The 118,652-nt window shown below is 37.2% G+C and overlaps 16 protein-coding genes, 1 long non-coding RNA gene and 3 pseudogenes across 31 annotated transcripts in view; 9 read left to right on the top strand and 11 right to left on the bottom strand.

Moving 5' to 3' along the window:
• Positions 1-1,473: 1,473 nt before the first annotated feature.
• On the top strand, positions 1,474-5,328 carry LOC137746602 (putative transcription factor bHLH041). 2 transcript variants are annotated; one of them, XM_068486614.2, is made up of 8 exons: positions 1,474-1,909; positions 2,053-2,175; positions 2,267-2,372; positions 2,500-2,514; positions 2,602-2,664; positions 2,868-3,650; positions 3,924-4,331; positions 4,909-5,327. In XM_068486614.2, exons 1-8 carry the CDS (start codon positions 1,794-1,796, stop codon positions 4,978-4,980), a joined length of 1,686 nt encoding a protein of 561 aa, XP_068342715.2. In that variant the 5' UTR covers positions 1,474-1,793; the 3' UTR covers positions 4,981-5,327. The 2 variants fall into 2 exon arrangements, with proteins under 2 accessions (XP_068342715.2, XP_088544756.1); XM_088688630.1 differs by lacking the exon at positions 2,500-2,514 and having other exon boundaries at positions 4,909-5,328.
• Positions 5,329-11,655: 6,327 nt separating this feature from the next.
• On the bottom strand, positions 11,656-16,213 carry LOC137748625 (DNA repair protein recA homolog 3, mitochondrial). Of its 3 annotated transcripts, none has more exons than XM_068488794.2 (8): positions 15,873-16,213; positions 15,648-15,705; positions 14,427-14,644; positions 14,177-14,264; positions 13,399-13,571; positions 13,034-13,180; positions 12,687-12,821; positions 11,656-12,386 (listed from the first exon to the last, which is right to left on the bottom strand). In XM_068488794.2, exons 1-8 carry the CDS (start codon positions 15,927-15,929, stop codon positions 12,000-12,002), a joined length of 1,263 nt encoding a protein of 420 aa, XP_068344895.2. In that variant the 5' UTR covers positions 15,930-16,213; the 3' UTR covers positions 11,656-11,999. The 3 variants fall into 3 exon arrangements, with proteins under 3 accessions (XP_068344895.2, XP_088544745.1, XP_088544751.1); XM_088688619.1 differs by having other exon boundaries at positions 13,390-13,571; positions 15,873-16,189; XM_088688625.1 differs by having other exon boundaries at positions 13,390-13,571; positions 14,427-14,640; positions 15,873-15,947.
• A 1,134-nt stretch (positions 16,214-17,347) lies between these two features.
• LOC137747472 (nucleosome assembly protein 1;2) lies at positions 17,348-20,532 on the bottom strand. Of its 2 annotated transcripts, none has more exons than XM_068487584.2 (12): positions 20,293-20,532; positions 20,165-20,208; positions 19,922-20,017; positions 19,467-19,559; positions 19,068-19,152; positions 18,915-18,976; positions 18,632-18,816; positions 18,350-18,527; positions 18,222-18,265; positions 17,898-18,093; positions 17,771-17,788; positions 17,348-17,660 (listed from the first exon to the last, which is right to left on the bottom strand). In XM_068487584.2, the coding sequence occupies exons 1-12, from the start codon at positions 20,336-20,338 to the stop codon at positions 17,598-17,600; spliced, it is 1,110 nt and encodes a 369-aa protein (XP_068343685.2). In that variant the 5' UTR covers positions 20,339-20,532; the 3' UTR covers positions 17,348-17,597. The 2 variants fall into 2 exon arrangements, with proteins under 2 accessions (XP_068343685.2, XP_068343686.2); XM_068487585.2 differs by having other exon boundaries at positions 17,348-17,657.
• Positions 20,533-21,381: 849 nt separating this feature from the next.
• LOC137747327 (small ribosomal subunit protein bS16m/bS16c) lies at positions 21,382-23,605 on the bottom strand. The gene is given in 5 exon segments (XM_068487419.2): positions 21,382-21,537; positions 21,540-21,569; positions 21,653-21,870; positions 22,970-23,015; positions 23,333-23,605. Coding segments are annotated over 5 exon segments (468 nt in total). The 5' UTR covers positions 23,466-23,605; the 3' UTR covers positions 21,382-21,496.
• A 2,891-nt stretch (positions 23,606-26,496) lies between these two features.
• On the top strand, positions 26,497-29,060 carry LOC137748937 (uncharacterized). Its single transcript, XM_068489128.2, has 2 exons — positions 26,497-27,373; positions 27,828-29,060. Exons 1-2 carry the CDS (start codon positions 26,765-26,767, stop codon positions 28,713-28,715), a joined length of 1,497 nt encoding a protein of 498 aa, XP_068345229.2. The 5' UTR covers positions 26,497-26,764; the 3' UTR covers positions 28,716-29,060.
• Positions 29,061-29,255: 195 nt separating this feature from the next.
• Positions 29,256-32,178, bottom strand: NPR1 (regulatory protein (NPR1)). 2 transcript variants are annotated; one of them, XM_088688556.1, is made up of 4 exons: positions 31,417-32,178; positions 30,188-30,956; positions 29,891-30,079; positions 29,256-29,681 (listed from the first exon to the last, which is right to left on the bottom strand). In XM_088688556.1, the coding sequence occupies exons 1-4, from the start codon at positions 31,954-31,956 to the stop codon at positions 29,407-29,409; spliced, it is 1,773 nt and encodes a 590-aa protein (XP_088544682.1). In that variant the 5' UTR covers positions 31,957-32,178; the 3' UTR covers positions 29,256-29,406. The 2 variants fall into 2 exon arrangements, with proteins under 2 accessions (XP_088544682.1, XP_088544692.1); XM_088688566.1 differs by having other exon boundaries at positions 29,541-29,681; positions 30,172-30,956; positions 31,417-32,082.
• Positions 32,179-33,423: 1,245 nt separating this feature from the next.
• On the bottom strand, positions 33,424-36,451 carry LOC137748427 (uncharacterized). The gene is made up of 4 exons (XM_068488575.2): positions 36,283-36,451; positions 34,592-34,832; positions 34,428-34,480; positions 33,424-33,926 (listed from the first exon to the last, which is right to left on the bottom strand). Exons 1-4 carry the CDS (start codon positions 36,320-36,322, stop codon positions 33,616-33,618), a joined length of 645 nt encoding a protein of 214 aa, XP_068344676.2. The 5' UTR covers positions 36,323-36,451; the 3' UTR covers positions 33,424-33,615.
• Positions 36,452-44,732: 8,281 nt separating this feature from the next.
• LOC137748204 (IQ domain-containing protein IQM1) lies at positions 44,733-48,224 on the top strand. 3 transcript variants are annotated; one of them, XM_088688548.1, is made up of 8 exons: positions 44,733-45,370; positions 45,505-46,033; positions 46,135-46,315; positions 46,444-46,532; positions 46,612-46,699; positions 46,801-47,031; positions 47,158-47,259; positions 47,397-48,224. In XM_088688548.1, the coding sequence occupies exons 2-8, from the start codon at positions 45,546-45,548 to the stop codon at positions 47,847-47,849; spliced, it is 1,632 nt and encodes a 543-aa protein (XP_088544674.1). In that variant the 5' UTR covers positions 44,733-45,370; positions 45,505-45,545; the 3' UTR covers positions 47,850-48,224. The 3 variants fall into 3 exon arrangements, with proteins under 3 accessions (XP_088544674.1, XP_068344415.2, XP_088544679.1); XM_068488314.2 differs by having other exon boundaries at positions 44,733-45,375; XM_088688553.1 differs by having other exon boundaries at positions 44,733-45,375; positions 45,502-46,033.
• Positions 48,225-55,213: 6,989 nt separating this feature from the next.
• Positions 55,214-59,462, top strand: LOC137746737 (casein kinase 1-like protein 1). Its single transcript, XM_068486744.2, has 13 exons — positions 55,214-56,001; positions 56,118-56,158; positions 56,669-56,738; positions 56,832-56,980; positions 57,078-57,173; positions 57,271-57,341; positions 57,490-57,551; positions 57,683-57,746; positions 57,828-57,912; positions 58,002-58,128; positions 58,230-58,373; positions 58,666-58,802; positions 58,928-59,462. The coding sequence occupies exons 1-13, from the start codon at positions 55,926-55,928 to the stop codon at positions 59,204-59,206; spliced, it is 1,401 nt and encodes a 466-aa protein (XP_068342845.2). The 5' UTR covers positions 55,214-55,925; the 3' UTR covers positions 59,207-59,462.
• A 1,426-nt stretch (positions 59,463-60,888) lies between these two features.
• LOC137748965 (uncharacterized) lies at positions 60,889-61,703 on the bottom strand. The gene has a single exon (XM_068489150.2). The coding sequence runs from the start codon at positions 61,476-61,478 to the stop codon at positions 61,104-61,106; it is 375 nt and encodes a 124-aa protein (XP_068345251.2). The 5' UTR covers positions 61,479-61,703; the 3' UTR covers positions 60,889-61,103.
• Positions 61,704-63,162: 1,459 nt separating this feature from the next.
• Positions 63,163-70,235, bottom strand: LOC137747435 (diacylglycerol O-acyltransferase 1A). Its single transcript, XM_068487542.2, has 16 exons — positions 69,220-70,235; positions 68,951-69,031; positions 68,758-68,831; positions 68,558-68,633; positions 68,404-68,471; positions 67,822-67,945; positions 67,529-67,627; positions 66,792-66,893; positions 66,562-66,698; positions 66,369-66,450; positions 66,240-66,260; positions 65,760-65,822; positions 65,601-65,648; positions 64,845-64,907; positions 64,697-64,750; positions 63,163-63,652 (listed from the first exon to the last, which is right to left on the bottom strand). Exons 1-16 carry the CDS (start codon positions 69,601-69,603, stop codon positions 63,548-63,550), a joined length of 1,581 nt encoding a protein of 526 aa, XP_068343643.2. The 5' UTR covers positions 69,604-70,235; the 3' UTR covers positions 63,163-63,547.
• A 3,003-nt stretch (positions 70,236-73,238) lies between these two features.
• LOC148698805 (eukaryotic initiation factor 4A-11-like) lies at positions 73,239-76,534 on the bottom strand. Its single transcript, XM_088688529.1, has 5 exons — positions 76,251-76,534; positions 75,576-75,642; positions 75,285-75,391; positions 74,680-75,110; positions 73,239-74,185 (listed from the first exon to the last, which is right to left on the bottom strand). Exons 2-5 carry the CDS (start codon positions 75,638-75,640, stop codon positions 73,550-73,552), a joined length of 1,239 nt encoding a protein of 412 aa, XP_088544655.1. The 5' UTR covers positions 75,641-75,642; positions 76,251-76,534; the 3' UTR covers positions 73,239-73,549.
• A 297-nt stretch (positions 76,535-76,831) lies between these two features.
• Positions 76,832-80,400, bottom strand: DWA1 (DWD (DDB1-binding WD40 protein) hypersensitive to ABA 1). Its single transcript, XM_068487021.2, has 13 exons — positions 80,086-80,400; positions 79,938-79,969; positions 79,729-79,836; positions 79,537-79,613; positions 79,390-79,435; positions 79,186-79,246; positions 79,010-79,063; positions 78,791-78,871; positions 78,540-78,579; positions 78,298-78,410; positions 78,081-78,191; positions 77,550-77,666; positions 76,832-77,136 (listed from the first exon to the last, which is right to left on the bottom strand). Exons 1-13 carry the CDS (start codon positions 80,278-80,280, stop codon positions 77,047-77,049), a joined length of 1,125 nt encoding a protein of 374 aa, XP_068343122.2. The 5' UTR covers positions 80,281-80,400; the 3' UTR covers positions 76,832-77,046.
• A 542-nt stretch (positions 80,401-80,942) lies between these two features.
• Positions 80,943-83,135, top strand: LOC137747257 (glycylpeptide N-tetradecanoyltransferase 1). The gene is made up of 2 exons (XM_068487331.2): positions 80,943-81,245; positions 81,521-83,135. Exon 2 carries the CDS (start codon positions 81,567-81,569, stop codon positions 82,866-82,868), a length of 1,302 nt encoding a protein of 433 aa, XP_068343432.2. The 5' UTR covers positions 80,943-81,245; positions 81,521-81,566; the 3' UTR covers positions 82,869-83,135.
• A 321-nt stretch (positions 83,136-83,456) lies between these two features.
• LOC137747258 (single myb histone 3) lies at positions 83,457-87,298 on the bottom strand. Of its 2 annotated transcripts, XM_068487332.2 has the most exons (6): positions 86,958-87,298; positions 85,902-86,287; positions 84,962-85,046; positions 84,303-84,386; positions 83,815-84,097; positions 83,457-83,724 (listed from the first exon to the last, which is right to left on the bottom strand). In XM_068487332.2, exons 1-6 carry the CDS (start codon positions 87,105-87,107, stop codon positions 83,693-83,695), a joined length of 1,020 nt encoding a protein of 339 aa, XP_068343433.2. In that variant the 5' UTR covers positions 87,108-87,298; the 3' UTR covers positions 83,457-83,692. The 2 variants fall into 2 exon arrangements, with proteins under 2 accessions (XP_068343433.2, XP_088544652.1); XM_088688526.1 differs by lacking the exon at positions 84,303-84,386 and having other exon boundaries at positions 86,958-87,218.
• A 1,505-nt stretch (positions 87,299-88,803) lies between these two features.
• On the top strand, positions 88,804-92,778 carry LUT2 (Lycopene beta/epsilon cyclase protein). Its single transcript, XM_068488604.2, has 11 exons — positions 88,804-89,539; positions 90,003-90,174; positions 90,288-90,426; positions 90,523-90,633; positions 90,725-90,827; positions 90,939-91,082; positions 91,159-91,266; positions 91,496-91,592; positions 91,667-91,795; positions 92,126-92,258; positions 92,390-92,778. The coding sequence occupies exons 1-11, from the start codon at positions 89,246-89,248 to the stop codon at positions 92,589-92,591; spliced, it is 1,632 nt and encodes a 543-aa protein (XP_068344705.2). The 5' UTR covers positions 88,804-89,245; the 3' UTR covers positions 92,592-92,778.
• A 2,622-nt stretch (positions 92,779-95,400) lies between these two features.
• LOC137747025 (UDP-glycosyltransferase 91C1 pseudogene) lies at positions 95,401-97,292 on the top strand (annotated as a pseudogene). Its single transcript, XR_015958147.1, has one exon. The product of XR_015958147.1 is annotated as a UDP-glycosyltransferase 91C1 pseudogene (transcript).
• Positions 97,293-104,956: 7,664 nt separating this feature from the next.
• LOC148698804 (uncharacterized) lies at positions 104,957-108,985 on the bottom strand. 4 transcript variants are annotated; one of them, XR_015958145.1, is made up of 6 exons: positions 108,603-108,985; positions 108,289-108,365; positions 107,750-107,805; positions 105,810-107,580; positions 105,514-105,598; positions 104,966-105,058 (listed from the first exon to the last, which is right to left on the bottom strand). It is a non-coding gene; the product is annotated as an uncharacterized LOC148698804 (long non-coding RNA). The 4 variants fall into 4 exon arrangements; XR_015958142.1 differs by having other exon boundaries at positions 104,967-105,058; positions 107,750-107,800; XR_015958144.1 differs by lacking the exon at positions 105,514-105,598 and having other exon boundaries at positions 104,957-105,058; positions 107,750-107,800; positions 108,603-108,984.
• Positions 108,986-109,149: 164 nt separating this feature from the next.
• LOC137747026 (UDP-glycosyltransferase 91C1 pseudogene) lies at positions 109,150-110,796 on the top strand (annotated as a pseudogene). The gene has a single exon (XR_015958141.1). The product of XR_015958141.1 is annotated as a UDP-glycosyltransferase 91C1 pseudogene (transcript).
• Positions 110,797-118,298: 7,502 nt separating this feature from the next.
• LOC137747027 (UDP-glycosyltransferase 91C1 pseudogene) overlaps positions 118,299-118,652 on the top strand; it is a 1,788-nt pseudogene continuing 1,434 nt past the window's right edge. The window contains exon 1 of the transcript XR_015958139.1: positions 118,299-118,652. This exon is cut by the window's right edge and continues 1,434 nt beyond it. The product of XR_015958139.1 is annotated as a UDP-glycosyltransferase 91C1 pseudogene (transcript).

Raw genomic sequence — 118,652 nt, 5'->3', positions numbered from 1 at the left:
CTGGCAAGAATCTCGGAAATTCTTCAATCACATTTATTTATTGTGCATCGTGTGGTGAGTTTTCATCAGGTATTATTTATATTCAATTTTAAATAAAAAAAATTTACAATAATTTCTAATTACGTGATACACAATAAACAGATGTAATTTGAAGATCCTCAGAATCCTCATAAAGAGGATCTGACGAGGATCCCCACTCATTTACTTGGATAAAGTAAGATAATAAAGTGCTTTTTAATTTGGCAAATGGTGTTTTACTGTAGTAGTGGAAAGCCCTATGTACTTTGATGTGGGTGTGATTTCCATAGATTATCCTTCTCCTAACAACTAACTATTTAACCCATTAACTTTATCGCTCTAATAAAACAATACGGTTATTAATTTGAGTAAAAATTTGTAAATGTAATCTTTTAATAGAAAGGGTTTAGGCGTACCAGTAAAAATACAATGTGGACCTGAAACGAAATGTCATTTTAACCATGCTTAGGCACTAAACTATATATATAAACATGGTGTGAAACTAAATTAATGTAGTCAACTCAACTGCTCCCGTGGACACTCATCTAGAGCACTTTAACAAGAGATTTTTTCAATGTACCAAGAAAACGGAGTGATATGCCCATTTTTTTTTTTAAATAAATGATATTATCTACATTAAATGGGAGAGATATGTGATTTTAGCCTTCCAATGAGCTAGCAATTATGGTTCAAATTTACCTTTAGCGAGAGTCGAATATAAAACCTCTTACTTAAAAATGAAGAGGAATACGTCAAATGTTATTATACAAGTGAATAAATTATTATTTTTTTGATTGTCTCTTTACTTATATAATGACATATAACATATGTTATTCCGAACATACTGAAAAATCTTTTTATCCTTAACTCCAACAGCATTATAATATCCCGAATCAAAGGGAAGCTTCGGCTGATTCTGTAATTCAACATTAGGTGCGCCAGAAGACAAACTCAAACACAAAATATTGCCTCTTAATCTAGAACATTTCCAAGTAAATTAATAGTAAACATTATGTTTGACACAGTTTAGACAAACGTCACAAAACCACAAACCTTGGCATCGATTGATCCCTTTAATTTTAAAAATTGTGACAGAAGAAGGCGTTGGGAAGGAGCGTTCATACCACCACATGGTGAAATTCATAACCAATTTCATTGGTAGATAAAATAAAACATTGAAAAATTATGAAAGGGTAAGATTTTTTTATTTTTTATTTATTTTTAAACGTGAGAATACAGAAAAATATAGAAAGGGAAAGAAAGGGCACTCTGCCTTCCTCCCTTGACCCTTTTCAATTCCACAGATAATCCTCCCATGAGTCATGGGTAGTCTTTGACCACTACTTTTCTAACCTACCCCTCTCTCTCTCTCTCTCTCTCTCTCTCTCTCTCTACTTGCTTTACTACTTTTCAAGTTCTCATCCTTTCTACTTTTCAAGTCCTCATAAACGAGAAACAACTAATTTCCTCTCTCATCAGCTCTCCTTCCATTTCTTCTCTTTCAGTTTCTTCCATCACTAATATGAATGCGTTTTTTAAATATCTTGCCTATTATGTCTGTATATCACTACTTTTCAAATCTCCCTCATCTGTGCCACCTTCTAGTTAAGAGACTCTTCTGATTCTCTGTACCTCATCAAGTTCTGCATAGTATTCACGATGACTAAGGAGGATAAATACTGGGTAGGGCCATCGCGTAGTCGTGCACAAAAGACATAAAGGTCGGTTGAAGGGTAGCAGGGAGATCAAGAGGCTCCCATTTCCAACCTTTGTCTATGGACATTGCTTTCCAACTCGATGAAGGCTCTCGCGCCAATTTCCTTCGACTTGTCATGCAATCTTTTGGCTGCTTCTACATTTGCTTATGGTCCTATATGCCCCCTCCTTCTAAGTATGGACGCATCATTCATCATTCATCTCTCTCTCTCTCTCTCTCTCTCTCTCTCTCTCACACACACACACACCCACCTACCCAAACACCCTGAATGTGGATGGAGCTCATATCAATAATGTTGGTTTTATGTGTTCGTGCAGCCTCCTATTTTTTCTCGATGGTGTTTATGATGAAGAAAATCAACCAAGCTCTTCTTCGGGCAGTTTGGCTCGGCAGCTTTTCAATGAATATCGTCTATCAGTATTCAACGTTGTCGAAAATGAGTACGTGACTATGCGTATTGGTTTGCTTGTATGGTTATCATTGTGACTATTTCTCTCATAAGTTTTTTGCTGCATGCATGTACATGATCAGCTGTGTTCCAGGATTCGCTTTCAGGAATGGCCTTCCATATTTGGAGTTGCAAGAAATGGACCTACAAAGACTGGCATCAGTTGATACACAGAGGCAATTTTATCAGGTAACTAATTTAAAATATAATTGAACAGAAATTTATTACAATTCCCAATTTACATGAAGAACATTCATTAATTTACGCAGGTAAGATATCGTATGCTAATTGAGTAATTTTAATCTGCTTGTAACAGGAAGCAAGGATTAAGGTTTGTTCCTGCTGGATTAAAATATTGGCTTACAATATTAATTAATTGGTGTTGTTCTCTTAATTATAATTTCCTCTTAAATTACAGACTGCAGTTTTCATGGGGTGCAAAAGCGGAGAAATTGAGCTGGGCTTGTCCAATGTGTCTCAAGTAAGATCAAATTATAATCGAACTTGGAATTATGTAAAAAACTTTTGGTTAAATGGCGGGTTTTGAACCCTAAACCTAGCATACAGAACTCATAACACTACCCACCCTCACCAAGCTGACCCAAGTGGCTTGTAATTATTTAAGAATCTTAATGCATAATTGAGGTTTACGATTAACTAATTTATTTTTTTGTTGTTTTGCAGATAAACATAAAAAGAGAATTGATGAGAACCTGGTTACCAGAAGCTTTTTCCAGACAATTATCTCCACATACAGAAGTTGCCAGCAGGCCAATCAATGTTCAGCAAAACCCACCGTCATCCTCTTCATCTTCTTTGAGATCACTTTCCGCAATTGATAGTCCTGAATATTCCTCCCTCCTCTTCAACATTCCAACCGCTACTACTTCCCATAACATCCCAGAGATCTTTACACAATTATCTTCCGATCCCTTGCAACCAATCAATATTAATCCATTGGAACCTTTACCAATCATAAATCTCATTACTACTACTTCTACTAGTACTAGTCCTCATCAACAAGCCATCCAAGCTTTTTCTCGAACCCGAAACATCCAATTCCCAACTCCGGAGATCGAAGATGCCGCAATGACAAGAGCTATCCTTGCAGTTCTATCTTCTTCACCTTCTTCTTCTTCGTATCAACCACCCCCACATACTAATCCACCTTCTTCTTCTACTACTTATCGTCACTTACTAACTCCAAAATCCACTGCTTTCAAGACTTACAGCACCTCAGCTTTAGCCCCAAGAACCCAAATGAGTGCTAATTTACGCCGGCAAAACATGCACAAGCGATCCATTTCCTTCTTGAGAAGCTTGAATCTGATGAGGCTTCGTGAAGGTATCCAAACCACCCGTCCCACAAGCGGCCAGTTGCATCATATGATATCGGAGCGCAAAAGGCGTGAGAAGCTCAATGAAAGCTTTCATACATTGAAATCATTACTTCCACCTGGAACCAAGGTAAGCAACATGCATGCGCGCACACATGCGCACACACACAAACAATGTGTTGTTCAAAAGGATACTGGACCGTACTCGACTGAACTGGGCTACGGTAAACTATACTAAACTAGATGGAAGTTTTAGGGTATTCCAGTTAAGTACGGTCCAACATAGCGTACATATTAACACATTCGTTGGGAAATGCATTATTATACCATTTTCTCTTTTTTGCATTGGTACATATATTGGTTTCGTTGCAAACGTGATTAATTAAAATTTTTGATAGTGTAGAAAGACAAAGCCTCGGTTCTTATATCTGCGAGGGAGTACTTGACTAGTTTAAAAGCTCGAGTTGCTGAGCTTAGTAAAAGAAACCAGCAGTTAGAGGCAAGGCTCTTGCCCCCGGCCAACTTAGGAGCTAATGAAGCAGCAGCTACCGCAGGCTCCTCAAATGAAAGAGTTAGTCTTACACTTACGCATGTATCATCCGAATCATCCCCGGATCAAGATCAGCAAATTATTGACTTGCAAGTGGTTCTAAGATCACTAGAGAGTTGCACCGAAGATATGGTGATCCGCATTTTGGAATTCTTGAAGCGGGTTGAGAATGTAAGCTTGATGTCCATGGAAGCCAATGCTTGGATATCAGAACCAAATTCTAACATCAACCGCGTAATCTTGAGATTAAGAGTTGATCAGGTATGTAATAGAATACTTATAAATTTCTTGAACTCATTAATTATTATGATCCCTGGTATTGGATGCATGTGTGAATGTGATTGACCTAAGATATATAGAACACATATTTTATAAGCTTTTAAGTAATTGAGGGGTGGGTCGGGTGATAAATAATGAAGGGTTTATATTAAGAATATGAATCCCAAATCAGAAAAATGAGAGATCTTGCATGTGCTTATAAGTAATTGAGTTATTCCTCATATCGTCAATTGATTTTAAGATAGAACCACAACCTTCTTTATCGTATCAGAACAAGTTGTCCCACGTGTGAAACTCAATAATCACACATGCAACCATGCTCTACGTTATCCCATTTTGTCCATTTTGTATTGTTCATGTGAGGTTTAAAGATTCTTCACACGTGAGGAGTCATATTAAGAGTATGAATCTCACCCCAACTATGAAATCAATGCATGGTATAAGCTAAAAAGAGACAATGACTATGAAATCAATGATTGCTATAAATAGTATTATATTGAATATGTATTTGGGAAACTAGAAGGAAACTGAAAGTTGTTTTATTTCTTTATATATACAGGGAACGGAATGGGACGAGGCTGCCTTCCAGGAAGCAGTAAGAAGGGTGGTTGCTGACTTAGCATTGATGTAATCAAATAGCTTTTCGACATGTTCAATATATAGACTTAGTACGTAGGATCGACTAGTCCTCTTTTCGTTTTCTTTGTTTTGGTCGAAATAGTAGGAATAGTCAAGATTTTGATATATGGATTGCTTTCCGACTTTTGGCCATTAATGCTTGCCAATTTTTGACCCTATCACATCGGGCAGGCATTCTCCACCGTTAATTTAGACAATCAAACATATCAATTTGATTCATATTATGATGTCTATTGACCAAAAACTATTCCACATTTTTTCCCATTTGTCCATGTTAATAGCTACTCTTTTTTTAAGTATTTTTTGGATAAGAAATAGCCACTTTCATTATTTGTATATTTTTTATTTAGTTTTGTGGACTTCATAATTTTTGGATTAAAAACGTAGAATTATTTTTACGAAATTAAATGAAAACAATTTTTAAGGTTTCTTTCATTAATTTGTTGTATTACACTTTTCTTGGCACAATTGTATTATATTTTATGAATCATCTATAAATATATAAAGATGGACGGGGTTTTTTTGGTGCAACAGTTATATCTCTTTCGTGAGAGGATTGATACCTCACATACGATTGTTGACGAGATGCTAATGTCACATAATCCTTCTTTATAAATTTACATAAAAAAAATGGGAGCTAGGGATGAATTGGCTGGGACATCCACCAGTCCGGGTCAGTCAAGCCCACATAGTCTTGTTTTCCATTTTCTTCTTTGTGGGTTCTTTGTTTCTTGTATGAATTTATGGTGCCCAAATTGACTGCAAACGGAAAGAGACCGCAATGCAAGAAGTAGGACCGAAAAATGATTTGGTATGCAGACAAACATTATTCAAAATATTGGCACGTCGAAAATTCACATTTTCAATATTGCTTCAAAACCGCACATATCATTTTCACAGCTGGCAGCTCCATTGATCTGCCACGTCATGTTGAGTGGTTGAGGCTGGCATTGGATCCATGTATCAAACATACTAATCTCTTAGATTAATAATATTTAAAATCTCATTTGTGAGTCAACCTGTAAATGGGTTGGGTTTATTGTCATCTGAACCTAACCCGTTAAGTTAACAGGTCATCTGTTTCACCTGTTAACAATTATTATTATTTTATCCTTTTTGCATAGAATTTATTTTTTGTTGTTAAGACTTGACTGAAATTACTAAAACATCATCAACTAACGAGTACTAACAGGTTGACCCAAAGTGACCCGTTAGCGACCCGACCCATTAAGCATCCATCCAAATACTAATATTAACGGGTCGGGTTGGGTCCAAAATGCCAGGTCTATTTGTGAGACTAAACTCACCACTTCGCTTTTAATGTAGATAATATCATTTGTTCAAAAAAAAAAAAAAAATCTCATTTGTCCTGAGTCATTTGGCCACGATATCTGCTTCGGAATTCTAGGTTAGTCAATCACTTTTCTGCATGAGACTCAGTAAAAGGTTTTGTGTTTTTATAATTTCTCAAATGTTGAATAAGCTATAGAATTAGCCTTTTGAACTTTCACTATGGTAGATTTCGTTTATGAATTTAAAATTCGTTAATTTTAATTTTAAAATTTAACAAAACGTAGAGAAATGATCCTTCCATTCTAACCCCGTTAGTAAAAGGTTTCGAGACGGCGTCAATGCACTTGTCCAGGATCAAAGTTCGTTTTTGTGTTTTATTTAATTTCACGAATGTTGAATAAGCTATAGAATTAGTCTTTGAACCCTTTTTTTTTTGTCAAAGATTTAGTCTTTTGAACTTTTATTATAATATATTTCGTCTACGTACTAAAAAGTCGTTAATTTTAATTTTTTAAATTTGACAAAATGTAAAGAAATGCTCCTTCCAGTCTAACCCCGTTTGATTGGATTATCTGTTATTGTACTTATGCGGTAGCATGATTTAGAATAATAATAATAATAAATGAATTTGATTAAAGAACCTAGTAATTGACGCTGGATATATCTTTTTGGGTAAATTATATTTGGGATCGATTACAACATCTTTAAAACATTTCGATTTCATACATTTATTTATTATTTTATTTTAATTTCATATATTTATTAGAAAATCCGTTAAGTGATGACATGACAAATATAAGATTCACGTTTGGACTGAATATTAAATACTAAAAAACCCTAAAACCCATGTCTTCCCCTTCCCCATTCCCAGCCGCATTCTCCCTCTCCCCCTGCAAACCCCATTTCCTTATCCGTCGTTGCCATTGACGCCGGCTTCGACCCCTGCAACCTGGACCTGGGTTTGGGAAAATTTAGGATTTGGACAAATCCAACCCCCAAATTTTGTCGAATCCAACCCAACCCCTAAATTCGATCCACATCTCAAATTGTCAGTCCACTTGCGCTCTCTGCCTGAACCACTGCCACCAAATTCGTCAGCCGGGGTTTGGGTGTTCACCACTTTCTGCTCTCTGCCTGAACCGCCGCGACTCGCAACAGATTGTCGCGCGAGGAGGAAGATGATGTTGCCGTCCGATTTGCAGCGCCAGTCGACGTGGGTGGGGTTGGAGGCAATGTTGGTGTTGCTGGCGGGCTTGCAGTGGTGGACGTGTTGTGGATGAAGATGTTGACGACGTACTGGAGGGGATGGAAGATCTAGGATTGGGGCTTTGCATTTGCAACGTGGGGTGGAGAGCCGCTCTGGAAGGTTGTTTTTTTTTTTTTTTTTGTAATTTTTTAAATAAAATATTAATTGTTTGTCCATGTGGCGGAAGTTGTCAGCCACATAAGCAAAAATGGGAGGGGATGGAAGATCTAGGGTTGGGGCTTTGCATTTGCAACGTGGGGTGGAGAGCCGCTCTGGAAGGTTGTTTTTTTTTTAATTTTTTTTTTTTTTTTTTTTGTAATTTTTTAAATAAAATATTAATTGTTTGTCCATGTGGCAGAAGTTGTCAGCCACATAAGCAAAAATGGGAGACTCATTTTTACCATGTCATCAGCTAATTTAACAGGATTTTTAACAATTGTATGAAATTGAAATGAAATGATAACTAAATGTATGAGATTAAAATATTTTAAAAATATTGTATAAAATTACAATTGTATCCAAATCTGAGAAAGTAAAACGTAATTTACCCTATCCTTTTTGGACATTAAGCGCGCTCTTGGTCGAGAAATTAAACGGTGTCACTAGACGGATTTGCTCAGTGGTAATACCACCACTCAAATCTCTGCACACGCAGTACCATATCAAGCATCAAAACATTGAATACGGCGCAGTACGACTTCAAGCACTCATGGCTCATCTTGATAATCATGTAATATTTTTCTATACGTAACTTATTCTCTTTACCTACATTGTTTTTTATTAAATAATTAATATCTCTTTAAACCAAATTTATTACTTAAATTACCCTCTTAAATCTACTTCAAAACATAAATTTATCTTTACTCTCATTGCCTTTATAAAATAATATATCTAATTGAATGATTTTTTTCAAAAAGCCGCCCTTTGCCCCTCTATAATTGCATATGCTAGTGCCGTAGAGGACTAGCATTTTCACGGCTGCTTTTTTCACTTTCTGCTACTAGCATTTCCATGGCTATCCCACTTTCCCCACTTACTGCCGACAACTTCTCTTTGATAAGAAGAGAGCTAATGGAGTTTTGGTCATACAGCAAAACACTAAAGACAAAACCAAAAAGACCTTGCAATTAAAAGAAACAAACTATCAACTTTTCCAACAGTAAGAAGTTGTAACTTGCTTGTCTTGATTCGAAGAATTACAGGAAGATATTACCAACTTTTTCACTGTGAGTTCCAAACTTAAAACATGATATAAAATAAACTAAAGAAATGGAAATTCCAACATATCTATCAAAATATTTTTAATCATCTTCAAGAATCACATCTCAATAGAAAAGCTTGTTTCTCTCTATAGTTATTAGGGTTTGAGCCGGAATAAATGTGGGATAAACGAAGAGTGATGCTAGGATTTAATTATAGTGTGTGGGTTTATTGATAAATTTGAGTTTTATTATTAATTTCATTTTGTACTTAATAGTAATTATGCAATAGGGTAAAATAAACAATTAACATTTAAAATTTAAGTGACATGTAGAAAAATGTTACACGGGTTTAAATAAAATTTATCATTTGGAAACGGTTGAGATGGACAAGTTGAGTTAATAACTGCTTCCAAAGTTTTTCATCCCATCTCAGATCATCGTGGATCATACTATCAGTGCATATCAAAATCTGAACCCTATGCGATGGTACAAGATGGACAACAAAACGTTTGGTGTTCTCCATTTCCTTGCTAACAAAATTTAGTAACAATAAAAGATATTTATGACTTATATCAAGTAGCCAGTAGCTAGTAGCGATTAGGGAGAGTAATGTAAAGTTTTATTGGATCGAAATTTTATCCACTGTCTCGGGTGGTTAAAACCCAAAAACTTCGTCTCGGCCTTGAGAGAAAGAAAAAACAACGCAACAAGGAACTCTTCACGATTCAAAAAGGCTACAGATTGAAGTGAAGTAGTGTCATTTTCCTCAGGCCCCAGATTGAAGATAGCAAGGTCGCAAGAGAAAATGTAGGGATTGTTCGAAGCCTTTGATCATGGAGTTGAGGAAGAGGATATTTGGGTTCTTACACGGTACATGACACTCGATTTGGTTAATATACCTGACAATGTCCTCCAAAACGAGAATAAATTACATCTAAATCTGAGAAAGTAAAATGTAATTTACCCTATCTTTTTGTAGACACTAAGCACACTCTTGATCGAGAAATTAAACGGTGTCACTAGCTGGATTTGCTCAGTGGTAATACCACCACTCAAATCGCTGCACACGCAGTACCATATCAAGCATCAAAACATTGAATACGGCGCAGTACGACTTCAAGCACTCATGACTCATCTGTCTTGATAATCATGTAATATCTTTCTACACGTAATTTATTCTCTTCATCTATATTGTTTTTTATTAAAGAGTTAATATCTCTTTAAATCTAAATTTGTTACCTAAATTACCCTCATTTCAAAACATAAATTTATATTTACTTTCATTCCCTTTATAAAATAATATATCTACTTGAATGATTTTTTTTCTAAAAATGCACTATTTGCCCCTCTATAATTACATATGCCGCATAGGACTAGCATTTTCACCGTTGCTTTTTTTTTTTTCTTTCTGCTACTAGCATTTCCATGGCCATCCCACTTTCCCCACTTATTGCCGACAACTTCTCTTTGATAAGAAGAGAGCTAATGAGTTTTGGTCATACAGCAAAACGCTAAAGACAAAACCAAAAAGACCTTGCAATTAAAAGAAACAAACTATCAACTTTTCCAACAGTAAGAAGTTGTAACTTGCTTGTCTTGATTCAAAGAATTACATGAAGACATTACCAACTTTTTCATCATGAGTTCTAAACTTAAAACATGATATAAAATAAACTAAAGAAATGGAAATTCCATCATATCTATCAAAATATTTTTAATCATCTTCAAGAATCACATCTCAATAGAAAAGCTTGTTTCTCTCTATAGTTATTAGGGTTTTGGCCCGAATGAATGTGGGATAAACGAAGAGTGATGCTAGGATTTAATTATAGTGTGTGGGTTTATTAATAAATTTGAGTTTCATTATTAATTTCATTTTATACTTAATAGTAATTATGCAATAGGGTAAAATAAACAATTAACATTTAAAATTTAAGTGAGGTGTAGAAAAAAGTTACACGGGTTTAAATAAAATTTCCCATTTGGAAACGGTTGAGATGGACAAGTTGAGTTAATAGCTGCTTCCAAAGTTTATCGTCCCATCTCAGATCATCGCGGATCATACTATCCGTGCAGATCAAAATCTGAACCCTATGCGATGGTCCGAGATGGACAACAAAACGTTTGGTGTTCTCCATTTCCTTGCTAACAAAATTTAGTAACAATAAAAGATATTTATGACTTATAGTTGGTTCAAGTAGCTAGTAGCTAGTAGCAATTAGGGAGAGTAATGTAAAGTTTTACTGGATCGAAATTTTATCCGCTGTTTCGGGTGGTTAAAACCCAAAAACTTCGTCTCGGCCTTGAAAGAAAGAAAAAACAACACAACAAGGAACTCTTCGCGATTCAAAAAGGCCACAGATTGAAGTGAAGTAGTGTCATTTTCTTCAGGCCCCGGATTGAAGATAGCAAGGTCGCAAGAGAAAATGTAGGGATTGTTCGAAGCCTTTGATCATGGAGTTGAGGAAGAGGATATTTGGGTTCTTACAGGGTACATAACACTCGTTTTGATTAATATACCTGACACTGCCCCCCACAACGAGAATAACTTACGTGAGAACGAGAACGAGGACGCGAAGATTTCCTTGTTTCGTTGTTTTTTCTTTCTCTTAAGACCAAGACGAAGTTTTTTTGTTTTAACCACCCGAGATAATCGAGAAAATTTTGATCCAATAAAACTTTACATTACTCTCCCTAATCGCTACTAGCTACTTGAACCAACTATAAGTCATAAATATCTTTTATTGTTACTAAATTTTGTTAGCAAGGAAATGGAGAAAACCAAACGTTTCTCGGACCATCACATAGGGTTCACATTTTGATCTGCATCGATGGTATGATCCACGATGATCTGATATGGGAGGATGGGAGAATTGCGTCCACACATAGTAGTCTGAAGCGCTTAGAAAAATCGGCAAAGATCGAGAGCTTGAAAGGTAGCATTCTATTGGGTAAATAAAATGATATATACATTGACCTCGCTGACATACAAACTGTAGCTGAACGAGTAATTACAAGCTGCTACGGTTAACCTAGAAATCTAAATAACGACCCTCCTCCTGCATCTTTCCCAAATTTGCCCCCTTTTGAACCCACAAAATTTCACTGCATCCATGCCATACATGGTGATTAACAAATGATGTTAATTTACAAGGAGAGCTAGTGAATCTACCAGCTGCTCAGGAGGATGCAGTAGCCGCTCCCCTATATCAAACCCCGCCAGGGAAAACAGAGAAAAACTTCTCTACAGTTTCGAGGACATCTGAGTACTTACGCTCCAACTGCAGTAACTGCATCATCGTCAGTAGAATCAGGCGAAACAATTTCCTCTACAGGACCTTCGCCCATAAGTTCTGTTTCTGCTTCCTTGGCTGCCACATCATCAACTAGCTTCTCCGTAAGCTTTGCTGTAAGTTCCTCCATAGCAGTACTATTCTCGGACAAAAACCTTTTCAAAGCATCCTTGCCACGGAAACTTTGACCATTTAAGTCGTACATTGCGCCAGCTTTTGTGATGAATTTGTTTTTCAATCCCAAATCAATAATCTCTGACTCCCGACATATACCCTTACCAAACTCAAGCTCTATCTGAACAGTTCTGAATGGAGGAGCGAGTTTGTTCTTCACTATCTTCACTTGGACTTGACTTCCTATAGTCTGCATGGAAATTTAATTTCTTTCAAAAGGATGCATAAATAACATAGCATTTAATCCTCCAACCAAAAGAAACACAAAATCATGTAAATAAGCCCATGTTACTCCATTCAGGTAATATTTTCAATCAAATGACTGGATATTCTACTGAAGGTAGCCTGAATGAAACCTAGATACTTTCACACTAATCAAATAGGTACTCAACGACAATTCAATTGACAAAAAAAAAAACAACAATTCTAATTTTTAGATAAGCAAAATTCAAATTCATGAACAAAATAGACAAATGGTGTCGGTAACTACCTCTTCTCCCTTCTTCACAAGTCCTATTCTCCTCATATTAAGGCGCACTGAAGCATAAAACTTCAAAGCATTGCCGCCACAAGTAACTTCAGTTGGCCCACCAAATCCTCCAAAAGTAGAAAGCTTCGCCCTCACCTAAAGATAGACAAACAATTGCAGAAGTCTGAGCACCAAACAAATATTCATGAAATGATGAATATCAAATTATCTTCAAAAATACAAAACCAGAAATCTCAGAAAAGGATAAGATTATGTGTAAAAGTGTTTGTACTTATAACTTTCACAAATGATAAGTTTTTATGTTGTGTAAATGTATCAAATATAATAATGAAATCGAATGCCATTACCTGATTTGTAAAGATTAATATTGTCTGTGATAGAGACAAAGAGTGACTCAATTTGCGAAGTGCCTGGCTCATTAGTCTAGCCTGCATTGCCATATGAGCATCACCCATCTCGCCATCAAGTTCACCTTTAGGCACAAGTGCAGCCACCTGTCATCATATGAAAACCCTTCATCTACCGTGCAAAGTAAAAGACAAACTCTGTCAAAAAAATATATACAAAAGCCTCATGAGATGATATGAAGGTGAAAAACATTCAAACAGAACAAAAACCAAAGAGAATTTATAAGAACACATCAGGCGTGTACTCAATGAACATGGAAAAATTGCACTGAACACAAAATGTTACTGAAAAGCACCTTACTTACACTGTCAACAACAACAACATCTACTGAGGCACTGCGGATTAGAGTGTCTACAAGACTGAGGGCTTGCTCACCAGAATCAGGTTGTGAGAGAAGTAGATTCTCAGTGTTTACCCCGATAGACTGAGCCAGTGTAGGATCAAGAGCATGCTCAGCGTCAACAAAAACACATGTCCCTACATTAATAAGTTGCATCAGACTAGGAACTCAATATCACGACAACAGCCAATATAAAAAATCACCAACATAAGATAAACCCAGAAGTTATTTGACATTAACAGATTACCCCGCACCAAAAGATGGTCTCAATCGGTTCTTCATGAGTAAATATTGAAACATGAAGAATTTACATTTTACACACCAGCCATAACCATTAAATGTGCACCAAACCCAATCCTTACATGCCCATTGTATAACGTTGCTTCAACATGTCAAGCTAATAGATCACAGAAATTTACTAATTTGACTAGACCAGCAAGAAAAAAAAAGCATAGGTATCGTAGATGCAGGGGAAGAGACACAGTGATAAATAGCATCGGATATACTTTTTACAGGACAAAGACTCAAACAACTGTTCTAATTCCAAGAACCTGAGGAGATGATTTAGATATACAATTTAGATGTGTGTATGGCGGCACCGTATTTTTACATATAATGAACAACTTAAAGAGATAGTGAAAACTTGCGTCTTTGGCATACAACAGCCATACCATGTTCTATATGTGCAGTGCACTATGTTCATTTGCCACCAAATTTTAGTAAGAAAATGCCATAGTCTAACCTCCTTGCTTCTGTGCTTCAGCTATTACATGAAGAGCCAGAGTAGTTTTCCCAGAAGCCTCAGCACCGTATATCTCCACAACACGTCCCTGCAGAAAATGAATGAATATCACGAGAAGCAAATACATATTCCAAGCTGAAGTATAAGGTCAAATCTGCCTCGCGTCTTATGCACAAAAACATTCATATGACCAAGACCATAATCTGCTATAATGACCCTAAACATTCAGCTGATTAAGCACACATGATACCTTTGGAAATCCACCAATTCCCAGTGCCATGTCCAAAGAAAAAGAACCCGTAGATACCACTGGGACTTGTCTAGGAGAGACGGATCGACCAAGCCACATTATAGATCCCTTTCCAAATGAGGATGTAATCTGATCCAGGGCTTGCTTCAGGGCCAACTCCTTCTTCGACAAATTCTCATCACAGGAGTCACTTCCGTCCGACTTAGATTTCTTTCTAACTTCAGACAGAATTTCAAATATTTTCAAAATCAAAGGGAGCACAAACCGTGTTTTATGGCAGCACATAATGGATAATACCTATCCTATTATATAACAAGTTAATTTAGTAAAGCAATGGTTAAACTCCACGCCATATGAAGATAATTCACTAAACCAATAATATGGACGGGGCCATGAAATTATTAAAGTTTACAAACATCTTAATACCAAACACTCTCTCTCTTTTTCAGTCCTGTTTTCACTCTTATTTTGGCTAAACAATCACAAGCAGTATTTACTGATATACTTAAAACTCCGTTATAAAACCTCCGAATTCATTTGAAACAAATAAAAATATACATAAAATATAAGGGTATGTCTGGTACTCTACTTGAATCCAACTTTTTAAACTCAAAAATAATTTTCAAATTTTAGGCCTTAAAAACTTGTTTCATAGGGTTATTTTCAAAATATTTTTAAAAACTGAACTCAAAACTAACTCAAAAATATAGTATATTCTCAATAAATAAATAAAAATGAGTTTTTAGAGTTTTTAAACTTAAACTCACTCCCTTTTTTTCTCTCCCTCCTCCCCTCACTTCAAATCTATCTCTCTTTTCTTCTTTCTATCTCCCCCTTCTCTTTTTTTTTGGTTACCTTTTTCATCTCTCCTTCAATCCGCTCTCTTCATTCTCTCAATTCTTTCTCTCACTCTTCTTCCTCTCTATCTCCTCTGATCATCTCTCTTATTTTCTTTCTTCCTCTCTCCTCTTTCTCCCTCGACCCTCTCTTTTTGGATCTCTTTGTCCAATTTAAGTTGTAAAATTTTAAAATTTTCAAATCGCATATCAAATAAGACTTTGAATCTTAAAGAAAATTATTTTTAAGAAAAGTTCTTAAGAAATATTATGAGAAATGATAAAAATTTTGAAAATATGATACCAAACAAGCCCTAACATTTCCCAAAATGCAAATTATTGAAAGCATCAAGAAGTATAAGAATTAAAAATTTAAAGCAAGCACCTTTCGAAGAAAAATTGCAAAACTGGGTAGATGTACCCAACAATCCTCTCCGGTCCATCTGCGAAACAGAACGAACAAAAAATTAGATGCCGGAAGCTCAGAAGTTATAATTTTGATTAATTCAATCACTAATTTTTCCTAAACATTCCCAGAAACCAAACAGACAGCCATTGAGTAAATAAAAGGAAAAAACTTTCTTGTTTCACAAATGAAGAAACGGCAAACCTGTGGCGGGAATAGGACACGTTTCATGGAAAGAGCGTTTCGGAGAAGCCTCGCCATTGGTGACGAACTCCAAGCTTCCAAACCTCCACAACCCACAGCTTCTCCGGAATCAAATTAGTGAAGAAATAAGAGGTAGAAGGTGACCGGAAAATCAATTTACGAAACTATAAGAGGCCATGCATATCAGGCAATGGCAGAGGAAGAGAGAGAGAGAGGGAGGGGAGAGAGAGTCTGGGTTTTAGGGTTATGGGGTTATTTCCCTCCTTTTTGAAATGCTGGAGCAAGCATCGCAGAGAGAAGCGGAAGAGTGTCAGAGTGGAGGAGAGTGGAGACCTTGACTGATTGGGCTCACGACCCTTTTAAATACGAGAGTGGATCCTCGCGGATCCTGTTTGTAAGGATCTGGAATCTTTGAATGCATATCGTACGATCAGTGTTTATCTGGTTATATTTATATTAAATTTTAAATAAAAAAATTTACAATGATTTTTTATAGCACAATGTATAAAAAACGGATATAATTTAAGGACTCGGCGAGGATCCCCCTGATTTAAATACAATGGGCATTTTCCTATAATCTCACTCAATTTTTTTTTTCCAATTTTTTATTATTTTATTATACAAAAGCGACTTTAGAGAGGAGAAATACGGCATTGTAATCTCGAATGCATAGATAAATGCTCGGACACTATTTTTCTCTGATGAAGGCCAAGTCATTCCTTCAATAATATATTCCCTCATTATACAACTTACATTTATGTTTTTAAATTAGTTCATCCAAATTTCCTTAAAAACAGAAGTTTAATAAATCAGAAGCCTGATTCCTCCGCTTGTTTTTAAATGAACACTTCCAAGTTCTTGAAAATAAGTGTTTGGATGTGCTTTTATATTGATTAAAAGCACTTTTGATAAAAGTGCTTTTGTAACCATTAGTAAAAATAGAAGTGCATTTTAGAAAAGCACTTAAAATGCTTCATGCAAGAAACACAAGTGTTGCTTCTTTCAAAATGCACTTCAAGCACTTTTGAAATCCAATACTTTCACCAAATGCACTTTCGTCGTTTTAAATTTTAAACGAGCCATAACCCTTCTAAATGCTTTTTCAAGAAGTACTTGCATTTCCAACTGATCTTCTACCTTATTGCTTTTCTCACCTTTTTAGTGATGAAACTTTTAGGGTCCAAAAGAAAAGTGATGAAACCAAAAGAAAAGTGATGAAACTTTAGGCGCCTAAAAGAAGAATGATGACTTTAGTCCTCGGTTGCCATGTCCCCAACAACTAAACAATCAGTTAGATAAAAAAAAAAAAGCCACATCTTCTAGAGCAACATTTACACTTGTAAGGTTTTCAACATGTCATTGTTTTAGTAAATTACGACACAACGTGCTGGTGAACCCGTTCCACGTATGCCCTCCGCATCTTCAGATGTCCAACGCAAGATAAAGACAATCAAACGAGAAATAAAGGCCGAAAATTACACAAATCATTAATAGATTAGTAAAAAACATTGTCTATCGAATTCAAACATAAGCCAACAAATCACAATGACATCCAAACCATCTTTCATCACATATTCCCCCTAAACCAGCATGGAAAAGAAAACAAAAGGTAAAAAAATATATTGGCCACACAAAACTGCCCAGCAACCATTTTCTATTAAAACAGTCTGAAGGTCCAACGAGAACTCACAGCTACTCAACCCGCCTTTCCGAAACAATCATATTCTACTGCTGTTTGCATTCTGGAGGCCTTTCACCCTGCTCCCCGGTTGGTGCTCTTGCACTCTTCTACATTATGTAACGTGTTCTCAGTATATGAACCAAAAAGTTCATTTTCGAAACAACAAAACAATTAGATATTCAACTTATGAACGAATTTTAACAACTAGGCAACATACCTTGTGGCTAGCCGATGTCTGCGTCAGAATCAATTGCATAAGAAAATAATAACCGTCAATTCAAACTTCAAACAAATAGAAGAATGCAAGAGGAGAAAAGATGATCAAAATGTTTAAAATACTGCACCTTCTTTTTGGTTTTGCCTTCATCTTCATCGTCTTCATCATCTTCCTCGTCTTCTTCATCCTCATCATCTTCATCTTCCTCTTCGTCATCTTCATCTTCTTCATCTTCTTCCAAGTCTCCAAAATCTTCTCCCTCAATGGCCTCTCCAGTATACCATGAAACAGCATGGGGTATGATCTTATCTCGAATGGTAGACCTACACAAAAAATGATGCCAATATGAGAAGAAAATTTTAAACAAAGCACTCAATCAGAAAATTTCCAAACTATCTAGGACTAGTACCAAGGTCTGGAATCTGTCTACAAGTAGAAGTTATAAACTCACCCAATGTCATAATCATTTTCCATCTGGTTTTGGAGTTCCTCGGCCTGTTCAAAAGAGGTACAAATAAGAGACTACAAAGGACAAAAACCTTGAAAGAGAAACAAAAATAGTAAAGAAGAGTGTCTTACAACATCCTCATCAATATCTTCGTCGTCCTCAGGGACTTGAGGCGGACTGAAAAAGTTGAAGAAACTTTCGCAATTTTCAGTTCTAGTTATTGGCTTAGCATTCTTAGATCCCTTCTTAGGCTTCTTCTTAAGGAGCTTTTGTGTCAAGCATTTAGAAGGATACCATTCAATCTCCGTCCTACAAAGCACCAGGTACCAGACATTGTATTAAATTAAGTATACAAACAACGATGCACAGGCCATCTTGAACTATTTAGCAAAAGGCAAGGCTCCCGAACATACCCTATTGCTTTCTCGAGAATGGGTTCATTTTCATCAATCATGTGGTATGTCTTTGTCAAGATAGAGTTCTTAAAATAGGGATTGGTGTCAAAGTAGAACTCCAGTTTGAAGCCCTTAGGGTTATCTATCCTAAACCACTTGATGTCTCTAAGATATTTAAGAGCCCCTTCATCACGCTCAGATATCTGGTGATCCCAAAAAAAAAAAAAAAAAAACAATTCAGCTGACAAACAACAAAGTAATTATGAACATCAAATATGAGAACTTTATGCACAATAACCACCTCCTCAGCTAGCACTTCATTGTTCTTCATTGCGTTGAGCCAGAAATCAGGCACTCCTTTTTCTGCGAAAATAAATACGCAGGCAAAGACAAGAAATTAACATTTGCACACAATAAAAACTATATAGGTCCTGAATAACTATCAAGAGTATACCTTCAGAATCTTTACCCTCTTCTGTTGTTACTGCTTCATTAGTGACTCCTTCAGCTTCAACAACACAATTTACAATCTCGTATCTCTGCAGAGTGTTCAGTACAATTTATTTTAAAACGAAATACATGAAAAGAAATGAAGTTAAGCTCCTCATTCCCAAAATAGTAAGAAACCTATAAGCAAAGGAAACGGGACATCAATCACACTAACTCTGGCCAGGGGTGCCACTGCTACCTCATTTAGGTAGAGCAGTGACAAGCCACTAAACCACGTAGCCATACAGAATATATTTAATAAAATAAATAAAATGAATAAGAAAGAAGCATCCCACATATGAACCCTTCGTATTTGAGAATATACGGTATATAGAACACTGCAGTATGTAGAACAGTAGAACACCTTGGTATACAAAGGTTGATACAATTTCTGATATTTGGCTTCAAGAGCTGCTCTCTCCTCGAAAAACTTTGCCTCAAGTTCATCATGTTGGGTCTGCAAGTAAAGAAAGTCTTAGGGTGCTTCACACTTCAAGATAATATATTCACTTCCTAATATTCCATCACATAATACTAAGAGAATGAACAACTCCAACCAATTTGTCAATCAAACAGAGTATTTTTCAAGAACCAACGAAAAAACGCAACCGAAACTCCAATTTTAAAAAATTGTTAAGCTATAATATGCTGCGGAAACCCGTCATATCAATCAAAATGGTAACTAAACAGAACATATAAATGAAATAAGGGTATAATCTGATTAACCAACCAAACAAAGTATGAAAAGACATGAAACTATGAGCAATCCAGCATATCAAAGCACTAAACTTCAAGCTTCAGAGCGAGTGAGAATCATACCTGAATCTCTCTAAGGACATCGACCCGCTTTCGGACTGCAGGAGATAAGCTCTCGAGGATATCAGAGTGCTGCCCGGCCAAACTCTCTATCTTATTCTGCACAGACACAAGCTCCATCAGCCAAACAAACACTTAACCGCAAAGAACAAACAGACAGAAAGCTAAACAAACTGTAAAATTGAAATTTCCTGCTAATTAACAGGGTAAGAGTCTGTTTGGTTGCCGAGAAAATTGACTACTGACCTTGAGAGCATTGACGAGGCCTGCTCGATCCACGTCGTTGAGAGCTTCAGAAACAAAAAAACCAGAAGCAGCGTAAGATCACCGCATCAGATTACAAAACATCAGAAGGTTAAGAGAGAGAGTACAACCTGAGGAGAGATCGGACATGTTGATGTTATCCTTATCGCTGCCCATTCCGACTTGCAGAGAGGGAGGAGCGGAGGGAGGAGGAAGAAGGCGGCAAAGCTAAAACCCTAGAAGCGGTGGGAGGGGGGAGGAAAAAGGGTAAAGGGGCTTTCAAAACGTGGCCTCCGTTATATCCTTTCTCTCCCTCGTTTAAATACCTAGCCCAAGCTCCCCCCTCTCTTCCCTTTATTGTGGATGGTAGTGCTGAGCTGTCCAAAATTTAAAATATTTAATTTTATTCTTCATTTTTGAAGGGAGGCCCACAATAAGGTAGGTTAGACATTGGGCTTAATTTGGTGGCAATGAGGCCCGATTTTGTTCTACATATTGTGGTTCGTGAAATTTGAACTTAGGATCTCCACCTACGATAATAACTATGTATTAAAATCGAACTTGGAATTGTTAGGAAGATGGAGGAAATGTTCACTATTCGTATATGGTAATATTCTCTTTCTAATATATGGTACTCGTATTTAAAAATTTGAACTCAGTATCTCTTCCAATGACAATAATTGGGTGTTGAATTTGGAATTGTTGGGTAGATGAAGGAAATATTCGCCACTCGTAATGTTCTCTTGCCAAATAAATCATGCTTTGTTGCGTTGGATGGTCAATCTTAAACTGAACGTTGAAACAAATTATTCATTAATCAATAATTAATTAATGTTTCATATTCACAGGCTGATATGTTGCCAATTATATGAGCCTTTATGTTACAAAGATTTTAGTTAGGCATGTTTTTATGTTTATTCACATCATGAATATGCCATGTTTAATTATAGAAAATGTATTGGCAAAACTTCCATAAAACGCCTATGCGTTTGATACAAAAAAGTTATATCTTCTGGGTCATAAAAGCATTATTTGGATAAGCACTTCTCATATGCTTCTTTATGAAGCACTTAATTTTTAATAAAAATTTCAACATGTTTCTCAGCATAAACGCTTATAACATAAGTGCTTTCTACATAAGCAATCCCAGACAAGCCCAATTATCTCTGCAATTTCATACAGAAAATTGAAAACGACAATGATGATGAAGTGATGCCAGGTTCAAGCTGAAGTTCATTCCATAAACTAAACAAAATCAAACATTCAATACAGTAGTGTTCTTTAACGCCTAATATAGTAGCTATTTAGATATGACTGTATCTCTTCCCAGGCTATTCAGAATTGACCGATACCAAGCTGCTTATCCTGCAATCCGTATGAAAGATCGTTTCCTGTAACCCCTCTTGCCCTAGAAAAATACAAAAGATTATAGTAAGAAATGATCTTACAAATTTTGGGAAAGTTTAATGGAAATTCTTGCGCCATCTTAACCATCGTTTTCAGTGCTTTCCACATCTTTCCCTCGATCACCACTAGCTGTTGGCTTCTCAGGAGTCACAAACCGTCCACTCATAGGATCAACAGGTCGCGTGTCACGTGGCCCTCCCTTACGTCCCATTGCCACCATTGGTGGTGGGGGCAACAGGCCAGCTCTGAAAAGAATACGCTGCACAGGATCCGAAGGCTGAGCTCCAACAGATAGCCAATACCTGCAGAAAGAGTGAACAAACTGATGGGATATAGCAGATAAACTTAATTTGAAAACATGAATTCTCTCTCTCATAAGCCTCCTGGGAAGAATTGTTTCCGCTTCTCAAATTTTCAAAAGAATTCCTTTAAATTTCAACTTAAGAGTACCCATAATAAGCACGGAATCAAGCAACCCAACGATTGAGATCCAGATCTCAAACTCACAGTAATTTCTACCAATAAAGTGTCTTGATCCAAATGAGACAATTTTTCAGTGAGCATATATCCTCCTTATGTATATATCTCGCAAGACATCGAGCCTCCATCATCATTAGTGGGTCATATTTACACACAATAACATACGCACCCGTCAAGTTCTAGCATGAACAAAAGACTATACAAGTTAACCCTCACAGTCAAGTGATAATTTGTACATGCATGAGGAACAATAGGAAACATATAATCAACTCACAGAGCTAAATATTGAACATCTTTCAAACCAGTACATGATAATATCCCAAAACAAAAGCTAAAAACATTGATTTTGAATACCCCAGGACCAAAAAGCGCAATTTAACTGATAAACAAGTGCAACTAAAGGCAATTCACTGAGAATTAAACATACAAAATGAAGCGTTGCCGAAAACCACTTACTTCACTCTTTCAAAGTTCAGACCCATTCGTTTTCCACCATCTTGTAAGAGACTTGTTGAATACTTAAATAAACACACATTATATGCTTGTTCCCCATGTTTTCATTATGTTCCAATACTTAATAATATATATGTCATTCTATTTTGTAGTTTTTGATGAAATTATACATATTTTAAGTATAAACAGACACTTATTTACATGAAATATAGTATATTTACTTAAATCCGCCTAGGTGCCTAGGCACTAGACCCAGCTTGCCGCCCGACTAGTGCCTAACGTCTTTTAGAACCTTGCGTATTCTGAACATCTTTCATACCAACACCTGATAACTTCCGAAAACAAAAGCTAAAAATATTGATTTTGAATAACCCGAGACCAAAAGGCGCAATTAGATAACGAAGTGCAACTAAAGGCAATTCACCGATAATTAACATTCGAAATGAAGCATTGCCGAAAGCCACTTACTTCACTCTTTCAAAGTTCAGGCCCATTCGTTTTCCACCATCTTGGCCTGTAAAATTTCATAAAAATCACAGAGCATCAGCATATCACTAACTATATCACTCAGATGACAAAAGACCCAATAGCTTTCTCTGAATATTCATAACCAAAATGTGTTACGTATCACTTCTCCAACATTTTCTAGACAGCCAAACACTATCCATCTGAATTTTGATCGGAATTCATCAAATTCCGCTTTACCAATACAAAAATGCAATATTTCTATGGTTTCTAATTAACATAATGCAATTAGAACCCACAAACGTTTGAAGAAAAAAAATATCTAAATTACAGAATCAATACACAGAAACAGAAAAGAGAGAAGACCTGGCAAGGGATTGTAGTAGCCCAAGACTTCGAGGTGCTTGCCATCTCTCGGAGATCGGCTATTGGCCGCCATGACCCGATAAAACGGCCTATTTTTGCATCCGAACCTCGCCAATCGGATCCTCACCACCATTTTCTCAGCTCCACCAAACGATCGCCTGGGAAAATTCAATAAGCTGACACTGCGCTTATCTGCTTTCTAGGGTTTAAGGAACTTAGAAATTAGAATGTTTAGGATCCGAAATCTAGGAGCTCCTTCGGGTCCAGTTTTAAAAACCGGTCTGGCCCAATAGGACTTGGGACCTGTTTTAAACAATTAATGTTATTCATACTATGTTTTTGTACCACATTTTCATACCATTTTAGGTTGCATTTGATGTGGACAGTTATATCATTTGAATTAATCAGATTTTTAAATTTAGTTCATTATTTAATAAACTAATAATTAAAAAAAATTAGTTAATTAAATGATAATTATAGTATATGAGAAGTCTTTCTCATTCATTTCTTTGTGTCTTACAAATTTTTCAAATAATGTAACTGTAACATCAAATATGATATAAAAATATAATGTGAATCATAATATAAATAGCATTACTTATTTTAAACTACTTTTCAAAAAGCAAGCTGTATTCTGCCAACTAAAAACATTTGTGACAATGTTTAGCAAAAAGATTTACAAGGGGCACCTTGAAGATTGTTGTGTCTTAGAAAAATAAAGACAAACAATTGAGTGGACGTTCAAGTTACGTTAGCAGAGCTCTTACTTGGCAAATAAAGACAAACAAACTATCGAAAGCAAATCTAACAGTCAAGAAATGGTCACGTAATCATCTAATTCAGACAAAAATTTTAAACGGAAACACATTGTCGCCGACATCGGGTGCGTTAGTTGATTCAGACTTCAATCCGTTGGTCAACTCAATAGTCTTGGGTTCGACTTGTTCAAGTTCATTGTCACTTAAGAAAATTGGCAACTCAATCCTCTTAAATTATTCTTAGTTTGGAAGGAGTGCCACGTGTTGAGCTTGATTAGTTTCTTTCTTATTCCTAATATAGGGTTTGTGTGGAAGTGCTTTTAAAATACTTGAAGCACTTTTGGTGAAGATGTTTTTGAAATCAATCATTAGTAAAATTCAAGTGAATCTTGGAAAAACACTTTAAGTGATTCTTGTGGTTAGCAGTCCCACATCTGTTGGGGTAAAGAAAAGCAATGACTTTAAATATGATTACCCCACTCTAACTAATACCGAGGTGTTTTGTGGTAAAACCCCACACCTAATGGATTGGGTCAGTAGTAAAGTTGGGGACAGTATCAGTGTCATTAGAGTAGGACTCCCTGGGCCCGTTGATCTAAAAAAAATTCCAGCATAGTACCAGAGCCCACAGTTACGGATCCGTGTAAGCCAACGAGCTTGTTACCAAGAAATGTGGCTTGGAAACAAGGTTGGACTCTTAACATAGAGTTAGCCTCTAAGTTATTAAGAGTCACTTCCTGAAAAAGATTGAAAACAAGTTTGGACTTCATTGGAGCATACCTCTGAGTTTTAATTGCAGATGTGTGGAACTCCACGTGTGAATCACTAAATGGGATTATATGTGAGGGGGCGTGTTAGCAGCCCCACATTTGTGGGGGTAAGGAAAAGCAATAACTTTAAATGGGATTACCCCACAACTGATATCAAGGCCTTTTATGGTAAAACTACACACCTGATAGATTGAGTAGGTGGTAAAGTTGGAGACAGTATTTGTGTCGTTAAAGTGAGCCCCCCCCCCCCCCAGCCTGTCGATCTAAATAAAAAAAATTCTAACACCTGCAAGAGCACATATATGGTGCTTCTTCCAAAAAGCATTTGAAGTGCTTTTAGAACCCAAAATCAGTTTCACCAAAAGTTTTTCTATCATTTTAAAAGTGTTTTCAAACGAACTCATAGTCATTTGATTTTGATGTTATATCAAAAGTTTCACCATTTAATCAAACATTAATAAACAAGTGCATTTAAAAGTTACTTAATTTAATGTATAAATCTATTTAATATACATGCATCTTTAATTATTGTCTTTCAGAGAGGTTGATTTCAACCGGATTAATAATACTTCAGCCCAACACAATCCAAATTTCAACCCATGTCGAGTAGGTTGGTCTAGTTGGTCGATAAACCCACCAAAAATCTCCTCATCATGGTGCAATATAGGCGAGTGAACGACAAAATACATTGTGTGCGACTGCTCACAGTGTTATCGTGATCCTTTCTAAGCTCCACCCGTTGATATGCATAAGAATTATTTTCAAGATGTTCAGAGACTTGAGTTTTAAGTTTCGGAAATGGATCCTCTCTTAATCCCTTCTTCCTAATCCACCAAATTCGGAGATCTGACCCATTAAAATTTGATCCAACGGCTACAAACAGGGACCCACTTTAAAAGTTATAATAACTTTAGCCGTTGGAGCAAATTTTAATGGCCCAGATCCCTGGACTTGGTGGATTAGGAGGAAGAAATCCGGAGATGATCCCTTTCCTTAAGTTTCAACTCTTGTGCTTAGATGTTCAAAGACTCCAATTTAAATCAATGATCAAATCTCACACTTAATACTTAGATTAAGAGGTCCCCTCACAAATTCAAAAACAGCTTACATGAAATGAATTCATCATTACGTAACGTCTTGGTCCAATAATGCATTATTATGTGTAATTTTTTGTTCACATACAATGTAGTATTAGACTAAGAGAACACAATAACGGGAACTCATTCTATGTAAGTGGCCGAAATGGGCATAAGTGATTCAACACTCTATATCTAGTTTTAGAATTAGGGTTATGTGGCGGATGACGCTTCATCGCAGTACCGAAAAACAATCATGCCTACACATAGTAGGTAGGTTCAATTCGTACAAATTTCTTTCATTTTAACAACTAATTATTTAACTCACTGTGGTTCTTACTAAAAGAAATTAGGGTTTTGTGATCACAAGAAAATAAAAAATTTGGAGTCATGAGGAAGTTTCCAGAAAGTAGAGGAAAATGGAAAAAGTAGAAACGTGGAAAAAGTAAAATGGAAAATGTGAACACACTCACTCTTACAGAAAGTAGAGGAAAATGGAAAAAGTAGAAACGTGGCAATACTCCAGCAGGGGTGTAGAGGAAAATGGAAAAAGTAGAAACGTGGAAAAAGTAAAATGGAAAATGGAAAATGTGAACACACACACACACACACACACTCACTCTTACCTACTGAAAAAAACCAGAAGGGGTGAAGAGGCAAATTCAATTAAAATCCAAAAATTTAAAGAAGAAAAAACCCCAAATTAAACAGAAATCTCTGCCTCTTGGTACATTATTTTCTCTGTTTCCGTTATAAATCTCTGCAATTTTTCACTAAACGCCATTTTTCCAGATTTGCAAAATACCCTGTTTCTTATTCAAAAGAAAAATGGTGGATCCTGACGTTGGTGGCGGTGGAGACGGCGGTGGGAGGCCTTCCCTGCCATGGCCGTCCAAAACACAGTTGACAGAACCCAGCAAAAATCTAGAAGAAGCTGAGAACGAGCTTGATCGAGCCAAAGAAGAAGTGACTGAACTGAAAAAAGAGGAAAAGGCAGTGACTTTTTCCAAAGGCAGAAACTTTGACCGGTCATCCTCTTCCTCTTCCTCCACCGCTCCGCCGAACCCAGCGGCCGAATTGCTAAAGGTGAAAGAAGAAACTGTAGATGTTGTGGTTGTGGACAGTGACTTAGAGGGTGGAGATCATTGCAAGACCATCAACGGCGGCGGTGGCGGTGGTGATTTTGGGTCGCTTTCTTCGTCTTCTTCCATGGAGCTGCCTAAACCCATGGAGGGTTTGCGCGAGGCGGGAACACCGCCGTTCTTGAACAAGACTTTTCAGATGGTGGACGACCCGGAAACCGATTCGATTGTTTCGTGGAGTGATGCTCGGCAGAGCTTCATTGTTTGGGATTTGTACGAATTCTCCAGGACTCTGCTGCCCAAACACTTCAAGCACAGCAATTTCTCAAGCTTCATTCGCCAGCTCAACACTTATGTAAATTTTCCATCTTTTTCTTCGAGTTTTTTTTTTTTTTTTTTTTAATTACTTGAGTTTTACTAACATATGAAGGACAAAGAGAAGTTGGATTCACTTCAAATTGTATGCATGTTTCTGATTTTAATGTTCATTTGGGTAGTTAAACCCGAGTTTAGGTCAACTGGTCAGGAGAGCGCGCCTAACGCTTACTCATGCACTCAAGTTTGAATCCTGTATATTAAAATAGTTTAGAATATCGTCTTAATAAAGCGAAAATGTTCATTCGGCTAGTATTTTTGCAAAATTGTGAATTTTTCCTCTGTGATTTGTTTGTTGCATGTCCATTTTTCTTCATCTAATTTGTAACCTTTTGTTTGAATGCTTATATAATTTTTGTCAGCTTAATTTTTTATGATTAAGTTTTCATAATCTTTGAGTTTTTGATGGATGTTGTTGAATATTATGTCTTTAGGGGTTCAGAAAGGTTGATCCGGACAGGTGGGAGTTTGCAAATGAAAGGTTTCAGGGAGGGAAGAGGCACTTGCTGAAGAACATCAAGAGAAGACGCAGATACAACAAGAAGCCGAATGTGGTCTCTGCCGATTGCCCCAAACCCGGGTTGGAAGCCGAAATTGAGAATGTGGTCTCTGCCGATTGCCCCAAACCCGGGTTGGAAGCCGAAATTGAGTCCCTAAAGAAAGACCAGGACTTTTTGAGATTGGAAATCTTGAATCTCAGACAACAGCAAAAGTACTCGCAGCATCAACTAACTGCGTTTCAACAACAAATTCGTAGTTCTTTGTGTAAGCAGCAAAGGATGCTCTTTTTCCTCACCAAAACCGCTGTGAATCCCATCTCTGTGGAGCAGCTAATGCAGAAGAGAATGATAAAGAGAGAGCTGGACGGTGGTGTTCTAGGCAAGAGAAGGAGTTTGCCTCCGGCCCAAGGCATTGAAAGCTTTGATGAGTGGATAAATGACAGCCTCAGTTTTGATTGTAGAAATCGAGTTCAGGAAGAACCGGTACCTATGCAAACTGCGCTTGCTGAACAAATCTCAGAGGCAATCGCTTCCCAACGAAATGGAACCTCGTTATCATCTCCCATGGTTGATAAATCATGTAATGCAGGTCAAGTTCTATATCCCCGTTTGATGGCCGGAAAAAGCAGCTCGGAGGATATGCCCTCTGCTTATGATGACATGTCCGATAAATTTCTGGAAGAAAATATAGTTTCCAATGATGAATGTGCACTGAATGACTCCAGTTTTTACCAAGAATTGGAGGATTTGATTGCCAGGCCGGGCGATTGGACTGCATATGTGAGTAACTCCTTGGTGGAGCAAGCTGGTTGCATTGGCTGAATGCCTTGAATTTCACAGGGAGAATCTATCTTCTCTTCAATGTTATTGTGTTTGTGCCGTGACTGCGGACGAATATAATCTGCTTTGGGGTTTTTCGCTTCTACAGTAGGAATTGGAGAATGAAGATGCAACCACAGGTGAATCATGAACTCCTTAATCTTGTAAGTGTTGTAAATATTTCTCTCCGCTGTACAGATATTGCACAGCTAGGTTAAGAACGTAAACTCTGTATAATATAAATATGTTCATTCTGTTCGTATGAGATGTCCGGAAATGAACACTGCTTAGCTCCTTACATTCCCTTTTTAACTGTATATCAAAGGGTAACGCAAATCGCTTGATTTATATGTTTGACTTCTTACGTGTGAAGAGCCAAGTATTTTTTGGAACTGGTCTCATCGTCGGGACACAATTGATATATGCACGTGACCGAGGGTGGGATCGGGGTCAAATTGGAGGACGAGGATAACTATAATACGAGTTCAGAGACGGAAATGCAACTTGGGACATGGTTCAAGGGCCATTGCTACAAAATTCATCTCATACTAACCAAGAACATGATTACGATATTAACAAGGGAACATGTTCTAACACAGAAATACGATCTAAATCGAACAGAAAACAAGCACGAAATCATCGCTACTAGAAGCTTTCCTATGAACATTCTGCCTCAGGTTTGGCAGAAACTGTCTTATTTCTTGATGGTGATCGTACCACCATTAGACCTCACCACACCTATCGATGTGGATGACGAAGAAGAAGATATTCCAGACCGATCGAACTCCTCTTTGTCCTTGTCGAATGCCTGGCTTAGTACTTCCTGGAGTTCCATGTACCTTCGTTTCTTCGTGAGCCGCAATTCTGGCGTGTCGTTCCAGGTGTATTGAATCTGTGATATGTCATCGCCGTCCATGATGTTATTCAGTACTTCCGAGCACCGGGGAAAGAAGCGTTTCCCTATTTCCACTGCTCATAGAAACGGATAACGTGTTGGCAAGGCAATGAAAATTTTCAATTGCTGAAACTCGAAAGCTAAAATTATGGAAAATGTAGCGGATGTGGGTTATGCCAGTTCGAATCACCTTCTCATAGATTACAGTAATTTAGAATAGCATCGTATCAAACAAAGAAAAGAAGCGATTGGAAATTTTTTGTGTTGTGAAACAAGATTTTACCAGCTCGAGATAGAGCTTGTAGACGGCTAAGGTGCTCTTTCTTGATTTTGAAGGGTGCCTCGTTTAAGTCCACCATCGTCCTCTGAGAGCTGGCCAGACCCTTCGGAAACTCGGAAGCATCGCCATCGATTTGGGTGGTATCCATTACAACCTTGGCTTCCATGGGGAACAGATATCTTGCAAGTCCAACTGATAAGAAACAATCAATCAACTACACAGTCAAATTTCATAAGCAAATGCAATCTAATGCAAGTTAAAAAGAAGAGCAAACTAACACTCACAGCAAGCGAAAACTACCTCTGTTCTCAAGGTACAAAAGTTTCATGCGCAGATCATCGCCGGCCGTAGCAAGCGAAAGCGAGGCTTCTCCAAGCAACGGTTCCCTTCTTTCCGCTTGCTCCAAAATCTCTATGCACAAGCGATCATTGGAAGAAGACTTTCCCTCGTCATTAGACTTAAAAAAATCCACAGCCCTGGTAAGCCGCTTAGTGATCTGCACAGCTTTCCTCCCATCCAGCGTAAGATCCGAAGGGCGAGCACCCTTCGTGAGAAGGGACACAATGATCTTAGGCTCCTTCCTCATCGCCGCAACATGCAACACAGTGTACCCCCTCGGATTCCTACGATTAACATATGCAATTCCAAGATCAAGCAGCTCCGTTGTGGTCTTTGCATCGCAGTATGCGACAGCGTAGTGCAGTGCAAAGGTGTCGTCGAGATTGGTATTCCCTTCTTTCAGCAGCATTCGCACCAACTCGACATCATCCGAATCCAAAGCCCTGTGTATCCTCTTGGTGTGTTTATCTGGGAAATGACTAGTACTAGCACCAGAGTGGAACTGTTGAGGCCTGTCCAAGCCGAGCGCCAGGCGGGAATCAGTAATCTGCTTCACGGAGTGTTGCGGCAGGGCCTTCTCAAGAGTTATAACGTCGGCGTCGGACTTGACTATCATCTCAACGCACCTCCCCGCCAATCTCTCGCAAGCTTTGCCGCACATGTTGGCGACGTCCAGCACCACCAGTATGTCATCTATGGCGACTTTCTCAAGAATATCTAGCAGATGCCTCTGAAAATTAATAATCAATACAAAACTAACTAATAACAAAGTTTCCGACTGTTGATAAATGTCATTCACTATTATACACACCTATATAATACGTTTACGTTGTCAGGTAAATTTCGACCTTAGTTAATAATATAAACTTCATTCACTATTATGTAAGTATATAAACACTAAAAAGTATCCAAATGTTCATCCGCCAAATTATTAATGAACGTATATGTTTATGTTGTCAGACTGTGAATCACAGTCGTTAATTAATCATGAAATAAGTATAGCACCGGTTGGACTAGTTATTAATGAATATAGTTCAAACTAATAGTATGACAACATGTCACGTAACGTATTTCTATGGTCTGTGAACCTCGACTTTCTATCGGACTAGTAACGAGTTCAAATTCACAGTCCGACAAAGTATAGAAGTCTTAACAAAGATTGTACTAACAGGTTGTAGTGAAGTTTTTACCTGATAAAGAGAGCCCAATTCAGAGAGTTGAAAAGTTGCAGAAGCATACAGAACCTCCACCATGAAATCAACCACCGGCCGGCAAGCGACATGTGCGCAAGCGTCGTCCACGCAGACGCAAACGCCTTTGGGCAGCGACCTGAGCTTCCCGCTGTACAAATACCCCAAAACGGCGAGGAGCGCGTCCAGTCCGACTTCGTATTCCTTGGCGAGCTCCTTCAATTCAAATCGAGGAGCCGCAACCGACGACAACGACGACGCTGCTGATGATCCTCTGTCCTTCGCCGAGAACACGTTCTTGAAAAACTCGCTCCTCGCAGACAGAACGCAGCGGTGGACGGGAACTTCCCGGCCGGCGTTGACGACGATCTTGGCATCGGGGAAGTAGTCAAAGTCTGTGGAGTCGACAATCGATTCTAGGTTGTCGGAGAGGCGAGCAAGGGCGGAGATGTCGGGAGGGGGACGGTTGTGGGGTACTGCAATGCAGGAGATGTTGCTGCTGTTGGATTGGCTGTTGCTAACGAAGTGATCGTCACCCATGTTCACTGTTGGGAAGATGAGAACTGAGTCGGGTGATGGAATTAGTGAGTTGGTGGATTGATCAGGTCGAATCGGAGTTGTTTAAATACACGAGTTTTGAAGTCAGAGGAGAGAGAGAGAGAGGGAGGAGAGAGAGATGATCAATCAGCTGTGAACAGTGAACATGGGTGACAATCAGTGAAATCAAAAACCCAATTACGCAAAAATTGCTGATCAAACTTCACTTTTTTTTTTAAATTTCGTAACAATTAACATTCTCTTGTTCGTCCATACGTAAATTATGATCGGTCACAATACACAAGTTCCAAGTTGAAGGATGCAAAAATGTTGTATGGCGTTGGGACTGCGACAGATGAGAAGAATATGCTACTGTGTGACAGTATTTCAAATCAATAACGCACTGTTTTGTCATTCTCGATCAGCTTCGATCATCGTCCGTCCAAATACAGATAAGTTCCTTGACTTTGAAGTCGAATTTGACTTTGAAGTCGAATTGCTGTTGCATGAGGGCATGGAAATCCGGATAACAACGCCAATTTCGCCTTTAGGGTTTTGGTTTTATGTCACCGATGGCATCATGCATGGCATCATTCGTGGTGTCGGAGTCTTCGGACGATCGTCATGACCACCGTTCTGCAGGCTTTGATGGATCCTTTTCTTAGGGATCTCGGAGATCGTGTAATCATGTTCATTTATAATATATCGTGCGATTAATTTTCGTTAAGTACTATTTATATTAATTTTAAATTTTAAATGATGTATGATCGCATGATGTACGATAAACAGATATGATTACACAATCTTCGAGATCCCGAGAAAAAAAATCCGGCGATGACCCTTTTCCTATAATTTGCGCTTCCTTCTCTTTAAAGGCTTCTGTTTCCCGACCTTCCACATACTCGTGAGTCGTGCCGATGTTTTTTAGCACTAATTGATTGCTACAAAAGTAGTGGTGTGTCACTCTAGCTCCGCCATGCATGAAAGGGCAAGGTCTCGTTGCTTTGTGAGGCCATTTTTTCATAAAGATTTGGAGGGAAGATTTTGTAATTTTGGTTGAAGATGACATGGCGGTGGCAACCTCACCACGTGTGAGATTCACAATAATCAATGGTTCTCAGCGAATGGCCGATTGATGCTCGTGAAATCCTGCATCTCGTTCCTATTTTGGTTGAAGATGAAGAGACATATCGACCTCCTTTGGTTTGAAGGATCGAATTGGGTTGGATAACGGAACTATATTTAATATATGTTGAAATAAGATATGGATTTAACTTTTAATTTTTGTCCAAGTTAAAGGCTTCAGATGGATTAGTGTGGGAATATGAACCAATAAGTTTCCTTCACGACTCTACTTTCAACTTGGACAAAATTTAGAAGTTAGTATTCAATTTCTTCATTTAGCATACACTAAATCTAGTGAGTTATGCAATCAAATCCAATCCTTGACACCGAATGAGGCTGACGTGATAAGGATATAGAATGCACATAAATTCCATACAGAAACTTGAGTAATCAAATGATCTCACAATTTTACATGTATATCCTGATTTGTCATCGGGCAGAAAAGAATGACGATGAAGCATCACAACTTTGACAAAATATTCACAACTATATCTTTGTTCCCATGAGGGGAGCACATCTTCTCCAACTCTCTTCCTATTAAGTCCCAAACCCACCTTCCTTCTTAGGAGTGGAAACCGAAGTTTTCTCTTCTTTCTTGGGATGGATTACTTCGACAATGGCCTCGATTTCCTCCTTCGCTCTTTCAAAAACATTCGGAGCCTTGACATGATCGATTGGGATACTCTCGTCAATGTCATCACTCCTTCCATGAGTTTCTTTAGTATGATACTTCGGTGACTTCTCAGGAGTTTCGTTATCATGATTCTTTGGCGACTTCTCATGGTGCATCAATGTCTCAATCTTTTGCTTGGCTTTCTCAATCAAATTGGATGTCTTAGCATGATTTCCTGCAAACATCAACTAAGAACTAAGAAGACACAAACTTTGGCTTTAAAGAGTTCTCTGCAAACAACATTCAGCTAGCGTGCCACGAACAGAAAAGATTTCATTTTTCTTTTTGGTCGAACGGAGGAGATTGCAAAAATGAAAATAATTATGAGGACCTTAACAAATAGAATATTAAACTTAGAGTTAGCAGGTTGAACAAACTATATACAAACACAGAAAAGTGTTGACCACAATCCATCCAAGACGAAGCCTGGGACACTCAATAAAAGGAAGGAAAATAGGTTTACAATCGAGTTTTAAAACAACCAAGTGAAACCCAACGTGACTGTCAAGGTGAGCGTCGAGGACTACAAGGACAACTGCAGCATATTGTTTTTTTTTTTTTTTTTTTTTTTTTTTTTACCTTTTATCTTCTTAAAACAGCTAGTTCTACTAATGGAAACCGATGCAGAAGTTCTGAGAAACCATCTCATACAAGCAACATTGTCATGGTTTCATACCTGGTAGAGAATCAGCTTTTTCCTGTTTCTTTGAGTCCTTTTTGCTTTCGTCCCTGCAATTAAACGAACAAACGCAATGAGGTGAAGATTTAAGCACATCAAAAGGCCAATTTCATCCTACGTTCAGATTTCCAATTTGTTCGAAGGGGCAAACTAAAACCAACATTTTTCCATAAGTGGGAGACTCTTTCTTGGGATGGATTGCTTCAACTATGGCCTCAAACTCCTCCTTCGCCCTCTCGAACATATTCGGAGCTTTGACATCGTCCAGTGGGGTTTTCTCATTGATATCATCACGCAATCCATGAGTTTCCTTGTGATCATGATATATTTTGTCAGTGTGCAACACTGCCCCCGTCTCTTCCTTTGCTCTTTCAATCAAATTAGGCGCCTTTACTTCCTTATCTGTGACGAATTTTTGAGATTTACAAGAAATTCACCCCATTAATCAAACAATTAATCCTATGTTCTACACAAACACATTATAATCTGCAGAAATAATCGAATCCCAAACTCTAATTAGATCCAAAATATTCAGGAGGATGTAGTCAAATTAAGATTTGAAAGGATTTTAAAAAACTTTAGAATCAGGATGTAGTCAATTAGGATGTTAAGAGAGGATTTTAAAAGATTTTGAAATCATGGTGTAGTCAAAGTAGGATTTAACAGGATTTAAAAGAATACATCCAAATCCAGGGGTGGTCAATTAGGATTTAAAATCCAAGGTGCAAATCTGTAGGTATTCAAAATGTCACAGATTTTGAAGGATTTCATTAAGTAAGAGATTTTGTAGGATTTCTGAGTGAATTTTACACATACAAAGACTATAAAGAACCCACCTCCACCCTAGGATTTCTTTTCAAGTTTCTCTCTCAAACTGACTTTTCTATCTCTTGCGTACAAACCTCACTACTGCATTCAAACCGCTCATTACTATCACTGTGTCGTCTCATCATTTCCCTTTAACACAAAACCCCACAGCCAATTACAACAACTGGCCGGGTCTCGAAGTTCCAGTTCTAAGGCTCTCTCTCTGGTCACTCATATTTTTGTTATCCCTTTCTGCAATTCCATATTTATTTAACACAGCAACAAATGAATTTTCAATTAACCAAAGAGTCGTGTGACAGCGCCACCTCTTCCTTCATAAACATCTGTAAGCCTGCAAAAAGCTCACATACTTGGTACCTGGGAAAAGAGGATACCAAGCAGGGCATTTTTGGTGACCTCAGCATTCTTATGATTCATCAATTTCATCAAAAGTTGGAGTGAATAAACCAGAATTGCTTCCAAAAGAGTTTAGCCTTGTAATTAAATATATATATATATATATATATATAACCATTGTTGCCAATTTAACAAATTAATACACTCGACTATTGTTATATTCGAATCTCTACACGCTGGGTCAATGTTTTGATGTAAGTTAGAATTTTTACATAAGGTTCGGTGATGTTTACAAGTTGGGTCGGAAAATAAAGAAAGATAAATGATTGAGTATCATGTTCATATTGGTTTGGTGATGTTTAGAAATCCAAAGAAATCCACGAGACAAGTTCATACAAATTCATAAAAATCTATAACAGAAATCCATATAAATCTGTTGAAATCCATATAGAATGTAGACTCTATTAAAATCCTTTGAAACCTATCATTTAAAAAAAGTCTATTAAAATCCTGTAAAATCCAAATTGACCACACCCCCTCAATTTCCGCACATAATATCCAAAACCCACCACGAAAAAACCGATCTTTTCAATAATTCTTCAAGAAAAAAGAAGAAACTGAAAAATCTAATAAATGGGTTTCGGGATTACGACGAGATTTAGATATCAGAGTGTTGGAAAAATCGTACCAGGTGGAGCTTGAGCTGGTCCAGGTTTGGATTCCGCCATTGGAGTTGCTTGTGAGAGAGGGAGAGATGGAGATGTAAGAGGATCAGTTGGCGAATGGAGAGGTTGAAGACAAGTGTGAAAAAGTAGGATCGAATCAAAACGTGGAAGATGGCAGCTTGACGAAGCAAAAGGTTGGAACTTTGGGCCTACCCGTTAAGCCTATGGCGGCGGCTTGGACCCGCTAAAACAGAAGAAAAGGCAATTCGAGATTTAGTACCGTTGGTCTCCCACTGAAAAGGTTTTTTTTTTTTACGTATCTTTGTTTTTTTTTTTTTTTTTTTATTTTTATTTTTTTAGTTTATTCAATTTAAATGTCAAAATAAAACAATAATGTACGATGATAGAAAATGTCGAAAAACATTTCTCTATATGTATTTTTCCCTTGAATAAAAAAAATACTTCACTTTTTTCGTTATTTAATAAGATGGTTGGTTTGTTCAAATATCAAAAAATTGTATGAAAAACAAAATTTTTACGATACATCTGAAACTCAAGCGTAAATATTAGGCAACATAAGAGTGGCTATTGCTAAACATGATCTTGCTCTTGTAATTTTTCCTGTGGTTATGTATTTTCAAACATTTACAAAGATTGATTCAATTTCTCTCTCTCACACATATCAATTGAGTTTATGCAGGAGATTAATAACTGAGTCAGTTAAAAGCATTCAACTTGAACTTGAAATTTCGAGTTCGGTTCTCCAACCCTTGTATCAAAAAACACACAACAAAATCTCCAAGCCTGGCAGGCCCAACCTAGTGAAAGCTGTAAATGGGTCTTTTATTACCCATTTGTTAGAGATATTTTTCATCTGCATAAAGGTGGATCCATGGACATGGGTAATAGCTAAGATGGGCCCAACCCACTTCACCCACACAATGTGGGCCCGATTTTATTTTCTTCTGCCAAATCCTTAAGGCCCAGTAAGGCAAAACCCATTTTCCGTTTTTCTCTCTATTTTATTCTTTATTTTATTTTATATTTCAATTTTATGGAGCCTTGATATTTCCTGATAATATCGCATTTGGTGGAGTCAGTTTGACCACTCAAAAATTGAAAAGTTGAAATTGAAGGCTGCAGACATCAACTTTGAAGCCCTACCGTGTAGGTCAAGCAAAAACCAATAATATCTTCAACTTCTGCATAAATTATCCTAAATTCGATCCATTTGCAGGCTGCAGAATTGTAAAAATACTTTAAAATTTGAATTTCTTCAGCACATGGTCCGTACATTGTATAGATGTGTGTGTTTACAAATTGAGGTTTCCAGAAACTTGGGTGCGTTGTGGGCTGCTAAGTGAAATGAAGTAGTCAAACCTAATTTTATTGAATATCAATTCTCCTAGAATTTTTCGGTATCTTTTTTTATTAGTCCGACAATGTTACAGGGGTAAATAGTTATTTATTGGTAGCATAACTGTAACGATCCGTCCCAAAAAATTACGGTTTTTATAATTTTAAAACATGAAATTACGAAAATACCCTTTGAGGCAAATACATTGACTTTTGTTGGTTGCCTTGTCATGTCACATAAGATCTGTTCCCTGGGCATATTCATATAGTACTCGTCACTATGAAAGCGTGGGCGCAAATGGAACGTACTTTGGAGTTATAACAAATGAGATATTAACGTTTAAAGTTAGGGGCATTTTAGTAAATTTAATATTCACTTTAGAAGGCTCCAGATTTTCTAGAGCAATTTGATTGAGCCACGTGGATGGTTGTGATGATGAGTGGAGAAGAGAAAGGAGAGAGATGGACGGATGGGAGAGGAGAAAGGAGGAGAGTAATGCCCAATCAAAAGAAGAAAAAAAAAAGAGGTAAGAGAGTGAACCAATGAGGAGGAGAAGAAAGAAGGGAAGGGAGAAAAGTGAGGATCATCGGATTCCAAATGACCCGATCTGACCTAATGGCAACCCAGTTATGGGTAGCCAATTTCGGTGATTTTTGTCTGTTTTTCCAACGAATTTCTTCGATCCACCACCTATAACCCACTCCACAACCCTCCTTCTTCATGTTCCACCCCAAACCCGACGAGATTTGGGCCTTGATTTTGCAATGGAACATCGGTGAGTTCGAGGGTGTCTAGGCGTCAGGACATTTCGACATAGGTATCCTCGAGTCTTCTTAGTACAGGTTTCATTCCCTTGTTCGTATCTTTTATTAGTAATGCTTTCATATTATTCTTAGTTAATTGTATGCTTTGAACATGATCCTGCTTTGGCTTAATCTTGCTAATTACATATCTTTTATTGGTAAGCATGTTCAAAATGGCTTCGTCACCTTCGAGTGTCGGCCAACACGTGCCTATTCCTAGTATGTGGGAATATCGAGGTTGGGGCATGTCAATAACCTAATTTTCTTGAATTTCAATTCACTTGGAATTTCTCGATATCTTCTTTTTTATTAGTCTGACAACATTAGAGGGTTAAATAGTTATTTGTTAGGGTAAAAGAGAATTGATAGAGATGAACCGCGTAACATAAGGCATAAGCATAATTACTTTTAAATAAATACAAGAAAATAAATTGTACTTAGTAACTTAGAGTGCGCTTAGCCTTCTTCTAATGGACAAATTTTTCAGTATACTAGGAACATGAGCCGATACATCAAGTGTCATAGTATAAGTGGTTAATTTTTTTTTTTTCCAAGTATCTAACTACTTGTATTATAAAGACTTGTGCATGTCGTGTTTTTGCATATTGAATAATCTCTACTTCTTATGGACCATGACCCCATTACATATTTTAATTTTTTTTTCCCTTTTGTTGGCATTTTTTTTTGTTTATGAATTGAAAAACTTTAATGCTGTCAAATCTTATATATAAAGCCAACAAGCCAATGAATAGTGTTTTCTAATGTCACAAGCTTCACCAAAAATTATTGGACAGAAATGCCCCTCAAATAAAAAAAACTTCAAAATCAACCCAAAATAATGCATCAAATACAGTAGGGGTATTTTCGTCATTTTAATAGTTTTGTTTTTAATAATTAATTTCTTTTGTATATTTTTTTTTATTATAATTAGTATCTCACAATGTGATAGCAATAATGTGATTCTATCAGTTGTTCATTAAATATTATTTTATCTATTTTTAAACACATTAAAAACATCTTGATAGCGCGGGTAATGTCGATTATAAACAAAGGTCTTTCGCACACGATTAAATAAGTTGTCAAATGATTTTTTTTTTTTAACAAACGATATTATCTACACTAAGGGGTTTCTTCTGACATGATCTAAGATTATTTATTTACTTCCAATATTTGACTTTCTTTTTGTCAATTCATGCATATAAATACATTTAAAATGTGTAAATCACGTGTAGCATGCCGTGATTTAAAAAATGCATTATGCACTCGCGTGAGCGCGTGCATGAATGCTAGTTCTCATAATACAACAACGGAAGGTGGTTGGAAATTCTAGATATTTATTTATGAGTCTGAAAATCTAGATATTTATTTATTTATGGTTAGGGATCTCCATCATCAATAGTCAAAGAAATTTAAATTAGAATATAAAAATGAAGAAAAATAAACAAATAATGAGCCATTAGGATCCAAAAACTATTGAATGGGCGTTACCGTGTGAGGTTGTGCATGTATGCCACTATGCAAAATTCATTAAATGTAATGTACATATAATGTTTTCATATAAATTAATCCGTCAATAATTATTAGTTAAAAATGTGATGTAACTTAAAATAGAATTCTAGGACTTAGAGATCAAATCCTCATATGTTGGTGTTACTTTTAATGCGGAAAAAAAAATCATCATGATTAATATAAATAAAAGTGCAACATCAAAGGATGAGGATATAATTTTCATACCTGGACATTTCTCTCTTTGCTGCCCTCTCTCTCACACTTCTATAATTAGTTTCACAACACTGCCAAGCCTAACATTACATATATACTAGAGATGTCTTGGAATGTTGGGAAAACTACACAAACACTATGTGGAGTGGATTATTAGGTTTGCACAATTTTACCACTTCAAAAATTGTTTTTGGTAATTTTATTGCATAGTTTTCATCTATTTTTGTACAAACGTACCATTTCTGTCAAATTTGGTTAAAAAACGGCGTGCCATGTTCTTTGGTGCTTTTTTAAACTCAATTTATCATTTCATATACAGACGACTTAGAAGTCAGAATTGTGTTTATACAGCTCGCCTCCAAAACAAAAGCCAAATGAAGTCGACTAAGACCGATATTGTTGAGGATCTTTAAATTCTTATTCCAACTTGTCTAGCGATCATGAAGTGTTGGAAATTCATCAAAAGAATCACCAATATTCGATAGCTTCTGGCTGAAATTTGAAAATGATAATCAACGTCTAAATATTAAATTATCTTGAAAGAACAAAATATTGCATGAAAAGGCATATGATAAATCGATCAATCGACAGTTTGGGGGCTGAGCAACATGTAATATTTGATCAAAACACGTGGCAAAAACATGGATTGAGAACGTTGACAAAAATAATTAAGATTAATTGATTACGATTAATTAATTAAACTATTAAACCATCAACCATGCAACGTACGCAGCAAGTGGATAAGGAAGTACACGTCAGCACTGGGAAGGGTCAACTACGTATACAGCTGTAGGCGGGAACTGGGGACAGCGGACAGAGGAATAAGAAACTAGGACATCTTCAACGCAACCGGAATTTACGTAAATGCCCATCATACACCTTCTGGGAAATTTTGAGATTGACCGACTGGATAATTGGAATTGTCCTTTTGCCTATTTTTGTTCAACCGTTTTGATTTATTTTCTCCGAAGAACAAATATTTTGTTAGATTTGAAGCGTACGGTCGGTCAATCTGTCGCGTGCATACGAGAGTGGGTCTTGGTGTGTGAAAATTTTGAATATATTGTTATTTCTTCAACTCTAGGCCTAAAAAGGTTGTGTTTTTTATTTTGTTCGGGTTGTTTTTTTTGTCATATTGACTATTTTAATAGGTTGTGTCGTTCAAACTCATTATCTTAATAGGTTATTAACAGGTGATCCGTGACGACTTGAGTTGTTCATGCAAGAAATTGACATGACTAATTTCTAAATCTGACAAATAATATCGTATTTAGTTCTTAACGGGTGACTCGATACCTGCCTGACTCGTTAAGGGGTACTAGATAATAACCCAACTCGTTAACAGGTTGATCCGAGCTTGTTATTATCGTGTCGTTTCGTGGTTAATGGATCGTACACAGAGACCAAGCTAGAAATTTCTCCTAGTGGGGGCAATCTGAAAAACAACAAGAAGACCTTATTATAGAATGGCTTATACCCAATATGATAATAGGTGTAATTTCAAATGATGATGTATTATAATCTCAATGTTACAAAAATTTCAGGTTAGTAATGGAAAGTGACGAAGTGTTGAAAAAAATATTACTACAGATAGGCAAGGGAGAGAGGTTTGTCGGTTTGAATGACCGAATAACAGCACTTTTGCTCATATAATATTTGATATGGAGTGAAGTAGTATGAAGGTATTTTGGATATTAGATACTATATTTACTTCAAAGATAACGCGTGCATATTTTATAACTGTAGTATGCAATTTAACAAACGAATTACTTGAGTGGGGGCATCTGCCCCCAGTGAGCCTTAATTGGCTCCGTCCATGATCGTACAAGAAATCATTAGACATATTCACTGTACATGAGTAATTGTGTTTTAATTTGTTGTTGCTTGTGTAGATAGAATTTTACATGATGAATATACGAGTTTTTCTTTTTTAAGGAATTTTGAAGATAGAAATAATTAATATTTAATACTTAAGTCGTTACTGTTTGTATAATTGTCATATAAGAGATCGTCTTGAATAGTATTAAGACACCTCAAATCATCAAGAGAGCGTGTTGAATAATATTAGAACACCTCAAGCCACTAAACTAGATCCGGAGAACTTCAACATACCTATGCATTTTTAATTACTGAACACAATGACAACGTTGATAATTAAGATAAATAATTCTATAAATTAACTCTATAAAATATATTTGTAGGTCAGACAAATATGTGTATTTATGAAAAATAATTATAAAATAGATTGAGTGTATTTTACTATTGAAAGTGATAACTAGTGTCTTTAAGAAAATGACAACAATTTGTTAATAATACATACCTCCCAATCATCAATAGTACATTTGTTAACTAAGTATTAAGTCTCATACATAAGTAAACAGTACATTTTGTAAACATAAAGTCAATTGATTGGGGTTCTTCTGTCGTTTAAGTGTTTTTTTTTATAATCGTGTTGTATTTAGCCGACACATTTTCTTTAATAAGATGTTATTTTTGCACATAATTTTCATGTGAGATTTATAATTTGACTTCTTAGACTCTTCTTTGTATCATATTATAACGCTTCTTTTGTTCTAATTGAGTTGCATAATGTCCAACTAGTATTATAAAAAGAAATTTAAGTGTTAAAGTCAAAGTCAAAGTTTTTGTTTTATTGCATACTAACTGTGATTTCGTGAGGAAGAGAATGATCTTTTTTGCTGTCTCGTGTCATAATTTTTTTTGACAAATGATAGTGTTAGTTAATTAAATTGTTAAGTGTTAAAGAGGAAAAAAAGTAGTGGAGACCTTTTTTTATTTATTTTTTTTTTTTTTGAACAAGGGGAGCAGTGGAGATTGAATCGCTGCGGTAAAGCATCATCTGTATAATATATTTATTTATAGTTGTCAATTTAAATTCCATGGAATAAGCATCTTGACCTTTAGGGTTCATCGACCATTCTAAAGTCCACCGGTATTCCTAATTTTTTATGTTTTAATTTTTGGAATAAAGGCCGCCGTGCAAGTTGTAATTGAACACCAACAAAACCTCTGGACCTGTTTAAGTTGTTGACTTTGTACGTGTTATCGAGGGAGAGAGAATCAATCTTGCAATTGCAACTAGTGATTTGTATGTTTTATAGTCACGTGATGAGTCATTCATGCATAACGTAATATACTTCATTATAAATTCAATTTTCTTCTTGTTCATGGGCGTGGATCATCAAGGTGCTGTTTGAAAATTATATTGTTTTCAGTTTTCAGTTCATTTTTTTCCTAAAAACTCGTTTTGTAACTATTTTCAAATTTTAAATTTCAAATAAATGAAAGCGGAAAACCAAAAAAATGAAAATTACTTTGTTTTCAAAATTTAGTTTTTAGTTTTTTTTTTAACTTAAATATTTACCAAACAAAGGTTTTAGGTTCGATTCACGCCAAAGATGAATTTGAATTACATTATTACTAGTCTATTACGAGACTAAACCCATTTCCTTTCTTTAATTTAGATAAAATTATTTGTTTAAAGAAAAATATTTACCAAACGAATTTTCAATTTGCAAAAAATAAAAAACTGCAAGTAAAATGGTTATCAAACCACTTTTTGAGTTTAGAATTATGGATGCCTTGACTCCTTGAGATGACTGGGAAAGATTGCATTGCATTTTATTGTCTGACAAGCAAATCGAATCAATACATCGATTCCTTGATCTTGACTTTTGACTCGATCTCTGTTTATTTGGACTCACTGTGTCTATGTGCAGTTGTCAAACACGTCTCTTGCGCTTCGCAATTCAAAGGCAACACTTTTCCTATGCCAATTTCCACATGCTCCTCTTCCTCTACATTTTCTTCTTAATTTTCTTGGTACATTCTCATTGCACTTCGCTTTCCGTCTACTGGTATTTTTCATTGCGTTATCTGTTAATGTGCACCACTTAATCCAATACTTGTATGAAAGTATGTATTACGTTTGGCAAAATACCTTTGATTGCAGAGATTTCAAATCTTCTACTATTCTGTTAATACGTAGTATACGTACATTACTCGTTAGAGGGTTTTACTCCCCAACTCGATTGCTATTGATCTTTCAAAGGTGGTAAAAACTATTTGACGAGACATTTATAATAAAATTTTTCGTTATTATCTTGTTTTACAGACGTATATGTATTCACATTTACTAAAATGAATGTGTTTCTTCCATACACTCGAGTTTGAATCACTTTCCATTCGGTTTGGAATATTGTTTGTGTGATAAATCATATTTCAGACCCTGATATTTAACCACGACAAATACATCCTAGGGTTTGGAACTTTGAGGGGCAACGGCGCCACCCAACAACTTGGAAGGCCATCACTTCAATTCCCGGTAAAATAAGGGCAATATGGTAAACTCGATGAGTCCGTAGAAGGAGGGCATAAAGCCAGCGACAATGACAACAAACAGTAAGCAACAACAAACTTTCAATCCAATAACTCCAACAGAAGAGGAGCGTCGATGACCGAAGCCATGGACGATCGAGATTAAATTTTGAAGGCCCCCCATCCGACTTCTTGGTTGATTGTTGACTGATGAGATTATCATAAAAAGCATACAAAAATCCCAGTTGCTGTTGAGTTAACAGCACGTACGTGTTCCTCTTGGAAAAAAAGCACTTCTGTGTTTTTTCACGGAAACCCCCTCTCCAAGCTTACCTTATTTGACCGCCAAATCTCTTGCTCTCTCCCCCCTCTCTTTCTCCCCTCTTTCTCTCTCTACAGCTCCATGTTTTGTGTGTTATGAACAACACAAGCTCTACAAGTGGCCCGTTCACATCTGTGAGAAGCAGTTTATAAGTGCTTTTTTCTCAAGCGTTGAATAGATCAAACAACTCGTGGGGTTTGAACCAAAGAAAATAAAAAAGGGAAAGAAAACTCAAACGTTGAATCCAGAAAACTTTCACCTACCTTTCCCTCTTCTGTCTATCTTCCAATTCCACAGCAACCAAAAAACCCAAAACTTTTTGGTTGCCCTGGAATTCAAAGCGTTGGTCTTTTTCCAAATTTTCCATCTTCCAAGTTTCCAATTCCGTCGTTTTGACACGTATTCCAAGGGGACTAGTGGAATTAGTTGTTTGTTGTTTGAGGTATATATATTTATATATATATAGCAGTCAGACTCAACTCAAATCCCATCCAATTCCATTCAATATCTCTTTGGAGTTTCGGAATTTCAAAAGCACTTTTTAGGACTTTGTGAAAATCCCATTTCAGGTTAGGTAATGATTCATCTCTCAAATCTGTTAACAACCCACGTTGTAGTTTGATTAAATTTAATTGGGTTTTGATTAAATCTTTGGTGGTTTCAATCTTTACTCATAGATTTTTATGTTCTTATTAATTAGCAGGTGACGATTTTGCGCCTTTCGACTTGAACTTGTTAGATCTTATGGGTTTATCCCTCTCACTACTTGCCTCAGCCTGGGAAGAAATTGTGAAGCACAGACTCTTTCAATTGACCTACAACATCAGTTTAACTCCCAGAGATGGAGGACCACAAGTTATTCTAAGAACACACAGCTTCAAGAGTGAATCCGAATCCTTGGCAGTTAATTCAGACAGTTCTAGCAAGTCGGGCACTACCAATTCGAATCACTTGAGTGAATGCAAACCCGAAAAAGTGATGCTCGACAGGAATCTTTCGTTTAAGGGTCTTGTTCAAGATAAACAAGACATGGGGTTAGAGTTCTGTAAAGGCAAAAATGAATTGAAGCATAAACCAATGCCTGCACTTGCTCTGCCTGAACCGGTGATTTTGTTTTCGCCAAGGCCGGTTAGCGAGCTTGATGCTGCTGCTGTTAAGCTTCAGAAGGTTTACAAGAGTTACCGGACCCGAAGAAACCTAGCTGATTGTGCTGTCGTGGTTGAGGAGCTATGGTGAGTCTTCTTGTAATTTCTTGCCATTGATTTGATCAAATTTTCAATTTTTTTTTTTTTTTTTACGGTTTGATTAATTTTGGTTGTTTGGAATACTTTAGGTGGAAGGCATTAGATTTTGCAGCTCTGAAGAGGAGTTCTGTGTCATTCTTCAACGTTGAGAAGCCGGAAACTGCTGTTTCGCGGTGGGCGAGGGCTAGGACTAGAGCAGCCAAGGTTGGAAAGGGTTTGTCCAAGGATGAGAAGGCACAAAAATTGGCTCTTCAACACTGGCTTGAAGCGGTAAGCTCTTGCGAAAACTCAACAACATTTTACCTGAACTTGGAAAAATTGATGATTTTTCGTGCTTATTTAAACACATTACGGGATTCATGATTTAACATTCAGATGTTTCCTGATGTTTTATGCAGATTGATCCACGACATCGGTATGGACACAATTTACACTTCTACTATGACATCTGGTTTGAAAGTGAGAGCAGTCAACCTTTCTTCTACTGGTAGGTAGTAATGTTTTTATTGTTCCTGTGTTTCCGAGATGATTTCCATGTCAATTACTGATCAATTTGTGTAATGTAGGTTGGATGTCGGAGATGGGAAAGAAATAAACCTCGAGAAATGCTGCAGGGCAGTTCTACAACGTCAATGCATCAAGTATCTTGGACCGGTTAGTCCAACACCTAAACCCGAATTTCGTTTACAACCAACGTAAAATGCTTGCTAATTGCATACTTAAGTGTGTTTTCTTTGTGCTTGCAATATGTTCAGATAGAAAGAGAAGCATATGAAGTAGTAGTCGAAAATGGGAAGCTTTTATACAGGCAGGGTGGGGTGCTTGTGAACACACATGAAGGTTCCAAATGGATATTTGTCCTCAGCACAACAAGGTCTCTGTATGTTGGTCAGAAGAAGAAGGGTCAGTTCCAACACTCAAGTTTTCTAGCAGGTGGTGCCACCACTGCAGCCGGAAGATTGGTTGCCCGTGACGGGATTCTTGAGGTACGAAATTTACCCCTGCACGTGTGTGAGCGCGGGCCAAGAGGCTAGTAATATGTTTGTGTGTTTTCTTATAGTCCAAGTAACTTCTATGTCATGTCTTAAACTTAATTTCAACTGTTATTTCAGGCTATTTGGCCATACAGTGGTCATTACCACCCAACAGAAGAGAACTTCATGGAATTTATCAGCTTTTTAGAAGATAATTACGTCGACCTCTCCAATGTCAAGGTAAATGTTTCGTGTTTGTTTTCTTATCCAATGAGTATCGTTAATGAAGTTTGAATTCAGAACCTCGTTAGACCAAGTGGTCGCGAGTGTGTGCTTGTTTGTTCACGTTCTAACTTATATTTCTCTTGATTTTCCAGAGGTGTGCAGTTGATGATGACTTCTCTTATACGAAGACCACTGAAGGGGAATCAACAAAGGAGGGTTCAATCAAATCTACCGAATCCGACGGTGCAAACAAAGCTGATTCACATGACTTGGCCAGCAAGGCTCCAATCACAACCGTTCAAGAACAAACTAAGAAGGTTGACAGTGCCAATGCCAAGCCACCAGTTTTTGACATGCCCAGGCGCTTGTCATGCAAATGGACAACAGCAACCGGACCCCGAATCGGGTGTGTTCGGGACTACCCGACCGAACTACAATCCAGGGCACTTGAACAAGTTAACCTATCTCCTAGAGTCGGTCCTGGGCCGTCAGTACGTTATGGCCCAATTCCTTCTCCAAGGCCTAGCCCAAAGGTCAGGCTCTCACCCCGGCTCGCATATATGGGCCTCCCTAGCCCAAGGACCCCAATTGCCGCTGCCAACTAAGCTTGCCGAAGGGCACATTAGGTTCGTGGGCTGGAGTTAGTTACAGTAGGTTAATAATGGGCCAAATAAGCCGTACCTGGTGGGTAGTCATCTGCCAGAAGAATGGTGGGTCTTTTGCTAAGCCCAATAAGGATGAGAAAAGGGGACTAACCCAATTTTTTCGTTCCTTTGATTCTTTCATCAAGTTTATTTTGATCTAGGTCATTTAATTTTTTTGTACATGCCTTGACTAATCCAAATTGCATTTTTTTTTTCAATTTTGTACCGACTTAACTCATGTAATTTTGGGTCGGGTCGGGTTCAATTTATTCATTATTTGTATACCGGAAGTCGAGGCCAGTGAATGATACAATGATATTCAAAAGTTCATCCAAATACTAGAGTAAATTTACGGGCTATCTTAGAGATAAATTTTCAGACTATATTATGTATGTGATGTCACAGTTGATGATTGAATTTATTCTTTAAATTATTAAAAATAAGTCTAATTATAATCATCATATCATATATTTTATCTATACGTATCTCACATATTACGTTTTATTTGTTCACATTTCACATGTGTTACTTATGCTATTTTAATAGAGAAAATAAGCATTTTGCGTATTAAATTCCAGTATCATATATGCCATCTCTCTCCCTCCCCTGCCCCCCCCCCTCTCTCTCTCTCTCTCTCTCTCTCTCTCTCTCGACGTTAAGACTCTCATAACTGTAGGATAGCCTGGGTTGGCTACCGACGCTTGTAGGGACAAATTTGCAGATATTGTACGATATTTGTGCAAACTTGTCGGCAAGGAAAATAAATGGCTTTCGTCACCACGTGTCAATATGTCATGCATCGTCTATATACTATGCAGTATATTTAGCGGTAGCTGCATGCAGGCTATCTGTCTCTCAGACTCTGTGTGTCGAGGCCTGCGTTTCTGGATACTGCATCTGCATGCATGTGCCAATTTACTAGTTTTCTTTCGCAATGTCCTCTTTGACTTCGATTTTGGGGTTTATAACTCGATACTATTGGATTATTGACGGAGGGAAAGACCACAACTTTGGATTTACGCGTAACTAACTGAGTTACAATCCCGCTTGATATGCGATATACATAATACATCTTTGGTACGTTTACGTAAGGGTAATCGAAATAAGGAAAGATAATTAAATTCCGATTACAGAGTATTCCGGTATCTACTAAATATTAAGAAATAAAAAAAGTGGTGGAACCCACACAAAACAAGGAATCCAATTCCTGAAATTGGAGGAACGGGATTCCCTAGTTTTGTGAGGTATTTGAATTCCCAGAGGGTAAGGGAATCGGGAATGCATCTTTTATTCTTACTATGCCCTCACTTGTTTCTTATTATCCCAACATTGCCCTTCATTTGACACTCATTATGTCATTTTTAATAAATAAAAAAAACTATTTATATATTTTTATATAGATAATATATTTTATAATAATTAAGAATTTAATTTAATTAATTAGTATGAAAATAATTTATTTATGTAAGGGCAATTTAGTCATCAACTTAGTTTTCATTCCGATTGAAGTGAATTAATAAACAACTTATATGGACTCAACATCATTCTTGCCATCTTTTAATAAATAAATAAAACCTATTTATATATGCTTATATATATGTATTTTATTATATAAATTTAATTAATTAGTATGAAAATAATTTATTTATGTAAGGGCAATATAGTAATCAACCTAGTTTTCATTCCGATTGAAGTAAATTAGTAAACAACTTATATAGACTCAACAACGTTCCTACTCCGATTCCAGACAATTTTAGTAAACAACTTCAAAAGGAGTTTGATTCTGTTTCCAACTCATTTCAATTCCTCCTCAATCCAATTCCTCTACATTTGATTACGGATTAGTAAATGCGCCAGTTATGCGTCATTCATACAAATTCTCCTAACATGGTTGAGGGGCAGCTGATCGAAGGGAAAGCAGGTAGGCCGTCTACTTATTAAATCAAATTTATGTTTTTATGCAATTACAAACTGGACGGAGTAAGATATTTAATAATGTTGGGCTAAAAATTTTCCGTTTTTCATCTATAGTGACTTGTGGACCTATTTTAATTTTCACTAATTGGATGAACTTCATAAGAATATAGCTCTAAAAAAATTCATTTACCAAGATACTCCACCCTTGTGTACGAAGAAACTTAGTTGGCATAAAAAGTGTACACACTTGTAGAGGCAGATCCATGATTCTAACATCAGGTAGTCCTAATAAAAATGCTCTCATCGAAATAACATTAAAAAATTAAACAATAAACTACTAACTTTTCATTCATAATCTTTTTACAAACAACATTATAAGCTGTTTACCTAAAAAAAAACCATTAAAAGCTACAAAGACTAAATTTATTCACGACGAGGTTTCATATTCTGAAAAACATGTTATAATAGTTTCATTGTTAATAAAAGAAAAACCAATGGACAACCTGTAGCTGCTGCTCTCTTCTCCTCCACCAGTCCTCAAAAGTCCTGACGGCCACTTATGCGGACTCTCTTTAATGCTTCTGCCGCTGCACTCTTGTGCCTACAACGCTCACGGAGTCTCGAGTTTATGTAAGTTTTTTTTTACTAATGAAGCTTATGTAGCTATGAACAAGAAAACTTTACCATAAATAGTTAATGAGATTTTGATGTGAGCTAGCAAAGTCCTGCTTACTCGCAGGAAATTGAATAAGTCGTTATTGCAACATCATTGAGACTCTGCAAGAAAAGCATGAATCCCAACCCAATAAAATCTTCGGAAAATTCAGACTTTGGAGTGCACAGCCAGATGGACTCTGTGTTCTCCATCTGCCCTTCCTGTTTGAAAACTGATCCCAACTTCAAACTTCATGTACTATTTAGTCGGCTAATTAAATCAGTGCATCGTATTGGTTTAATTAAATTCCAGCCTCTCATCAGTATCATATTATGGTCATAGACCACCCTAATCAGTGCATCGTACTGGGTTGGCTACCGATGCTAGTATGGACAAATTTGCAGATATTGTACGATATTTGTGCCAAATTGTACGGCAAGGAAAAGAAATGGCTTTCGTCTCCACGTGTCAATATGTCATGCATCCTCTATATACGAGGCAGGCAGGTCCATATATGGTAGCCCGTAGGGCTCCTATGTAGTAGTAGCTGCATGCAGTCTGTCTGTGTGTGTGTGTTGAGGTCTGCGTTTCTGGAGACTGCGTCTGCATGCATGTGCCAATTTACTAGTTTTCTTTAGCAATGTCCTCTTTGACTTCGTTTTCAGGGTTTATAACTCGATACTATAGGATTATTGGCGTAGGGGAAGACCACAACTTTGGATTTACGAGTAACCGAGTTACAAATTCAGTTTGATATGCGATACACATAATACATATTATGCATTGTTCATACATTAAATTCATAAATCAGATTTATGTTTTTATGCAAGTATAAGTTGGGCGGAGTCAGATATTTAGTAGTGTTGGGCTAAAATTTTTCCGTTTTCCATCTAAAGTGACTTGTGGACATGTTCTAATTTTCACTAATTGGATGAACTTCGTAAGAATATAGCTCCAAAAAATTCATTTACCAAAATTACGAAGAAACTTAGTTGGCATAAAAAGTGTACATACCTGTAGAGGCTGATTCATTATTCTAACATCGAGTAGTCCCAATAAAAATGCTCTAATGGAAATAACATTGAAAAATTAAACGATAAACTACTAACTTTTCATTTATAATCTTTGTACAAACAACATTATAAGCTGTTTACCCAAAAAGCTACAAAAACTAAATTTGTCCATGACTAGATTTCATACTCTGGAAAATATGATAGGTTCATTGTTAATACAAGAAAAACCAATGGAGAACCTGTAGCCGCTGCTCTCTTCTCCTTCACCACATACCCAAACTTGAATGGTCCTCGAAGGCCATGACGACCACTTATCCGGACTTTCCTTAACGCATCTGCCACTGCACTCTTGTGCCTACAACGCTCTTGGAGTCCCAAGTATAAGTTTGTTTTTTTTTACTAATGAAGCTTGTGTAGCTATGAACAAGAAACTTTACCATAAATGGTAATGAGATTCTGATGTGAGCTAGCAAAGTCCTCCTTACTCGCAGGAAATTGAATAAGTCGTTATTGCAACAACATTAAGACTCTGCAAGAAAGGCATCAATCCCAACCCAATAAAATCTTTGGAAATTTCAGACTTTGGAGTGCACAGCCAGATGGACTGTGTGTTCTCCATCTGCCCTTCTTGTTTGAAAACTGACCCCAACTTCAAACTTCATGTACCTTTTTAATTTACTATTTGCATATAATAAAACATGATTGTTTGGAAGACTGTAATCTTAGTGTTCGATTTCGAATAAATCTCTCCAGTTGAAAGTTCTTGTGCCCTTGACCAACTCGTCCAAAGGAACAGGGTCCCATACCTTCACATAAATCAGACAGTTTTCACATTTTCTATGGTATTTTTTGGCCTTTGATTGGAGTGTAGGACTGTCAAAAGAAAGAGCATTCCCATCGTGGATGCAAATTTCTGCCTTCTTATTTTTGGACAAAATTGCACCTACAGAACAATTAACATCTTAGTTCAAGGCTAAGAGCCTCACGCGCCCACAATAAATGAGGGGGGCTTTAGTCGAAGAACCTCCGATGCCAAAGTTAGAATTTGAGGGGGAAAATGTTTAGAGAAATTTGGAAAATTTAGCAAGAGAGTTGGACTTAGGTTTTTGGATAAATGAGGTGATATTTATAGGGGTGTGGCCGGCTCCTTTGGGAGAGATGGGAACCGGCCACATTTGGTGGTTTTATGGGTGTAATTGCAAAATATTATGTCAAAATAATATCTTGCAATTAATTAGGAAATTAATCAATTAATTTAGGTAATTAATCCTATTTTGAATAAATATTTTAGAGGTTACCTTGTGGGAAGGATTTGATGAGGATAGATGAAATAGGTTTTGAATAAATACCTATTTTGATACTTTTGACCTTGATTGAATTGTGATTGTCCGCTGCTCGCGCATGGGAGTTCAGGTGCGCATCGAGGCTACTTTTATCTTTTCAACTCAAGAATCACGTGTCACCTACGTATTTTTCTCGATTATTTTTGGCTCTACACCCATATTCCAATCTTGTCCAGGTCATTTGGTTTCTTGGTTTAGGGTTCTGTTTGACAAGAAGGCAGAACAGATATTCACCCTCTCTCTCTCTCTCTCTCTCTCTCTCTCTCTCTCTCTCTCTCTCTCTCTCTCCCCCCCCCCCCCCGGATCTCCATCCCCCCTGCCTCTCTCTCTCTCTCTCTCTCTCTCCACATCAACAAGGTAACAACCTACTAAATTACTGATCCCACAAAACAGTTCGTCACTATTGCCATTTGGATATTTCCAACAAAAATGAAGGGAAAGACATGCTGCATTATTCTAGTTGCTACTCTTCTGTGTTGGGTTTCTGTTACAAGCAGGCCTTTTGCATCCTATGATGCTCCACATCAACAAGGTAGCAACCTACTAAATTACTGATACTATACTTCTCATGGGAGGTTCTTGGCTGTTTCTGGAAATTTATCACCATATCTCTATATTTCTTATCACGTGCCAGATATATCTTCGGTTTATGTTAGAATCCTGTGTTTTCGTAAAGTTATATGTGTACTAATTGATTCCAAATACCTTTCCTTATAGCTAATCAAACAGAGAAAAACCCATATTCCCAAGGAGCTACATTTGACTCAAAACAGGTACATCCTTGAACTGTGGCCCTCCATATCTCTGGATATATTATATGGATAATTAGGGTTTGTGTTTTGGTATATGGATAATTAGGGTTTGTGTTTTGGTATATGGATAACTAGGGTTCGTGTTTTAGGGAGTTGAGGAAGGCATGGGAGGAAGAAGGTATAGAGGGCTGAGTAGGCTGGGGTCAAGGCCACCCAACTGTGAGCATATATGTGGAAGCTGTGAGCCATGTGTTCCAGTTCAGACACCCACAACCACTGACCACTTTGGACTTCAATATACCAATTACAAGCCTGAAGGATGGAGATGCAAATGTGGTTCTACTTTCTTCACTCCATGAAAGTATTGCTCTATTTCAAGCGGTTTTCCGGTATATGTTTCTGAATATAAGATACACCGGAACATAATATAATTTTTGCAAGCTATCTCAAACTTCAAGCTCTTGCTATGTATAAACTGAACATTTTCGTTTTTGATCTTTTTTTTTTTTTTTTTTTTTTGAAGCTTTGCACAGTTAGGAGTCTACGCATTTGTAAATTATTGCAATTGGAAATTACTCCTCCAAAAGAGTTGAACTTAAAAAAGGGAGTGTTAACCAAACGCTCTTGGTACTGTTCATTCTTAATGTTAACGATATTTTTACTTTAAAAAATCACTTATGATACTATTTACTTACAACATCTTTTTGTCATTTCAGCAAACAATTTTCATTAATTTTCTTTTTAAAGAAAACTAATTTCCCAAATAAGAAAAAAAATGGTTTTAGCAAAACAGTGTTTATTTTCTATTATTTACAGTTGACGCGTAAAGACTTGACTAATTATTGCACAAATATTTGTTTGTTTTTATTTTTATTTTTTATGATCATGCAAAACGATTATTTGTATGTAAAACATACCTTTTTAAGAAAATAAATTAAATATAAGTGTCCGAGTACGTTTTCATGTGACGCATCTTACAAAAACATAAGACATTTATCTGAACGATCTCGCTTACCAATTAAAAGTGATTTACATTTTTCCAAGTAAATTCGGACGGTGTAATTAAAAGAGAGGTGTGATATCCACACACTTCATTTTACTTTTCACATAGCTTTTTAATTTTTGGCCGTTGAATCGACTGAATTGAAGAAGATCAACGAACAAAAATTATCAAAAGATGCATAAGAAGTAAAATAAAATGTATGAATAACACATCTCTAAAAAGATTATCCACACTTGAATAAAATAAAGTATGTAAGACTCGGCAAACGGAGTGGGTGTTATGTTTTTCATGGGTTAGTCGATCTTTTGAAATTCAAAAGATCAGATTGAAATCACACACAGTTGGACCACGTGTCAGGATCTCTCTTGTTTTGCGAAAATGTCACGTGACATCATATTCCCAAAAAAAAAAAAAAAGAAAAAAAAAAGAAGTTGCTCTCAACCATCTATTTTCATTTTAGCATTCTCACTTCTACTTATACTAAATATAAAAAAGACGTTTTCAGTCTATTGAACTTTGTTTGTGTGTAATGATACATTTAATGGAGCCAGATAAATAAATTAATTATTAACTCGTTACCTTTAAAATTCGAATGTAAAAGTTCAAAAAAATAAAACAGACATTTTCCATCTACCGAACATTAGCTTCCAAGTGAATCAAAAGTAGAAAAGTAGGATAGAAGCTACCGTGCATTGACATGGTGGTATCCCTTCATACTTCTGTGTTGTCGCGTTTCTTGTCGTGTCGTAATTTCTTATGATTATATAATAATTCTTCTTGTTAATTTGACATATTCTTATATTGTATCGTGTTGTATTTTTATGTCCGTGTATTGGATAGGAGGAGGCGGTGGTGGTGGGTATAGATACGAATACTATAGATAACAATAGGCCAAAGCGTGCTTCTGCTTTTGCTTTTGCCGTTCTCCTTCTGTAATTTATAATCCAAAAGTGCTTTTAACCCAACAAAAGTAAATAAAATAAAAAATAATAATTCAGAATAAAAAAAGGAAAATCTTAACCCTAGATCTCCAACAAGAAAGAACCCACCGAGGCCCCAGCGCATCGCTGTCCGTACAAAATTTGTTTGCTTTGCTTTGCTTTTGCGTAATAATTTTTATTTTTTTTCTTGCTTTGCTTATATTGGATGAACAATCCGGAGTCGTTGCGGTTGAGTCGGCCGACTGCCTTCTGCTGATGCACCTGCGGGGTCGTCGTCGTTGTTTTTGATGTGATTTTTTGGAATAATCTTCCAATTTCTCTCCCATTTTCTTTTTTTTTTTTTTTTTTTTTTTGGTTTTGTAATTTTAGGGTTAGGGTTTCGATTTCAATTGATTTGGGCTGCTCTGGAAGATATGGAACCTCGCGTTGGGAATAAGTTTCGGCTCGGCCGGAAGATCGGCAGCGGCTCGTTCGGAGAGATCTATCTGGGTTTGTTGCTTCTTTATTCTTCCTGTTAATTGTGGATTTGTATGTAATTATGTATATTTATGTATGTAAGGAGGCGGTTAATTGTGGATTTGAATTTTTTATTGATTTTTTTGCAGGTACAAATATTCAGACGAACGAAGAGGTCGCGATTAAGCTTGTGAGTGGCGTTTTTGTTCCAATTCAGCTGCGAAGTTTTGACTTTTTTTATTTATTTTTGGTTGATTTTGATGCCCATTTGCTAGTTTTTTAGTTACGTGTTAATTTAAGTTTAATCCGTGATCTGAGAATTTGTATGAATGATGCTTTAAGTTCATGGTCTGGTTTTCATGCTTCGGCTTTCACTTTGCGTTAGTAATGCTGAGGAATTCAAGGTTTTGTGGAACGACTTGTCCTTAGATCAATTGATTTTCCCGGTTATGTTGATGCTATTACTGCTAGGAGCTTGTGTTTCAGGTTATTTCCTCTTTATTGGCGGAGTTCCAAGCAATGTATTGGTTTGATTGATTGATAAGCATCTAGAAACTAATCTTAGGAAGATCGTATTTTTTTGTAAAAAGTGAGGTCTTCAAGTTTTGGTGTTGGTGTTGAAGTTTCCTTTTTGAACTGTTATTAGCGTGAAATATTTGTGTGTTATGAAGCTAATTGTCGTGCTGTTTCTGATACATAGGAAAGTGTGAAGACAAAACACCCTCAGCTGCTGTATGAATCCAAGTTATACAGGATCCTAGCAGGAGGAAGTAAGTGAAACTGCTGCATTTGATAGTTCATCAGCAGTTTCTGGTGCAAGTTTTTGCTGTAAGTTTTCTGATTTCTAAATTTGGCTTTTGCAGCTGGGATTCCAAATGTGAGGTGGTTTGGAGTTGAAGGAGACTATAACGTTTTGGTTATGGATTTACTGGGCCCTAGTCTTGAAGACTTATTCAACTTCTGCAGTAGGAAACTTTCTTTGAAGACCGTTCTTATGCTGGCTGATCAAATGGTAGGTGTGAGCCTGTGCACAATTGCACATCATTGTTTTGGTTTTAGATATTTATGTTGGAGATACTGACTTTTGCCGTGCTTGACATTTATTTCAGATCAGTCGTGTTGAATTTGTTCACAGTAAGTCATTTCTACATCGAGATATCAAGCCAGACAATTTTCTTATGGGCTTGGGAAGGCGTGCAAATCAGGTTTCTATCTTAATTTGGTGTACATAGTTGTGTAAGTCTATGTTTCATATGCCAATGAGTCTATATTAATACGGTAATTGATTTTCGTTACATGTAGGTGTACATGATAGACTTTGGTCTGGCTAAGAAATACAGAGATAGTACAACCCGTCAGCATATTCCTTATAGGTGAGATTGATTTGTGTTTTTCTGTGTTCCCTAATATGGTCTTCGAATATGATTGTAGAGAAATGTAGCATAAGATAAACGAGAAAAGGACTCTAACTACGAGATATGTGGTTAATGATGTAACTGTACATGGGCATGAATGCTGCAGGGAAAACAAGAATTTGACTGGAACTGCAAGATATGCAAGCATGAACACTCACCTTGGAATTGGTATGTTTTAGACGTTTAGTCTTTCTTTTTGCCTTTTCTATTCCTATTATGTCAATTGTTCCAGTTAAATCTACTATCTGGTTTGTTGACATTGATTTATAATTTCTTTTATGCTATTCTGCGCTTTATAGAGCAAAGCCGGAGGGATGATTTAGAATCTCTTGGTTATGTCCTTATGTATTTCCTTAGAGGAAGGTGATTATTTCTGAAGACCCTATTTTTGTTGTTGTAGTGCTGTCTGTTGGTGTTTTGTTTAATAATTGTTTTTGCCTTTAGTCTTCCTTGGCAGGGACTAAAAGCGGGAACTAAGAAGCAGAAGTATGAGAGAATTAGTGAGAAAAAGGTTTCTACTTCAATTGAGGTACGATGCTTGTGAATGTTATTGTGGTTTTATACAATTCAGGCCTCATGTCTTTGAGTGTTGTGACTAGAGAATTAATGATTTCGCAGGCATTATGTCGGGGTTATCCGACAGAGTTTGCTTCGTATTTCCATTACTGTCGCTCTCTACGGTTCGATGATAAGCCAGACTATGTTTATTTAAAAAAAATATTCAGGGATGTCTTTATTCGTGAAGGTTTGAATTCTATTCTCATTGCAATGTGCATTATAAGAGGATTTCCACATTACAGTGAGCATTCTATTTACACTGATTGTATCCATTGGGTTTTGCTTCAGGCTTTCAGTTTGATTATGTGTTTGACTGGACAATTTTGAAGTATCAGCAATCACAGCTGGCTGTTCCTCCAACCCGTGCCCTTGCTGGTGCTGGAACAAGTTCTGGGATGCCCCATGCTGCTGTTAATGCGGACAGACTGACAGGTACGTTGTTTAGGATTGGTCTAGATGAATTTACACAGCATTCTTATCGATAAGTCTATTCGTTGCAGCTAGAGGATGGTGGTGTTTTAGATTACCACATGCATTTTTCTCCTATTCGCTTATTTTAAGATTTGACTTCTGTCTGTATGTTAATATATAAATTTAAGGAATTCTTTGTCTACTTTTCGAGTGCTATAACTTATTACTAAAGGTTTTCCGATATCTGGGTGTCATTTCTCCCATATTATTAGCTTTGGATTTTATAACATTCTGCTTCACGGCTTCCTTGTAGGTGAGGAAGACGGGCGGCCAACTGGTCTAACATCATTGGATTCCTCTCGGCGGAGAATACCTGGACCGGCTCTCAATTCCATGAGCCTTTCGAGGCAGAAGAATCCAATTGCTAATGATGCTTCATTAACTAGAGAGGTGAGTTGTTTGGAATGCATTATTTTATGAATTGAAATCATTTTTTGCGGGGTTGTATCAACATGAATAGTTCAATGTTTATTGCCTTGTGACAAAAATTTCATGTGCATGCTTGGGTCTTGCAGACGTCAAATAGCAACATTTTTGGCCGGTCAGCCGGATCATCAAGGAGAGTTGCTGTTTCTAGCAGCCGTGATGCATTTGGCGGAAGTGAGTCTGACATTCGCCCTCGAACAACCGATGCTAGCCCTGGAGGACACAGAATTTCAAGTGGCCGAAGAAGTTCACCAGTCGAGTCATCGGACCCCACCCGGAGACATACATCTCAGACTAGGAACTACGAGACTACCCTTAAAGGCATCGAAGGTCTGCATTTAGACAATGAAGAGAGGGTTCATTATTAGCGATGCCGACCCTTGCAGGTTACCGTAAATCGAAATTCGATGGTTTTGCCTTGGGCTGTTTTAATATACGTCGAAGGTGAGAGGGTCCTTCCGAGGGTGGTGATTTCGTTTGAACTCCGTTGTTTCCCCATATGCAAGAGAGCTGCGAGTGTTTGTTGTTTTAACTTGTGCTTTTAACACGATACATTCATTTGGGTGATGAACAATGTAAATTTTCGTTTTCCAAAGAAAAATAACAGAATTGTTCAAACAGAAATGTTCCCCTTAAGCCCTTATTTGTGTATTAAACAAAATTGGTACAGAATTGTTAGAAGCTGCATGTTTCACTTTGTTCCCAAATCCGAAAGTAACGCAGCAGAATCCTCGTACTCGTCCGGTCGCTACGTGCAACTAGAACGCATATTTATGAATATGCATAAGGAGTTGGTTACAAACTTTTAATCGAAAATAGAACGCATATTTATGAATATGCATAAAGAGTCGGTTACAAACTTTTAATCGAAAATAGAATTGAAAGGACGGGAATTGGGATTTGGTAATTTGGAAGGCCTTTTAACTTCGAAGTCCAAAGCCAGGAAGGAGGGAAATCTATTAAGTAGGGTTGCATGATGCATGACAGAGCCTGACCAAATTTTACGCATCGGTTCTATTGCTTGCTTTGTGAGAACTTGGGTCTCCCGAAGGCGAAGAACTTACATGTCACGAGGTGAATACCACATCGAGAGAGAGAGAGCTACGGGTACGCAACCGATGATAGTTTTCTCTCATCTCCAAGTCGTTTACCTTCTACCTTTTCGGATTTAGCAGGATTTCTCATACCGAAACTACTCACGTCAACCAGCCTCATTACCAAAACTCGAAACGGAAACTCTACAAAAGCTCAATAACGCATGATTACTCCGACAACAGAAAGCCAGCCAGCTTTAACCCTCAACGTTGCCTGCCCTCTTACATTTCCCCAAAACAAACTCAATGCATCAACGCACAAATGAGAGAATGGTCATCCTCTGCAGAATAGCGGAACATTCATCGCTGAACTGTACAACCGTTATCCTCTGCCCGACTGCTCTAACACGCTAAAGCAACTACGATAAACTTAAAAAGTTTCCGACAACATGAAATAGAACTAGTAAATGAGGTCCGACACCCTAAAGGAGTCATCTTCTCTACTCTGTTGTTTGATCTCAAGTGAGAATCAGCGACTTCCATAACGTCGAAAAACCTTAATAACAACCTAATTGGACAAACTGAGCTTACTTGATACGAGAAAATCTATCCAGAAAACTCCCAGTTTGTGTTTCTATTGCCATTTCTTCGCGATTTTCCCGGTAATCTTTCTCAAGAACAACAATTTTGGCAAGGGTTTGCATTCATGAGGGAAGCGGAAACCATTCTGAAATGCATGACATCGGCAAAAACCGAATCCTGAATTCATATTTCGAAACCTCATTCACACCCATTCGTTGAGGGATATGAGAAGTTAAAAACACTAAGTTTGAAAGCTCTTTTAAAATGTCGTAAAAAGAGTTTTTTTGCAAGAAGTACATAAACACGTCACACGTCAAGTGTTTTTCAAGATTCACTTGCATTGTATCTAAGAATCAGTTCCAAAAATATTTTTACCAAAACGTTTTTAGTCGGAACGAGTTGTGTCTAAAAACAAAATTACACAACAATAATACGAACCAGCAAAAGAGGCTTAAATTTCATTGATAGGATTTCAGATTACCAAAAATCCACGATATACAAAATATTCATCAACGAATCACATTAAAACCTCACAATTTCCAACACGAACACTATAATCTTATAAATTAAGAACACCAAGCAGAAATTAAACAACCAAAAAATAAATAAATCTTACCGATTTATATAATATTATATTCAGAAATGATGATTACCGCCCATAGACGACTCTATTACAAGTTTCCTTGAGCCACCGGAAGCTCTTCCGGAGCGACCCTTTGAGCTTCCCTTCCACCGTATAAACTTTATAGCTCGCCACCCTCTTCTTCCTCTGCAGCTCCGGATCGCTCAAGCTCCAGCTCTTCGTCGCCGATCCGTTCGCCGACTTCCCCTTCCTGAACTTCTCGTCGCTGCTTCCCGCCTGGGTTTGCTGCTGCTGCTGCGGGTGCACTGAGGACGCGTAGGACGCGCTGTAGCACCTGAAATCCTGCATCCCATTGACTCCCGACGAAGCGCCGCTGCCGCCATTGTAGGTCTCCACCTCCGTTCTTCCGTGGCCGCACGATTTGGATCTGAAATCTTCCATGGTAGGATACTAGGATTTCAACGGAGCACGCAAAGATGTATGAGCTCCACCTTCAGTGCCTCGCACTCTCTCTCCTCTCTCTCTCTCTGGAGCCAAGAGCTCCAGTGCAGCGGAGATTGTGCGTATTCGGTCAAACAGTCAAAGGAGCTTCGTTGGGGGTCGTGGAAATTTTGCATATCAATTATTTACTTTTTCATTTCGGCGCTGACTCCCACCAAGATGCTGATCATTTGTCGGTGATATTATTACAGTAACTTTGACGAAAATTTTCGATACGATTTATTTTAACAAAAAATTATATTTTTATATTAAAAAATTATTTCTGATATTATTTATTTTAATCTTTATTTTATCATTTTTGTTAAAATTCGAAATTTTTAATTATTTTTATTAATTTTTCTTATTATTTATTAAAATTTAGAAAAATTAATAAATAATAAAAAAAATTAATAAGAAGAGAGCTTTAACGAAAAGCTCCCCGTATTCTTTATTAATTTTTCTTATCATTTTTATTAATTTTTCTAATCATTTTTACTAAGAAATCGTGTCAACATCATCCTCCCGCTTTGTATCTTTGAAAACTTTAACGAAAAACTCTCGGTATTATTAATTTTTCTTCTACGAACTGGAGATTTTTCACTTGATGTTAATGCTCACGTGAGAATCTCGTGTCCAAGGACAGTGGCCCTTATTACATTATTATACAAAATTAATAAATAGTTATGTGATTTAATTAAAAATAAAAAAATATATGATTTTGCCTACTAGTATAAAAGTAATAGGCGTATATTTAATATCTATAATTATCTAAAAACCTTTAATTTTCAGTCATTCTTTTTTTTTTTTAAAATCGTTCTAGCTATTATCTGTTATATTTAATTTATGTAATTCTTTAAAAATTTTATTTTTCAGCCTTTCATTTTTTTTATCATTGTGTTGTAAATAATAATATTATTTAGAAACTTATTTTTTGTGACATTCAGAATTCTGTTATGGTTGGTTTTGGATCACTATACTGATTTTAATTGATTTTTCTGTTTTTAGCTAAAAAATGTGACTCAATACCTCTAAGCTTTTTCTTAGTTCGTGTAGAAAAGATCTTAAACAAATAACGTTGAAATCACATCACATCCAGATTAGATATCTAGACCTTTCAAGGTGACATGTACCCGGGCCTTGTACACACCACTCGTCACACCCTGAGAATTGGTTTCGCCCCAAGCATCGGACCAATGATCACCCATGACGTCTACTTAACACTAGTGCCACAAAGGCCCTTGGTGTTCGTATTGGCGCATACCACGATAGGGTCCTCCACTGGGGTGAAGTCGTAACAAGGTAGCGGAAGGGGAACCTATAGCTAGATTGAATCATTCGTGATGGAAATGCCCTCTTCCCCAAACCCAAACTCAACAAAGGGCAAGCACCTACTACTAACAAAATGAAAAGCAGCGAGCTGCGCAACAAAAGCGAAGCAAGCCCCGCTAGTAGCGCCCCGTAGTTGCATTTCTCTCCCGGTTATTGAGTAATAAGCCCTATTTGATCCGACAAATAGTAGTGCCGGTTCAGTGAAGTCAAGTCTTTACGTCTATAGGGGCGGGGAGAAGGATATATGGAAAACTAATGAAAAATGCTTGAAAACTTTGAGTTTTAATGATAAAGACAAAATAAAAGGTAAAGTGAATAGTATCAAAATTGACTTTTTAGTGTAAAAATGTGATTTTCCGACAAAGTAAACAGTACTGGAAACTTTTCGTTAAAGTTCCCAAGGATATAAGGAGGGAGGATGATGTTGACACCATTTCTTCAAATTTCCGAAACTAAATATATACCGGAAAAAAAAAAAAAAAAACTAAACTAGGATGAAATATATCTAAAAGATTTATATAAAGCCAATTGAATTAGCAAAACTATGTAAAAGATGAAAACCGTATGGAGCATGAAAACGTTGAAACCAAAGGAAGCAGCATGAGTTGAGTTGCCTCGGCGAAAGTATAAAAAGCCGGCATATTTTGTAAGGCAACACCGCTTCCAGAACGATTAGATCCATACTTACGAGACTCAAAACTTCAGTCGAGTTGCCCCTTCCGATTCATCAAGTCATGGTAATACAGAAGCAGGCACATCGGTTGACCGAGGATGCAAAAGATGAACCAGAAGATCATATTTCCGACCTAGAAAAAAGATTAAAAAATACGGTTAGAAGAAATATAATGAACATTACCAATATCGAAATCGTACACAGAAAGTATGTGCCCTCAGCAATCCATAGAGCACGAACAGAATCTCCGAACTAGTAAAAATATAAAAGGGCTATAGGAACTCTTGATCGTCGAGTTTACTTTCTAATATGTAGAATTGCCGAATTGGAAACCACAAACGGAAAGGTGCGACATGGAAGCTTGTAAGAAGGATGCTAGCATGATGCCTTTGTACCCCTATCCCTCCAGCAGGACCGCCCCCAGGTTTTTAATTCTCTCTAGAAACTAAGACCCTGTTTGGTATTCAATCCAAATACAGTTTTTATAACTCAAAAACAAGTTTTGAGTTCCAAACTGTAATTCTTGTTTGCCTGGCCTATTTCTAAAAACTGAATTTAAGGACTAACTTAAAAACGATGCCTATTTGATAAAATAACATTTTAAAGTTTTTAAACACAACCACCTCCAAACACAAAACTCTAAAGCCCGATCTTCACCCTCTCTCGCCTCTCCCCCTCTTCGTGATCTTCGATGCCAGCGTCGATCAGGTCCCACTGTCCACAGGGAGTCGATTCGTGTTCGCCATGAGCGCCAACTTGACTCCGCCGTGGCTCCACTTAGTTATTGCTACGCGGAAAGGTTAAGGAATTCCTGGCGTTGGATGGTGCCAACAACGGTGAGGGAGGAGGTGGGGAAGGTAGTTGCCAATGAGATCCTAACTTACTTACCTAACCAATACGAAGAAACTGGACTGGGACTTTACCAATTTTAAGATCTAAAACAGTTTCTGAGTTCAATACCTTCGATTTTATATATTTAAAATAAATAAATAAACAAATAAAAAAAAATTAAAAAAAAAAATCTGTGTTGAAGAGAAGTTCTTAAGAATGATTAAAGGTTTTAAGTTGAATACCAAACGGGCCCTAAATTTTGAATAGAAGGTTAACGCCAACCAAGTGAGTAGGCAAAACTATGCTGCAATAAAATGAGACAACATGATTAAAAAAAAGGACATACCATTGAGTTTCTGAATTTAGCTTGCAGGAAATTTGTGATCAAGACAAGTGGTACCTGTACAAAAACGCAATAAAAGAAAATTAGGACAGATGGATCATCAATATGAGTTGGACTCCTAAATGCGGCAAGGAAACTACAATGTTCTTACCTGCAACATAATTCCAATAAAAGCCCACAACTTGAATATGTGGCAGGGAACAGCTATGCATAGCTGGAGACGAGTCGAACAATATTGGATAAGATAATAGAAACACAAACAGCTATGCAAGCTTCATTATAGAAACTAGCCATGAGAATTCAGATCCGAGTTAAGGCATAAAACAAAAGGGAGAAATATTTCAGCTGACCCCCAGATAATGTTTCACGTGGAGTTTGTGTTGGTGATCATGATGAGGAGCTCTGTATTTAATATAATTATATATTTCCATGCTCGAACGTAGTCTTTAGCTTTTGGCCAAAATCAAATGTAAAGAGTTCATTTTGCCATTGCCCATGTCCTGACATCAGAATTCATTCTTATGTGTATGGGTATTCTACTCTTGTAAGGTAATCGGAGTGGGTGATCATCTTCCGATAACCAATGGTAGCATAGCCCTTCAAGGTTGTGCTTGATAGCAATTACTGTATCAAGCAAATTACCAAGTGTACACATTCCTGGATGATGTACACCTAAATAGCTAAGTCTTGGTTAGATACTAAGATGATGATTCGCTTGTTTTCTAATGACATGCTTCCAAAGTTATCAGTTTCAAGTCCTACCAACACTCACATTCCAAAGAGAGAGAATGCTAATTATATTATAGACAATTGAATATGATGAAGGAAGGAGCGATAGAATAGTCATTATCCAAAGGGAGAGGATCACTAAATAACAACATAAACTCACAGAAACAGAGCAATATACCTCATGAAATACAGCAGATACTAGAAAGGAGATTATGATGGCAACTCCCTGAATTCAAAGCCAGAACAAAAAAAACAAATTAATTTTGCACATTCTAAAACAAATTAAAGTTCGTCCATCACGCATCACTTAATATTAAAATAAAGAGATATTAGATACCTTGGGTACTCCATGCCGTATGCATGGAAAATAGATATGCCGAACCATCCATTTATGAACAGGCTGAAATGAATACACCCAATCAGTATTACACTTTCACTCGGGCGGGAGAGAGGGGGGGGGGGGGTTGGGGTGGGGTGAGGTGAGGTGGGGGGGTGGTGGGGTTGTTATCATTGTAAAATGTAAACATCAGATACCATCTAACTGAGTTTTGTCACTACATGGCAACTTTGATGACAAGGAAATTAGGCTTATATAGCCTCTTTTCAGGCTTATAAGTTACAATGCTTATTAATGATAATGCTAATACACATATTGTTTGATGCAAATTCGAACACATTAAGAACCACATTCACTACAGTCCAATAAGCAACCTAGATTCAAAATGAATATCGAATAGAAGTCAAAACAATAATTTATCGTAGTACTTTTAAGTATATGAGAAAAGATAACAACTGAATTAGAGTTCAACAGACATACCATATTCCACATTCTCCAATACTGATGACAGCCACCAGAAGAGCCATGCAACAAAAGTAAATAGAAAAAATTTCAATTCAGAGCTGTATAACATAACCTAAGAATAAATTGCATAAACATAAAACGCACCTCCTCAACAGTTTGTGCATTCCACCAATCTTTATAGAACTCCCGATCTCCAAAACAAAGCAGCTCAGCAAGAATATTTAACCTATATTTCTAACACTGGATGTAAGCATAAACTCAAAACTGAAAGTGCAAACTTAGTATAGCTACACATATAAATTGGGAACTGAAAGGTAGGGGATGAAGCAAGACGTACCAGAGGTGGAAAAAGCAATAGAACATGCATAGCCACACATATAAATTGGGAACTGAAAGCTTCAAAACCCTCTCTATGGCATATAACCAGTCCCCCTTCAAAGGATGTTGTGAATTCTTGACAATAGGGTTGATGTACTGCATAAATATACAGGTGTATGAATTCATCAATAATCACAACGAAATAAAAGAGCACTAAAAGCTAGTCGAAAACAACAAATGCCAACTTACTTGTTCTACTATAAATCCCATCACTCCAGTAAAAATTATCAACTTTACAAGTTGACGAAACACCCAACCTTTTCGCACAGAAGCTGTGCGAGGGTAACTAGTCTGAAATAAGGGTCAGATAAATCAAATTAAATTCATTTCTCCATTAATGATGTAATGTAAAAGTTAACCTCATAAGATAAGAACCATAAATTAAAGATTTAAGTGTAATGTAAAAGTTCACCTCATAAGATAAGAACCATACATTAAAGATCAAGTTATGAATTATCTATACATGAAAATTAGCCTTCTTTTAATTAGGGGTGCCAATAATACTGTAAGAAAATAATCATATACTTTTGCGATGATTCATTTAATATCATATTTAAAATGAGAAAAAATAATTTAGTCATCTTAGACATACATATTACTTAAACAATAATGAGTCAAGTGAAAGATAGAAGATTTATAAAGAAAGTTTGAGCAGAATTCAAACTTGTAATGGGAAAACTCACAACACCAGGTTGGAGCAGCTATGAAGTTTAAGTGACCGCATGACAGTCTATAACTGAGGCAAAATATTTGTTCCGTTTGTAATTAAAAGCCAAAAAACAGGCAAAGGAAAGGCAAACAACATAAAAGAAAAGGTGACTTAAACAGACTAAAGCATCAAAATTCATAAACTTGTACTTTCTGAATAAGGATTGATTGACGGATAAGAAAACCTAGGTTAATTTCTAAAAGAGTAATGCAATTACCTGGTAACATAATGTTGGAGCGACCATAAAGTATGCCAAACTTTTGAAGTTGTTATTATGAGGGTAATCTGTATTCAGAGAACTAGGTGTGGCATCCCCCTGCGATCAGTCAAAGGACTTCAAGAATTAGAAAACAATCATTTATTAAGAAAAAATTGTTGAAGCAAATTAAACATCTACTAAGATTTAGGACCTTTATAAACTTTCTTCAAACTTCATATTTAATCTAAAGCGGCAAAGGAAAAGACTATATTCACGTTAACTGAAAAACTTATTCACAAGTTCATAGCTACCTTCTCAACTGCTTTGTGAAGAGCTCTCATATCATAGTTTGTATGCACAAAAGATACGAGTTTTAACCACACGATGCAAGCAAAGAGCATCAAAGTAACACCAGATAAAACTGCAGAATCACACCTGGAGAAAATGAAGTAAATAAAATAAATGCAACATTGTCACTGCTATTCACATATTAGCCAACTAAAAGATGCCATCAATCAAATAAAAAAAGGCCTCTCATATTACACATACACACAATCTTTCAGACAGAACTACCATCCAATGTCAATTTCAGCTTAAGAATTTATCCCCTGAAGTTTCTAAGATCTCCACAAAAACAAGCCTATTTCAAGAACTGGGGACAACGTAGCATTCCAGAGTAGTAACCAAGATTGTAAATCCAGAAAATACGCTAATAAATGAATAGCACTTAAGCACAAGTAATGGGCTAGAAACGAGAATGTAACAGTGATAGTTCAAACCTAAATCCTCCAATCAGCACCATGGCCAAAATGTAATAAATAGTTTCACCGACTGATACCAAAAAACTGTGGGAATGCAACTAAATGGAAACTTGATAGTAAGTTCAAACTGACCTGAGAATCACCAAAACCGGATACAAAATTGAAGTTGTGGTAATGACTATATGAAGAGAAACAACAGCCTGCAATGCCAGACCAGAAATTCATATTTCAGATACAGAGTTGCAGGAAGCTATTTTTGTTAAGTAGTACAAAACGAGTTGCTCACAGCTTCAGATATACACTTCTGTAGCACTAACTTCTCAACTACAAAGGCCGCAAGCGGAAATATAGGAAGAGTAAGGCTGCAAGTGAAAGAAAAGAGGAGCCGAATAAATATCCCATCACTTGTAATTCAAAGATGGTAATGATAATTAAGTAATTCTTTAACCAAACAGCATATCGAACCATAATAAAAGGAAATATTACCAGCACATAAGAAGTGGCCAATCACGCAATGATCTTGAACTAAACCAAAAACCAGTTTTAATTAACCAACCGTACTGCAACAATAATTGAACAGTAAGAAACCTCTATAAATGCCCTAATTTACAAGGGAAACACGAACAACCAAACGGTGTAAAATTAATCGAAAAACAGTAGACACGGGCACATGGCAAACCTTCATTAAATTCTCGATGATAAGCCGGCTGTTTACAGCAACAAGTACTACTATACACAGATTGAAGAGACCTGCATGACTCTTAAAAAATACACACAAAAAAAAAAAAAAAAAAAAACCAAAGCTTGCAATCAGCATCTTGTTCAAGCTTCAGTGAAAGCTAAAAGACAAAAACTTGGTCATAGCAAACACATTTTCAAAACTGATAATTAATCATGGATTAGTGGCACTAATTAGAAGTGAAATTAAGCTACACAAGGCTTAAATACCTGTCTGAAGATGGCATCAGAGCTGAGAGGGCTCTCCTTAACTCTCCGATGAGCAGGAACGGACGGCCGATACGTGAATTTCGCGGCGGAGGGATCAGCGGCCCGATCATTCTCGCCGAGTCCCTTCTTGGCTTGAACAGCATTGACGGACTCCGCACCGCCATCGCCGGCGTCGCAGATTTTGGCGCCAACTGAGTCATCACTCCCCGAGTCTCGAACCAAATCGTTCGAGGAATTGCCGCCCTGGTTCGCGTTCGAGTCGAATTCCGCCACGGTGCCGGCTGAGGGTCTGCGGCGTAGCGTATGGTTGAGATCTGGGTCGGCGCGGGGGCTCGTGGTGGCGCCTGCGGTGGCTACTGCCTCAGGCGAATCCGCAATTCCCATGAAACAACAGCAAATATATGTAATATATATATACACACACTCAGAGAGATGAAGAAAGAGGTGAACAGAGAGAGACTTCAGATAATCTTTATGATTCGGATTCCAGAGAATTCATGGAGAGAGAGGGGAGAGAGAGATTTCAGATGGAAAAAAAGATATAGAGGAAGAAATGGGGGAGCGAGAAAATTCGCGTAGTGGCGGTGAATGAGTGGGAAGCTGAGAGGTCTTTATATAAAAAGCGACAAAAAACACAGAGGAAGGGGAGAGAGAGAGAGAGAGAGAGAGAGACGGTGGCGATTGCAGGTATGATGACGAAGCGATGATGTCAGGGGGGGCGGTAGGAGGCGGAGAAACGACAAGCGGCCGCTTGGGGAATTGGTGTGTGATGGTTATGGCGTTTAACCAAAAACTGTGTCGTCCTGTAAGAGTGTGACAGAGGGAGAGGGAGAGGGAGGGGGACGAAGATGCAGACCTGGTCCCGTTGAGCTTTCCGCATACAAACCGCTTCCCGGTTCTTGCCTTCCTTTCCTCGGCTCCCGCTTACCTCCCAACACAAATTAAGTAAACAAATTAGCTTTGGTTAGCATCTAATCGGATAATAAGATGCTGATATGTAGGTACTTTTTATATTTATATGGGAAAGTACAACATGGGATGAATAAATATAGAGGTGAATTGTCTGCCCTCTCATTTTCATACTCTGATGTGTAGTCATGATTAAGTTATGTCAACATTTTATATTAATTTTTTTATAGAAATAATAAAATAAAAAAGTAATAGGAATATAAAATCTTGATGTGACTTAGCCGTGACTACACAAACAGAATGACATATGGAGAGTATGGAAATGGAAAGCAGACAATCCACCTCACCTCTGATAAATATTTGTCAAGGGATGTCAGACTATGTATCTACACCTCCTAGAAAGAGACCCTTCTTATTATGGAATTTTTTGTGTGCTTTAGAGTATTCGATATTTTATAGAATTTAATCGTTGAATTTTTGTTTAAAACCATAAAATTTGAGATTTAACAGTTAAAATATTAGAGTATTCGGTACCCAAGAGCATTCAAATTTTTTTGTTGTACTATATTTAATCCCATTCGAAGTGAGATTCCTCCTAGCATGTAGTTCTATCAACTATTTTCTCTATCTAAGATATTTTTCTAACGTCACTTAGTATTACGGTTAGTTCAATCATAATTTAAACATGTTTGAAACCTTTTCTTCTTGTTAGATTGAGATTTGTAATTAAGGGGTCAAATAGTGTTTTACTTAACTAATCACGGTCTTAGAACAGCGACATTTTTATTTCATATTTAGGTTTGGGATATGGGGTGTGGGTTAGATCAGAGTCACATAAATGATCATAATAATTAGTCATTGAACGATATTTAAGTAAATTAAACTTAAAATCCATTATTTACGAATAAAAAAAATATAAATTAACTAAAATACTAGTGACAGGTGGCAAGTGACTAATCACTTGAGCATTCTATTTATTTACAAATGTTGTTTTCATGAGTCAACTTGGTTAAAAGAATCGTACTGCAGATTGCATAACGCAAATGAATATATAAAACTATTGTGCCACTAATCATGCTTTACACTTGGCCAAAGATAGATTAGCAGAAGCTTAGAGTTAAATCGAGAAAATTTTAATTGTGATAGGAACACGAGTGGTAAATCACTACATCATGTGTTTTTATGTAATTGATGATAAATTTTATTTTTTTAAGTTATTAACTTTTTAACACACATATCCTACCATTTGTATAGTAATACGTGATGTACCATCTGGTATGCCGGTCACATTGAAAAATCTCTCGAGTTAAACCCAGGAAATTTTTTTTTGTGGGACTTGATTCCTCATCGCATTGCCTTCCGTTTCGAGACTAATTGCAATTGGCGCGTTAATCCTAACGACTATACTTTAGTTAACGTCACCGCTAAGACTACGATAGAAAGCGACAAAAGGGTGAGGTACATGTGAAATCAAAACGCGACCATGTCGTTGTCGTTGTCGTTGTCGTTGTCGTTGTCGTTGTCGTTGTCGTTGTCGTTGTCGTTTTGTATTAAGATCAAAGAGGCGGTTCAAAAAACATTTTCACCAATTCTAAATTTACATGCCTAGATTTCAAATTCAACCCAAAATATATCTACACCCATTTTGGCCTCCCACAATTGATGTCGACTATGAGTCTAAGCCCAAATCCATAGTGCTAGCTTCGGTGGGGCCTTTAAATTCTTGTTGCACAAGTATGTGCACCACATGAGCCCAACCTGAAGAGTGACACGACAGAATCTAAGCATCTAATATCCATCACAACGGTCAGCTAGACTTCACTTGACACATGATGTAATGTTAGATGTCCGATTCAAATTCTTACTTTAATCCAACGGTTATTTTATTTTCTGTAGTAAAAATTTAATTACTACATAAAATATTAAAATCAAGAAAAATCAAAAGAAAAAAATGAAAAATTTTCAACAGCTATTTGAATTCTTTTTTCCTCTAAATACCAAATCATATTTTTAACTTCCCACGCCAATACTCTACAATCATAGTCACATGACATAATTAGTGATTTATTTTAAATTATTTTTATCTGTGCAATAACTATATACGAGACATCAGGTGCATAAGAGAATACTTTTAAGCATATATAATAGTTGAATTATACAAAATTATATAAAGTTAAACTATGCAAAATTATATAATAGTTGAATTATACGAGACACCAGGTGCACGAGGAAATACTTTTAAGCATATAAAATAGTTGAATTATACAAAATTGACATCCTAGTCTCCTAGATCTAAATCCACCAAGAAGGATGGAAACGCTCTAAAGCATATATAAAAGGCCGACCCCACAAATTAGGTGTTGACTCCACCATCATAGTAAAACTTAACGACAAACCAACAGTCTAATTAAGGAAACTAATGAAAAGTACTTGAAAATTTTGAATTTTAATGATAAAGAGGTAAGGTGTATAGTATCATGATTGACTTTTTAGTGTAAAAATATGATTTTTCATTAAAGTGAACATTATCAAAAGTTTTTTGCTAAAGTTCCTTAGGCTTGAAAACTTTGAGTTTTAACGATAAATACAAAATAAAAGGTAAAATGAATAGTACCAGAATTGATTTTTTAGTGTAAAAATATGATTTTTCGTTAAAATGAACAGTACTGGAAGTTTTTGGTTAAATTTCCCTCAAGCAAAATGCCTTTTTCACATAAACTTTTCTTACTTCCTCTATAAGAAAACGAAGAGAACGCTTTCCATTTGGACGTGTTACACCGTGATTTGAAATAAAAGAGAAACGACTCCTCGCATGAAAAGAGCCAATTGGTGTCATACATTTATCATCCCAACCAGCTTTGACCATACATTATCGCATAAATTGTACTACTTTGTAGTCATCACTACAGTCAGTACTAAGACTTTCATGACACGAGTACACCGACACTGGCATCCTATGCCAATGATACGACAACATGTGCATGTTTCTCTCAACATGGCATTGTATTATTACCGCGGGATGCCGTTGTGGCAATGTACCGTGCCATGTGAGTTGCTCTCATCCAAGGGCATAAAGAACATTCAAAACCAAATTAAAAGCACAAGAAAAATTCATACCTCAAAAGAATACATACATTAATAATATTAGTAGGTAGAAAGTATGCAACAACAGAGTGGCCACCACAACCAATTCAGGCAACGACGGTTTTCACATTGCAAGTTTAACTTGTACCACTTAAATATTAATCCAACAACCATAAATTAAGTAACTAGATCCTAAATAATATAAGAGAAGACACAAAATGGTGGGGGATGTGGAGGGCTCAAAGGACGAAAAACAGAAAATAAACTTCAATACAAAGCAACACTTACTACGCAGATACCGGCTTTTTCCTTGGGTAATTAAGAAGACAAAATCTCTTCACAGAAGATCCGCAACATTTGAAGGCAGCTCCTCCACAACCACGTTATAGAACTTCTGGATGTCAAACAGCATCCTCTCATCATCCTTCGTTACGAAGTTGATGGCAACACCCTTCCTTCCAAAACGTCCACTACGACCAATTCTGTGAAGGTAGTTCTCGGGCTGGGTGGGCAGATCATAGTTAATAACTAGGGAGACTTGCTGAACATCAATACCACGAGCCAAAAGATCAGTGGTGATCAAGACACGAGATGATCCAGAACGAAACTCCCGCATGATGATGTCTCTGGTGTTCTGGTCCATGTCTCCATGGGTGGCAGAAACTGTATGGTCTCGGCTCCTCATCTTGTCAGTCAACCAGTCAACCTTGCGTCGAGTATTAACAAAAATGACACTCTGGGTAATAGCCAAGGTCTCATACAGATCGCAAAGAGTCTCAAGCTTCCATTCCTCCTTGTCGACATTGACATAGAATTGCTTTATACCTTCCAGGGTGAGTTCATCACGCTTCACAAGAATCCTTACGGGTTTGTTCATGAACTTCCTTGTGATCTCGAGGGCCTCAGGCGGCATTGTGGCTGAGAACACACCAACCTGAATCTTTGATGGAAGAAGCTGGAATATGTCGTAGATCTGGATCCCAAACAAAATTCGTATTAGATATATAAAATTTTAATTACAAAATTGCGTTGATTTCAGGAAATCAAATGGACGCCATATCTCAAGGTAGCCCAGGTCAAATAACAAAGCAACATACTGGTGGAGCAAACTACTGTTACTCGCTGCATTACAATCATGCATACAATGTGAAAGTATCTACACAGAACATGAAGACAGCTCAACTACTCAGCATATTTCACATTCCGAAATTTAAATGGATATTTCTAAAAAGCCCGATAAGCAGAAACATGAGAAGTCGAAAGGAATATTAGGCTACAGTTACAAGATTTTTCCCACCCAACAACCGGGCAGAGTAATACTTAGTCACAAGATATACTATTTATTGTTTCATCATTGCACATGAGGAGTCCAATAATTACGTAAAACATCATTATTCAGAACATAATGCATCCACAAAAATCATGGAACTCATAAAACAAATGGACATAATTAAGTTGAAAACAGACCTGATCCTTGAAACCACGGGAAAGCATTTCATCAGCCTCATCCAAAACAAACATCTTGATGCTACCAGGACGAAGTGACTGCCTTCTAAGCATATCAAAAACACGACCTGGAGTTCCAACAACAACATGAACTCCATTTGACAGAATGCGTTGGTCCTCACGGACACTAGTTCCACCAACACAAGCATGCACCCTCACACCTAGATAGTCTCCAAGAGCCCTCATAACCTTCTCAATCTGTTGAGCAAGCTCTCGAGTGGGTGCAAGAACCAAGGCTTGGCATTCTGTCAAACTATAATCAAGCTGTTGAAGAATACCAGAACAGAAAGTTGCTGTCTTTCCAGTTCCAGACTGAGCCTGTTGAATCACATCAAGACCCTTGCAGAAGGGAACAATTCCTCTTTGCTGAATAGCCGAGGGTTTTTCAAAACCTGCAGAAAGAATTGCCGTTCATTCAATCATCCACCAGTCCAGAGAAAATACAGAAGACAAATTGAAAACTTCATGAAGACATTAAAGTACACCAGTTCTACAACTTTTCCTGATATCATAATATACATAACCAAATAAAAAGAGGGAAAAAGGTAAAGGCTAGTTGTGTATACCGTAAGCATAGATTCCCCTCAGAAGATTCTCTTGAAGACCCATAGCATCAAAACTATCATAAACTTCATCATACGATGTAAAGAATTCCTGCCCATCAGTTGCAAGTCTGCAGCAAACAATTCACCAAACACGAGAGAAACACTTAGATCCCAATTTGATCTGACAAATTACATTTAACCACATAATAAAGAAAAAATGGGCAAAATAAACACATAACCACGACATTCAAAAACAGTATTCGTAAAGACCTAAACAGACAGTTAAAAAGTATAAAACGAGAGAATTCTTACATTTCGCTCATTTTGGTATCATACTGACGAGTGTCAAATTGCGATCCTTCAGGTGCTGCTGCCATGACTACAAAATTACAACAATAACATATTTAAACAACGCCATGAATCTTCTCAACCTGTGCAGACAGCCATTCAAAGACACTTAATTCTCCAAATAATCCCATCGTCACGCTATTTTGAATAAAAAAATTGTCTCAGATTTCAAAATTCCATGGTTGCCTCTCGAAAAACATACAAAAATGTTCATCGCTCCCCACTCTAGAAGGGTTTACGAACTCAGAACAAAATTTTACATCAAAAACTCTTTTCGTCGCCACGAGAATATCAAAGAAAACATGGCCTAAACAGTATTACCAGCAATAATTCGAGAATTTCAAAGATTCACAGGCATAACAAAACGCAAAGATTCACACCAAAATATATGAACAGCACGAACGACAAGATTTATCTAAAATAAATTCTCAAATCTAAAAATCTTAAAACAATTAAAAAAAGCAGAAAATTATGCTACTCAATTTTTAGCAAAATTAAGAAATCAACATCAACGAACAGAAACCGATTCAGAATCTACAAATTCGGCAACAAAAATTGCGAAAAAAAAAAACAAAGAGAACCGGATCAAACAACAGCACGAGTGCAAAAGATAAAAACGAAAAGGTGTGAAAGGAAAACCTGCGAGTGATGAGTGAGAGAGTTGAAGGCGAAGAGAGAGAGAGAGCGTCGCAAGAGATCTTTGTCCTGGTTTTCTGGGAATTAGGGTTTCCCAAACTCCTCGGATCTAAGCCGCGGAGTTGAGGAATGCAAGAGGGAGAAAGCGAGAGCGAGAGAGAAAGAGGAGTTGGGCGTCTGATGAGTGAAAACTCGGCGAGTGAGGGCTTGCGTATGGTCATAGCGTCCCTCCAGATTCGATACGGGTACGTGGCGGGTACCGATTAGCAGGAGTGGAATCGGAGAATAAAACGGACTCCTACACGCTCAAACATATTTGCACGTGTTTATGGACCGCAAAATAAAAAAAAATTAGGCCCAGTCGAAATTGTTTTGAAATCGTACAAAAATAATATAAAACTCATATCCGACACTATTTTTCTTAACTGTTAAGTCACAGTTTAACATAAACACGACAATATATCATTAAAATTAACATTCATTTGTGCACGTTAGATTTTGACTTGTCTGCAAAGAGGAACGGACAAATATTTCTCTAATAATTGGCCATCTTAAATGGAATCTCATTTCCCTCGACTTTAGAGTTCAACAAAATTGCGGTCTTAATCTCATAATGAAAAAGAATGGATTTTACCAAAAGTTAAATTACATGTTACGACTTTTACTGTCCGAAAACTTTTTTCCCGCCAGGGGCAAAAAAGTGGGCCAATTAGTAATTTTACAACTTTTACAGTTCTAAAATTCTTTCACTCTTCTTTCAAGTGCCCCTTTTAAACAGCAGAAGACGAGTGAACTCTTCCTAAACGCATCGGCAGCCGAATGTGCACAAGTGGCTTCCGAACTGCGAAATAACATCCACAAGACCACCGTAACCTCCTACTGCGGTAACCTGAACAAAACAACGGTTCAATGACGTGAGAACTGAAAAAGAGTTTTGCTAAGTAATGAAGTTAAAAGTTTCATTCCAGTGACCACGGGCGACTAGCCAACAAGGCTCCCCGCTTTACGAGAGTCGGAGAAGAACATCTATCGTTCGCAACCTTACTCTAGTGACCATGGCAGCTAAAAAAGAATGTTTAAGGTTTACGCTAGCCACACCTATTATTTATAGGAATGAGTCGAGGACAAAATCTATACAAAAGGATTCGAAAAGCCAGATGGTTTTGATTACTTGTGTCACTCAACCTACTTTGAGATACATAATCTTCAATCCAAGGATAATGCTGGTAGGACCAACATTTAAGACACAATGCTTAAATATTATTAACAGATATCAAGGCGAAAGAGAGCAAGTAAACATACCCCAGATGGATGTAATGAGACGGAAAAAGCAGACTGAGGAGCACATTGCATTTGTGAAAGAATCGCCCCATTAATGTCAAAACGGGAAAGCAGAGGTTCTGCTCCAACTGCTAATACCTGGGAAGGAGAAGTAACAGTAAGCTTTGGGATATTGGTTTTCCTTTGTACCTCCTAACTACAAACTAGGCATTTCTTTAGAAGTTATAACAGGCAAACTGGGCATAATGTTATCTTATACTTATTGCTGCCCGTATCTATAAGTATTTAAACAATTTAATTCCCGCCTCATCCGTTGGCATTGAAGATTTAGTGACAGTATCACTGTATTATCATCTAATAATCTAAAGAGAAATCGTTGCTCATTCGCTGATATCTTACCAATTCAACTTATCCCGTTAAGAAATTTGGTTTAATATCCATATGAAATGAAAACAACCAGAGTTACTGCTCACACCCTTTCTCTTGGAACTTAAATACGGGATATCGCACTATTAGAAAATTAACTAATAGAGGGCTGTGGTGGGAGCTCACTTGGTTTTCATCGAATACTACATCCTGTACGGATGCACAAGTTGAAACCCTTGAAATGCATTCAGAAGCAGGAAGGTTCCAAACTGATAAACTCTGACCGCTACCGCAAGCCTACGGAAGAAAAAAAAAGGTTAGTACGTTATAGCAGCTAGCAACTTCAACAGAGAATTAGTTTAGAACACTAAAGCAACTACATTCTCATCACATAATTGCTTACCAACCAGCTTTCACTTGCATCAAGAGCAATGCAACTGACGCACGAAAAAAATCCTTTCAACTTAATACCCTTGGCTGGCTCATATACTTGAACGCACTTTCCACTTTTGCAATCTGGGTGAAACCATAAACACATGCTTCTAAGAACAAGTCCATGTGACTTTATACAAAAACATACTAACTGTAAATTCTTAACAACTTTCTGCCACAATCCTTCAAAATTGAAAAATGCTAGGTTTTTACCCCATATCCGTGCTGTCCCATCCTCTGAACCAGTTATGATCTGAATATCGGAAAAGATCAAAAGATCACATTTAACATAACATTTGTCTAGTACCTCAGTGCACAGTGCTACTAATGTAATTGTAATTCTGATACTCGTCACTCCAAATGAACTAAAAGGGGTGGTTGTTTCCATAACATTTAACATAACTCAGAACAAAGAGAAGTGCCAGGAATGATTAACCTGAAGATAAAGAAGAATATGACCTAACCTGATTGGTAGAGTTCCGAGCAACTACAGAATGCAAGTAGTCTGAATGCCCCTTAAAAGTCATTTTGACTTGACCTCTTTCCTGAAAAATTTCAGATACAAATCATGCTCGGATCAGTGCGGCTAGAAAATTATATCGAGAACAATGTAATATGTAAAAATGTTTCATAACAGACACTTCATAACACGACTGAAAGATTCACCTTGAAAAAATACATACCACATCCCAGCAATAGACGCAAGAATCACCGGCAGCAGAAAAAATACATCCCCCCTATCGTTGTCAAAGAGATGTTAAACACATTCGTTTGAAAACATACTACTTTCTAAGCTCATTAAATAATTAAAATGGAAAATAAAATATAAAGATGCATAGGACTAGAAAAACCTGCATACCTCGTTATAAACAGCTAGAGCATTGTTTTCTGGGATTGGAGATAAAGCCCCCCATGGACCTCTAAAAGGACAACAGTAATTTACAAGAAATGTCAAAGGAAGTAATGCTAGGGACTTATCATAACCGATGTTCAAATCAATATTAAGACATTCGGGAGAACGAAAAAAGTTGCCCTCAGGCGGTTTTTCTTTTCGGTGACTTACTTATGTTGGGGATTCACAAGGTCAATTATGGGCTTCACATGCTTTCCTACATAAACAGCAAGAAATGTAAATCCATAGAGTTAGAATCACATTCGATTTCCACTCGCCAAAACAACAGTATTTTAAGCTGTCAAAAACTGAAATCACCTTGCAAATGAATAGGCACATCTGATTCTTCCCAATCCTTCCACCTCCATCCTTGAATCCGTCCATCATCACCGCAACTACATGTAAAAAATCCGAGAAAACCAAATGGTGTAAACATGGTGAAACTAAAAAATTACTAAAACAAAATAGTTCTTTCTAGTCAATAAATCTAGCATGAACATATAATCAAACCTCAACAAAACAGAATCTTCGCCATTTCCGTAAAACTTAACATCATAAGCAGGTCCTTCATGAGCTTGAAGGAAGCAAGTAGGTTCCGCCATTAACGACCTCCAAACACTACTCAAATTCACAAGTAAACCAACCAAAAGTCAGCTGCTATCAACAGTCAATACAACGTCGTAGAATCACAAACAATGTAAAGGCCTGGAAATAATTACTTTGGCGATTTCACATTGCTGAAACCCAGTGGCTGCAACCAAAATTAAAAATTTAAAAATTACGAAAATTAATTAAAAATTAAAAATTACGAAAATTAATTAAAATTTAAAAACAAAATCATAAGAGGTTGAAGAATAAGGAACCTACGAGCTTGGAGATAAGGGAGGGGATGGAGTAGGAGGAAACCGATCCGTCGCTGGAGGCGACGACGACGGTGTCCGGGTTAGGGTTAAGCGACGGAGCCCAAACGGTTCGGAAAACTGTTCGGGTTTGGATCTCTCGCTCCTTCAAAATGGATTCTCTGTATGCTTCTTCGTCCCAGTTCGTTGCGTCGCCGCACATGGTGGTTGATTTGGTTGCGGATGGCGGGAAGTTCAGCTGAGCTTGGTGAAAATCTCTGAGCTTTCTTCACAGTGCTCGGCTATGGCTTTCGGTGGAGCGGAAATCAAACACGGACTAACCGGTTTGGCGCAAATCATAACCGGGCCGGATATGAAAAACCCATGGGCTTTTCTTCGTGTGTGCTATGGGTCAGGGGCCCAAGATTTGGTTCTGTAGTGGCCCACATGAGATCGAGGCCGAGGTTTGGTAACATGTTTTGTAGCTCCCTCAATCAAACTTCGTTATCCTAGTTGCAACTTGCATTTCTCCCTCTTTCTTCTCACGTGATATAGCAAATTAGAATCAAAATTTCAAATACATTTTAATTTAATTTTTATCTCGTATTAACTCGAAATAATTGGAATAACTTTTCAGGGTGATTGTTATGTCTTCAAGTTATATTACATATTCATTCACGTTGATAGTGTAATTGCGATATAAATCAAAATTAGGTTTGTAATGAGAATACAATCAGAGATCACGATCAGATGACACACATTTTTTAATACATTTTTGTTGAGCCTACTCTATTATGTATTTTATTAATCAAATCGTCCATATTTTAAAATTTTTCTTAAAGATTATCTCTATTAAAATTTATACATATCCAAAATCATATAACCGTCGATGGTAACAAAGAAAAAATGATCAGTGACAAAAAAAGTTGATTAGCAAAAGTAAAATGCAGTCGATGAAAATCATAAAATGCTGCAGTCCCTCGTTGGCTTAATATGTTGCGTTAACCGTACAACAACACACGCACTCCTCGTATTCTCCCAACCCCAGCGGCACCTTCAAAGCCGCTACCTTCCACCAAAAACCCTACCGATTCTCATTCCTTTTCGACGAACCCTAATCGAAATCAAGATCTGTTCAGCCCTAATCGCAGCAATCTAACGGCATCCCGCGCTCCGTCCACTGAAACCGTGAGTGTGTTTCTTGCTCGTCGCGTTAAATTTTACAGATCTGTTAGCTTACTGCTGACCTGTGATCTGAGATAATCAATACTTGTTTGTGTGGGTTTTTACAGTTTTGGGTCAGTTTTAACGTAGGAATTGGATTAGTAAAGATAAATCTTGGGGAGTTTTCTGTTAAATTTGCTGTTGTTGAAATGTTGGTATGGTAAATTTTCCCGGATTCTTTAATGGGTTGTGTTTGTTTTGCTTGTTCTTGATTTGAATCTGTTGTTTTTTAAATTCAGATAGCAAAGATTTTCGATTAGGAATCGATTCGATCAAGTAGTTGCAATGAGTGATAACAATTCCCCACCTGGGTCTCCTAAGGAGGCAGATCATGATTCTGATGCAAACCAAGCTGTTAAGGATGATAGCTCATTGGAAACCATAGTCCGAAAGTTCCAAGATTCGATGTCGGTTGGAAAAAAGCACACATTTTGGGAGACTCAACCCGTTGGGCAGTTTAAGGATCTTGGGGATGTGAGTTTGCCTGAGGGCCCGATTGAGGCCCCTACCCCTCTGTCTGAGGTCAAACAAGAGCCGTACAATCTGCCAACTCCATATGAATGGACCACGTGTGATCTGGACTCAGAAGATACCTGCACTGAGGTCTACAATCTGCTGAAGAACAATTATGTCGAGGATGATGAGAACATGTTTAGGTTCAACTACTCGAAAGAGTTTCTTAGATGGGCTTTGCACCCGCCTGGTTACTATAAGAGCTGGCATATCGGGGTTCGTGCAAAGACTAATAAGAAGCTGGTTGCTTTCATTACTGGTGTTCCTGCTAGAATCCGGGTCCGTCATGCGATTGTGAAAATGGCTGAGATTAATTTCTTATGTGTGCATAAGAAGCTGAGGTCGAAAAGACTTGCACCGGTTATGATCAAGGAGGTGACAAGGAGGGTTCATTTGGAGAACATATGGCAAGCAGCTTACACTGCTGGAGTGGTTCTTCCAACTCCGATAACAACTTGCCAGTACTGGCATAGGTCTTTGAACCCAAAGAAGCTTATTGATGTTGGGTTTTCAAGGCTTGGTGCTAGGATGACTATGAGCCGAACCATAAAACTTTATAAGCTACCAGATTCACCCGCCACTCCTGGGTTCAGAAAAATGGAACTTCGTGATGTCCCTGCTGTTACTCGTCTGCTTAGGAACTACTTGAGCCAGTTTGTGGTTGCACCAGATTTCGATGAAAATGATGTCGAGCATTGGCTTCTACCAGAGGAGAATGTGGTGGACAGTTACTTGGTTGAGAGCCCAGAGACTCATGACATCACTGACTTCTGCAGCTTCTACACTCTTCCTTCGTCCATCCTCGGCAATCAGACATACTCAGTCTTGAAGGCTGCATACTCCTATTATAACGTCACCACTAAGACTCCATTGCTTCAGCTGATGAACGATGCACTCATTGTTGCAAAAAAGAAGGATTTCGATGTTTTCAATGCACTTGACGTCATGCAGAATGAGTCGATTTTGAAGGAGCTGAAATTTGGACCTGGCGATGGGCAACTTCACTACTATCTCTACAACTACCGGATGAGGAACGCGTTGAAACCCTCGGAGCTTGGACTTGTACTCTTGTAATTTTTCCGGTCTTGGTTTTTGCACTTTGAACTTGACAAACCATTCCTGTTTCTTTTTTTCGGTCCTTTTCTCGTGGCTAGCTGTTGTCTTTCATTTGCCTTTGCTCCTTTGGACTATCATCAAAGAATATGAGATTTTGCAATGCGGTTTAGAGACCTAAATGTTATGGGTATCTTACCTGTAAGCAAATCCTTATACGGTAAACACTGTTTGGTGTTTGTAGTTGAAATGGTTATTTTGGAACAAAGATTGAGTTTATATCTTGAACATGTTTTTGCATTTCATTCATCCTCCCCCTCGGCATGATGGCACGTTGATGGCGAGGAGAGGAAATCGAGCGTAGGTTCTCGGGTACATGAGTAAAACACTCGTCACTCTCAAAAAGTCATCCGAGGCACGAATGATAACAAATTCCTAACATTCTACTCGAGAAGGCTCGTCATTCATGTAAGTTGAACACGAGACCTTCAGCTTACAGGTGAGGAGGACTAGACCGTAGTGCTATAGTGGCGTCCGACAAAAAACAAATCCACAAAACAAGTGTTTAATGACTGTAAAGCTATAGCTTAATTAGGTGGAATCATCAAATTACATCACTTAAAACCAATGATATTTCCGTACCACAAAAAATACAAGAGCGTGTGATCTCTGATAGATAATTCAAGAACAATTCTCCATATCACCAACAGATCCAGTCTGAAGAGGCTGTATAACTACTATTATTAGCAAAATGAGCAAAAGATATTTTCGCTTCGGTTGCACCTCACTAGCGAAAGGAAGTATAGCGAAGAAACTTTACAAACGGTAATCATAGGATTCGTATCTCACCCCATCATCACGACTTCACCTTCTGAACCTGTCCAATTCGGAAATTGTCAACATATAGTCAAAAGGAAGTGGAAAATCTATGCAATAGGTGTAAACAATTCGGAGTTTTGGATATTACATTGCTCCAAAATCTCGTTGGCGAACTGCAGCATTGATTCTGTGTCTTCAACCATGAAAGAAATCCTCTCTGCCTCTTTCATTTGTTCTGCTGCCAGATATGATTTGTATTCTGCTTCGGCAATGCTCTGTGCAGCAGCTCGTGCCGATTCCTCTAACGTATCACTACCAACGGCCACATATACTGGACTCTGCGATTGCTTTGGTTGGATGTCATTTTGCATCGGGGCAGGTGCTTTCATCACACTCAAGGGATCGGTTTTCGCCTTGTAGCAGTGTTGAATCTGCATTGGGATGACATAGTAATTTATATAAGTTAATATTCAATATCGATTTCAGCATGCAAAGTAATCTGGCAAAAAGTGCATACAAGACAAAGCTTGGGAAACAAACATCGATAGAGGCAGATTAAACCTGGGTTAGAAATATCGAGTGAATAATTTGAGCTAAAAATATTAGAAACATCAAGCATCACATTTAAGCAATCACCTTTTCAAGTTTGTCTTGCTGAACCAGCCTTCTCAACCTACCAGTTAACGACTTTCTAAAATTTTGGGGGACCTCATTCCTTTGCTGCAGGAGTCATTTTATCATGAGAATTGAGTGGTTATAAAACGTGAAACTCACAATTAGCGTAACTTCATCAGAGACATCAACTATGAATTGGAAGCTTCTCTTCGTAAATTCTTTCAGACTATCTCGATCTCACCAGCAAAAGAAGTATAAGAGATATTTCTGAAGGTAACCCAAATACAATGAGCTTGACGGGTATTGAAATACTTATGATTATCTATCAAGTAACTAATATGCGACAGAAAAGGTCCATTGATATTCTAAAAAATGCTATATTTTCAAGAAGTAAAACAAAGTTGATGTTTTTCGTTGCTCTAGCATAGGAACACGTGGTGTACCATGATTAATTGAAACATAAATCTACAAGAGGTTATATAGGAGCAAACTATTATCATTCGTGACAATATTACTTCCCTTCAAGAGTTTATACAACTATTATCATTATTGACAATATTGCTCCCTTCAACATGCTAATATACAGCTTCCTCCACAGTGAATCAATTAACAAAATCTCAATGATTCTTTTAATTTCATTTCTAAGAAATAAAAGAAGAGAGCATAAATTTGAGACATACCTCGATAAAGCTAGCAATAGCATTAGCGTCCAATCCATTTGGATCTGTCGAGGCAGAAAGTGCTTCGAAAATCATTGCATTGCACCTAATAATAGAAGAAAATGATTGACCAAAATGAAATTCAAAAAATAAAATAACTCATACAAAAATAATAACAATAATAAAAGCAGTCTGGCTATTGGAGGTACAGAAATAGATAAAATGAAATGGATAACAACTGTAGATATATAAAACACAATGTACAAATAAACCATTCAATATATTGTGTTCTTAATTGTAACCAAAAGATGCTATGTTTGACATGAGAGGATCAAAAGTAATAAAGCATAGGATTTATGGCTGAGACAAAACTAAAGCATCATGTGATATGGTTCCACGAAAAGATTGAAGCAAGATCTGCGCACTATGCTAATTATTGCATCACAGAAAACAGTACTATAGTACAGATTATGATAATAGAGTTCCGTATGCTCCAGAATTGCACCTTCTATTAGTTGGGGTATTTCTTCATCACCTTACTGGGGTTGTCTAAGAAACTATGCCATGAAACCATGCATTCTTATTGCATGCAAGAGGAAAGTGTACAAAGCTAAGAGGTCAGAAACCTTATCAACTTAGTACGACTATAAAGTTTAAAAAGATGATCACCTGACATCTAGTTATTAATCAAAGAAACCTTGGCACCATCACCTATCAACTCCTCCCCTTTACCCTAACTGATTAGTCAGCTGCCCCCGCCCCATAATTGTGCCAATCAATAAGAGCCTAAAGAGTTATGTCATTCCACATTCTAATCGTTTTTTCCACTCATAATTCCTCATATGGGTTTTTCGCAGAATTTATAACTGGGAATACATTCTGCGAAAACCCCATGTACTAGCCACATATGATTTCTATTGTATTGATAAAAGACAAAGGCAAGGAGAAAAAAGATTCATACACTGGAGCAGGTATTGCATCAGATAAGCCAGTCGAGGAATCATCCGCAACTGGAGTTGTATCGCGTCTGACTGGAGTTTCTGTTGATGCCTCGCGTTTGAATGGAGTTGCCGCTGGTGCATCGCGCCTGACTGGAGCTTCTGCTGGTGAATCACGTCCGACTGGGGCTGCCACTGGTGAATCACGTCTGACTGGAGCTGCTGCTGGTGAATCACGTCTAGCTGGGGTTGCTGCTGCTGCTGCTGGTGAATCGCGTCTGACTGGAGCAGCAGAAGAAGTCTGGGGAACGGATACTGAAGCAACAGCAACATCTGGGTTTGTTCTTGCTTTGGGCCTTGATTTTTCCCGAGGCCCCGTGCTACTAACAGTCATATTCCTCCATTTGTCCTATACAAGCAAAAATCAATTTGAACACAAACCATAGATATAGTAATCACCTAGAAAATGTTTCATACCACATTAGATACAGTCTACCAATTGTTCTGATATAAAGCAATATTAGTTCATTCAAATAGAATTCCGCAACAGGCGGGCGAATTGGCGAATCTGAAACGCTTTCAACATAAAATTACGCCTTCCTACGATTTTGACACACCATTCTCAAAATTCATTTCATGCCTAAATAGCATTTAGCCAACTGATGAGGAAAAATGGAAAATCAAGTAACCCAAAGAGCGGCTTCCAACTTTCCGATAAGTGAGCGACTTTCGAATCAAAGTCCTGAATCAACAATCACTATGCCAGAAACAATTAGCTATTCGTAGCTCTAACAGGTTCACCACTTTAATCCAAAACTCCACAAATTCAGACTCGGCCATGCTGCCATGCATCATCATTGTAATTAATTTTAATCACATCACAGGACCAGGCAATTTGCATTCAGTAATATCTCATTTGATCCAAAAAAAATAAAAATAAAAACAAGCAAACCCATTATTTCAACAGCACAAGACATTCGAAAACAACCACCACAATATGCAGCAAATTCAAATTCTGGAATTTCCATATTCACATAGCGATATATATTATATATAGATATCGAGAGAGAGAGAGAGACCTTGAGATCAATATTGGAGCGAGAAGAGAGAAAGGGGTTGAACTCGGGGTCCTTCTGGATGTCCTTCCACTTGCCAGTGCCGTGTTTCCTAACCCCCGCTCTCAGAGCTTCTTCTTCCTCCACCGTCCATTTTTGCTTCGGATTTCCCATCTCCTCCCTCCCTCTCCTCCCTCCCTCTCTCTGTATCAGGTATCAGGTATCAGCAGCACAGAGCCTGTGACTGCCGCGAAGAAGCTTTCACGTTTTCGTTCTCAAAAACGAGGGTTGGCTTTCGTACCACTTCTTCAACTACATATTGAATCATAGACCGCACTTAAACGGCGCCGTTTTGATCTGGACTCTGTACACAACCCATAGGCCCGGTTCTATAAAAACTTCGGTAAGCCTGGTTCGCACTTCGCAGGACAACTCTTACAGCACATGAGAAAAGCGTGGGGTCGAATGGGAGGAGAATAAAAAAAAGTTTTACATTTTTATGAAATGTGCGAGATGCAATCGGACACTTTTAACTAATTTGTTCTTTTATTTATAATAACAAAAAAGAATTAAGCCTCTTGCATGTAAATTAAAAAAAAAAAAAATTACAAAACGAAAGTTATTTTTTAAAATGTATTAAATATATTGTTTTGAGTAAAGATGCTTGCCACATGAAATAATGAGAAAAGGGAAGTTTCAATGGGAAAATGCTTGCCAGTATTTATCTTTTTATGGTATGTTTAGTTGTAAAGGATAAGAATATAAGGTATGAGTATCATATTTATTTCATATCACTCTCATTTTCAAAAGTGGAAGTAAATATGTTAACATGAGAAGATGTTTTAAGTTTGAATTTCCGTTCTCAATCCAATCCTTGGACTCCTTGTCATCTTCATTCTCACGAAACATCTAATACTGATTAGAATGTGAGAATCTAGCACTAATTGACAATGGGCGGACAAATGCAAAATATTTTGAGCACCATATGCAATACTTCTATCTCTAATGTATGGTATTCTCAACATATCCTCACATGTGCGATGTCTGTTTGTATCTAACATCTATATGATTCTTGTTGAGCGACAATTGAGTTGTGTTGAAACATTTGGTCTGTCACATAAATAGCATCAGGGGCAGTTCTATATATGGACTCGGGACTCTTTGGAGTCCAAACGGAACGCATGTGAAGGACCTATGGGAAGCCTGCGACAGATGGGTTTTTCGGCTGCAGCAGTGCCTGCTTTGTTCATTGGAGAAGAAATCAATTTTTATTTTTTATAAATGACATGGCCAAAACGAGACATTTTGAGTTTGGCAATTTGAAAAGGGAATTGTTATTAGCACTCTAAAAATCTCATTTTACACTCCAAACTTTCTATATTAGGAAAGAAAAATACACTTGTGAATAGCGTAACGTGAAATTTTTGAAGTGCAAATAACACCTCCCTTTAAAAAAAAAATTCTTTCCTGTTAAACAAACCCTACACCTGCTACCTTCCCAAATCAAAATTCTGAAATTCAAACTCCAAATTATAACCCTTCAACCCTAACCCTAACCCTAAACCCCGCTAACTCTCTGCTCCACCACCACTTCTTGTTGTGCTGCCACTCGAGCCGTCATATTCAAACACCCTCTTTCAACGGTCAATGTCATTTCGTCTGAAATTTTCTTAAAATTTCTACATTAAACATCTTTGATGTTGAGATTATAAACTTATTACTGAATAGCGTGATCTGTTACAATATAAAAATAAGATATTTTAACTCGAAAATCTTTTAAACGATGGACAGACAAAATTTTCAACATTTTATACGAGACTTTTCCGTCTTCAATGCATAACATATCAATTAGTTGGTAGGTAGGGGGATTGGGGAAATCATTCATCTTACATGAGCAACGTAACTCCCACGCTCACCCACGCAAATTCAGACACATTCCAAGTTCCCAAAACGGCAGCTGAGAAGGGAACACAATCCGTAATGATAAGGCGCGCCTAGTTGAAGTTCCAGCCAATGATGTTTCTCCACGTGGCAAATTCGGATGACTTTCTTTGCAACGAGCAAATAAAACGCCAACCATTAACTTCCATTCCCTATCTCCAAGCGGTCAGTGCTTAAGCAGTGACAGCAGCTCTCTCAGAAACTCTCTGTCTCCGGTGGCTTTTCCGGCACTTCAACTCACCAAATCCACGTTCCCGAAATACCCTTTTGCTCTGTCCCCCAAAGACTCCAACTTTTTCGGAAAAAAACCAGTATAAATGCCAGGCTGTGAGTCCTGAAAGTTCTGAGGCGCGTTGGAGATACAAGCCGGTATGGACTGCGTTGCAGCAATGACGGCGTCGTTTTACCCGACCTGGAGGGTGAGGAGAAGAGGAGGACTTGTGGGTGGAAAGGAAGGTCCTTTTTTCCGGTATGGTTTGTGCAACAAGGTTTCTCTGCTGCGAGTGAGAGCGAGTGCAGGAGGCGAAGGGGGCGGTGTCGGCGTGGTGGTGAAGGAAGATTTTGCGGACGAGGAGGATTTCATGAAGGGCGGCGGGCCGGAACTGCTCTTAGTTCAAATGCAGCAGAAAAAGGTCATGGAGAAGCAGTCCAAGCTCGCTGACAAGGTTTTTAACACACACAGTGTCTCTCTTCTTCCATGGTTTTTATTTGTATTCATATTTTGGAAAATATGCTCGAATAAACTCGGCGAATTTTAAATGACACTACATCGTAGTTTATATGGCACATAAATTATTGTGGGATTACTTCGGACAAAAGTATTCTTTTGACTATGTTTGGTAGAAAAATGTAAAAGCACTTATGAGTTGTCTACACGAAGCACTTCCAAGTAAAACACTTAAATTTTGAATAAAAATCCTATATGTTTATAATAAAAACACTTGTTAGCGTAAGTGCTTGCAAGCAAAAGTCAATTCAGTGCCTATGCAGTTTTATTTTTGATTAAAAGTTTATAACTGGTTCAGTTTCCGCATATTTTCCGTTTGTATTGAAGCATGAATGTTGGAAACTTTAAATCCGGAAAACCCAAGCCCAATTTTGTGATGCTGCTTATGGATTAATTTTCAGCTACCGCCAATACCAGTAGCAGATAGTGTTCTGGATTTGGTGGTGATTGGTTGTGGTCCGGCAGGACTTGCTCTGGCTGCAGAATCAGCCAAGTTGGGATTAAAAGTTGGGCTTATTGGCCCGGATCTCCCTTTCACAAACAACTATGGTGTTTGGGAGGATGAATTCAAAGGTATTAAACTTGACAATCATATCTGGTTAGCGGCATTATTTGTGAACTACCCAATTCAAAGGACTCAAAACTCTGCTTACATTCGATATTCGCTTTGATTTTTACATTTCCAGATCTTGGACTTGAAGGGTGTATTGAGCATGTTTGGCAGAACACCATTGTGTATCTTGACGATGATTCGGACCCCATTATGATCGATCGTGCTTATGGTCGTGTTTGTCGAGACATGCTACATGAGGAGCTCTTGAGAAAGTAAATACAACCCTATTCTACTACATATCTACTTGTTTTACGCTTGCAGGCATTGTAATTCTTTGAAGATGCATAATTCGTATTAATTTTTATTAGGTGTGTCGAGTCAGGTGTTTCGTACCTCGATTCAAGGGTGGAAAGTATTGTTGAAGCTAGCAATGGGATTAGTCTTGTATCCTGTGGCCACAATATTGTTGTTTCGTGCAGGTATGATGGAATGGCATTTATTCAGTTTAAATTTTTGGTGATGGTTCTACTTCTTCCATGCCTTGTTTCAAACATCTAACTAGTATTATAGGCTTGCTACTGTTGCATCAGGAGCTGCTTCGGGGAAGCTTTTGCAGTACGAGGTGGGTGGTCCAAAGGTGTCTGTCCAAACAGCATATGGTATCGAGGTTGAGGTAGGAATTATGTTTCTAAGTTTTGCTGTACTCGGGGATGACTAGTTCCTTAACTTCCCTTCGGGGCGATTGATGACTTTTTACTATGTCTACTCTTTCTTACAATTTCAGGTGGAAAATAACCCATATGATCCCGAAGTGATGGTTTTCATGGATTATAGAGACTACAAGAAACAAGAAGTTCGGTCTTTAGAAGCAGAATATCCAACGTTTCTTTATGTCATGCCCATGTCTCCGACTAGATTGTTCTTTGAGGTTTGCTCGATGGACATTACTTTTTTTATTGCATTACTTATTCGTGTACAAAGTATTTAGAGAAATGGATTTGCAGGAAACTTGCTTGGCTTCTAAAGAAGCCATGCCTTTTGATTTATTGAAGAAAAAGCTCTTGTCACGGTTACAGACAATGGGAATCCGTATTACAAAAACTTATGAAGAGGTAAGTTTTATGACAGACTACATTGCTTACAATTTCTGAGATGAACGATGATTTTGTTCTGGAAATATGTCCGAACAAGGCTTCATGCCTTGCCATGTAGTGGCACAACAATCACATTTATCTTGAAAGTTGACGCAGTTTTTTAATCTCCATTCTCATCAAGCTGATCAGGAGTTTGGTCTTGCTTACTTTCATAATTCAAGGCATAATCTTTCAGTAATTTATACAGGAATGGTCTTGGATTCCGGTTGGTGGTTCCTTACCAAATACAGAGCAAAAGAACCTAGCATTTGGTGCCGCTGCTTGCATGGTACATCCTGCCACAGGTAACGGTTAAACCAAATAAATTCACCGGATCAGTTCGCAATTGTTCAGATGCTTACGTTTTACCATCAAACAGGATATTCAGTCGCAAGGTCTTTGTCGGAGGCTCCAAAATACGCTTCTGTGATTGCAATTATTTTGAAGCCAGATCATAATAAGGCCATTCACCGCAGCCAAATAAGTAATGAGAACATCTCGATGCTAGGTAAGCGTTGGTTTGGCATGTTTGGAATAGTTTTATATGTTGTGCAAACCGAAATTACTAAAGTACTTGCAAGAACTATGTGTTGTGAGCCTCATATACATTTTCGGCACATTCCCTGTCATGATATTTGAAAGCTTCAATCCACATTTCCACTTATTCGTTAATTTGCAAGGCACAGAGTGAGCTGCATCTACATGTTTCTCTCTTTAAACATCCATCTGTATCGTGTTTTTATGCTTGCTTTGTTATCACTGCTTAGCTAGCGTACTATGTTTCGAGTGTCTTCTGCTATTAAGATCATTCGCTGTCAATACACTATTTCGCTTTCAGCGTGGAATACGCTCTGGCCGCAAGAAAGGAAACGCCAAAGATCATTCTTTCTTTTCGGACTAGCGCTTATTCTGCAACAGGACATCGAGGGCATCAGGATATTCTTTCACACTTTCTTCCGCTTACCCACCTGGTACGATCAATTTTCTATATCTTCCGCTTCACGAAGAAAACTTGAACAGGTTTCTTTGGAAAAAAAAAAAAAAAAAAAAAAAAAACTAGACGAACTTGAATGATTGATCGATGTCTGTGCTTCGGTTGCAGGATGTGGCAGGGTTTCCTCGGCTCTACATTGTCCTCGGCTGATCTCATCCTTTTCGCGTTGTATATGTTTGTTTTAGCACCAAATAACTTGAGAAAGAACCTCGTCAGACACCTACTTTCTGATCCTTCCGGAGCCACTATGATTAGAACCTATTTCACATTCCCGTCCTCCGGCATAATAACACAGTTTAGAGTACCCTAAGAGATGAGGTCACTGCCTACTTTCGAAGGTCACTTGTTTTTTTGGTGTAAATAGTACAAATGTGTGTTCCTTTGTTACCCTTTAGATTACTATAGTGTTCCTAAAAGGGGTTTCAATATGTATCGAGATGTGATTAGCAATGTGGTAAATAAAGGTGGTTCGTGTGGATCCGATTTCACTATTGTAATTTCTAATTAGCAATTTTTGTGTCGATTGTTTGGCAAGCCGAAAATCCAGGATCTCAATATATAGCTTGATAATAATTTGAAGGGAGTTTTAACGAAAAACCTGTGATACTGTTCACTTTAACGAAAAACCACATTTAAAAAGTCAAACCTGGTACTATTCACTTTATCCTTTACTTTGTCCTTATCGTTATAATTCAAAGTTTTCAAGCATTTTTTATTAGTTTCCCTTAATTTAAAATGGCAACAGCTATGTTATTTAGACTTCAACATTTCGTCGATAATGATATTAATATTTAATCAATATATCAATAATTATTTGGTTTGATTTGAAAATCTTCATTTTAATTAATTGCATAAAAATAGTTGAAATTTCACATCTCATGTCATCTATAAGATTTTGGAGTTGACTCAATCTCTATCCATAATACTAAAGATGTCAACTTTTATTTATCAACTAATGTGGAAATTTCTTGTTTGATGTAACGAAATAAGTTTTAAAGTAGGCATAAACAACTATATCGCTTCCAGGGGTGAATTTACCTTTGGACTAGATGGGTCAGCTGACCCCCGAAGCTCACAAACTTTCACAGAAGAGCTGGGTTCTACTTTTGTAAATCTAAGATGCCTTGAAAGTTGTCAATTAACATGCTTGTTCAAAAGTTGTTGACATCTGTTGACAGATATGTAATATAACTTAATAAATAACTTCAATCCTGCCAAATTTCGATGAAATGCCGATTTTCAAAAAAAATTGTGCGATGTGCGTACTATTCTTATCACCAATTATTAGTAGACACCAAACCAACAGAATATTGGACTTGAAAGAGACACTTGTCTCCATTCAAACATTAAGATTTTGAAGATATGGGGACATTGTATTAAAAATAAGAGCATCAAATATAGTAGTAATTTACAATTAAAAGGAGCACTCAAGCATGATACAAAGGAATGACGTCGATCGCTCTACCTATGTTTTTGCAGTGATTTATGCGAATCTTACAATTTCCATGGTTCAGCTGGTGCAGGTTAAGTTTGTTTTATATAACACAAGCATACAAGTTTTATGCATGCTACTTTTGTGCCAAAAGTATTATCCTTGTGAGGAGTATTAATCGAACTTGAAACATTTTTTAACATGATTTGTTAACTAACGGGTCGCTATTGGTTAATTTAACCGTTAATCACACAACCCGTTAAACTTGTGAATTTAAAAACTCATATATATAGAGTTTTTGAGGAATTTGAGTCATATTAACATGTCATGTACAATTATTTGCTAGTTTTAACGAGGGCACATGAAATTACTCTGGAGTAAGTTCTAACCTTTTCGTACCTTAATTTTTGCATTGATGATATATTCGACGAGGTATTAAAAAATACCACAAAATAAAAAATTAGTTTAGACTTTTTAGTCAAAAAGATCTCCGAGATTGGCATAAACACTTAAGTGTTAGACGTAAGCAAGAACCGAAGGTTCGACTGGTTGGCCTGGAATCTCTTGCTTTACAGGGCAAGTGATTGGTTGCCGATTTCCAATAGCATTCAAGGGGAAGAAAATTTAACATATCTTTACCAAGGAGTCAAGGACGGGTCGATGCTTCTGATCCCCTATATAAATTAACCCTCTTAACCCTTTGTTTTACACAAATCAGCTTCCTTAATTAACCCTAGCTACAAAGAGAAGAGGACGAAGAAGGTACGTGTTTCATTTAGTTCAACATGTATGCGTGGCTACATGGACGACCGGATACATATAATTCGGATACAGAATTACAGGTTTGTAAAGAAGGTGACAGAAGAGAGTGAGCACACGTGGTTCTTTTCTTGCATGAATCCATGTCGGAAGCTCTGTGTGTTCATTCTCTATCTGTCACCTACCATCCTTAACCCTCTCTCTCACTACTCTCCCTCAACTATACATATAAGATGATACATATAGGGATGTGCTATCTACACATTCATTTTTACTTCTCACACACCCTTTATTAATTTCTGTTCGTTGATCTTCTTCAATTCATCTGATCCAACAGCTGAAAACAAAAAAGATGTGGAAGAAGTAAAAATGAATGTGTGGATATCACAACACTACATATATACACACACTATCGTTTGACTAGTCAGAGCAAGATATGATACTTAAATCCTAAAATGCAAGAGATTATCCAATAAGCACCCCAAATCATGTATGTCAATAATTGTGCACCCCAAATCATGTATGTCAATAATTGATATTAAGAAACTAAATAAAATTTAGTGGGTTTGGTGAGGTATTTTGGATGGCATTAGAAATCATTTTCGTTCTGTACTTTTTTTTTTTTTTTTAAGAGAATCAGTTGATGGTTTTGCCACGATAGTTCATCATTTCGGGATCTGGGAAGACTTGTAGAGACATTGTAGTCTTTCCTAACCATATAAGCTAATCTCATACTTAGTTTAATCATATTAACACTAATCTCATACCTCCTTTTACCATTAAACTAACCACCAAATATTAATCACATGCGCCATGAGTGATTAATTAATTGTTTAGATGTTAATTGATCTCTCACACTATAAGCAATCCAATAATTTAGCCAAAAGCTACCTTACCTGCAGCCCTTTAAGTAAAACTTGTGATATCAAACGCCTGAGAGTATCTCCTATCATACACAATTCATCCAACACATGGAGAGCAAAGATCAGAAGAAACTTCACATAGCCATGTTCCCATGGCTAGCCTACGGCCACCTAATGTCATTTCTGGAGGTCTCCAAGTTCTTAGCTCAAAAGGGTCACCAAATCTCCTTCATCTCCACCCCCAAAAACATCAATCGCCTCCGATCCTCCTCCTTTTCCCCGCTCATCGATTTCGTCGAGCTTCCACTCCCCGCCGTCGACGGCTTACCGGAATCCGCCGAGTCCACCTCCGAGCTACCAATCAACAAAGTACCTTACCTCAAAAAAGCCTACGACTTGCTCAAGCCTTCAGTCACGCATTTCATCCAACACTCGGGTGTCAACTGGGTCGTCCATGACTTCATTTGCTACTGGATGCCCAGAGTCGCCACTCAGCTGGGAGTCAACTCGGTCTTCTTCAGCGTCACCAACGCCACTACCTTGGCCTTCTTCGGTCCTCCATCCGAGTTACTCAGCGACAAACCCCGGCGGCCGGAGGACTTGACGGTCGTCCCCGAGTGGGTCGACTATCCTTCCAACGTTGCCTTTAAGCTGCATGAGATGGCTAGCTACTGGGATTGCATGGACGACGAGGTCTCTGACTTTCAGAGAGCCGCGGGTGCGATTCAAGATTGTAATTTTGTGACTATGCGGAGCTGCACTGAGTTTGAATCTGACGCGGTGAGTCTGCTCAGGAAGATGTACGGCAAACCCATTGTTCCACTAGGGCTGCTGCCGCCCAACTCAGCACCGCATCAGCATGGCGTCGCTGACGATCGAAGGGATGAGAAGTGGGAATTGTTGAGAGAGTGGCTCGAAAATAAGAAACCGAACTCGGTGGTTTACATCGCATTCGGCACTGAGGTGACTCCTAGCCAAGAGTTGATGCACGAGTTGGCAGATGGGATAGAGAAATCCGGGTTGCCCTTTATTTGGGTGGTCAACAATCGCCCGTTGGTGGAGGGTGTGTTGGGGGCCGATATCATTCCACTCGGGTTTCAAACTCGAGTGGAGGATCGAGGCTTGGTCTGGAGGGATTGGGCCCCACAACTTAAGATTCTAGGTCATGCATCGGTCGGAGGTTTCCTAACTCACTGCGGTTGGAGTTCAGTTGTTGAGGCACTACGGTTTGGGCGGGTTCTGATTTTATTTTCAGGTGCTTATTCAGACCAACCGTTGAACGCGAGACTAATGCACGATAAGCGGGTCGGGTTGGAGATACCGAGGGACGAGCGAGACGGATCGTTTACGAGTGACTCGGTGGCCGAGTTGATTAGGCGAGTGATGGTGGAGAAAGAAGGTGAGTCAATAAGGTCAAATGCATGGGCCATGAAGGAGATCTTTGGCAACGTAGAGTTGAACAACAAGTGCTTGGATGAGTTCACTCGGGTCCTTGAAACCTGGCCGACTTTCACTTAGTCAACGAGAAATTTTTCACTGAATAAGAAATACGGTTCGGTACATCAAGTATTATAATACAAATGGTTGAATGCTTGAAAAGTTTCAACTAATTATATTATGACATTTGGTCATTTGGTGCACCAGACTTTATTCCTAGCATACTGAAAATCTCTCATAATCAGCTTTGTAGATTTCATGTGTTGGTGCCTCTTAGTTGGGATAATTAGATTGGTTGCTTACTTTCTAGTTTGGTTTTATTTTTTTCTAACCTATTAAGAAAAGATCGTGTAATATTTTGTATAATATGTTTTCCTAAAAGTAGCTGTTGTGAAATCCCATTAAAAGAATGAATGGTAAATTGCAGGTAGGCTGAATAGTTTTTCGTGTATTATTGCCAAAGTAGAAGTACAATATATATATACACAACCAAGTCATTATTGTAAACATATTTAACTGACTTGATTGTGTAGATATATTGTACTTCTACTTTGGCAATAATACACGAAAAACTATTCAGCCTACCTGCAATTTACCATTCATTCTTTTAATATACCCACACCAAAGTCATTGAATTGGCCTTGTATAAGTTTGCTTGCAATAAAAACTAAATAAAATTCATTAATGTTATTCTTACCATATTAATATACCACATTAGTATAGCATATTATATGGCATCTGATGTGACTGTCCACATCATCTAAATTAATCATAATTTAATTTAATTTAAAAACTATTTAATAAACTAATAATAAATAATAAATCTGAAATTAAATGGTAATTATGGCATACGAGGAGTCTTCTCTCCTTCCTTCCTTCCCCGTTGCTTCTTCTCCCATTTCTTCTTCTGCACCATTTATTTGTTTCAGCCCAGATTTTAACCCCGTGTGTTGGCTTGTGTACCAATCATTTCTTCATCACAATCTATCCAGCCACACATAGTTCAATGTCCTAACTCGCACAATTCAGCAACCAATTTAAAGCTTTAAACAAATATTAGCAAGATATGAACGTGCCACCCGAAAGTTTGCAAATTTATCAATGCTGAATGAAGTCGAAGGGGCCCGTGGCAGTGGAGGAGTGCTCGTATTAGAGCTCAACTCGTTGCTCATGGACCTGGTGTGCCTGGTTGGAATCCGTAAAAACTTTGGCTTTGATGGGTTTTCTGGGTTTTATTCGATTTCATGATCTAGGTGTTCTTCGAAATTTGATGGGTTCGATGAAACCGGTTGTTTCTTGAAGATCCGGATCTCGAACCAAAAAGAATCGTATAGCTCCATTACTTCGTCTGCTTCCATCAATGGCGAGGCTGTTGAAAAAAATTTGGGCTGAAACAAAAAATTGGCGTGAAAGAAGAAATGGGAGAAGCAGCAACGGGGAAGGAAGGAAGGAGAGAAGACTCCTCGTATACCACAATTACTATTTAATTTCAAATTTTTATATTTATTATTAGTTTATTAAATAGTTTTTAATTTAAATTAAATTATGATTAATTTAGATGATGTGGACAACCACATCAGATGCCACATAATGTGGTATACTAATGTTGTATATTAATGTGGTAAGAATAACATTACTGAATAAAATTGCTTTTTAAGTGTTTCTCAAATACTGTTTGAAAGCCTCATCTATCAGGTGTGTTGCCCACTTATAGAATAACACGTAACACAAATCACAAGAAATGTGATGAAATGTGTGACTTTTTTATCGTTTTATGTTTTTGGCATAATATTTTAAAATATTAGTTGAGTGTATCATTAAGTTGTGAACTAACAAATAGTCCGTACTTTGAGATTCTCCGCAAATCACTAATATTAGATTTTTGAGGAAAAAAACATATCATTATATCAAATAAATATAGCTTCCTCTCACTTTCATCGCATGTACCATTACTTGCTAATCTTAAGAGAGAAGTAAAGGCGGCGTTGACCCAAAGAGAAAAAAGGCAGCTGAATCTCATAGCGTGGGTGGCAGTTGCTCTGGTGTGGTGACAATGACATCAGTAGCGGTGGCAGTTAACAGCGGCTGCGGCGGGAACCCGAGAAGCTTATGCATCGTGAATTGGGCTGCGGAGAATCGCTTGCCCAAAGCAGATCGTTTCGTCTTAGTCCATTTCATCCCTAAAATCAACTTAAACCAACTCCATGTACGTATTTCCTATTTTCGCCGTAACTGAATTTTTTATTGTTGCCCCACTCTCTGTATGGTTGTCGAGAAAATAATGGAAAATTGAATTCGTAATTTGAAGCAAAATGGGAGTGGGGCAATGTTTGATCGATAATGTATAGCTTTATAAGAATTTCAAAATGTCAAGAATCATGTTATTTAGTCGTCAACATTTGATCGATAATATATCAAGATTTAATCAATATATCAACAATTATTTTGATTTTATTTTGAAAATCTTCATCTTAATTAATTGCACAAAAATAGTTGATATTTCACAGCCTAACGCCATTCATAAGAAAATTGCACATCCTAATGTCATTCATAAGATCTTGAAGTTACTCAAGCTCTATCTATGGTACTAAAGATGTCAACTTTTATTTCTCAACTAATGTGGAAATTTCTTGTTTGATTTAAACAAATAAGTTTTAAAGTGGGCATAAACAACTCTATTGCTTCCAATGGAGAATTCACCATGGGACTAGGTGGGTCAGCTGACCCTCCAAAACTCAGAAAATCTTCACAGAAAAGCTGGGTGCTGCTCTTTGTAAAACTGAGATGGCTTGAAAGTTGTTTTCCAACTGCTCAACGAATTACATTGGGCAAGGTAGCTACTAGCCTCATGCATGCCTTTGTATTCGTTTCTATTGGCATCTTCGATAGGCTCACTCAGCATATGTTGGTGTCAACATGCTCGTTCAAAAGCTATTGACATCAATCAACATGCTCATTCGAAAGCATCTATCAACATGTATGCCATATGAGACCTTCAGTCTACCCAAACTCAATAAAATACCAATATGCATGCTATTCCACCCAAACAATTTCTTGTGCTGCATGTTCTATTCTCATTGCCCCCATCCCCCCGCACCCCCAAAATAAAGTTTTTCAAGATCCGCCACTGGTCGCTTCTGTATGAAAAAAAGTGGGCGTGAATAAGAAAATAAAAGATTGCTACATAAGTTGGCGTCTTTTTTTCATAAAAACAAAAAAGAAAAGGGATTAGCTGGTGTCTTTAGCATCGCACAAGTTCTATTTTGTAAATGCCAATCATTATTAGACACCAAACCAACAGAATATTGGACTTGAAAGAGACACTTGGCTCCATTCAAACATTAAGATTTTGAAGATACGGGGACATTGTATTAAAAATAAGAGCATTAAATCTAGTGGTAATTAACAATTAAAAGAAGGAGAACTCAAGCATGATATAAAAGAATGACGTCGATCTCTCTGCCTATGTTTTTGCAGTGATTTATGCGAATCCAGCAATTTCCATGGTTCCAGGCTTCCAGCTGGTGCAGGTTAAGTTTGTTTTATATATAACTCAATAAGCATTCACGTTTTATGGATGCTACTTTTGTGCCAAACGTATTTATCTTGGGCGAGGAGTACTAATCGAATTTGAAACATCTTTCTAACACAATTTATTTAACTAACGGGGCGCTATTAGGTATTTAACCGTTATTCACACGACCGGCTAAACCTTACTCATACAGTTATATGTATATATATATATATAGAATTTTTGCAGGGTTAATTTGAGTCATATTAACATGTCGTGTACAATTATTTGTTAGCTTTAACGATGACATATGAAATTACCTTTGACAAAGTTCAAATATTTTTTTACCTTGAATTTCGCTTTGATGATATATTTGACGAGCTAGTAAAAAAATCCCACTAAACCGAAAATTAGTTTAGGATTTTTAGCTAAAATGGTCCCTGATATTGACATAATTCTTCACTTTGGTCCATAACAATGAAAATTGTTAGAAGTGGACTTTGAGTTTGTTCACTGTAAGTCATTTTGGTCATTTCTGATAAATATGTCAATATTCTCGTTAAATTGTCATGTGAACGACCACGTGACAACTTTTTGAGGGTATTTTTGTCAAACCAACCTCTTCACTTAACGAGGATATTGATAAATTTTTCACGAAATAAAATGATTCAAGATGAACAAACTCAGGAACCGATTCTATCCATTTTCAATGTTACGAACCAAAGTGAGAAGTTATACCAATCTCGGGACCATCAAGTTTTGATTCTAGCAGGTGAACCATATGCATATAACTTGGTAACATACATGCATGAACTATTAAGCACGTGAGTGGTAGACGTAAGCAGAATCTCTTGCATTTCAGCGCAAAGTGATTGGTTGCCGGTTTCCAACAGCATTCAAGGGGAAGAATTTAACATATCTTTACCAAGGAGTCAAAGACGGATCGATGCTTCCGATCCTATATAAATTAACCCTCCTAACCCTGTGTTTTTCACAAATCAACTTCTTTAATTAACCCTAGCTACAAAAAGAAGAGGACAAAGAAGGTGCTTGTTTCATTTAGTTCGATATGGATGCGTGGCTACATCTACGATCGGATACATAAAGATCGGATACACGTGGTTCTTTTCTTGGATGAATTCATGTCGGAAGCTCTGTGTGCTCACTCTCTACCTGTCACCTACCATCTTTAAACCTCTCTCTCAACAACATATAAGATGATACATACATGCATAAATACACACACTATCGTTTGACACCATAGTTTGATACTCAAATCCTAAAATGTAAGAGATTATCCAATTCGAAACAGGAAAACCTAAAATATCAGTAATTGTGCACCCAAATCAGGTATGTCAATAATTGATATTAAAGCTAAATAAAATTTAGTGGCTTGTGAGATATGTTGGATAAGTCCAGCGTCATAATTATAGAAGAATTCTTGAATTTTCTTGTAATGATCTTTACAGTTTGGTATTGAAAATGATTTTCGCTCTATATTTTACTTCGTATTTTGGTTACAACAGAAAATAGAAACCAACTCGAGAATATCTTAATCATATTAACTCATCTTCCCTCATCCAAACACTAGTCTCATATTTCCTTTTACCATTAAACTAACCTCCAAATATTAATCACATGCACCGTGATCGATTAATTTAATTGTTTAGCTGTTAATTAATCTCTCACACCATAAAGCAATCCAATAATTTGGCCAAAAGTTGAAAAAATGGGACTAAAAGCAAGGGACAAGAATTGTCTAACCTCCCATTTACAGTGCCATCCTGTTTTGTGTGATCACGGTTAAGCCACGTCAACATTTTATATTGTTTTTTTTATAAAGATAATAAGACAAAAATAAATAGTAATATAAAATGTTGCCGTGACTTAATCGTGACCACACAAACAGGAGGGCACTAGAAGTGGGAGAGCAGACAATCCTTGTCCAAAAGCAAGAGCCCAAACAAACGTACTCAATAACAAGTTTAGATTGAGATATTCCAAGTCGATTCTCTCAAGAATGAAACTAATTGAACAAGCAAGTGATCCTTTACTACAGTGATGGAAAAGTGTTGAGTCCTTGCATGACGACATGGATTCAAATCTCATTGGTAGCTAATTTATCATCTAATCTAACAAAATCTTATCTTTTGACCCAAAAAAAAAAAAAAAAAAAAACCCTAATTGAACAAGAAGAAAGATTATTAAAATAAAAATTACTTAAATTTAAATCAAGACTACAAATCGCTAAACCATTTATGGCAAATTTCTTTGTAGACATGCCAAACTTCGCATTTTTAATATCTTAAAAGCAATTCTCAACAGGCCAAAAGAAGAAGACCCAAAGAATAATTATTGCCAAAAACTTACAATGTCAAATGAACTGTGACTGCTGATTTTGTTAGAGTTAATGTAGAAATATAGAGAATAATTCGAAGAATGACCTTGAGGTACGATTTGAATCGTTTCCTTAAAATGTTATTTGCCCCCACTCGAATGAGTTTGCTAAAGGGTTCCCGGCAAATCACTTCTAGGATAAAACAAAGTATGGAATATTCGAATAGCAAAATCGAATTGTATTCCCCTAGAAATAACTAGAAAGAAATTGTATGAATGTGATGGAGAGAGAAAAGAGAGCAAATAAATTGTGTAAACAACAAATTTCTGAATAAATCTTCTCTTATGCCAATGTTACCAATATATAGAGATTATTGCACCCGTTAGACACATCATTTGTTCTGAGTATGCTTTTTCACCATAGGATACAACTTATTACAGCAGTATATCCAATGAACATATCTGATACAAAACACTAATTACCCAAAAATCATATTTGTTATAAAGCATGCATCAGATACCCAGTCAATGGGTATGTCTGTTAGCAACAATGAAAGGCTGCAATGCTTCAAATTGAAGAGATGTAACCATTAGGCAAAGAACCCAACTCTTTTCTGCAAATACAAAACGCACGCATATATATATGCCTATTTTATATATATATTAGGGTAAATTACATTTTCATACCTTAGGTTTGGGTTCTATTTCAATTTCTTACAACATCTTCAAAACATTTGACTTTCATACCTTAAGTATTATTTTATTTCAAAATAATACCTCCATTACATTTTCCATCAATTGATCTGTTAAATGCTAACGTAGCTGCCACTTCTATACCACGTGGCTGCCAAATGTCTGCCACATGGCAAATAAAATAATTTTTTAATTTTTTTAAAAAAACCTGTATTTTCTCAAAAAAAAGAAAAAAAAATTGAAAAAAAAGAAGGGTAAATTACACTTTCATATCTCAGGTTTGGGGTCTATTTAAATTTCTTACAACATCTTTAAAACATTTTACTTTCATACATTAAGTACTATTTTATTTCAAAATAATACCTCCGTTACATTTTCCATCCATTGATATGTTAAATGCTGACGTGGCTGCCATGTATATGTCACGTGGCTGTCAAATGTTTGCCACGTGGCAAATAAAATATTTTTTAAAAAACTTGAATTTTCTCAAAAAAAAGAAAAAAAAATTGAAACCAATGCCTTCCCTCGACCCCCCCCCCCACCCCCACCCACCCCCACAACGACCCTGACCCAGAACCCAAAAACTTGCAAGAAGAAGAAGAAGAAGAGGGAGAAAAAAAAAAAAAAAAAACCCCAGCTCGTCCCACCTAAGCCACCCCTTTCTCCCATCCCCCATCACCCACAAAAATTCCACCTGAGATTAGGTGGATCTACCACAAAATTAGTCCAAAAATCATCTCAAACTCAAAGTATTTTCAAAACCTATCCATACTGAAAATCACAAGATCCTGACCTAGGGGGGTAGGGAAGGGGGGAAGATCGCGCGGCACCAAAGAGGGGGGAGGTGGGTCGCATAGGGGGTCGTGCAGTGTCGGGGTGGGGAGGGAATTTTTTTTTTTTCTTCTTCTTCTTCCTCCCTCTTCTTCTTCTTCTTCAAATTATTATTATTTTTTTTTTGAGAAAATTCAGGTTTTTAAAAAAGAAATTAAAAAATTATTTTATTTGTCACGTGGCAGATATTTGACAGCCACGTCAACATTTAACAAATCAATGGATGAAAAATGTAATAGATGTATTATTTTGAAATAAAATAGTACTTAAGGTATGAAAGTGAAATATTTTGAAAATGTTGTAAGGAATTGAAATAGACCCCAAACTTGAGGTATGAAAGTGTAATTTACCTTTTTTTTTCTTTTTTCTTTTTTTTTTTGAGAAAATTCAGATTTTTAAAAAAATTTAAAAAATTATTTTATTTGCCACGTGACAGACATTTGACAGCCACGTGACATATATGTGGCAACAACGTCAGCATTTAACAGATCAATGGATGAAAAATGTAACAGAGATATTATTTTGAAATAAAATAGTACTTCAGATATAAAAGTGAAATGTTTTAAAGATGTTGTAAGGAATTGAAATAGACCCCAAACCTGAGTTATGAAAGTATAATTTACCTATACATTATATTCTTGAAATATCCTACAGATTAACCAATAGCTTATGAATTCTCCATGCCATTACTGCCCTTCGTTTGCAACTAGAAAGGTTGCCCGTGCGATGCTGCGGGGGTTTAGAAATTGTATGAATCATGTAGATAGTTTTAGATATATATATATATATATATACATATATTTTTACATGTAAAAATATATTTATATCCTAAGTCTTCAATTTCTTTGTCACATTGAAGTCCCCAACGTCTTCAAAACGCTGAATAAAGGGCCCAGAATCCAGCTTCGAGATAACTTAAAAATACGAGGAAATTGGCAAATTAGCTTAAACAATGCTATTATTATCCAATCAAAGCCAAACTGAAATGGTGCTGAACTAACACTATAAAATTAGTCAAAGAAACTAAACAATGGGTAGACTGTTTCTAACATTTATATTTTATACAAAAATAATCTTCTGACAAAGCAAAAAACACAAATTAGAGAGGAGAAAATATATAAAGTTAGTTAAAAGGTCACAAATACAGAAGTCATTTAATGGAGATTATTCGAATAGATTTTGTTAAGCAACCACACGGATTATATATGCCAAAGATTAGATGATGGTAAGCGTCAAATGATATACCAACTGGAATCTTGAATTTCATGTGACTCAACTATATACAAAATACTCCAACAAATATTATAATTTACCAAACACAAATACAAAAGGGCACGTAAAAGAGTCTCTGAATGTTGATATAGCGTACCAAGTTAGTAAAAATATACTTCGACATGGCCAGCTCAAAAGAAAGAGATTCCTCGACTCACAATGTGTTATAGAGAAACAATTTCCTGCATATTTCAATATATCCCTTTGTCAATAAATCCTTTGTTGTTGTTGTTGTTGTCGTCGTCGTCAATATATCCATTATATCCATGAATTACACTAATTCATAACCATTGAATCGTCATTGTAAAGGACTAGTGAATATTTGTTCTTTGTATGCGTGTAGATGTAGAGACTAATAAGAAATTAAACATGTTCGAAATATTTGAGCTTTACCTGATTACCGACGAAACAAAGGGCTCAAAAATAGGATTTGAACTCATATTTGAACTCGAATTACATCGATGGCTGCTACCTCTTTCTCTGAGCTCTAAGTTGGCAATTAAAGAAAGTACTATAAATTTTGAGACATGCAATTCAAATTGTAAACAAAAGGCTAAACTTTCAGACATGCAATCCGAAATTAAGCTTTACCATTAATATTGAAAAATTATGGTTGTGAAATAATAAACTATAATACATAAAAATAACTTGTTGAAGACCCATATCTATTTATTTGAGCCCAAAAAAAAAAAAAAATTGTGTGCGAAAAATTCCCTAGAATAGCATGCCTTCACATTACAGGCAAAATTAATTGATGTGAAAATAACCTAAAAACTGATAGGGCATCAATGTTTGCCATAATGAAAAAGAACAGATGTTTCCTAGCTATATTTTAGGGTAATCTAAAAATGTCTCCATCCTTGATATGAACAATATATAGTAATAGCTTGTCATTAGTTTTAACAATCTATAGGTTTTAGCAAACAATTAAAATCAGAACCTATGTGGAAAATGCTGAAAATGGTGTTAACCACCACTGAGTTAAAATGAAATTAAACTGAATGGATATACTATTATGCCTTTAACAAATAGAAAACACTGCACTTGTGAATTTCGAGCAAAAATATAAAACAAATTTGAAAATAAGATTCCATGTAGAAAAGGAATTTGGAAGAAAAAAATGGAAAGGTATGAGTCTAGCCTGCTGTTGGTACCCTTAAAGGAAAAACAATTAATTCGATAACTATTACGTTGAAAAAGAAGAAATTGTAATGAAATTGGGCTCTCAGCTCCTGGTCACTAAATAGTACTATTTTGTCCTCCGGGGGACACCACCAAGAGGTTCTTTCTCAAAAAGGTCTGCCCCACCGCACCTAAATGCACACTACCTCCTTATCCAGATTAACCATTATGTTGAAAAAGAAGAAATTATAATGAAATCCTAAATCCAAGCCATTAGAAAAATGTAATTCTTACCAGATTAACAAAGTTAACAACAAATCAAACCAAACTAAAAGCCTAAACCAAAACAGGAAAATAAATTAAATGCCAATGAAAGAGTAAAACATGTATGAGCAAGGCAGGGGTTTACAAACTCTGTTAGTTCCTTCAAACATGCATAAAAGGGTGTCGAGTTTTGCCAATTACCCCACAATTGCAGATAATTACATATTCTATTCTAATTCTAAAAAGTAGGTGTCAATCAAATTATTAAGTGAGCAAAACCGAAGCAAAAAAAATGTTAAAGAAAGAGAAACATAAATTGCTTATCATGGATTTTGGAAAAATAAAAAATAAATGTTAGAAATATAGAATAAAGAGGTCACCTATTATTTTCCACATGTATCTTTGCAACTCATACACATAGATTTGATAATGTTTGCTTGTCTGTGATATGCATATAGACATTTTACCAAGAGTTATTAGCTTTTTCCAATCTTTCAAACAAAATTATATTGTCTCGCTGATATGAAATTAAATTGAAAGTAGAGCCCAAATAAAGCTTGAGGGGTTTAACAATATGAAATTACATCAAACTTCAATCAAGTTGCATGATTAATCCATATAATCGACATGGATTCCGCAGGGAGCTAAGGGAGAAATATCAATTCGGGCTATATCTATCAAACATATCAAAGAAAAATCTATGTCACTTCTTACTGGGTTGACTGTTACTGTTGCCGACCAGTTGCGACAGAAGTGATTGCTACAAAGTAAAGAGTATCTGCAAGATAGAAAATAAAAAACAAAGGCAATAAGAAGCAAAAGTTAAATTATGAAAGAGCGAAATAAATTGACTGATGAGCATTGAGTTTGTATGGAATTTCTTTCTAAATACTTTGCATGTAGAAGTTGTGAATCTTAATTAGGTTTCATGTCTTAGTCTTACATACTTTGTAATTTTTGCAGGACCCTGATAGTTGCTAATGCTGGGGATTGTCGAGCTGTGCTTGGTAATGGGTAGAGCAGCAGAGATGTCCAAGGGCCACAAACCAAATTGTAAATATGAAAGACTAAAACCTGGTTTGGTATTATGAAAAAATGAAAAAAGCTGCTATAAAAAAAAGCTGGGAGCTGTTTTTGTGTTTGGTAAACACTCAGCTTCAGCTTTTTTTCACAGTTTTAGATGAAAAAAGCCAAAAACAAGAAGCTGCAAAATCCAGCTTTGAAAAATCGGCTTTTTTTCACATATATTTTACATAAAAGTTTGTCAAACACTCTATTACTGTTTTTTTTTTCAAAAGCACTTTTACAAAAAAGTTTATCAAACACTCTGCTGCTTTATTTCACAGCTGCTTATTCTCACAGCACAGCAGAAGCAGCTTTTTTTCAAAGCACAGCAATACCAAATCAACCCTAAGAATTGAGAATCTTGGTGGGGTTAAACACAAACTTCAAAACTCAAAACCTTAGGCACCCAGAATCAATATACCTGTATAGTCTAAGCAGAAATTCTGGGCTTTGCATCATCCCCCTTAATTAAGAATTGGAATCGAGCATGTTGCGTTACTGGGGGTTAGAACCGAGAATTTGCAGTCAAATAATGTTAAGAAAGAATAAATTTCATCCTCAAACTTATTTATTAACAGAGAAATTAAAAACAAATTCAAGGCTTGAAAATAAAATATAAAAAAATAAATTCAAAACAAATAAAGACTCTAACATTTCTTAAGAATTATTAAGTAAAGGATAAAAAAAACCATTATGTGAAACAAATTTGAGAAAATAAAGGGAACCAAATTTAACCTGAGTATTGTTTACATACGGGACCTGAGAACGAAACCCACCAAGAAAATTTCAGGGATAGGCGAGAATTTCCGAGAAAAATTCAAAATTTTAAGCAAAGATGGTGTTTTTTCAATTTGTTGGATGGCTTGAGGGTTTTTGGGATTTGTTGGTTTTAGGGTGAGATTACTGTGGGAAGCAAATGGAAAAGTGTACTGGAAAATTACCCGAAGGAATAGAAGAGGGGAACATGAAAGATCATGGTTCTTTCAGTAGTGAGAGATGAGAGGAGAGAAGACCGCGGAGTGAGAGAGAGAAGTGGAAACGGAAGGAAATGTCGAGAAGAATTGGAAGCAGAGCTTTCAACGATGATCGACACGTGGGCAGCCTAAAAGGGAAACGGTGAGCAAAGCCACTCGACGCGCGAAGAAAACAGGCGATGGCAGACGCGTGGAGACAAAGGCCGCACAACCGTATTTTTACTGTAGAGAAGCTGGTAGAAAACATTGAGAAAGAATTTTTTAGAGAGCATTTTCGCCATTTTACTACTCTAGAACAGTACCACCGAGTTTGAGTTTTATTATATATAGAATTTCTGATATCAAAAGCCTGAGAATCTCTGCTCTCACACCCAATCGTCGAACACATGGACAACAAAGATCAGAAGAAACTTCAAATAGCCATGTTCCCATGGCTAGCCTACGGCCACCTAATGCCATTTCTCGAGGTCTCCAAGTTCTTGGCTCAAAAGGGTCACCAAATCTCCTTCATCTCCACCCCCAAAAACATCAATCGCCTCCGATCCTCCTCCTTTTCCCCGCTCATCGATTTCGTCGAGCTTCCTCTCCCCGCCGTCGACGGCTTGCCGGAATCCGCCGAGTCCACCTCCGAGCTACCAATCAACAAAGTCCCTTACCTCAAAAAAGCCTACGACTTGCTCAAGCCTTCAGTCACGCATTTCATCCAACTCTCGGGCGTCAACTGGGTTGTCCATGACTTCATTTGCTACTGGATGCCCAGAGTCGCCACTCAGGTCTACTTCAACATCACCAACGCCACTACCTTGGCTTTCTTCGGTCCTCCGTCCGAGTTACTCAGCGATAAACGCTGGCGGCCGGAGGACTTGACGGTCGTCCCCGAGTGGGTCGACTATCCTTCCAACGTTGCTTATAAGCTACATGAGATGGTGAGCCCCTGGGATGGCATGGACGACGAGGTCCTCGATTTTCAGAGACTCGGGCGTACGATTGAAGATTGTAAATTTGTGACTATGTGGAGCTGCACCGAGTTCGAATCTGACGCGGTGAGTCTGCTAAGGAAGATCTACGGCAAACCAGTTGTTCCACTCGGGCTGCTGCCGCCGGTCTCAGCGCCGCAACAGTACGGCGTCGCTGACGATCGAGGGGATGAGAAGTGGGAAGTGTTGAGAGAGTGGCTCGAAAATAAGAAACCAAACTCGGTGGTTTACATCGCCCTCGGCACCGAGGTGACTCTGAGTCAAGAGTTGATGCACGAGTTGGCACATGGGATAGAAAAATCCGGGTTGCCCTTTATTTGGGTGGTCAACAATCGCCCGTTAGTGGAGGGCGTGTTGGGCTCCGATATAATTCCATTCGGGTTTGAAACCCGAGTAGAGGATCGAGGCTTGGTCTTGAGAGGTTGGGCCCCACAACTTAAGATTCTAGGTCATATCTCGGTCGGGGGTTTCCTAACTCATTGTGGTTGGAGTTCAGTTGTCGAGGCGCTAGGGTACGGGCGGGCTTTGATTTTGTTTTCGGGTGCTAATTCGGACCAAGGGTTGATCGCGAGATTAATGCACGAGAAGCAGGTTGGGTTGGAGATTCCAAGGGATGAGCGAGATGGGTCGTTTATGAGTGACTCGGTAGCCGAGGTGACTAGGCGAGTGATGGTGGAGAAAGAAGGTGAGTCAATAAGGTCAAACGCATGGGTCATGAAGGAGATATTTGGCAATGTAGAGTTGAACAACAAGTGCTTGGACGAGTTCACTCGAGTCCTAGAAACCTGGCCCACTTTCACCTAGTCAACAAGAAATTTTTCATTAAATAAGGAATACGGTACGGTACTTCAAGTGTTATAATACAAGCAGTTAAATATTTGAAAACTTTCAGTTTATTATATTATAATATTTAATGTACCAAACTTTATTGTTCACATGCTGAAAAATTGTCTCCTAATTAACTTTGTAGATTTCATGTGTTGGTGCCTCTTATTTGGGATAATTAGATAGGTTGCTTTACTTTTTAGTTTGTTATTTATTTTTTCTACCAACAATGAAGTGTCATTGAATTGGCCTTTCTTAAAGGAAAATGATCTTCTTTGGATCTCTTCCATCTAATTCTCTTCATTAAACAATTTGGGTTCTTGAAATTTGATTCAACGGCTAAAAACAGGGGCCCTCTCTAAATGTTATAATAACTTTAGCCGTTGGATCAAATTTCAATGACCCAGATTGTTTGATGAGGAGGATTATGTAGAAGGAATACAGAGATGATCAATTTCCTCTCTTAAATTGTAAAAGTTTACTTGCAATAATAACTAAATAAAAGTTTGCTATGTTTGCCATTCTGCCAATGTCGCGACACACCGTATGATTGAGTTGGCTATTTCTTCTACCTTAGATTTTTGGTTTTTTGAGGAGCCTTCGGATTTGATTATGGATGTCTTCTTAGAATCTGTATGAGCTTTTCTCAATGTCAATAAAACCACTACCGTTTCTCTTCAAAAAAAAAAAAAAAAAAAAAAAATTGTTTGAAAGTCCTATATATCAATTGTACTTCTACTCACTTATAGAATAACACGTGACGCAAATCACAAGAAATGCTAAGAAAGATTGGACTCTTTATCATTTTATATTTTTAGCATAATATTTTAAAATATTAACCGAGAATTACATTAAAATGTCCTTACCTTGAGATTCTCAGCAATCACTACGTATCACATTTTTGGGTTAAAAAAAATCATTATATCAAGTAAATATAGTTTCCTCTCACATTCATTGCATGTACCATTACTTGCTCATCCTGAAAGAGAAGGAAAGGTGGCATTGACCCAAAGAGTAAAAAAGGCGGCTGAATCTCGTAAAGCGGGCGGCAGTTGCTCTAGTGTGGTGACAATGGCATCAGCAGCGATGGTGGTAAACAGCGGTAGGAGCCCGAGAAGCTGACGCGTCGTGAATTGGGCTGTGGATAATCTCTTGCCCAAAGCAGATCGTTTCGTCTTAGTCCATGTCATCCCCAAAATCAACTCAATCCCAACTCCATGTACGTAATTCCTATTTTCCCTGTAACTGAATCTCTGACTGTTGCCCCACTATTTGTTTGGTTGCCGAGAATATAATGGAAAATTGAATTCATAAAAAGAATTATTGACGAAATGAGAGTGGGGCAACGTTTGATTATAAGAATTTGAAATGTCAAAGAATTATGTTATTTAGTTGTCAACATTTCATCGACTTTTATTTATCAACTAATGTGGAAATTTCTTGCTTGATGTAAACAAACAAGTTTTAAAGTGGGCATAAACAACACTTCTCGCTTCCAATGACATATTAACCTTAGGACCAGGTGGGTCAACTGACCCCTCAAAGCTCAGAAAACCTTCACGGAAAAGATAGGTGATGCTCTTTGTAAACCTGAGATGTCTTGAAAGCAGTTATCCAACTACTCAACGAATTACATTGGGTAGGGTATCTGCTAGGCTCATACCTTTGTATGCGTTGCTACTAGCATTTTCGAGATAGGCTCGCTCAACAAATGTTGGCATTAGCATGCTTACTCAAATGCTATTAACATCAGTCAACATGCTCGTTCGAAAGCTGTTTGCATTTATTGGCAGGTATGCAATATGTCTTGATAAATGACCTTTGGCCTACCTAGACTCAATGAAATGCCAATTTGCGTGTTATTTCGCCCAAACAATTTCGTGTGTTGCGCGTACTATTCTCATTGCCCCCCTCCCCATCCCCGCGTAAGTTGGTGTCTCTTGCTTTTTTTTTTAAAAAAAAAGGATTAGTTGGTGTCTCTAGCGTCGCTCAAGTTCTATTTTTCAAATGCCAATTATTAATAGACACCAAATCAATAGAATATTGGACTTGAAGGGGACATTGTATTAAAAATAAGAGCATCAAATCTAGTAGTAATTAACAATTAAAAGGAGCACCCAATGATCCTCTATCTCTGTATCTTTTTGTGTTACGTGTGGAGAAGTTGGGGCATCTTATCAGTGAAGCTGTCTCTAATAAATGTTGGAAGCCTGTCAAAGTGGCCAAAAAGGGGCCTACCATTTCGCATTTGTTTTTTACAGATGATATTGTTCTCTTTAGCGAGGCTTCCATTTCTCAAGCTAAAGTGGTTAAACGTTGTTTGGAGTCTAGACAGATTTTGTTGTTTGTCTGAGCAACAAATTAGCTTTGAGAAGTCTCAATTTTTTTGCTCTTGTAATGTGGACAACTATGTTGCTGATCTAATTAGCGAAATTTGTGGTTCTCCAATTGTTCAGGACTTGGGGAAGTATTTAGGTGTGCCTTTAATTCATTCTAGAATCAATTCGAGCACCTATATGGAGGTTGTTAACAAGGTTCAGAGTAGACTCTCTGCATGGAAAACCAACACTCTATCTCTTACTGGAAGAACTACTCTTATTCAAGCTGTTACTTCAGCTATTCCAGTTTATGTGATGTAGACAACCAAGCTCCTAGTTAGCACTTGTGATTTAATTGACTAGTTGAATAGGAAATTTTTGTGGGGTTCTTTTGAAGTCAAAAGTAAAACTTGTTTGGTTTTGGGATAAAGGTTGGCATTCCTTATGGATTGAATGTGACTCCTCACTGGTTGTTCATCTTCTTTCTTCATCCTCACCTTCCTTGACATCTATCCCTTGGAGGCTTTTGGTCAGTTGGCATAACTGTCGAGTTTTACTATCCTCCATGCAGGTTCAGATTTCACATATTTTTAGAGAGGGTAATCAAGTTGCTGATTGTTTGGCCAATTATGGTGTTGAGAGGTTTTGAATTGTTGTTATGAATTCTTTAATGATCTAGGTTTGGCCTCATATCCTCTCTAACATATTGTATTTTTCTTGTTTATCAATAAATTCTCCTCAAAGTCTCTTCCCATGATAGCAATGCTGGAGTGGGACGGACTATGTGGCCAAATTAAAAAAAAATATGATGGAGTTCTATTTGTCTTTCGAAGAACAAAGATGGTTTGGATCTTAAAAGAATGAAGTACATGAATGCTGCTCTTTTGGCCAAGTCCAGTTGGCGTTTGTTACAACGGGATGATGGTATTTAGGCTAGAACTTTCCAAGGTAAGTACTTAAGCGGGGTGAATTATGATATTCTCAAATGGCCAACTGGTACGGTAGCTTCTAGCTTTTGGAGGGCTATGGTTTATGGTGGTCAATTGTTGAAAATGGTCTTATTTGGAGGGTTGGCTCAAGTGCTAATATTAGTTTTTGGTTTGATGCCTGGCTTGATGATGACATTCTCGCTGATAAGGCCTTGATTCCTTTGGATGTTTCTGCTAAAGCTTTAAAGGTTATAGACTTTTGCTATGGTAATTGTTGGAATGTTTCTGCCTTGAGAGCTATTCTTCCTGAGGAATATGTTTGGAAGATTTCTGCTATTCCTATTGGCTTCAACGATGGAGATAGTGATTGTATTATTTGGAAGTTTTCAAATGATGGAATTTTTAGTGTTGAATCAGCTTATCTTGCAAGTATTGATGATGAAGGCTTTTGCCGATTAGAGTTGGAGTGATATATGGAAGCTTAAGCTACCTCCTCAAGTGCTTCATTTTTTATGGATGACTCTGCATGGGAGATTGCTTTGCAATGAACAGAGAGCTAAGAGAGGTATGACTGATAATTCCTATTGTGACTTTTGTGAAGGTTGTGTTGAATCTATTGATCATATTCTTCGACGGTGTGGTCGTGCAAAGTTAGTGTGGAATTAATTGGGTATGCATTCAATTGTTCTGTCCTCGGTTGGTATTGACTTTCGTGATTGGATGAGAGGGAATTTTTTTTCGAGGAGATTTCTTTGTCATAATCTGCCTTGGTGGGGTTTTTTTGCCTTTGCTTGTTATGGAAATGGAGGAATTTAAGCATTTTTGCGTCTGATTTCATTTTCCCAAGTCAACCTCAGGTTCTCTTTTTTTAAAGCTACTAAAGAGTGGTTTGATGTGCAAAATTTTGGTGCTAAGCCTGTGAAGAGTAGGATTTTTTTAGCCTGGGATCCTCCTCCTCCTCCTCCTAGTTATGTCAAGTTGAATGTGGATGGTAGTAGGAAGAGTGGCAAGGGGTGCTCTAGTGCTGGTGGGATTTTACATGTTGCTGCAGGTGTGTGGATTGCTGGTTTCACTATAAATATTGGTGTGGAGAGTGTGCTTAATGCTGAGTTATGGGGTCCTTTTCATGGTTTGTCACTTGCTTGGAGATTGGGTTATAGAAAAGTGCTTGTTGAAATGGACTTCGCTGTAGCTGTTACTTTAGTAATGGATTTTAATTCTTCTATGCACATTGCACCCTCTTACTCATCTCATTACTGCTTGTTGGGAGTTATTGCGCAGGGATTGGATTTCCTCAGTTTCACATGTTTATCCTAAAAAGAATAGAGTGGCTAATAGTATGGCAGATTTATGCCATAAGTTTGACATTGGTCTTCATCTTTTTGATGAGCCTTCTCTTGTGGATAGTTTGATCTTTGAGGATGTTGTTGGGTTTTCTTATACCCGTTTTATTAATAGTTAGTTGTTTTTCTTGGGTCTTTTGACCCCAAATTTTACCCAAAAAAAAAAGGAGGAGCACTCAAGCATGATATAAAAGAATGACATCGATCTCTCTATCTATGTTTTTGTAGTGATTTATGCGAATCCAGCAATTTCCATGGTTTCAGCTTCCAGCTGGTGCAGGTTACGTTTGTTTTATATATAACACAAGGGGTGTGCTATCCACACACCCCAAATTACTTCTCACACACCCCTTGTTAATTTCCGTCCGTTGATCTTCTTTAATTCATCCGATCCAGCGGCCGAAAATTAGAAGGGTGTGTGAGAAGTAAAATGGGGTGTGTGGATATCACACCCCTAACACAATAAGCATATACGTTTTATGGATGCTACTTTTGTGCCATCTTGGGTGAGGAGTACTAATTGAATTTGAAACATCTTCAACGCGATTTATTAACTAACGGGTCGCTAATGGTATTTTACCGTTATTCACACAACCCGCTAAACCTTACTCACATAGTCATATGTGTATTGAATTTTTGCATTGATGATATATCTGACGAGCTAATAAAAAATATCATTAAACCAAAAATTAGTTTAGGATTTTTAGCTAAAATAGTCCATGAGATTGACATAATTCTTCAATTTGGTCCATGACAATGAAAATCGATAGAAGTGGACTCTGAGTTTATCAACTGTAAATCATTTTGGTCCTTCCTGAAAAGTCTGTTAATGTTCTCGTTAAATTATCACGTGAATGACCACATGATCACTTTTCAAGGGTATTTTTGTCAAACCAACCCCTTCACTTAACGAAAATATTGACAGATTTTTCATGAAATGACCAAAATGATTCAAGATGTACAAACTTAGGAACCAATTATATCATTTTTCAATGTTATGGACCAAAGTGAGAAGTTATGCCAATCTCAGCACCATCAAATCTTGATTCTAGTAGGTGAACGATATGCATATAACTTGGTTACATGCATGCATGAACTATTAAACACGTAAGTGGTGGACGTAAGCAAGAACCGTAGGTTCGACTGGTAGGCCTATAATCTCTTGCATTTCAGGGCAAGTGATTGGTTGCCGATTTCCAATAGCATTCAAGGGGAAGAAATTTAACATATCTTTACCAAGGAGTCAAAGACGGATCGATGCATCTGATCCTATATAAATTAACCCTCCTAACCCTCTGTTTTGCACAAATCAACTTCCTTAATTAACCCTAGCTACAAAGAGAAGAGGGCGGAGAAGGTACTTGTTTCATTTAGTTCAGCATGTATGCGTGGCTACATGTACGATCGGATACATATAGATACTTACAGAGGTTTGTAAAGAAGGTGACATAAGAGAGTTAGCACACGTGGTTCTTTTCTTGCATAAATCCTTGTTAGAAGCTCTGTGTGCTCACTCTCTATCTATCACCTACCATCCTTAAACCTCTCTCACTATTATCTCTCTCTCTCAACAACATATAAGAAGATACACACACGCACGCACGCACGCACACACACTATCATTTGACACCATAGTTTGGTACTTAAATCCTAAAATGTAAGAGATTATCCAATTCGAAACATGAAAACCTAAAGTATGTCAACAATTATTGTGCATCCAAATCATGTATGTCAATAATTGATATTAAAGTTAATTAAAATCTAGTGGCTCGTGAGATGTTGGATAAGTCTGTTTTCGAATGTCACAATCATAGAAGAATTCTCGAATTTTCTTGTAATGATCTTTACAGTTTGGTATGGAAAATGATTTTCACTCTGTATTTTACTTTGTATTTTGGTTACAATAGAAAATGGAATCCAACTGTTGACTATCTTAATCATATTAACTCATCTTCCCTCATCTGAACACGGAAAATGATCCGCAATCGTGATCGATCATCGATCATCGTACGATCAGAAATCATGATTGATTGAGTGTTTAGATGTTAATTAATATCCAATAATTTGGCCAAAAGCTACTTTTTATGTTGAAAAAGGAGGCTAAAAGCAAGAGCCCAAACAAATTGACTCAATAATAAATTTAGACTGAGACATCTCTATTAGATAAGCAAGGTTTTAAAAGATGATAGGGGCTAGTCTAGCGGCGGATTAGGGTTTAGCGCCTAGGTGGCTAGGTGAAGGCTAGGTAGAGCCTAAGCTGACTAGGCGGATTTACATAAGTCTATTGTATTTCATGTAAATAAGTGTATGTTTATATTTAAAATACATATAATTTCATCATAAATTAGAAAATAGAATGATATATATATATATTATGAAGTATTGGAACATAATGAAAATATAGGAAGCAAACATATAATGTGTGTTTATTTAAGTGTTCAATATGTCTCTTACAATTTATTGGAAACAATAAAATGCAAAAGGAAAGTTATCTATTTTTTATCTAAGTGAGTTGCAACCTAGGCAAGTGTCTAGGTAGGTCTAGGCGGGTTAGGCGGGTGCCTAGGCGGTCTAGTCAGGTGCCTCAACAGGTCTAGGCATATTTTCTTAATTTTCAAACGTCTATATATTAATTGGGGGACTTGTACAATTGTCAATGATTGATTAATAACTTAAGAAAAGACTAATTAAACATAGGCTATGATTAGTTACATTTCTGATTTCTGTTATAACAAACTATAATAGCCTAGCTATGATATTGCTGACTGTGCTGTTGACATGGAACTATATTGTTGATTTGTGTCTTTAATCCCAAATCTATTCTCACGATTAAAACTAATTGAATAAGAAGGAAGATTATCAAACTAAAAATTATCTTAATTTAAATCCAGACTACAAATCGTTAAACTATTCATCACAAATTATTTTCTTTGTAGACATGCAGAAGTTCGTATTGTCAGTATCTTGAAAGCAATCCCTGATGCAGGCCAAAACAAGGGATCCAAATAATGATTATTGTATTCACCAAAAATAAAATAAAATAAAATAAATAACAGCTTGCCGCGTCATATGTACTATGACAGATGATTTACCACTAACTTGTGAGTTCGTAATCGTCATGCCAAATAGTACCCTTTTATTACAACTTCTGATATCAAAAGGCCGAGAGTCTCTTCTCTCAATACCCAATCGTCGAACACATGGAGAGCAAAGATCAGAAGAAACTTCACATAGCCATGTTCCCATGGCTAGCCTACGGCCACCTAGTGCCATTTCTCGAGGTCTCCAAGTTCTTAGCTCAAAAAGGTCACCAAATCTCCTTCATCTCCACCCCCAAAAACATCAATCGTATTCCATCTTCCTCCTTTTCCCCGCTCATCGATTTCGTCGAGCTTCCTCTCCCTGCTGTTGACGGCTTA

Source organism: Pyrus communis, chromosome 2 (genome assembly GCF_041283825.1).
Source record: "Pyrus communis isolate YQ-2024b chromosome 2, ASM4128382v1, whole genome shotgun sequence".
Classification (NCBI taxonomy): Eukaryota; Viridiplantae; Streptophyta; class Magnoliopsida; order Rosales; family Rosaceae; genus Pyrus; species Pyrus communis.
The sequence above is the reverse complement of the archived record's forward strand: the minus strand, read 5'-3'. Positions and strand labels throughout refer to the sequence as shown.

Excerpts from the sequence above, each read along its gene's own strand:
- DWA1 (XM_068487021.2), bottom strand. The coding sequence starts at position 80,280 with ATGTGCGGCGACGCAACGAACTGGGACGAAGAAGCATACAGAGAATCC. Across the intron at positions 79,614-79,728 it reads GAAGATTCTGTTTTGTTGAG|TTGCGGTGATGATGGACGGA; the intron begins GTTTGATTATAT and ends TTTTACATGTAG. Across the intron at positions 79,436-79,536 it reads TGTGCCTATTCATTTGCAAG|GAAAGCATGTGAAGCCCATA; the intron begins GTGATTTCAGTT and ends CTGTTTATGTAG.
- LOC148698805 (XM_088688529.1), bottom strand. The coding sequence starts at position 75,640 with ATGGCAGCAGCACCTGAAGGATCGCAATTTGACACTCGTCAGTATGAT. Across the intron at positions 75,392-75,575 it reads GATACCAAAATGAGCGAAAT|ACTTGCAACTGATGGGCAGG; the intron begins GTAAGAATTCTC and ends TGTTTGCTGCAG. Across the intron at positions 75,111-75,284 it reads GAGGGGAATCTATGCTTACG|GTTTTGAAAAACCCTCGGCT; the intron begins GTATACACAACT and ends TTCTTTCTGCAG.
- LOC137748427 (XM_068488575.2), bottom strand. The coding sequence starts at position 36,322 with ATGGCGGAATCCAAACCTGGACCAGCTCAAGCTCCACCTG. Across the intron at positions 34,481-34,591 it reads TCTCCCACTTATGGAAAAAT|GGACGAAAGCAAAAAGGACT; the intron begins GTTGGTTTTAGT and ends GTTTAATTGCAG. Across the intron at positions 33,927-34,427 it reads AAAAGCTGATTCTCTACCAG|GAAATCATGCTAAGACATCC; the intron begins GTATGAAACCAT and ends TGATGTTTGCAG.
- LOC137746737 (XM_068486744.2), top strand. The coding sequence starts at position 55,926 with ATGGAACCTCGCGTTGGGAATAAGTTTCGGCTCGGCCGGAAGATCGGC. Across the intron at positions 58,374-58,665 it reads TAATGCGGACAGACTGACAG|GTGAGGAAGACGGGCGGCCA; the intron begins GTACGTTGTTTA and ends GCTTCCTTGTAG. Across the intron at positions 58,803-58,927 it reads ATGCTTCATTAACTAGAGAG|ACGTCAAATAGCAACATTTT; the intron begins GTGAGTTGTTTG and ends TGGGTCTTGCAG.
- NPR1 (XM_088688556.1), bottom strand. The coding sequence starts at position 31,956 with ATGGGTGACGATCACTTCGTTAGCAACAGCCAATCCAACAGCAGCAAC. Across the intron at positions 30,957-31,416 it reads AATTGGGCTCTCTTTATCAG|AGGCATCTGCTAGATATTCT; the intron begins GTAAAAACTTCA and ends ATTAATTTTCAG. Across the intron at positions 29,682-29,890 it reads ACAAGCTCTATCTCGAGCTG|TGGAAATAGGGAAACGCTTC; the intron begins GTAAAATCTTGT and ends TTCTATGAGCAG.
- LOC137746602 (XM_068486614.2), top strand. The coding sequence starts at position 1,794 with ATGGACATTGCTTTCCAACTCGATGAAGGCTCTCGCGCCAATTTCCTT. Across the intron at positions 1,910-2,052 it reads TATATGCCCCCTCCTTCTAA|CCTCCTATTTTTTCTCGATG; the intron begins GTATGGACGCAT and ends GTGTTCGTGCAG. Across the intron at positions 3,651-3,923 it reads TACTTCCACCTGGAACCAAG|AAAGACAAAGCCTCGGTTCT; the intron begins GTAAGCAACATG and ends TTGATAGTGTAG.
- LOC137747472 (XM_068487584.2), bottom strand. The coding sequence starts at position 20,338 with ATGGGCAGCGATAAGGATAACATCAACATGTCCGATCTCTCCTCAG. Across the intron at positions 19,153-19,466 it reads ATCAACCTTTGTATACCAAG|AGATACGAGATTGTAAATTG; the intron begins GTGTTCTACTGT and ends AACACTCTGCAG. Across the intron at positions 18,094-18,221 it reads GAAAATGATTATGACATTGG|GTCTACCATTCGAGATAAGA; the intron begins GTGAGTTTATAA and ends TTTTTTGTGTAG.
- LOC137748204 (XM_088688548.1), top strand. The coding sequence starts at position 45,546 with ATGGGTTTATCCCTCTCACTACTTGCCTCAGCCTGGGAAGAAATTGTG. Across the intron at positions 46,700-46,800 it reads GCATCAAGTATCTTGGACCG|ATAGAAAGAGAAGCATATGA; the intron begins GTTAGTCCAACA and ends CAATATGTTCAG. Across the intron at positions 47,260-47,396 it reads TCGACCTCTCCAATGTCAAG|AGGTGTGCAGTTGATGATGA; the intron begins GTAAATGTTTCG and ends TTGATTTTCCAG.
- LOC137748965 (XM_068489150.2), bottom strand. The coding sequence starts at position 61,478 with ATGGAAGATTTCAGATCCAAATCGTGCGGCCACGGAAGAACGGAGGTG.
- LOC137747435 (XM_068487542.2), bottom strand. The coding sequence starts at position 69,603 with ATGGGAATTGCGGATTCGCCTGAGGCAGTAGCCACCGCAGGCGCCACC. Across the intron at positions 68,832-68,950 it reads TCATCGAGAATTTAATGAAG|TACGGTTGGTTAATTAAAAC; the intron begins GTTTGCCATGTG and ends TTATTGTTGCAG. Across the intron at positions 65,649-65,759 it reads TACGGCATGGAGTACCCAAG|GGAGTTGCCATCATAATCTC; the intron begins GTATCTAATATC and ends CTTTGAATTCAG.
- LOC137747258 (XM_068487332.2), bottom strand. The coding sequence starts at position 87,107 with ATGGGAAATCCGAAGCAAAAATGGACGGTGGAGGAAGAAGAAGCTCTG. Across the intron at positions 84,387-84,961 it reads CTATTGCTAGCTTTATCGAG|CAAAGGAATGAGGTCCCCCA; the intron begins GTATGTCTCAAA and ends TGACTCCTGCAG. Across the intron at positions 84,098-84,302 it reads AGCAAGACAAACTTGAAAAG|ATTCAACACTGCTACAAGGC; the intron begins GTGATTGCTTAA and ends ATCCCAATGCAG.
- LOC137748937 (XM_068489128.2), top strand. The coding sequence starts at position 26,765 with ATGGTGGATCCTGACGTTGGTGGCGGTGGAGACGGCGGTGGGAGGCCT. Across the intron at positions 27,374-27,827 it reads TTCGCCAGCTCAACACTTAT|GGGTTCAGAAAGGTTGATCC; the intron begins GTAAATTTTCCA and ends TTATGTCTTTAG.
- LOC137748625 (XM_088688619.1), bottom strand. The coding sequence starts at position 15,929 with ATGGCGAGGCTTCTCCGAAACGCTCTTTCCATGAAACGTGTCCTATTC. Across the intron at positions 14,645-15,647 it reads TTGCAATTTTTCTTCGAAAG|TTAGAAAGAAATCTAAGTCG; the intron begins GTGCTTGCTTTA and ends TTCTGTCTGAAG. Across the intron at positions 13,572-14,176 it reads TGAAGCACAGAAGCAAGGAG|GGACATGTGTTTTTGTTGAC; the intron begins GTTAGACTATGG and ends TTATTAATGTAG.
- LUT2 (XM_068488604.2), top strand. The coding sequence starts at position 89,246 with ATGGACTGCGTTGCAGCAATGACGGCGTCGTTTTACCCGACCTGGAGG. Across the intron at positions 91,083-91,158 it reads CGACTAGATTGTTCTTTGAG|GAAACTTGCTTGGCTTCTAA; the intron begins GTTTGCTCGATG and ends ATGGATTTGCAG. Across the intron at positions 92,259-92,389 it reads TTCTTCCGCTTACCCACCTG|GATGTGGCAGGGTTTCCTCG; the intron begins GTACGATCAATT and ends CTTCGGTTGCAG.
- LOC137747257 (XM_068487331.2), top strand. The coding sequence starts at position 81,567 with ATGAGTGATAACAATTCCCCACCTGGGTCTCCTAAGGAGGCAGATCAT.